Below are 144179 nucleotides of genomic sequence, written 5' to 3'. Positions count from 1 at the left end.
TGCTCATTATAACACATCTGTGAAAAAAAACCTAATTGAAACATCAGGAAATGGTCAGAACTCAAGTGAAAAACATTAGCAAACAAAAAAGAAGAAAGCATTTTAATTAACTTATAATAATGCATTAATGTGACTGGCAAATGAAATTGCTCTCCAAGTCCTGACAAACTTTTTTTATTTGAACCCGTAACAGGATTATTTATCAAATGAATTAATTTTCTGTTGATAGTAACATTAACTTTTAAGTAACATATGAAGATCTACAAATAGTTTAATACAAGGGTTTAGGTGATCAGCATTCTGTAATCAGGAACAGTTTCAATTAGTATAATTACACTATATTTGAGGTAAATATATATATATATATATAACCTTTTTGAGGTTTTTGTACTTATCTGATTTTTCTGCTAGCTCATGTAAATTTGTCAAGTCTTCCCAGTCTTTGTCTGGTCATGTGAAGAAATAATGGATGTTTTCCAGACAGTTACCGAAATAAAATATATTCATTTAAAATGTGACTAAAATGGTTTATCTGCAGTAAATTCTAATGCATTTTAACTAGTTCACTGTAAAATTGTGTTTAGACTTAGTTAGTCTACTTTTTTGCTTCACACATGAAAAAATTCTGATCTCAAAAAGACTCAGATTGGGAACATTCCATTTTGTTTCTCCTAGAAAGGACCTCAGGATGAGTCAGAGGTACACAAATGAAAGCAGCCAGTACAGGGTATCCAGTGAAAAGGGACATTTATGTTCCTGTCCAGCCATCCTGAGCCAAGAGCCAGTGACCCAGAACCATATCCAGATGATTTTTGAGTATCTCCGGGAATGGAGACTCCACAACCTCTATGGGAAGCCTATGCCGGTCACCCTTGGTCACTCTCACAGTAAAAAAGAGGTTCTAGCTGGAGCCTCCTCCTCTGTTTTAGTTTTTGTCCATTTCTTCTCCCCCTGTCACTGGGCATCATCTTCTTCAGATACTTTTAAAAGATACCCCCAACCCTTTTCTCCTCTCGACTAAGCAGTCCCAGCTCTGTCAATATTTCCTCATTGGAGAGATGCTCCTGTCCCTTCATCATCTTTGTGGTCTCTCATTAAAATGTCTCCAGTATCCATATCCCTCTTGTTCTGGGGAGCTCAGTACTGGACACATATGGTCTGGTATCATGTGGTGTTGAGTAGAGGGGATGGATCCCCTCCCTCATTCCACTGACAGTATTCCTAATGAAGCCCAGGATATGTCAGCATTCCTTACTGCAAGGTCAAATTTCTGTCTCCCGGTTCACCAGGACCTCTGGGGCTTTTTCTGCAAAGCTGCTTTCCAGTCAAGTGGCCCCCATCACGTATGGGTGCTTGGGAATGCTCTTTCCCAGGTGAAGTTGGCAACTTGTGAGGTTCCAGAGATGAGCCCATTTCTTCACTGAGGTCTCTCCGGATGGCAGTTTGGCCTTCCCAGGGCACCAGCCTTGCCCCCCCTGTTTTGTGTCCTCAGCACACTTCTGGATCATTTTGTATTTCCCCCTTTGTAGAAACTTAAACACTTCTGTTATTTTTAGGACTTTTCAAACCATAACCTAAAGCTTGAGGTCTGAAGTATAGTTCAGAAAGTCACTTCAGGCTATGGAAACCTGTATCTGATATGTGAGTAAAGGAAAGATATGAAGGAGGTGTTAGAGAGCTTGCATTTGCCGTAAATTTCGCCTGTACTTAACTATGTACTTAACTACTTAACTATGGGCGTTCAACAGTTTCAGCTTGGATAGTTATCCAAAATAGATTAATTATTCTCTTGGTTATGCAAAATGGGCTCAGGTTATACAAAACGGGTGCAAAGGTCTCAGAAAAAACATTTTCTTTAGTAAGCATTAGGATTTTGTACTTCAGTTCTGGCTCAGGAGAGAAAAAAAATTAAATGAAACACTTTAAAATAAATGTGAAGGATTTGTTTAGCAACATAAAATTTCTGTTTGGTTTTCAGTTTTGGAGAAACACTGGATTGACTAATTTTCATTTCTTAGGCATATACATAAATATACCAAACCTCAGATGTAAACACAGCATGTCTGCCAGCATCAAGATCTTAACAGACCTGCCAAGTCTTAAGCAATTTGCATAAAACCTGAGGAACCTTGCACGACTTTCGCCTCCTTCTGATACCTTCAACTCATACTGCTGGGAAGAAAGACACTGACTTTCTCCTGCTCTGAGACCCATCCTGGGCACAGCTCCTCATATCAGCTATGGAGAGCTGGTTCTGTGGCTGCAGTCACCTGCTGAACTCTAGTGACACTGGGAATTTCATGTGCTGGGTTAAAAGGTGCACAGAGATAGCGATCTATGTCACTGACACCACAGCTCCTGTCCCTGAGATGAGGCACCAATAGCCCCCAAGAACTCTTCAGAATCAAACTCCATAGAGAAGTAATGATTAGCTAGAAAAATTGAAAAAACATTCTGAAGTATATTGCAAAGCATAATACAACCCTCTGTCCCTCCATCAGTCTAACTTAATCATGTGCTATTCCAATTCAAATCTTGAACTAGAGTTCACGACATTTTGCAGAACACAGTCTATGGCTGATTAAATGGTGCCATGACTAACACAGAGAAAAGACCAACCTAAGTCTTCAGAAATCTGGCATAAATAAAAGAGAAAGTTTCCCCTTTTGACTGTTGCTGATGTGGTTTCCATGCCAACAGCTTCTTATATATTAGGAACATGCCCTTCTATGTTGTATGTTGAGTAACTGAGTGTGTTTGTTGTGGGACAGTTATGTGGAGTCCTTAATGTCAGTGGAACTCCCGTAGGTGCAGGGCTTGGCTCAGCCCAGGCTCAGGTCTTTACTTTGAGTCTGTCACAGTGTAAAGTGCAACTAAATAAGAATGATAAGTTTTACTTTCTCTTTTCCATTCATTTTGCATAAGCTTGAATCAGGCCCTTTGTGCAAAGTATAACTTACGTGATCTCCAGTAATGATATTTTCATGTAGGAACTTAGGTCAGCTGAAAACTTATTAATGCACTTCCTGTTGAGACATGGTAGAATTCCAGTTGCCAAGCTGAAAAACCATAATTTTATGATTTCTACATTGTTGCTGTACTGCAAGAGGTTTATGTATTAGTGAAAGTGCAGATACATCAGAGTATATAATAAACTGAAAATAAGCTACCCACCCCACTCTTTTCAAAAGAACTAATCAAGTGGCACAAGGAAAACAAATGTAAATAAAATATTGATTAAGAACTAAATGGATTCTAATTATCTTACCTTCAGAAATAATTTAATTTAACCTCAACAGACAACTGGGAGCAGATACTTTTCCTTAACATTTTTCAAATTGCTAATTAAAATTTCCAGGAGGATATTCAAGCTTAGTGCCTGGATTTTAAAGATAAATAATGTTTGCTTCATTTCATTATGAATTTATCAAAGTTTATGTAGTGCCAGAATGTAATATTGCACGTAAATTCTTTTAAAAATAATCAGATAACATGGATGCTCCATGTAGCACACTGTGGGTATAAAGAAGTTTTTAATTAAGAAAATTTGAACATTGGAATGTGATACTGGTTATGTCTATCATATAGATTGTTCTCATATAGATTTATATCTGCACTGTTTATGGAGTTGTTGAGAGATAGCTGGTGCTTTGGTAAGATGAAAGCTGTTATACTGGAAGGGGACCCTTTGTGCGCTCATTCCTATTGAGTGGCAACTTTACTATTTATGGGAAGAGAGATGAACCCAGTTCTTTATTCTCTGCCGTAAAGACTTGATCCAAAGCTCAGGGAAGTAAGTGGGAATTACTGATCACTCTATAATTTTGTATAAAACTTGGCTTTCAAAGTTGTTTTCTACTTTACACCACATTTTTATTAGACTTTTGATTACTTACATACACTGCCAAGTGGAATGGGACTACAATAATAAAGATGCACAATATTTCAAAGATTTTTCTGAAGAAATTTTCACAGCTAGAAATTCTTCTTTATAATACTGAACTAAACTTCTTTCACTCTCTGTGGATGCAGAGGGGGAGAAAATTGTCAAATTAAAGCAGAAAGGGTGTTACTGAACTTCTGGTCCAAACACTTAAGAGAAAATAGGAGAAAAATGAACAGAACTCCACAGATATCCCCTAGCACCAGATTTAAGAGCAGTAGCAGGGTGTCCTCTTTATGCTAAAGCTGGGGAGGGGAAAAGATGCAGAACTGCCCTGAAAAAATATCTATGGCACAGACGACTTGTGAGCCCTTGGCCAGTGCTTCCATTGGCCACTATGAGCAGGCAGTCACAGAGCCTCTGACACACCATTTATATGTATTTTGAAACTGTTTCCATAAAAATTGTGCAATCCATGTGTATGCAATCCATGTATCTCTGTAAATTCTGAAGGAGTTTGAAGCAACTTTTCAAACAACTTAACAAGTAGATTTGGGGGTACCTTAAAATACGAAGTTCAGAAAAATAGACAGAAACCCTGTTAGAGCCCCCAACAACTTGCAGCACAGTTTTGTGTATTGTTAGATACAAAACAAAGCAATGCTGTCACTCCTGCAGTCTGTGAAAAGCTTTGGTCTGGGCTCACTTCTCTTGACACCAGGAACAGACATCTGAGGAAACCAGACTTCACAGCAGTGCTGCTTTTGCAACCCATACAATCCTCCACACACAGCACTTCTGTGAGAGCAAGCCTCAAAAACGAAACTCCTTTGCTTTGTATGGGCACCAAAGATGCAAATCTGGTGGGTCAGAGTCTGAGGGCCATCTCCTCAGCTGCCCTTTCTACAACTTAATACTTTCTTCACGCTTTGAAGTGGCTGTACTTCAGATTGTCTGTGTACAGACAGAAAGCTCTCTCAGGATGAAAGGCAGTAAGAAACTAAAGACGGCAATGGTGATCCTAATGCTGGGACGAACAAGGGAATAAGAGTAGATGCAATAATATTCCCCATTAATCATTCCAGCTGGTTACACCTACAATTTGCACAAAGGCACGAGTGTCCAAGGACTGTGGAGGCACTCAGAGCTTATTGGATTTTGTGTATCCAGTGCACAGGAGGCTGTGACACCAGCAAAGGAGAAAGATAGTGAAACATGAAGTGTAAACAAAAGGGTTTGAACTGCTCTGTGTTCCATGATGTACAGAGAGGCAGAACTGACATTTACAAATGCAAGTTATATATCTGCTGTTTTCATTTCTTGACCCTGTCTGTAAAGCCATCTTTTCTCCATCTGGCACAGAGGAAGAGGAGAGAGGACACTGACAGATAAATGCACTGGCCTTTCTTTGGTGGGCTCCAGTCTACTCTATTAGCCTTTGCCTACCTCCTCCATCTAAGATTTAAATATATAAAACCAGGATTCATAATAATATATAAGCTGTTTCTCATGCTTCTTTGAGTTTCATTAAGGAAGTTTTATTCATGTAAGTCCTATCCATTAATACAAAATGAATATTACTGCAAATGGATCTTCGCCCAATGCAGTATCTTGCTTTCAGTTAAATCCAAAGCCAGTTGGACACTTAAATATTTCCTTTGATCTGGACAACAATGATATAATTTCCACTTTAACATTAAAAGTTACTTGGCCATTTACAACTTTTTACCCCAAAATATTTCTCTTTCTCCACTGTAAGAACAGGAAAATTACACTCTACTAGGTGTTGTGAGGATGAATAAATCTGAAATGTGAGATGTTTGGTCAGACAGATGGTGACTCCCATAAATGAAGACTGTACTACTTCAAGGAGTTCTCGGCAGCAAAGGATAAAATGCCATTCCCTTTTTGCCCTTTGAACCTGATCAACTACAGCATGAAGAACATTCACAGGGGCTTGAAACATATATTCCTTACTCAAACAAAAGAACTTCAAACATGACCATCATACCCCCAGGGACAACCTACAGCTAACAGTCATACAGGTGAATTTTGATCTGTCTGAATGGAAAGTAAAAGTGATCTAAATATTGGTATATTTTACTCTAAAGCAAGTGTGTTAGGAATCAAAAATGTGCCTCCAAGGGACAACAAAATAAATCCCCTCAGTTTTATCAGTCAGAGCGCAAAGTTCATGGAACATCATTCATAAAAATACCCCAATGTATTTATCAGTCTATTCCATTTGTTTTGTAATATTGAATAAAGCTCATTTCTTATTTAGTTCCTGAATCTGTACCTCCATTAAGAGAGGATGATGAATATGTATGTTTGTAATTTCCTTTGAAATCTACACAGAAAGCAGGAGTGAACCCTAAATTCAGATAAATCACTGCAAAGACTCAGTGGCTGACAGGTATGTCTTGCCTGAATGTGCCCAGTTGCTTGCACATGTGTCTACTCATTCCTGTGCTCGACAAGGAATCATCTTAACAGCACAGAGACAACAGCTTTTAAACTGTGACCCAGATGTGGGTTTTCCATAGAGGCATTTAATTTCAAGAGCTTCTTTTTAAGGTGAAGAGAGTATGGCTGCTAAAAGAAAAAAGAGGAAAAAATGTGTGGACGACATCAGTGGGGGAATATATATCCTATATTTCCTGACATTTGTCATAAGGTTTCAGTTCTTTACTGTGAGTTGAATGAATTCCACAAAGAAAGTTGGATGAATTCTACATGACAGACCTTTCTGTTAAAACAATTTCTCTCTACCATATCTGCTGTTTGGCTGTTTTCTCTCTAAAAGTAGCTTAATGACAGATTTAGTTGTGTCAAAGCAATAAAAGCAAATCAGACTCATGAGGGGAAGCACAATAAACACTCACGTGAGGGTTTTATCCAAACCTTGCCTTTTTCTGTGTGGTGTGTACTTTATCTTTTCTCTTTCTCACCTCAGGATACTGCTGAGGTGGCTTAAGCATAGGAAGAGACACTGCTATCCAGTAGCCACCTAGACACAAGCTACCCCAGTTTCATTCCCAATTCAGAGCGAAGGAGGCAAGATGTTTCCAGCCTTTAAATTCTTTTAACTGGGCCTGAGAGAAGTGCAATCGCCAAGTGTGTGCCTGGAAATATTAGCAGCAGTGTTTCCCAGTCCTTTTGTAGCTCAGAAAGTCTTGAGAAAATTCTCCTGTTTCCTACTGCACAGGTAAGGTGATAGGTAGGCACACACTAGCAAGGTATTTTCATACTGTTACACTGAACAGAAGATATTTTTTCCCTCAGAACAAAGAACCATGTAGGAATACAAATCTATATATTCATTAATTATGTCACCCAGTGAGTGAGCTGACTAGATTAAATATATAGAGAAAATATTAATCCCACTTTCCCTATTAGCATGAGGTAATGCTTGCCTTTTTTTCATGTAACCCTTCAGAGTGAGAGGTGGGAGGAGACGACTCTATGGTGTCATGGGATTGTCTGCGAGCTGGAGCGATTCTGGGCTGAGGGAGTGGTTGTGGGATAGTCACTGGGAACTTGTGAAGGTAAATATTTAGCTTAGCATGTTCCTGCAGTGTTTGCAAAATCCTGAGGATGGGATCTGTGTGGAGATGACTTTGAATTTAACTAAAATTACATTGGTTGAGACACAGTAAAGTGGGAAGGAAGAGTACAGATGTCACCAGGCCCTCTTGCCTGAAGCAATAATTGCTGAGGGCTTTGGAGATCAGAAAGATGCTGAAGATGTTGGGGCTGAAGAGCGCAGTGGATTCAATGGTGATACCAGGGTGTGGTAATAAAGGCATGATACTGGTGTTGATGGTGCTGGGATGATACTGGGGAGAAGAGTGGGGAAGAAAGGCAGGCAGTTCCTGGGCAGATGGGATTGCAGGCATGTGAAACCTGGTGTAACCCACATGGCTGCTGATGTTCTCTCTCTTACAGCATAGCAGTGATGATGAAATTATCTCGGTCAAACAAAATGGGTGAAAGAAGCACAACCCTTGAGCTTGTACTGATGCTGTCAGAGGGGAGACAGGAGGAAGACTGGACCAGGTCTGCTGCTCCTTCCAGTAAAGAAGGTTCAGAATTCAGGATGGACTGTGGATGACCAGTCTTCAGCCACAATTTAGCTGAAATACGATTTCACTTTGCCTTCAGTGTCCCAGTAGTCCCAGTAACATGCCCTGAGAAGCATATAGCCTGAGGTGTTTGTCCTCCAGTGCCTTGGGACTGTGATTAATATTTACTAGTAGATCTTGGCAGGCCTTTGTAGGTTAGTAGGTAGACTAGTAAATTATTTTGTAGATTAGCAGGTAGACATTACTTATTAGTAGGTAATGGTTAATAATAATGCATAATTGTGGTTACCTATTGAAAACCAGACTGATATTTTCTAATTGCTTAATGTAACAGAAACTATGTTAGGCATATTTCTTAAACTGATGGCGAACTCCCAATACCTGAAGTCACAAAAAAAATGCTCATGAATGAGCAGATTATCAGAACAATGTTTGAAAAAATATACAGAGACTACTCTCAAACAGAATATGGATCATAGAAAACTAGAATTTATTCTGACACTATTTCTGAACCCAAAACCCACTGAAATTCTGTGAATAAATTATTCATAAATTATCCACCTGGTCCTGGCAGGATGGATTTGGTCATTGCTTTGCCATCTCAACTGTTTGTGCTTTCCCTTCTGCTGGTGAATTTCAGCTGGCACTGCATCATTTTCTGAGATTTTCATCTCCATGCAGCACCTCATAGTCTGATTTCCACCAATGGAGTTACACAGGTGAGGGGGAGGGGGATTTCTCAAGCAAGAATTCTACCTGGGTGAGTAGAGTCAAACTCATGTCTGTCAGTGCCCTTCTGCTCTGCTCAACTGTGCTGTACTCCTGTAGCAACTATGAACCCTTCCAAATGTTTCTGTAGTTAGTTATTTCTCCGGTGTCTTCCTCAAGCTAGAAGATTCATAGCCAAGCAGAAAAACTCCTTGTATGTGAGCTAGAGAGGGTGAAATATGATCTTCAAATGTATGAAGGCCAACCTAGATCCTTTGTTACTGAGACCTGTTTTTCATCTATATGACATTTAAAGGAATGTCCTTACTCCTTTTTTCTTTAATTTTTTGGGCTTTTGACTGGACTGTTTATCACCCTACAGTGTGTACAGCTGTTGTTACATTTTGTCATTAAATATTCTCTGCACTCTTATCACTGTATTCTATACTCGACAACTGTCAGCAAAGTGAGTGAGATAAAAAGAAATTGTTTGGAAAAAAAACAACTCAAAAGAGAGATACAGTATTTATGAAATAAGGGAGTATATCAGCCAGATCTAGTAATACAAAAACTTGCATAAGAATCACTTTCTGAGTATTCACACCTTCTTGGATGAGGGTCATTGAAGCAATTTTAGCTGTCACATTTCACACTAGAGCATTATAATGGAACTGAATTCCCCACTTATGCCTGAATTATGAAACAATAGAGTAATGCTCTACTAGGATTATTTGTAAGCAGCATCTGTTACTAAAATTCTTATTTGCCAAGAGCTTTTTATGTTTTCTAATTAATCTTTGTCTTCTATGTTTGTAAGAGTTGTTACAATCCAAGCCATTCAAATCACTTTGCAAAACTTGAGACCAGTGAAGACCATCAGATTAATTTCATCTTTTATTCTTGCTCCTATGACATTACTATGATACCATAATCTAATGATGAGTCCCCCAAATATGAGTCTTGTTCTTTATCCAATGAAAGATCAACTCTAGTGCTACCTTATGTACATTGTATTTAGGGTATTAATAGCCCTGCTGCTCTTAATACATTAACAATTCTCAATGTTAAAATCTGAAACCCTGGCTAGAGAAGAAAAGTAAATCAAATGTCAGAAGAACCTGATTCAAAGTTTTTGGAAGATCATAGAAAACCTTTCAGGGATTTCAGATTGTTCAGTACTCAGTTTCAGAGTCCTGTCAGAGAAAAGTGATAGACACTAACTGGTGTTTGTATTTTCCACCAATGGAACAGATGAGGTACAGAGAAATAATTAAACTTCTTTTTTTTATACTTAAAATCACATTAATCCTCCACTGATTTTTGTTCTCTTTGTGTTATACCAAAGCAAATCATGCCGAGGAAGCTCATCCACATAATTAACATCTTCTACAACATATTAGTGGTTAATATTTTTAATTACTTGTAATCAGGTAATCTCCCTAATTTCTGTGTTTGGTTGTCATGGAACATGGAAGCAGGAACATCTCCTTTTTGTTGAAAAAGAGTATCCTGGCACAAAGAAGGCCAAGCTGGGCGATTTGCTTGGCAGAACAGACTGACATTAACAGTGAGTGTTAATTGCTGAAATGAAGGTTAAAGAAGCCTTTTAGAATATTTCAGAACTGCTTACTATCTGAATAATTAATTGAAAAAGTCAGCTGGTTGGAAAAATATATCTAACTTGCCTCTCTGACATAAAACCACACAAAAAAGACAAATTAAAATATTCAAAATATCATCATAGCTTAGTGTAATCTGCAGAAACAGGGATGTTATGTGGTCTTGTGGGGCCCTGACTGCAGTATAATTGAAATCTGACTATTCTGAAATAGGACACTGCAATCTATTTGATAGTATTAATTAAATGAAAACCTCTGGTGTAAAGGGGCAATTTTGAGTTCTTTCAACACCTCTGAGAAGCTCAATAATCACAACTTCAACACATTCTGGAGAGTTTAATTGTGCTGGTGGGACACAGATAGACTTTTGATATATTTCTCTCTTCAGAGGGTGCAGACATTCACTCTGAAGTCCAGACTAGCCTGCACACAGATCCAGAGTTTGTGACTTGTCCCTCCTGCCTAGAAAGGACAAACACAGAGCTCAGAAATCAAGCCCTCAATGCTGGCTTCTATGAATGGGCACTTTGTGAGAACAAATATAATATTTGTTAATATATAAGTTGCAATTTTGAATCTCTCCAACACAGTAAAGTGAACACGGGCTCGTGGCAAAAGTATAAAAAACCCCATTAATTGGAAATGATAAAAAAACCAAACACTCTAAATGCTTAACTTGGGTGGAAATGCCAATACACAAAGAGTGACTATGCCCCACTTCAGTGATGCAGCCATGAAAAAGACATCTGTGACAGTAATTAACAGAAAATATTGATGACCATGGCATAATGGCCTGGAGAACAGAAAGCTTATGAACCAGACTGACCTGAAAGGAGATAAATAGATAAGTCTGCCTTGATACTTCAGCTTGGAGTAGAAGTGTTCTTAAAGAGGAGCTTCCAGTTATGTCCACTTCCCAGTCTGTGGCAAACTGGATTCCTTTCAGATTAAGCCAGGATGTATGTTCAGGAATGCACCAGTGCATTCCAGTTACTAATGGGTATTCAGTCCACAGGCCCAGCCTATAATCACGAAAATTCAAACACAAGTGTGGTGCTGAGTCTTTAGCACCATCATCACTGGCATTGCCCCAGCAATGAAAGGCTTTTGAAACTGTTAGAGCCTTGTGGAGTTGGCTGGTAGCCTTAAGATATTCCCACTGGTTTGGACCATGAATGCTGGGCTCAGGCCTCTTTCTGAATTTTATATTCAATGATCACTTCAGCACCCACCTACAAAATGCCAAACGTATACTTGACTTTCAAAAGCTAAAGAATGAAAAGCCAGAGCAGAAAAAAGACATTCCCTAACTGACTTAAATAAGTAAGCTGGAACTAAGACCATTAGGGACGGTTTAGCTCCAGGCAGTGGAGACTAAACATTCTAACCACTCCAGGTTTGTGACTGTGGGTAGGGCTCTTTTATTTTGTTTGTTCTCATCTTTTAGAGTAGCATGTTTCCAGATCTTTTTTTACAGTGAGTTGATTTTTCAATAACTTTGTTGTTCTGATTTTCCAACTGGGCTTCACAACTACTTTTAATCAATCAGATTAATTAGAAAAATTAATGAACCTGAATTTAATAAATTTAACCAAGCTCTATGAGTACAGTGCTCCCCAGTCCTAAATGGCTGTCTCATGCAAAGATCACAGTCCACTGAATATCATTTAATTATCAACTACAGACAGCTAGAAGTTTGTTAGCTTTGTGAATCAAGCACACCAGCACATATCAAAATCTCTTTTTAATGAACAAAACAAAAGAGTCTTCTGACTGGAGTCAGTCTGTAAATATCACATAGGCTGAAGCATTAAGCTTCAAAATATAGAGATGGTTGCAATTTGAACATTCTATGCTATCACACAAGAAACATCCAATTACTGTCTCTTTCAAAATGTTAAATTAATATCTGCTCAAGTTTTAGAGATATTGGGGAATATGACTTACAGAAATTTGAATTCCAAGTAGAATATGTGGCATACACACAGTAGCTGAAATCCTTATATGTACAGGTATATTTATAGATGTGTGGAGGAAGAAAAAGGACTCCCCTCTCTGGCAGATGAAATGCACCTTGGTGAGAAAAAAACATATCTGCAGTCTTGTAGGTTTTTGATACATATAAATGCCTTTAGAGGAACCATTTGATTACAATCTTTTGAAGTCTATCTGGGATAGTTAGAAGTATTGTTAAATTATTTAGGGATCACAGAAAAGAATTCAGTGTGGGCATAACCAAACCCCAGGCCAGAGCTGCTCCTGGGCTCAGATTCCTGCACTCCTGTGCAATAGCTTCATTTGAAGGCCACAGTTTCCATAACAATGGCACTTGGAGAAGCCTAATTTACACATTGCCACTGTGACACATTGTGTTATTCCTTGGAACACCAGGGTGCATTGCTCATGTCACATTACATTTGTGACACAATTAAAGTCACTGGCTGAGTCTGACACAGTTTTATATGATTGTCACACAGTAGATTGTGTACTGAATGATCTAAAAAGGAATAAGAAAATAAAATAGTCCCAAAGCTGACCTGGGCCTAGGAGTGAAATAGGTGTTAAAGGTTACCCTTGTAACTATGATATGTACATGTATATTGTATATATGTCAACATACATTAAAAAATATATTCATGTCTGAGCATATGGCTTGTTACAAAGAGGTTTTATAAATCCGTTTGCCTCCTGTACCCTTCCAGTACCCATCCCTTGGAGCCCCTTAAAGACACAAATTAACAAACAGCCAAGTGTAATCTGACAGAATAAAGAAAGTGAACTACTATTAAATATCAGACAAAACTGCCAATCCCATGGTAAAATAACCTGTGGAAATGCATCCCCAACAAAATTATGTGAGCTTGCTGCTCACAGCATTTGAAGTCATACTGGCCACAATATGATATTTTCACACTGTCAGATTTAAAACCTCCATTGTACTGTAGTGTAGATTGGAGGAAAGCTCCCTATGCAGTTAACATTCCCCAAGGAATGAACCAGAGTATCTCTGCAGAAGCATATTCTAAATAATGATTACCCAGGGAAGCAAAAGTCCATATTTTAGTCACTTTGGTTATATGCCTTAAAAAACCTGGTATGAGTATCATCAACACCAGAAAACGATCTATTAAGAAAATCTCTTCTCATTTAGAATGATTTAAGTCACCTTCTTAGGTGCAAAACATTTTACCAAACATTAATGCAAAATTCTCTGAGGCAGTATGATTCCAAGGTCAAATACAATAGGGATTTTAGGAATAGTGCCTAATTAACAATTACTAATACCTAGTTAATAATTATGACAGTGGAAAGGATAGCTTTGATCCAGCCAGAGAGCTGAATAGTTCCTTTGACAAAACCCAGAAACTATCACAGTGCTTTGTGGAACATGTGATTTAGATGGAGAAGCTGCTATCTGGCATATAACAAACTTCTGAAATTTAATCCTTGCTCAGCTGAAACTGTTCAGAATTTGACATTGATGTCAGCACAATAGAAATTTTACTTCTAATGCATATGTGACAAAGGAATCTCTTTTTCCTTTACAAAATCTCTTTTCCTGTACAAAATAAACTAAAGCAGAGATTTTGCCAGTTTTTGCTTTAGATATATTTCACACCATTTCTATCATACTGTAGTCAACTGAAAGAATATACACATTTTCACAGGGGACAAACTTAAAAAGACACAAGTCACTGAGATTTTTTTGCCATCATTCAGGCTATTTAGAACATTCTTTTTGCTCCTTCTGTAATACAGGGATAAATACATGAAGATATTATGCTACTACTTGGTCTTAAAATAGCACCAATAGTTAATTTGTGATAGTGAGAAAGCCAAGGTTTAAAAGGGCTGGCTGATGAAAACACTTAATTGATAATGAGCAATTGATCCCTTTGGAGCCCAACATGAAACATTTAATTTATGCATTTCGAACCTATGAAGAGTAAAATTCTTCAAGGTAAATATAATCAAAGATTGTTGACAGAAAGTTGAGGATTTGAGCAGAAGTTTCATGATACTGATGCTGAACTAAACTTGAAATCGTACTTTAGCTCCCTTTTCTGTATGAAAACTGCATTTTATAGCCTTTTATTTCTGTTGAAATAGATACCACTGTGTGCTTTGTGAGAATTACATTTCATATATTTTATGGTGTTTGTATTGTTAGACTGATCAGAAAGAGATCCATCCTAGAAGTTGGTTTAAATTCATCAAGTTGATTGAAATAAGAGTAGTGATGTGTGTACATCCACGTATTGCTTGTGCTCTGTATACCTTGAAATTGTCCCAGGCACACCCCTGGCTGCTTGCAAAGGTTATTTTTTGTTCCCCTCCCCACGAGTCCGGCGTGGCCATCCCCAAGTTAGTGCTAAGCCAGGCCAGTTTCGTGTACACAGCACAGTCTCACACAGATGGGCCAGTTGGAGGCAATAAATCTTCTCTACTCAGGAAAAAGCATTGGAAGGAATTCAAATATTGGAGGCAATAGATCTTCTTGCACTCAAGCTGTACTTGAGCTAATAACTATGGACAGAGCTTAGTAGATTGGGGAGAGTGGTTGGAGAAAGGCAATCTGCTTCAGGAAAAAATATGGATGAGTGAAGCATGGGTGCAAGAGTGTGTGAGAGCCTCTGCATTACATTCCCCAGCGCTGCCTGCTCCGGATGACACTGCACAAAGACCACCTGGATCTGCACACTTGATATTCAGCTGCTAAAATCAATGCTTTAATTCAGCTCCACAGGGAAATCATGGGTGACGCAGGGATCTTATGAGAATTACTGAGTTTGGTGAAGTTTAGCAATGATAGCCAGTTTTGCAATGCTTCCATTTTTAGATATAATACTTGCCAAGTAATCCCAAGCCATAAAACTCAAGTTGTATAACAGAGATTAAGCAATATGGAAAATAAGGTAAGTACTTAGCTCATGTCTTGTCAGTATTGCAGTTGTTGGAGGTAGCAGGTTGCAGGATCAGCTATTTGGCCTCTCCCCTTTTTTTTAAGGTAGCAAAATATGCTGTCACATTAGAAATGAAGAATCAGCTGATTATAACTGATCAAAAAGTAAGCAAAATTAATAATATTTTTTATTAAAACAGTGTGTTTCCAACACAGGCCTTTGTTTTTATAAGGATCTCAATCAATGTTATTTTTTTGGATGAGTTTCAAAGAGCAAATGCTCTTACTACTCTTTTTTCAATGAATAAATACATTTTGTTTGCAGGACCAGAATGAAATATCTCTTTCCTAGAATGTAATAGAGCTTGTACAAGGAGAGACTTTTAACAAGTTGAGTTATTTTAATATGTATGCAAATCCCTAAATCCACTGTGCTTTCTAGCCTTATAAAAGGAGATAGACTTTACAGATATTTCAACCAATTAGTACAGATACAGGTCAAACATGTGAACCTGCAAGACAGATGTAGGAAAAATCGGGATTACATGTACTGTAAGGCTTATCCAAGTTAATGGCTTTGTCAGAGGGAGAGCAAGTTGAAGACTAGGTTAGACATAAAACAGATCAACTCTATTAATCTAATTTAAAGGTTTTCAGAGGAAATAGAAGAACACTGATGGATTTGTTAGTAGGATACCAAATCTAAATCCCTTCCAATCCACCCCTGTTATCTTAGGCTCAGTTTTTAAAAATTATTCAGCTGACTTTGGGTAGGTTTGATCATTTCATCTTATCTTCAAAGGATCAAAGTATTTTTATAAAATTCCTAAGGTCTGCTTCCATAAACAGATAAACTGATGATGCTCCCTACAGGGAATATACACTGATGTATTGTTAAAAGTGTTTTATTTTATGAAACTATATAAATTGGCATTTCTCCAGGAGTTGAGATTTCATAGGCTAAATAAAGAAAGGAGACAAAACAACTTTGTAAAGCTGTGTAGCACGAAAAAATAACGTGTTTTCCCTCTTGTTATTCCACAAAGTTACCTTATACAAGTATTTTAGTATCCTCACCTGCTAGCTAGGAATAAGGGCAGCACAGATACATTCTAGACGTGAGATCCTTGGTGGCTTGGGTTTACTGAAGGGTGAAGTACTGTTACTGCTACAGTGGTTGGTTCCGTTCCAAATGTGTGTTTTTATGTGGGGGTAGTGAAGGCAATCAGCCTGTGTTCCTTGCAGTTTTCAGTGGTGATTTAGTGGGCTTCCTTTGAGGTAGTCCTTTCTTTTCTTTACTTGTTTCAGGGACTCATAGGTGACTGTCTTCAGGCCAGTCTAAATAAAGCAACCAGCCTCCCTTTGATGAAGACTGAAGCAAAGTTGTGTATGAGAATTCAAACAGGACAGAGCAGGAGACTGGGAGCTCCTATCGGGTGTTTAAGCCCAGACTCAGAAGCCCAAAGCCAATAATGGCTGTGCTCTGCCCTTGCCATACCAAAGTCAGTATTTAGGTCTGTCCTGAAACGCCCTCTGCAGCCAAACCACTTAAGCCTGGAGGTAGCTGGGCTTAGCTTTGGCCAGCTTTTTCACATAGTAAGGTTTCATTAAACTGCAAATTATATAAGCAATGTTTCCTGGTTCCCTATTTTAAGGAATAGTTTTCGAAGCAAAATTAATACCTCCATTTGCAAGGGATGAGGTCAACTGATATGGTACAAAAGACTGTGCTTTCAAGAGCACTTTAGTTCCATTAAGTGAGACACAGTAATAGACTAGGAAAAGCTTATGAATGATTTTCCAGTTGCATTCCTCTCGCTGTCACATTTTCGCTGCCAAACCTGTGATTCTCAGAAGAGGTTTTTACTGACAAGAATCAAGTCCCACTGCAAATGACAACTGCATTTTCTCGATTTCATTAGTGTCTCCAGCCAGCCAGCAAAACTGGCCACTCTGTAGTTTGTCATAGTCTTGGAAACTAATTTAATACTGCCCCATGAAATGACCCCTTGCTAGAATGTACTGTATAACTGGCATGGCACATGGATTTTCCATCCCAGATATGGCAGAGATCATATAATCATAGAGGAAATAGTGAGAGTAATGTCATGTCAGTCATGAAGGAGGTTATTTTAACTCACACCAAAATGCTTTGTGTCTCTAATAGAGAGGAGCATTTTCTTTCTCCTTGTACATAAAAGAATCATTGGTTTAAAAAGGAATCAATTATACACACCCACTGTTCATCAGTTGTCACCTCATCGCAGGGTGAAAATTAGTTTTAGCAGTTCACTCGAACTGGGTGGAGGACAGGCTTCAAGGATTTGGAAAAGACAGGGAAAGTAAAACACATAAAGGCATTAAGAGACAATATATAGGGCCACAATAGCACTTCAGCTTGGGAAAGGTGCTGCTGTTTGAGGGAAGCAGGTTCACAGTGGTTGTAAATGTCAAAGTGGGATGGGAAACAGATGCTTGTTTCATCCCTACATTTCCAGAGAAATCCTGAAGCTGACTTGAAAGTTCTTAAAATTTCATTTTATTTTCCTGAATACAGTGTTAAAATGCAACATTCATCTAAAATGTTATCACTGTTAAATCAGTGTATCACAACTATATCACTGATACAAGAAGAAAGCAGGGGGACTTAACTGTAACTCTAGATTGAAAAAAAGATAATTAGGCAGTAGAGTGAATATTTTAAAAACCTCTTTAAGGTTTGGCATGTATGTGAAAATGAAGGGGGTTTTAGACTTGCTAGAGACTGATTATTTGAATATCTCATGATACTGACAGTGTCATCAATAAAATATATATTATGCAATATTATTATATAAAATAGAATAATATAAAATATACTATTGTTTAACTTTCTGGAGAAGTTTTCAATAGAATCCTGAAAACCTATGAATCAAGCATCTGTCTTTGTCTTACTTGCTTTCTTTTTAATTTGTTATTATGGAGGCAAAGAGGAAATATTCCATGCCTATTCCCTATTCTCCTGGTGGAAAGGAAAAGCCTCATGTCAGGGTCACTGCGCTGTGCACAATAGGTGACTGCACATATCTAAGGTCCTGTAATGTTAATTCTGTATTGTTCCCAAAGAAATCCTAGACTAAAATATCGATATATCTTTACAGATGTTGTGGACTCACCGTGGGTTAGTACTCTATAAAGGACAACTGATCAAGTTATTCCAGTCAAAGGGAGGACTGCTGCACTTCTCCAGTCGCTGCTACTTCGTGGCTCCTCCAACAGGTGTTACCTTGTTGTAAAAATGTACATTTTATTAAATGATCACTTCTCACAGGACACATTCTTTCTAAAAGCTCAAAGCAGTGACGACGAAGGTCTCAGTAAAATGCCAGTCATCATTTCTGTGAAAGCTTTGCTGATACACACGTGTGTGTGAGTGTACACTTACCACTGAAGGAGAGAAAGCTGGTAAGTGGAATCAAATCTCAAAATGTTCCAAATTTTAAGAAGCAGAAGTGTAAAGCCTGTCCTAATAATATAATTTGTACTAGAAAAGAGAACGAGGTAGGTAATAATAATAACTTTCTCTCCACTTGAAAAAATGAGATCTAATGACAGTGAAATAAATGCTAACTGATGAAGCCAGGATTGTAAGTATTTTGATAGATTAATAATGGAAACTTAAAACCACTTTAGAATGTTTACCATTAATGTAGATAGCAGCAAGGCAATAATAGGAACTACTTAGCAATTCTTTCCTATAAGCATGTAAAGGAGTATTGATCAGCTGTCCAGGTATTATCTGTGATTTTGCATTAGCTTGTCTGATCCTATGTTTCATTACAACAAATTTTAACCCCAGGGCACTGGGTTATTGGGAGCTACTGATACTTAACAGGGGAAGGGAGGGGGAAAAAGGAAAGCACAATATATTTTCTGTGAGCTTTGGGAAGCAGAAAATTCTGACTGTAGACTACAGAGCAATAATAAAATTGCAGCTGAAAAAAAAAAAAAAAGGCCTGAAATTGTTCAACGTGTTCTATTCCCTTCAAACACAGTTACAAGGCTGATGGCATCCAATAGAGTTTGATCCTCACTGAAAGCCAGTAGACCCACACTTCTAAATCACCCAAGAGCTTTTGAATGCCTCCGCTCCTGTGATTCCTGACTTCCCAGTGATCTGCGTGAGGCTTCACAAGAATTTCTTTAACTTTTTGAGCAGAGGGGGAGTCGGGCGGGAGGACTTACAAACAGGTGAACTCCCTTCAGACGAGATTAGAGTACTTTGCTGGCAAGAGCCGAAGTGAGAGATCCCACCCACACCCACCTTTTGTTATGTGCTGCTGTGTTTGCCCTGAGGTGCAGAGTCGGGAAGCAGCTGCTGAGGGAATCAGCAACAAGTACTGGCACAAACAGAACTGGCATTTCAGGCTCTTTTGTGTTGCTTACCACACTTACTTGGAATTTGGTAAAGCTGAGACTTTTACTGACTGAACGACGTAATGGAAACGATTCACACTCACGGCGTGCAGGAATCCAAACTGTGTGAAACCTGACAACTAAGCAAAAATTCAACTTGATGATTCCACAAAAAGGAAGGACTTCTATGTAGGAATAAAAGATTAAACTGGACACAACTCTTGAGACTGAGAAGTGTTAGAGAGAGAGATTTGAGAAGTGTTAGAAATATCTACCTGATGAATTTCTGGAGAGAGTTGCTTTACCACTGAATTAGGTTTCCTGATGTCTTCTTGCACTTCTAACTAGAAGCAGATGCTGGGGAAGACAGCACAGGGAAAGCATAAAGAGAGCTGGACTGAGCCTTGCCAAAGGTTCATAAAGGTTGAGATCATTTCTTTAAAAGCAACATTTTTTGACACACCCATGAAGTTCTCAAAATCTTTATATTTGTCCAGGTCTGATCATCTCTACTGTTGTTACAACAAAAGAGCTGAGATGATGCAGAACACACACCCCAGTGATTTATGTGAGCAAGAGGATCACTGAAAGCAAGACATTTAGGGGTTATTTTCTTTCATTTTGCTAAAACCACAAATGGGCTCAGTAAAATATTTCAGTTTATGGGTACATATCACAGATGCTTCATCTGGCTATAGTTTACAGAGAATCATACAAACAATATGGGGAAATGGGCATTTTCTTCTTTTTGCTATTTTTCTCAAGGAACTATCAACTCAGACATTGGTTAAGGCCTAGGCATCCTTACCTTCTTCCTGGGAAAGCCCCTTCAGCAACTGGTAGCTATTGCTTTCAGGTCTCAAGACTCAAACATTATTATGTGTGCTGTACTTTAAAAAACTTCTTAAAACCCAGCACACATATTTGAGCCTTTAAAAAAAGGTTATGCTAAAAGTATAAATATAATATTGATTGCTAGACTACACTAAATTTTTTCATGGCATTTGCTATACCTTGTGCAGTTTAGTTAACCTTTCCTTTATTCAGAGAAAAGCTTTTGTTTGGATTTAGCATCATTTAACTAGCCTTTACTAATAATTCTCTGTTACAAACCCTTCTTCTTTTTTCTAATCCACAGAGAATGCAAAAGTAAATGTTATCAGAGCCAGAATGTGTGGTGAATAGTCTGTGATACTGCAAAGCTCTGGAAATATGCCGTTTACTCCTTCCAGACTCTTTCTTCCTGTAACTCTGGGTTGGGGAGAATTTTATGCTTCCCCTAATCCACAGTAATTCTGCTGAGGACTGAACCTTCTTAGGCCACCCAGAAAGGCAGGGTGTCTTCAGCTGCTTTATGCTCCTGAAGACCACTGGCAATTCAGTAGGCTTTCCTTTTTTTTTTTTTCTTAAAGCTTTAAAAAATTATCACATCAGTTTTGGCAGGAGTAAGAATGTGGTGTACACCAGACGTTTTAGTGACATCTTGATCACAAGTCTCTTTCGCAGTTAGGTGCCCTTCAAGACTGCACAGGATCCCAGCATTGTGCTGGAACTGTGAGGAGTTTCCCTGTGAAGCAGAACTGATGCTTTAAGTACTTAATCACATTTAGGAAAATTTAGGGGGAAAGTGTGTACATCAGCTTTTGTTACCACACTTCCACGTGAGTAGCTGGCACTCTAATAGGAGTTTACTGTAATTTCAGTGTGTGATGGTCTGAGTTCTTCACACAGTGCTCAGATATACAGCAAAATAAATTCTGGAAGGGAAGAAACATTCATTCCAAGGATTCATTATAAATATTGAACAAATATGGAAAAGGATAAATAATTGATTTAAGAGGTGAAATGAACACTTTTTCTCACACAACAGCCTTAAAACTGTCAAAAGAATGGCACTGAGGCGTTGAATTCGTGTTCTTGGCTTCTCACAGCAGAGGGTAGACGATTGTTGGAGGTTGGACATAGGGTAGCAACTAGGTCAGAAGTGTCATAATTCAGAGGTCTGGATATGGGTCAGCTGTTTAATTGCTGCCAGACTGGGTCTTCATTTCCAGACAGCCTCTCCCCACTGTGGTGCAGCTGAGGAGATGCAGTCACACATCCTCACAGAAACTGCCTGAGCTGCCCTGTGCATTACCTGTTCTCAGCAAAATAAGGTCTGGACCAAGCTGGATTTAGAGTGAGGCTTCTCTCTCGCCTACACACTGCTGTCACCTAGAGTTCAGAAACACCTGCTTATCTCCTCAAGGCCTGACTCAGCAGGCCTAGTGTGTCTTAATACACTGAAATTCCAAATACAGAAAGCACAGAAGTCAGCAGAGTTTCATTCTAAAATGCTAGCTGAGGAACTGTGAGTACACTCCTACGGCATAACCAGCCAGCAAAGTGGTGGATATGTATATGAGCCTCTTGGAGGCCTCCCAGAGCTTAATCCATGGTTTCTATTGCTCAAGAGAGCATCCTAATCTGTAGTCTAAGGACAGCTCAGAGATCTAGGGATTTGTGGACTGCCTTTTGGTAGCAGAAAAGGTGTCTGTTTCTGTTAAACTTAAAGAACAATCTTTGCAAGGACCAGACTCATAGTCTTTCCACAGAGATGGAATTCAGACTGTGATAACATCTAACCTTTTCCTCACCCCACTAACATATGAAAATCACGGGCACAGGTTTATCCTGAGTGACCTGACTCTGATTGCTCTCTAAAACACAGCTTGTGGTACTGTAATTATACTATTGTCAAGGCCTAAGTTGGTCTCTCTGCAATGTTTTGATGTACCTGTTGAGGCTGGCACAGGCTGCTGCTTGAGCTCTAATTAGCTTCAATGAGAAGCTAATTTGACGATAATTATCAAAGAGTTGTCTTCTCAACCCTAAGAGCAGGACACATGGCTTCCACACGAACCTTCAGATCTGATCACTCCCTACCCACCTGGGGGCCTCACTTTAAAAATGTACCAGGAAATGGAGTAAAGTAGCTGACAGTGCATAAATTGTATATTCAACTATTTGATATGCTCAGGTCTGTCTTCAGGAGCATCCACAGGATTGCACTTCCAAAGTCATACCCTCTACTCCCTGCCAGTGCCTCAAGGTGAAGGTGGCATTTGAATTTTATTGTAACTAGGCCTTTTTCCCTGGTGCCTAATGTGTATACCAAAATCTGTGGGTGCAGAACCAGAATTGAAAACCAAACCCCAACAAGATGATTCTCGGATCCCAAACAATTTGTAGAGCCACAGATTGGATACAGCCCCAGGTAACTCACAGGTCTCATAGGTGACCCTGCTGTGAGTCCGAGCCTGACAGAGATCTCCTGAGAAGTCCTTTCCCACCTGAATTTTTCTTGTGAGTCTAAGTAGGTTTGCCATGGGATCCCTGAGAAATGGCAAATATTTACTTGTCAGAAACAGTTTCAGATTTACTTTTCAGAGTAGAGTTGCACTTCAAGGAGGTGCTGTCCTTTCCCTAAGTATAATTTCCCTATGTCAGCAGATCATTGGGCAACCGAAATAATCATCTTCTACTTTCAATTAAATTCTAATCTGTTCAGTGCTCTCCTCTGGAATACAACTCGGTCACAAACTGAAATGAAAAGAAAATATGGGGAAACACCATTCAGTGGTGGCACAGAAGAGGAATATACTGAGCCTCCTAATCCTTCCCCCTGCTTCTCCAGAGAGCTGTTAAAAGATCAAGGCATAGAACCACTACAAAATAAACAAGCACTACAGATTTTGCAGTAGGTGGGACCATCTGGACCCAGATAATGTCACCCTAAACAATCTGCCATCCAGTTGTAACTGGGAAGGAGATAGAAGTCTTTTGTGACTCAGAGCTAAAAGGCTGAGATGACAATGTGGCTTGGCTCCCTGATCCCAGTACAGAAAATAATTTTTATTTATTATTTTATTATTCCAGATAATGCCACTGGATGGGGCCAAGAACCATCCCCTCTGTTCATATTATCTGTATTGTGCCATGTACTTGAAAAGTTCCAGCTGAACTAATAGTTGTGTGCTGGCTTTCTCTGCTGTTTCTGCAAACCAAGCACACCACAGTCCAGCTCTTTCCTTGGCATTCATGTAGACCACTGGAATGGTCAGCATATGATGTTCTGTGCCTCGTGATTTGTTCTAGCAACAGGACATGGATGGACCTGCTTGTGCCCTGTGAAAATCCCTCTCTGTTTCTAGCAGAACCAAACACATAATCCTGAATAAGCCCAAGACTGAGTTGTACAGTGAAGCAAAGCAGAACAGTTCTCAGCACCCAGCCACAAACATGATCCAGTCCCATACAGCTGGTAGCACCTTCTGATTTTCTATACTTAAAATACTCTTTTAAAGTGTTGCAGTCAGAAGGGTTTCTTTTAAAGGGCAGATAAAGTCACTATTGAACATTTAAGCAGGAAGCCATAGGAGTATTACCAGAAGAGAGGCTTGCTCACACCCTGGAGTTTTAAGAGAATTTTGAAAATGTTCTGAGCAGCATTAGGAAATAACACTTAACTTTCTGTGCAAGAACTGTCTTGTTGGTGTCATTAAGTTTTACCACACATAAATTATTACCAATTAGGGACTAAAGCTGCCTCAACCCCCCCCAGAATCCTGACTGACTAGTGGGAAAGCAGGCAATACATTTGCAGCAACAATAGAAATACCATAGGATTTATGTGGTACCTTGCTGCACTAGTCTTTCAATTGTGTGATTCATAGTCAGAATTAAAAATCATTAAAGAACACAGAAAGACAGAGAACAAAGCCAGATATTCATCTGCTGTCAACTGATGTCAATGCAATGTGCTTCCCGCTATGAGGTAGTGCTACATGCAGATAGGAATGTTTGCAGCAGACCCACAAAATCAATGTACTATGTGAACCTGGACAATTTCAGCTTGCAGGTCATTTGTTTCTTAGATTCTGTGTGGGTGTTTTTGGGCACAAATTAGAGATTCCAAGGCTTACTGGTATAACATATTCAAAAAGGAATGGGGAAGAATGAATGTCTTTGCAAGATCTTCCTGGTTGCTGCTTAGATTATATTGCTTTGATAAAAAAAATACTTAGGCCATAATGGGGAAAACAATTCCAAAGGTATTATTATAAAAAGATGATACTTTTACCCTGAGAGAAATGGTGATATTAGGTGAAGACAGGAGGTAAAAACAGCAGGTGTCAAATCTATTGCAAACAAAAAGGATAAAACAGTAAGTGAAAGAATTGAAATAAGGGCTTCATTATATTCAGATTGCAAGGGTGAAAATTTCCTTTTCTTGTACAGTCTCAAGAAAAAGTCCAGTCTAATAAACTTCCCAGCTAATCACAAAAGCACATTTCACTGCTTCTACCTTCTCCTTTTACTTTTACAGTTTTCTAGCACAAGGATTGTTGAAAATGTGCACAATTACCTACTTGGTTATCTGCTCTAGCACTGATTGGATCCAGTCAGTAAGTTTTGACTGTTAGAAAGTTACAGATGCCTCTGTGCCTTGGTTGCTGCACTCCATGTGTGCGCTGGCACACAAAGGGTGCAAATAAGAAACAGCCAAGTGGTACTTTGAAATAAAACAGAGATCACAGCACAGTTCTGTGCATGTCCTGTCTCCTCTATACTGCCCACTTCCTCTTTGCATTCAGGGATCTATATTCCCCTGGATTCTTATTTTAAGATGATAAGCACATAATTGGGCAAGCTTTTGTTTTGATTGCAACTTGTTATTTCTACAGTGCCCCTGTAATAAATAAACTCATTATTATTTTTACTTTAAAGATATGTTAATTTATTTTTAACAAATAAAAGGTAAGGAGAAAAATATTGTTTCATCTTAGACTAGTTAGAAGTTGCACTATCTACACCTGCAAGGGTGTTCCCTCTGTTTCATTGCACATACCACAGACACTAGAAGATGCAGTGCCTCTATTTCCAGTTCTCCAGTTGTCGCTGGGGAAGAAACCATCTCCAGGTTCCTCTGGCAGGTGCACTAATTCCAGGGTTACAGAATCATACTAGAGGTCTTTTTCCCTGTGAATACTAAAGGCTTCAGAAGAAGGAGATGACACAGCCTGTTCAAGATCCTGCAGCAATTCAGTGGGATTGGTGTCTGGGGAAGCAGGAGAACAGGTTTATGTCCTTATCTGCAATCAAAGAGATACAATATTGTATAACTATTTCATAAATTAGTTATCAGGTTAGGACAGGGGCTATAACGCTTGCATCTTCTTGCTGTGTTATCTTCTTTATGAAGTTCCAAAGGGGACAGTCTGTAATCAAGGCTGCTTAGGGTTTAGTGGCTGAACATTTGAGCCCAAGGGCAAAAATATATGTTGTTTGTACATGTATCTCTATAGATATAAAATTTAAGTTTTCCTGGTGGGAACTTTGGTCAGAATTGATTTCAGTTGGCAGCTGACCATCAGCTGGACAGACTTAGGCCTAAAAGTTTTAGGAACTCTTAGGTACCTAAGTATCTTGAAAGATCTATGTTTTAAGAAAAGCTCATTATTAGCTTATTTGATTCTTTAAGCACCTAAGTATGTTAGAAAATATTTTTGAGCTTACTCTGAAGCTTTCTTCACTTGTTTTCTGCAGCTCTTGCTGGTGAGGACTAATCCAGACCATAATGGTGATTCCTTCTTCCCATCACAGTTATTCCCTCTTATTGATTCACCTTATATTAAAAGATAACTACCAAGTGAATTTGTAGTTTAATCATTTATAGTTTGCTTTCTGCTCCTGCCACATAAACACTTATTTTTTGCATTCTGATGCATTTCTCAGAAATACCAAATCATTTTCATTTGAAACTTGGAAGGCAGAGTTTTTTTCCCTTTGAACTTGGAGTACCAGGGAGATGAAGCATCTAAATACCTGTCAAGTTTAGCTGACAGGAGCACAGCAAACACCAATAAATAAGGAAGCTGCATTATCTTATTGCACCATCTCTGAGATACTGAAACAATCAAAACCACACTGTTTGTGCAAGATCAAGGTCTAAGACATGCAACATTGTCTGTGTAATACCTGAATACTTGTGAACAGCCACTTGAGCCTGCACATCCAGGCTTGCCTATTTATTGTTTTTCCATTGTTGTTCCTCAGACACAACTGACCCCTAAGCAAAAATATAGAATGTTGCATAATATTAAATATAAGTAATTGATGCAAGTAATTGACATAAATAATCCTTTCATTTTTCCAAAAACAAGATATAATTAAAAATGGAAATATATGGGCTGTTTTTCTATTGCTTTGGTGAGGTGTTTCCTCCTTTCTCAGGTACAAAAAAGATAATACAACTGTTTCCAGCCCTTTGGGGATTGGATTTAGTCCAAAATTATGAAAGATGCAGAGTGTCATCTTAGACAAAACACTTCCTAAATTTGTCTTTTTGCTAAAATTAGGCCACCTAGAAGATTAAAAGCTTTCTTCTTTTTTTCTGCCTTAAAAAACATAATTACACCCTAATTTAAAACTCTAATTGAGTGTACTTGTATTGGTAAGATGTTCTTTTTCCCTTTAGGGACAGTATTCCTATTAGTCACACAAGCTGTCTAATCATTTCATGGTCCGTCCATTTTCCCACCCTACACCTCCATTATAAATGAGAAAATTAAAGCTTCCTTTTTTTTTTTTTAAGAGTATCTCAATTATATCCTCATAAATTCAGCAACTGAACATTTCAGTTGAAATAGTAAGTCACATCTTTAGCCAGTGTAAGTTATCATTACTCTGCTGATTTAAATGAACAAAAGATAACTTGCATCACCTGAAACTCTGACCCATGAAAACAAACTCACTGAAAAAGTCTAAAAGCTTCAAGCTCAAGAATTTGTGTTCTGGCTATAAATGCATGCCAGCTGTACTATTACCTTGAATTTTATTAATGTTACAAGTTTTTTTACATTAAATAACGATTGATGAATTTGCACAAAATAATACTACACAAAATACCATGACTGCATCTTTCTGATTAAGGAGAACATAATTTTTCTTTAACTAGTAAGTCATAAAGACATTACCTTTTCTTTGGTTTTGTAAGTGACTCTATTTGAACTATGATTTTGCAATCAGATCAAGGCGAACACTTGATATTCTTTCTTTGCCCAAAAGCCCATCTTTGCTATCTTTTAACTTAGATTTATAGATCTGCCGTTTAACCAGATGGTGATAGAGGGATTCTATGAAAATATGTCTTTACAATCAGATCTTACATTTTACCAAGCACTTTGAAATGGTCATTTTCCCTTTAAGTCACAGGACCGTTTTAATGTTGGGTTATTAGACTACATTGTTTTTCTTCCACCAAATCACATGAAATCTGGTAAGGTTTGCAGAAAACAAGTATGTGAACTTTTAACTGATTTTCTAAAGCCTAAGAATTACTTCTGGCTTCTATAGCCATTGCATAGTCTTTGTAAAACAAAAGACATTTTAGCATTTAAGAATTAGCTTTTATTATTTTCCATGCTATGCCTTCAGGCCTTCATTCATAAACATTATCTTTGTTCTAGGTTTAAAACTTTTAAGGAGAAACAAACTTAATTACATATAGTGTATGGAAAATTTGGGGTTTAACCACTAATCTGTGGCTTGCAGTGAATTTGGATGGAAGGAATTCAAGGCTCTGAAGTGCCATGTTTCTCATACTTTTCTGCATTGACTTCAGGAGTTCTAGGACTTCTCAGTGAATATCATAATTTGCTTAAATAAAAGGCAAAGGAGTGAATCTTTAAAGTTTTTGAAATCTATGTCTTTCTTTTGCAAATATTTATCTATACACACTTCAAAGACAAAGTTACCAATGAAGGATTTATTGAAATTAATTTCTGATAAACATTCATTTCTCAGTATTTTCTGCACTGGATGAATTAAAAAAAAAGTGCAGATCATTATTACTTCTATTAATCCTGCTTGCATTGTTTTTAGTTATAGAAACAAAAGATAAACAGAAATACACTTCAGTGCAGAGGACCAGATTATGTTGGTAGACATGTTCATAACTCTGGTAACATCAGACTGCTTCCTCAGTTTCCACTAGCTGAGGATCTAGTTCAGGAAATGTTACTTTTCCAGTGACAGTAACTATTATACCTCTTTCTGCTCTGTCAGATTTGGAAATATTTGGTCTTATCTTAAACAAAAACATCTGGTGGTGAATCTGAAAAGATGGCTTATTTCAGACCCTGAGCTTCCCTTCCTCACATACACGGACCCTGAGGATGTTCAATACAATTAAAGAAAAACTCCAAGGTTGCAAGAAAGGCTCAAAATGAATATAATTTTAGAACTCTAGCCCAAGGCTGCAGTATTTAATTGAATTCATTGAATTTCAGCTAAGTAGGCAACTACTTTTCTGACCTGAGGGAGGCCTGTATGTATTAATAACAGCACTGTTATTAACAAAGCACTAACAAAGCGCTGGAGACACCACAGAAAGTTTTATATCTGTAGATGAAAAAACCACTTTTGATTGATGTGATTTCTGATTGGTCATTTTCAGCCCACAGTTGTGACCCCACTGACCCTCACAGTTCTGCTGCAATACATTAATTGTCACAGTGTCTAATTGCTCTGGGCCAATCATCACCACACCCACTGTACAGGGGCTGTTTGTCATCCGACTATGCTTAATTAACAATACAGTATCCTAACTCTACATCCAGCTCTGACTGCCTGAGTTCATGAGGAATTATTTGCTATTTACTCATTATGATGCTGTGCTAGTGACTGGCTGACTCTCACATTAGAAGGAACTGGCTAAAGCACGTTGGATGTTTGTGGTATGCCCCATGAACAAACTTAGGAGAATGGTTAGTAATTAAAAATGTTGAAATGCCACCAATTAAATGTCATTTGGGTATCCAATGGCTCCATAAAAGCCATTTAGAGGAACAATTTAATATTCATGTGTGAACACGTTCCTTTTGGAATTCCCTTGATATTCACAGGAAGTACTTTTTAGATTAAGTTTGATAGAGGATGAAATACCAGCTGAGCTTATGTCAGAAGCAGCACTGGGTAGGGAATTTATAGGGAAAAGATGGCATGTCCTAGTACTCTATAATACTGTATTTTTTTCTTGTAGTTATCCACAGAAAATAAAGCTCAGTTAACTGCTATAATCAGTAAGAGCACAAAAGATGAAGTCTGGGTCTCCTTTTAAATATAACTTGAAAACTTGCAGGTACTCTCTTCCTACCACTCCCCTGCCCGTTCCAAACAAGCTACAGTGTAATTCTGGGGCCTTGAAAAACTACTGTAAAAAAAACACCTAAAGAACTCCCCACCAAAATTCTGAATTGATGGTAAAAGAAAACAAGAAAGAATAGGGGGAAAGCGGACACTTGCCTGCTTTTATCTAAAGCACATGAAGCTGGCTCACCCAGTGTTGGATTCCCCGCCATGTAGAAGCAACATCTGTCTCTGAAGGTTTTTTTGAGAGCTCCAGATGAGTAATGCTTGCAGCTGAAAATGAAAGCCATTGCACCGATACCCACAGTGCAGCCGTCTCAGGGAGCAACACATGTCAGTGGTTCTCAACTGCAGTGTTTCTACTACTGGAAATTAGAATCCTTAATAATATCCTAATCCTTAATAATAGCTATACATGTCTTCCCACACTTATTATGAAGAAAGAGGTGATGCTTTCCAATATCTCCTTGGATACAACAATGAAATCTTGGCTTGGATTCCATGTGTAGAAATATGTAAGTGAGAGCAATTTGGAAACATAAGGAGCGACTTCAAGAGGGGTTTTTGTTCCTATGTTGCTCCTGTGACATTAGCAACCCTTTAAAATAACCACAAATAGACTTTCAGGCTTGAGTTCCTGGCAAAGACGTGGCAGTTCTGTCATTTTTTCAGACTGAACTGGAATTCTTAAGGCAAATAAAGTTCCTGTAAGCCTGGTAATGGCAGTGGCAGAGCATGGAGGGGCACCGCTCCTCCCTGTGCTGGCTTCAATAGACACATCACAAATCATGTGGCACTGGGGGTGTGTTTTCCTGGCATCATTTCTCTTCTCACTTAGGCAGCTCTCAAATGGATTCAATGCACCTGGTTAATGTCTATCTATCACTGTTGTGATGGTACAGAAACACACTATCCGTTTTGGCATTGGCATCCTTGCTCAGCACACGGAAAATTTGTTAAAGCCTTAAAATCTATCGAAGGTCTTAAGCTGTTATAGATCTGCTGCAGAATGGAGTTAAATGTATACTGTGTATTTCTTCTACAAAGCAGACAATGATTTCATAGAGCAGAATACTTTTCATTTATTTAAAATACACAAGATTTCATAGGCAGAGATCGTATAACTGAGATCTTAAAGGTTTTTGCTGTATGTGCCAAGCTGCATTCCTGCATATCTGAAACATGACAGAACTTTAAGTTATGTGATTTATAATATCAGAATACTGTAACAGTAATGAAAGATAGGAAAACTGTGGCACTGCCTTCTTCATGTAACTTCTGTGTGTAGAAATTGAACCAAAGAATAAGGGATTATTGTGTCAAGCTTGTCAAGCAGATACAAATTTCTGCCCCACAGGTGTGACATTCAGTGGAATTACTGGCAGTGTGACTGCTCAAACCAACTGTACTGTGAGGGCATTCAAACGATGGGCAAAAGGAATGGCTGTAGAAAAACTGGGAAAGAGGGTGGCTTCTGCCAAAATCCACTCCAAAATACTTTCTTTTATCCTGCAAAAGGCAGCCGCTGTTTTGTACAATATCACTAATGCAAAGTGGGAAAGACACATTGTAATTTTGGTGTGGTTTTGGTGGTGTTGTTATTACTATTATTAATGATCCAGTCAAACTTTTTAGATAATTATCAGTGAGGCCAGCATTTAATATTTTACAGCAACAAAGCCCAGCCTCTAATTTTATTACTTTGATTGTTTGTTCCTCATGATGTCCAGCTAAATCACACAATGGCTTTACTGTCACACTGCTGGCCTGGGACAGGAAATGGGTGCAAGTGACACACACTGTAACATACACTGTACTTTCCAGGTGGATTTGAGCCAGAATAATTCACAGCTTTGTTTAAGATGCTTTGGAGATTCAAAGCACTTTCATTAACATGCATTCAGTCACTCATCTCCTATCTAACAACAAATAAGTAAATATACAACTGCAAAGGCAGGATTTGGATATCAATCCTGATAGCACTTGTGAATTGTTCTTTGCCTCATTTAGCCAGTCCTCTCTATATAAAGTTTCTTTACAGATATTACTTCTCTAAAAATTAAAGACCATCTTAGCGGTTAGTCACAACTCTTCATGTTTTTATTAGCTTTAGAGCTTTGCCTGATGCTTACATATTTGTGTATAGCATTCTTCCCTGCACCTGCAAAGAAATATTTCCCCTGATTCATCAGTGTAGAGCAATCTGCCTCCTTAGATAATTGAAATTACTAACTCCGTGTTTCTGATTCAGTTGATATGCTGTTTTTGTTTTGTTTATTGAAATTTTCATACCTTTTGAAATAAAGACAGGCTAATAAAGTTATTATCTTTTTTGAGATAATTGGTAGCTTGCTGTGATTTTTTTTCTTAATTTGTTTGCAGGAGCAATATTTCCTGTAAAGATCCAATTCAGCAGTTGTCTGATTTCTTCCCTTGGTCTCAGGCTGGTCTACAACACTGCCAAAACAGCATGACTGGGATTACTAATTCAAAATTTTCCTTTTCTGGTATCAACCCAACCAGGCAATCTAGGTTCTGTAGGACAGCCATATTCCTGAGCTGCTTGATAGACTAATGTATTTTCATTTAGTTCATACTCATGCAAAACACTGAGCCCACATGCCAGGCCACCTAGTCAAAAACTCTATGAATTTAAATAAGGCTGGAGAATAATGTTTCTGAGAAGCAGGGTTTAATAACTGCTCTTTCTATGAGTAAGTATATTTTAAGCGAAGACCCTTTCTGTTGTAAAAACACTTGTACATTTTTTAGGAACTTTGAAATAAATTCTGAAGTTTGGACTAGTTGTTAATTACTCTTCAGTTTAGATCGATTTTGACAAAGGTGGCAGTGGTCAAATTTTGGTCCTGATTTCTTTCAGCATGAAAAACAACTTGCTTGATACAGAAAATCATTAATTTTTCTCTTTTACCTCTCCTTCTTATGATGACAAGAAATTACTATCTTTACTTTTTTCAATGAAAAAAAAAATCAGGAGTGCAAAATCATCATCAGCTTTCAATCTATTAGCAAGAAATAACAATTCCATTATTATTAATATTTCAAATAAAATTTTCCCTTTTGTGGGTTAAGAAATAACAAAATAACTAGAAGCTATAAACTCAGGTATAACAGTGCTCTTTTAAAAATTATTCCAAACAATATTCTAACATCCATTTATGTATCAACATCTCAGGTATAAAGTCCACAATTTACTGATTTTTTCTCCTGTAAGGGTAGACTTTGTTGTATTATGTTAAAGGAGTTCCATGAAAAAAGAGAGTAGTAAACCTATCATTAAGCATTGACAGTCCTGAGATATCTGAATATCTTTACAGATTATCAATATGTAATGCGACTGAAGGGTGAAGCATCACAGAACGGGAAAATTGCACCAAGTGGAAGAAAAGAGATTGTTTAGACATCAAACAAACCTTCAGATTCATCACATCTAGAATCCCTAGCGAAAAATAAGCCAATGTCTGCTGTAAATGCAACCAGGGTATAAAATTGCTTTGTTGGGTTTTACTCTTGTTTTTTTTTACTAAATTATCTTTGGTTTGTATCAAATTAAAACACAGAATGAGAAAATTTGTGTTGAAAAACCATATAAATACACAGTCCTGATTTATAAGACATATATATATATATATATATATATATATATATATATAGGCCATTTCTCATAACTTTCTTGAGACCTAAACTAGTACCAGTCAAAATTAATTAAACCAAACCTGAATATCATCTTACTAGGGTTGAATATGATAAATAATTATTATAAAGTAGCTTCTTGGACAATTATTAGTACATACTTCATATCAGAACTCTGCACATCTTGTTTCTTTTCATTGGAGTTTAGGAATTTGCAGCTAGAGTTCTGGAGCTACCGGGGTACGTAAAACTAATTGGGCACATAAATCTCACTAGATCACATTGAATCCAAACACTGCACATGGTTGTTGTTTTCTGTTTGCTGTGCAGAACTGGATGTGTTGACGCATTTCTAATGACTGCACTTCCTAACACTATGCAGGCTTCTTGTTTAAGAACACAAACTACCAACACTGAGGAGATTTCCTCTTTTCATGATAGTTCTGGAATCCTTCACTTGTATTTTTGTTTTATGAGCGAGAGATCATCACTGAGATTCAGTGATGCTTCTGTATTCCTGCAGTTTCCTCTGTTAACTCAAGCATCAGCTACAAGTGTGGGAAAAAAAAAATCTATAAAAAATAATCCCAGATGTATTAAATGGAATTCTTCTGTGACTGTCCCTATCTCCTTGTTCTGATGGCCTCACCAAAAACCTGTTCAAGTGTACATGGGTGCTTCCTTTTAGCCACACCCATCTTTCTCCCCAAGGAGAATGGGCTCTGGATCATCACCATAATTACATTTTGGATCACCATGTGATTATTTTCAACTGGCAGAGTCCCTCCCAGTCATTGCCATAAAGTTGCTACTCAGCAGAAATGTCTGCTTCAGCTTTTAACCAGGACACTGATGCAAACTGATGCAATTCTATTAAGGCTAATGTGCAATTTTAAATCTGCTTAGAATTTATTTTTGGGACCACTGTGAGGAAGAACACTATCATAATTGAGATCCAAGTTATGGTAATGAAAATATTGTAAGATATCTTTATAAATAACTCAAGTTTGAATACTGTTGCTTTATAACAAACACATTTACAAATGTGTGGGGTGGTGGTGTTGTGTTCTTTGGTTGTATTTTACTTTTTAATCATATCTAGTAATCAGAAACACAAATATTAGCTGCCTGAGAGATTTTTAAAATATAGCTGCATACAAATTTTACAGCAAACACAGTATTGGAATTGTTTGTCTTAGGCCTGGGTTATATTCAAGTCCCTTTGGCATTTACAAATCAAATCCTGACCTTAATCAGATGTGAGTATGCAATAGACTAATTCTATATTATTAGCTGTGATGTTTATAAATCAGAAATTAAACTCAGAGGTATGAAACAGGGGTGTGAGACCCAAATCCTTTTATGTATATTTCTTTTAGGGAGTAGTGTTTTACATCCCCTGGCTGTGACTACTGAAGACACAGGCTATCCTATCAGGACCGAAGGAGTACTCCCACACAACGGAGAGCACAAATCACCCCTGCTCTACTTGGACAGGATTTAACCTTTTGTACCATAAAATAAGCTCTGGAAACAGTAAAACCTCAATTCCATTACTATCCTATTTACTTATGGAAGAGTTCAAAGAGTGACTGTCCTTCTGAAGTTCTTGAGGTTTCAGCTGGATATTTTCTTTAAGGAGTAAGAGAAATTGTTTATGGAACAGATGCATTAGTATTCCATACAACTGTTTGTTTAAGTTCTATTTGTTTTTCTGTTATTACTGTAGAGATATCACTCATATACAAACTGCTGTCAAAATATTTTTCTCCATCTATAGCAATGATGAGGAGAGTGAGTGGTTTGAGAAGGCAGAGGAGAGTTGCCACATTGCTTGGCTACATCTGCATTTGTAAACTCCTGCATACTGTGAAACTCTTTAGGCAGCTGAAGGGATCAGTGAACTGAGATACATCTGGGTAGGAGAGAAGCAAAAAAACAAAGGGAAGCAAGAAATTCACATCTAAATGGAGATGCTTTGATAGTAGCATAATGAATGTAGCCATCTAATGGAGATTTTATAGCAAGGGAAAAGCTGTTTGTATGAGTGAGAAGATAACTCTGACAGGAAAAAAAATGGGGAGAAATTCTTCATCATGAAGTGCACATATCCTTTTTGGTCTTAGTTACCCTAATGGATTCTAAACCAGATATTAATCTCCTTCAGGATCACGTGTAATTCTCATATCAGTGTGTGTGTACACACAATGTGTGTTTGTGCATACATACACTTCTGAAAATAGATATGCTGGGTTAGAAAGTTACAATTTCTTTCTTTTATTGGCTCGTGCTGGCAGATACTTAATGTTTAAAGGTCAAGCTGCTGGAAGATATAATGCTAACAACAGCAGCAGAAACTGCTGAGATAGCAGAAGTTAGTAAAATATTTCTCTAAATGCTTCTGTTTGTTACCCTGTCTAATACACAAAAGGCTCAAGAACATCTTAGAAAGATGAGTGTCCTAGATTGTCAGATGAGGGCAGTTGGTGTGCTGGGATGGGTGTTTGTTGCTCTCCTCTGGATAGAGGGGTGCAAGGGCCACAGAGATCGGCAGCAGAACAAAGCTATCAAGCCTGATAGGGAGGACTGGTCTAGCCTTAGACATTTGTTCCTGACACAGTTTTTTCCCCCAACATTTCTTTGCGGCTATAGGATGCATTTTATTTCCCCCAGAACAATGTCTATTTCTGTCTGGTTCACAGCAGGTGCTCTAAACCCAGCTTAGGAGTGTTTAAATTCACAGAATCACAGAATGGTTTGGGTTGGAAGGGACCTTAAAGACCATCTAGTTCCAAACCCCTGCCATGGGCAGGGACACCTTCCATGAGGCCAGGCTGCTCAGAGTCCCCTCCAACCTAGCCTTGAACACTGCCAGGGATGGGGCAGCCACAACAATTTAAACAGGTCACCAAGTTTGACATATTACTGCAAGACAGTTCTCTTTTAGACAATTCTTTTCTGAATATAATATAAAAAAATCACAAAAAGTTTTCTTTTGTCAAGTGTCCTGACTTTCCTTAAGACTTTTTCTTCCCTCCTTCTTTCATCATATTACATTATTTTGATAATTAAACTGAAAAGAAGTCATTATTTGGAGCACAAGACTTACAGGCTGAGCCTTTGTGGAACTAGCACTAAAGCCCTATTTCATAGTCATTGTTCACAAAATAAATGTTTCAGAATTGTCTATAATTGATGTAGAAATATATAAATATCCACATAAACACAAAATTCTTGTTTTACTATAACTGATTGAAAAAATAATCCTGATTGTTATAGAAATACTAAATAGAAGACTAAAAATATATCCATGTCTGAATAATAAGAGATGGTCATCACTTTCAGATTTTTCATTTTTAAAATTATTTACTATCTCCAGGTTTAGACTTACTATAAATAAAACTGTGAAATTTTCTCTTTCTTCTTCTGCACTATGACAAATATTGGTAGCGCTGCACATTTATTGTCAGCAACGCCTCTGAGACCCATGATCTTTCTAATCCTATTTCTGACCTTTAAATGAATGAAGGATTCATGATACTTCCTAGAAAATCTGGCTTAGGTATCAGATAGGTTCTTAAATATTACAATGCAGTAACAGGCCAGATAGTGAATTACAGAAAAAAAAGCATTCCGAAACTATGTTAGACTTCCTGGAGCTCAACAGCTTTTCCTTTTGCAGAAGCCACTGAACTTTTCTTTTTAACTCATCCAATTTCCACACCCTTCCTTTTCTCATAGCCCCCTTTGAAAAAACTTTCCAGCCTTTTAAAAATACTGTGAAAAAAATGGTTTTACTGGATATCTTTTAAAGGGAACATAGAAGACATCTTGAGAAAAAGAAGAAAATAATTTAGCCAGTAGTAATTTTACATATATCTGAAGGGATCAAATAAGAAACCTGATACAGACCTGAATTATTTCAGCAAAGTTTCCTGAAACAGTGGAAAAAACCCTGTGTTAAATGGTAATCTGGAATTTCAAACTGTGTGTTCCAATAGCCACAATTTTCCCAGTTCTAAAGCAGAATGGGATTTTATTCAACCTGTAAACCAGTCAGTTTTCCAAGTACTTTTTGTTCTGCTTTGGTAAGGATGGGCCTATCTATAGAACTGCCAAAGATTTACAGGATCCAACTGGAACTAAAGGAGCCACAGCTTTAGGGTAAGGGCTCTACCAAAATTGCAGAATGCAAACAAAATATTTTTCTGATGTTGAAATACAGTCTATGATTCTGCACGCGCGAGTATGTAAAACCAGTCTTAAGAATACTGCTGTTCTGGGTAACTGACTTATTTGAAGGAGAAAACATTTATTTATAAAGAATGTTTAAATGGACAAATTTCATTACCAAATTTACAGCTGGTATAGCAAAACTTTGTTGACTACAGGTTTTTAATGTAATATTGTCAGTTTCTCTTGGACAGTGTTACAGATTCATGTTATAAAATCCATTTAACTGATCAATATGTAAATCAAGAAAACTTGTTATCCTCTGAATTCCAAAAACAAAGGTGCTCCCCTATGTTGTACAGTGCTGTCAAACTGAAATAGAAAGTTCTTGCTCTTTGATTGCAATTCTTTCACAGACAAAAACTGGTCTATTAAATAATGAAAGGTATTGGTACAAACAAAGTGGAAATTAATGTTTTAAAGTGATATATATTTACTTAGATGAAACAGATTTTATTTAACGTATATTAAAAATTTATTCCATAAACAAAACAGGATAAGATTGCATGTTTAATTATTGTGAGAAGCATGAATATAATCCTAAATCTGAATGCTGAAATTTGTTTTGAATTATTTACACTGTCCTTGAAACATCAGTATGCTGCCTTTCAAAGAGAAACACAAAAAATTTCTGTCCTCAAACTAATTTTACAGTTTTGCAAAAATTTGCAAAAATACTGCTGAAATCAAATTAGCTATTCCCCAGTCATTTGTCATAAAAATATGCATGCACACATTGAAACACAGTCCCTACATATGTCATAAAAAATATGAATGTCACCCTGCAAAGTCTGGTTTAACACAAGTGGACTGCATTTTCTGTTGTACTGTGAAACAATGGGTTCAGCAGGACAGGAATTAGGCAGCTCAGAAAGACCAGATGTCAGCTGCCTTTACCTGAATAACTTTTCTAAAAATTACTAGTAAAATCAGACACAACAGCTGTCTCTCACTCTAACTGGATGATTTAGGAGACATCTTGTCCATACGTCTTTGCAGCCACCACACTGCTGGAGCATGTGCTGCAAAATAAGGAGACTTTTATTATTATTATTGGTTTTTTTCCAGCACTTGTTCCAAGCCTTGCTACATGTATATGCACAGTAGAGTCTTCATTTTTTTACCAAGTGTGTTAATAGTTGTTAATAAGGTAGTAAAAAAGAGAAAGGACAATGCTGAAGGTATTCCCATATACTGCATATGGGTTATACACCTCTGAGCACAGGATGGGCTCTGTGACATCCTTGCTAGTATCAATTATCACAGAGTCACAGAATCACACAATGAACTAGGTTGGAAAAGACCTTTGAGATCATCAAGTCCAACCTATGCCCTAACCTAACACCTCCTCATCAACTAAACCATGGCACTGAGTGCCATGTCCAGTCTTTTTTTAAACATATCCAGGGACAGTGAGTTCAAGGGCTTGTTCTGCAGTCAAAGGGCCTGTGTGTGTATGGGCAGCCACTTCAGCCTGATCCATGACCTGATTTCCCAACCAGAACTACTGGGAAGCTGGCAGTTCCACTGTCCTTTGCAGCCTGCTTTGATTCATGGCTACTCCCTCAGTGTGATGGAAACCAGGATTGCTTCCCAGTTGCAGCTCAAGGCTGTACAGGATCCTGTGCTGGGCACGGCCAGGGGTAGTGCCCTGAGCACTCACATCCCCACGGGGCAGGCTCAGCTGGGTGACAGATCTCTTTGAGCTTTTCTTTTGAGATCTAAGTGCAGATACAGCCTGCAATCCTCTGATTTCCACCAGCAAAATCCCCCGTCTCGCAAGCATTCCTGAGTAATTTCCTAGTCAGTACGAAGCTGCAGGGGTCATGAATCAAAGTGCTTTGCACTTTGGTACCTTTGCCTCCAGAGCTCAAACCCTCCACAGAGATAAGGAGTGAAATATCAATGCAATGCCTGGCACGGTGACGTGATTGCAAACAGCAGCGTTGGGAGCTCTGCACAGCCCCCGATACTTTACTGTGCTAGAAAATCCTTGCCAAGTGTATGAAGTGAGCCAGTAAAAGTTAGGAAACTTAATTCTGCCTTCCTGTACAGACACAGTATTAAATATTCTTGGGTTTTCTGACCACCTCTTGTCTTTTCTTGCACTGCTTAATTCACAGGATAGACTCAATATCCTACAGATAATAAGAGCACTAATTTATTCTCCCTCCTCATCCTCCCTATTTAATTGTCTGATACTTCATTTATAAGAGAAATCCACCACGGGTCATCTTCCAGTTCTCTTGCATCAATTTTTAGTGTTGTAATATCTACTGAATGATAAAGCACATATCTGTATAACTGCAAGCATCAGAGCATGGAATTGCGTGCATTTTTAAGTGGAATGTGCTCTCTGACAAGCAAATATTGTGTTCACTTTTCACTACCAACTAAAGCGCTGTTTTAAGTGTTTCCTATCAGAAACAAAATAGTTTTTAATGGAAGGATATTGTAAATTATTGATAAGGTCTATGGAGGAGCTCCTTGGACAGTGTAAATATGAAAATTGACAGAGTTTAGAGGCGTCTTTTTAAAGTATTCTGATTATTAATTAGATAATGAAGTAACATATAATTATATTATATGTAATTATTAATAATGCTTCCCTCCACCTCCTTTTTTTTTTCCACTTCCAGAAGAAATCCTGAGAGGGTGAACTCTTCAGAGAAATAAGGAAGGCACAGAGCACTGTCAAGTTGTATCTAGGAAATGTCTGGATTTGCTCTCCTATACAGTGCCCCACAAACTCCCCTGAGAAGGATATATATCCTTCTTAATGTGAATAATCCTAATCTACAAACAAGAATGAAAGTGTGGGTGTATTCTGTCAGAAAGTCACTTTTATTTCTCTCTCCAGATTATATCTCCTTCCCATTTCTTACAAGGAGGGGGGGAAACAGAAAACAAAGAACTCCAAAAATAAAAAATGGTGTAATTTTCCATAAATGCTTTCTTGGTTTTTTCCAGTCTTACTTTTTTTTTTTACTATTTTACCATTTTGTGCTATCTCTACCTCGTGAAGAGATTCCTGGCCTAGGTAATTATTGAAATACCAAAATATGATTAGTTGGACCTGAGAACCCCATACTCTCCAACGTTAAGTGAACTAAAGAAACTGAGTTCAAAGCTTTTCTACTGGCAAGACTCACAGGAGTAAACTGCAGGTACATTCACAATGCTTAAGAATACACTGATTTTACTTGCAAATATTTCCTGCTGTGTAGCCTTTAACACCTTTCAAGTCTGATTCAAATCTTACTGAAATTAATGAGAATTTCTGCACTAATATCATGCTTTGCATTAAGCCATTCATAGAGCTCCTTAATTTACTGCATCTGCCCTAAAGTTTTAATATTTCTACTCCTCTCCTTTTCAAGAGCAGATATAAACTGGGGAAACTTATGCCCTAAACCTGTAATTAAGATGTCCATTTCAGTTTCATATCATTTTTTATACAGTGGTCTACTTTTAAGAGCATTTTATGGTATTTACAAATGCTAATTTAAGAAATACATTCTTTTCTTGTACTTTAAATTTAATTCCTGCTGAATCAATGGAGGCCAATTAATAGAAAGCATCATTTTAATTCTTCTTTAGTAGAATTGATTCAAAAGTGGGACATATTTAGTAAACTAGATTTAAGATATTTATGTTGCTATAAATTTATTCACTTAAGCAGAAATGCAGTAACTTAAGCCAGTTAAGGTCTCTCTCAGTCTTGCCATTGACTTCCACACGTCTGTCAATAAAAAATAGAAGAACAGCATCCCAAAATATGGGCCTGTCTCAGACTTTTTAACTTCTCAGAGCAGGCTTATTCAGATAACTCACCCAGAATATCTTCTAATCTTTACCAAACGGAAGGATGAAGATAGAGTAGTGCCAGTACTCCTTAGCCTTTGCATCTAAAAATGGCAATTTACATGTAAATACAGACTTCTGACCTATGCTTGGAACAGGAAGCAGAAGAGTCCTTGTGCCTTCTTAGAGCATTTTGCTCACTGATTCACAGCTAGTAAGGGTCTCACTCTCAACACTTCTCTCCCTCATGTTCACATTCTTTCATTAAATTGCAAAAAGTCTTATCTTTCAGTTTTCATACATGTATTCTAAATTCAGGAATTGCTAAGCTTAATACACAGCAACGGAAATGGAATCTTAGTTCCCTGAGCGTTAACATTTATGGAAACATTGTTCATAATATGAAATTAAAATGGGTAAAATCAACTGCTTGGAGAATGATCATGCCTTTTGAACAAATATAAAGGAAATAGACTTATTTATCATCTAATGAGAAAAATCAGAGTGCAGTTCACTTATTTCAATCAGGAGTGTGAGAATGGAACATGGTCTTGTGCTGACACTGAGATGACTGAGGCTAAGAGCTACTAAAAAGTGAAATCAGAAGAGCTAGATATAAGGGAATAATACAATTAATTTGCATGGGAAACTAAGACAAAGAATAAGACTAAGGAAGAAGAATGAGATGAAATGAAATTTAATAGACAGACTATAGACTGGGGTCAAGAGACCCAGTAGATAAGTGCTCCCCCGTAAGGCCAAAAAAAGGGGAGTTGAAGCATGGAGTTGATGGATGAAGCCTTGCAATGGAGTGGCAAGTGAAAGATGAAGGAAAGGGAGATGGAACTCACATGGAACTCAGAAAGCTGAGTACAAAAAAAAAAGGAGATAAAGAGATAAAGATCAAAGAAAGGGACAAGGAGAAAGCATATCTTGGGAGACCAGGATCAAAGAATGAGGCATTAGAAGGATGACATTAAAAGGAAATGGATTAGCCACAACCCACCTGGAAAATTTAGTGACATCTACATGTACAGATGTTTCAAGAGGAAATGACAATACATTTATCTGAGTAACTTCTGTACCAGTATGAAATTATGGGAAAGGAGAGTAGACTGAGGAAAGTCAGCGAATTAAAGACACTTCAGATGGATTGTCTAAGTGGGAAACTTAATTTGAGAACTGAAAAAATTAAACTTTAAAAAACACTGGATAAACCCTAGTAATAAAATATATGCTGTTGAAAATACTAGAGAAATAAGAGTTTAGTACATAAAGAATGGGTTTGTAAAACATGAAGGAATGAAAACCAGGGAGGACTGAATATGGTTGAGCAGTTGTAGAAAAAATTATATGGCATAAAAATATGTACAGACTAAAACCTCTATGAAACTTGTAAAAATCTGAAAGTAGCAATAACTATACTTGGGTCTACAGTCACTTTTGGACTGACAGAAAAAAAAAAAAAAGAAAAGAAACCCCTGGAGGAATGGGATACACAGGAAAAAAGTTCCTACCTTGTCCAGACTTCATATTTCATTAATACTGTGGTAAGCACATTCACCAAGATCCCCGAACAGTGTCACTCCTTTACACTTTTATAGCTTCAGGAGAGATTAAAAACAAAGAAAAGAAAGAAAAGGATTTAAAAACCTGAAAAGTTCACATCAAACATGCTTATATCATTCAGTGATTTCCCTAGTGGTCTTTAAGTTCACTCTGGGCGGCATATTTTAAGTTTAGGGCAAGCCTTCTGCTGGAGGTCAGGCTATTGTGGCTCAATTCAATGTTCAGTTTGGCTGCTTTGCTATGTAATCTTCTGCTAAGAGCACTGTATGTTGTTAGTGTTAAAAAATATGTTGCTCATGGATATATAAGGCATAAAATTCCTCTATAAATGTCTCTTTTGCTAGAGGTGTTGAAAATGCGGCCCAGTTTGTCAAAAACACAGCTGCTTTCCTTGGGGTTTCAGAATGCTCATAACAAATAGACTTTTTTATGAATTTGTGAGAACACCCTGAGGAAAACAGCTGCATTATTACAGAACCCATGAAATTGCAGACGAGTCTGAACTATTGTATTTTAAAGCACTGCTACTTAAAAGCCTTTTTAGTTTCAAGTAATAACATTATTTTATTTGATTTCTAGAAAGATATTTTAAGGAATACGTGATGGTGATTCTTTCTAGGTGACTGGGACAAAACTGTTAACACTGAAAGACCTCAACTGCTCAGATGGAGACAAAGCAGCGTGCTTCACACAAAAAAATAGTGGTGATTTGTGCTGTTAGGGGATATTTTCTGGCAGACACTCAGCAACTGGGTCAGGATTGAACCAATCTAAGAGGCCTTAGAGACAGGTAGAATCACCTCTCAACTCTTGCACCAATTTCTGTCTACATAAGTGACAGATCCAAGGCTCACTCCATAGCTGAAGGTCCTTATAGTAAGATCTCTGTGAGGAAAACTTATTACCTTCTTCTGTGGCCCCTGCAGGATACTTACTTAAATAACTGGGGCAATCAGCACGTTTATTCAAAGGGCAATGGATCTGAGATCTAGGACATTTACCCCTCAGTTGTGCTTGGTTTATTATGTGATCTTTTCAGATACTCTCGTACTTCCTTAATGCCCAGGTATTTGTGCCTAGAGGTACAAGAGAATGTTTCTAACCCTCTCCACAAGTAACACTAAACACACCCAATCCTTGAAGGTGCTGAACCTCTGCTACAAGAGCTTTGATAGGAGTTGGCACTGGATCCTACACAAGCACATTGATTTGCATGGCTGCTGGTTTTTGCAGAGCCCCTTAAAACCACACTTGCTGAAGGAGGAAGTGTGGGTCATAACCTGGAATTGTTCAGTACTTTGGATTTGCAAAGCTGTAATTTATAAAGCACTTGCAGATTCTGCAGGTAAAGAATGCTCTGGAAGTGTGAAGTAGTCTTTTCAGTAAGGAATTCTGCTAAGTTTTGAAAGGAATGGCATTTGGCTTCAGCAGGTAGACTATCACTTGACAAAGTTTATGCTTTGTCTATATATTCAGAAATGCTCTCTGGGCACAAGAAAAAGAATGAAGAAAGAGGGTAAAATCACTTCTTCCTAAATGTGTCCTAAGATATATCACACAGTGGTAATTCTCAGAATCATAGAATCACTTAGGTTGGAAGAAACCCCAAAGATCATCGAGCCCTTTGAGTGATCACCACCTTGTCAACCAGACCACGGCACTGAGTGCCTCATCCAGTCGTTTCTTGAACGCCTCCAGGGATGGTGATTCCACCAGCTCCCCAGGCAGTCTATTTCAGTGTTTAACAACCATTTCTATGAATAAACTCCTCCTGATGTCCAACCTGAATCTCCCCTGGCACAACCTATAGGCTATGGACAAGATAAAAAATATCTAGGAAATAAATTAATGTTATTTTATTTATATACAAGCTATTTAATTGATTTACAGCCATCAGGAGAATTAAATGGCTGTATGTCTCTCTGCCATGCCAGACATAAAAATTATTCAAGAACAGTGATCTTGAGTCTGATCATTAAAATTGAATCAACTATAAATAATATTGAGCTGTTACAAAGTCTGACATCCCATAGCCTTGTTGTGCTGAGGTGTTAATTTAATCTTTGATACCAAAGCTTGGCTCCAAACAATACGGATTTGGCAGGCAGATTTTATAACTAGCACAGGTGAAAATTCCATGACGTAAATTGCCACTGTAATTCACTGTGGATTTTTTTTATGCTTGGTTCTTTTTACCTAATACAGATTATTTTGTAAATATATCTCTGCAGATAATTTTTCAGTTCCTAGAATGGTTTCAGAATGCAAAATTCTATAAAGATTCTAAACAGAAGAAATCCTTGAAGGAAATATGATGATCAAATGCCTAGAAATCATTTGAATTTTCCTAGAAAATTTCTAGGTCAAGGTTTCTTGAATTTTTCAAAATTTCTAGGTTTGCTTCTTAGAGAACACAAATACACACAAATCTTAGAAAGTACTAAGTAACTCAGAATGGTTCTGAACAGAAAAAGTCCTAAGAAACATCTTTTAAATCCTCAAACACAATGAGAAATTCTTCCAAAGTGCCCTGAAATTTCTAAATTGTTCGTTGAATGCCCTGTAAAATTTCTAGCTTGGTGAAATTTTTGAAAGGACAGTGAACTTCCTAAAAATAATTCAATGACTTTTAGAAGTGCTCTAGAATTTGGAACTGCTAGAAGGCAGTGGGAAATTTCCAGACATATTATGGACAGAAAAAAACCCTCTAAAGCACATGGAAATTCAAAGAGAAAGCAAGGCACATTTCCAAGAAATATTCTGGAATGACAAATTCCTGAAAAGGACTGGAAAATACCTAGAAAAATACTAGCTAGAATTTCTAGAAAACAGAGAGAAATTCTTGGAAATCACAAATACCTAGAAAAGTTCTAAGCAGAGGAACTCATAGAAAATGTTCAGAAATTCCTAAAAAATCTCTGCATAGATAAAAATTTCTTTTAAGTCTCCTGAGTCCTGGCCCAGTATGGCATTTTTAGCTTCACTGCTTCTTGATCAGTGGGTACATATAGACTGGGAAAGGTCTAAGACTCAATTACTTGGAATTACCCTCAGAGATTTTATCAAGTGAAGGATTTTTAAAATGGCTTATTTTTTGGACACAGCCTTTGTACAGCCACATTCTCTTATGTACTTGAATTTAACCAAAGTTTTACCAAGTAAACAATAACTATTTTGTTTTAATTATTTCTTTCCATGCCTCATTTAGTTAAAGATTCATTTCCTTATAAGGTGAACACTACCAAATTGTAAAAACAGGGCAAACAGTAGTACATAGGAAAATAAAACTATTAAGGAACGGGGTGAGAGAAGACTCCCTAACCTCTGTTTGCACCATGGAAGTGATAATTCAGTGGCTCTGTGTCAGATGGTGAAGGGAACAGTGAGCTGAGAGGAAGGGATAACTTTAGTACAGAATGTCCAATAATTCCCAGAATCTCTTGAGCATCGGAATCAAGTACTCAGGAATACAGACAGCTTTGAGCAGTTATGAGTTTAAGAACAGATTTGCTTAACCTAATTCAAACCAATCTTTTTCTGTCCTTTTTAAGCAAGATCATCCAGCAAATGTAATTTCTAAAAATAATCAAATGCACCATTACTATCATACTTCTTCTGTGGGGAGCCTACGAACCTCAGTCAAGATCCCTGATCTTTGGCACAAAGACGCATTCAGAAATCAAGTATTTTATTAGTTTTAATGAATTGAAGTGCAGAGAGGTCAGGTGATTTAAAGTGACATAGTGCCTTGCCTGCACAGTGAACAGCAGCCTACAACCTGGGGAAAACCTTGCTTTGAGAGCTGTGAATTTAAGACAAGAATGCACTTTCACTTTTGCAATAGATGCTGCCAAATTTCCAGTTCATGCATCTTCTAAGGGTTTAGCATAGCCCGTGAAATCAGACAGGTCTGACATTCGAAGGTTCCCTAGACATTGTTTAAGGCTCTGGCTGTATAATTCTCTCCCCTTCTTACGGACTCTTGCTTTTTAAACTCCTCCATTTATGACTAAAATCCAAATGGAAGATACTTGTGCACCAGCAAGCATTCAAACTTGTAGGTCTGCAATAAATCTACAACTGCACACCACTGAGAGCCATGTCATAAATCTTCAGTGCTTTAATATCTTCCCACTCTGGTAAGGAGGTGGAATTCAGCTTTAAGTCCTTGCAACAAGTTATACTTTATTTTATTTTATTTTAATACCCTTTTATGTCTGAGTAATTTGTGTGGAACTGCCTATTTCTTTAAATCCCAACAACTGCATGCATAACTACACTACAAATTTTCACTATATTGAGAAACCCTGTTTGTATGACAAATATATAATTAGATTACATTTATTAATAGGATATGTACAGAAGGCAAAACAGATATTAAAACACACGCAAATAAATCTAAATGTAGCCATTTTACAAAGCATTTTTGTAGAGAAGTTGTGCATTGATAGCCCTGTATCCACATGTGCTGATCTATTACCAGGCTTTTTAGAATGGAAATGTCATTTTTTTAGACACAATCAGTTTAACTGTGTCATTTTAGCATGGTTAATTTTTTTCCTCTGCACTTTACTGATTGAACGTTAATTCTTTAATTATGTGATCTTGCTTTTTCACTTTTAGGAATCTGGTAGAAAATTATATTTTCATCCTCAATATTTTTGTTTTATTCATTATCTGCTGACTGTTTCTGAAATTCATATTTTGATCAATAAATTGTATTTTTTTTATTTGTATTGTATAATTTGTATAATTGTATTGTGTTATGTATTGCATTCTTATTGGTCATAGTTAGTGTAACAACTGGCATTCAATTTGGTTTTGTACTTGTCATAAAACTGTCAATTAGACGACCTACCTGGTAACTGGAATTTCTATTTTTGTGTAAATTTATCTATTAAACACAGGTTTTACATATATATATAAAACTTCATAAGCATAACATTAAACATGTAAAATTAAAAATTTACCTTAATGTCTCTATATACATAGACAGTGTATATTTACATACAGTATGTAACAAGAAGCTTCCTGCCTCTTCTACAGGGACTTCATAAATGCAAAACTTTATATACTTACATAGAGTTTTGCAGCAAAACTGTCCTCATTCTTTAGTGTATTCCAACTGACCAATAAAAATATCAATTATCAGGCTGGAATAAGGCACAGGCACAAGGCTGGAAATTGAAGCATTCAGGAAGAAGAACCTTTGGAGTCTTCCACTCCACGATCAAAGCACTCAGTGCATGGCAAGCTGGCCTGGGCAGTTTGCCCACTGTAAATGTCTGGAAGGTAACCAAGTGGCCTCTCTGCCTGCTTTCCATCATAAATGCTAATTGATTCAACACATTCCAGTAGAAAATTTGCCCTTTGACTTTTCTATACATAGGAATCAAATGGGAGGGTTTGGTAGATGCTCAGTCTGACAGTTTCACCACAGCACTGAAAATCCTGAGCCTTGTTTCTCTTTTTTTTTTGGTGCGTATGTGTTCTTAGATTCTTTTCACACCCTTAATTCAGACAAATACCGGGGCTGGTAAAGTTGGTGTAGAAATTGAAGAGAGGTTATTAGAAAAAATGAACAGGAGGGCAAAAGAAACATTTTTTCCTCTGGGTTTCATGCCAGCTTTAGTAATATAATTTCCCCCAAGAGTACTCCTGAGACCAAAAATCCCTCATGATTAATATTATTGTAAATTTATGCTTATATGGAGTTTCTTTGCCTCCATGACATGTCAAATCAAAACCTAAACATCCCTTTAGAGAACCTCACAAATAATTAATAAATTAATTATGTTTCCTGGGTTATCATTCAAACAGCCATAACTCTCCAAAATAAAAAGTTAATTAATATGAACAAGACCCACACTGCTGCTGTGGGAATAAAAATAGCATAAACCTATAAAACAAGTACACTTACACCTCTCAGTGCCATTCTACCACTCTGCCTAACGCAGCTACAGACAAAACAAGACTGTAGAATTAATTCTCACTATGAAATTTATCTTTGGAACTCAGGGCACATTTAATTCATGGTGAAGCTAGAGGACTCTTTGTAGCTTCAGTGGGATTCCCAGACACCTGCAACTGATTTAGGGACACAGGTCCCTTTGGCTTTCAAATGCAAGTCATGCTGTAAGTCACCCAGACATTTTTTTTGTACTGGCTTTCAATCAGACTTAGATCAAGCCCAAAAAATGGTGAAAATCATAAAAAACCTACACCAAACAAAACCACACAAGTAACTGAAACCAGCTGGAACCTTCTACCTGCCCTTCTGCTTAGTTACACATTCTCATTTCCACTTGCAAACATGAAGAGTAAATTGACAGAGCTGCAGGCTCAGGATTGCTGGCATACACAAGAGCCAGTTCCTGGGAAACCACTGGCTTCCAGGAGATCTCAAACTCCCTAAAGGCTCCTAGGCATTGGTCTTGAATGGGATGAGAAGAAGGACCTTGTGGAATATCTTATGCTTATGTTACATAAACTCTAATTTTTTGAACTACATTTATTCATTTTGAGTATAATATCCTCTCATAACTCATTACTGGTTCTTTTAAAGTATATCAGCAATTCAGCAGTAAACCAAAAGCACACAAAATCTATGAAAACTTTGCTTGTAGGGCAGAAAGCAATTTATTTCTCAAAAAACAATAATAATTATTTTACAAATAATTATTAAAAATAATATTTAAATATTATTAAAAGAGAACCTGGTACCAGTTTCACTTCAGTAAGCCTCTAATTTAAGATATTTTATGAAGGAAATGAAAAAGAAGAATGAAAAAGTAAAAACTGAAAAGAATCCTTCTTGAATATTTTATGTGGGAAAGTATATATAGGGATCATAATGAATTTGCATTCAAATGTTTAAGATGTATGATAAATTTGCATTAAAAATAACATTAGCGATAGAAAAGACTACTGAAACGTCACTCCTTAGCAAAAGAGCTGGTTTCTTCAATCCATTTTCATTCACTTGCCTGAGTGTTGCTCACAAAAACATCAGGATTTTTTCCCTCAATTTAAAAAAAAGGCAGGAGGAATCTCTGACAGTTTTTGCCTCCCAATATGTCTCAGTGGGTAAAAAGGTGGGACAATATTTTCCAGTCTTTGCTCATGTAGGTCTGTAAGCCCATTTTTGAATGAAAAGCAGGAAGTTTTCTGAAATAAAGTTAGCAAAATTTAACCTTCCTTTAAAAAGACTGACCAGTGGTAGTAAAATCAGGAAATGACAGTAAATTATTTCAACCCAAGAAGCTCTACCAGCACAGTCCATGCAGTGGTGGGGACTGTAAATTAGTGTGAAACCAAGAGATTCTCTCTTCTAACCTTTATATCCCTTCCCTGAGTTTATTCTCTAGGAAAAAATTACCGAATTTAGTTTTTCTCTCTATTGTTTTCCTCTTGGTCAGTATTGGTGTAATGATCCAGTAGTTTGCAGACATTATGAGGAGTGAGACATAGTTTAGTTTTACATTAACACATCACTATAAACAAAGCTTCTGTGGTAGCAGAGCCAGAGAGAACCTGCCATTGCTCTGCACCAGAGGTGTCACCTCATCTTTTGGAGAAAACCTTTTAAGAGGCTGCAGTCAAAGAAACCTCAAGTCCACCAACAAGCAAAGTATCAAATCACCATGTTGCTTTATAAAAGACATGGATAAAGTGATTAACTAATCAGTAAATTACAGTTTGCTTGATCCAGTTATAGAGAGGAAAGGAAACTTCAGGAATTCTTAAAAAGAGTGAGACAATGAATGACATAGAAGGCCAGATTTCAAATGTTTCAAATTTAATATCTGAAGAATGAGGGGCTCCAAAGGCAGCCCACAGTGCTTCCAGAAGTCTCTGTTAAGACTGGAGGGGAAGACTGCCACTCCCCAAAAACATATTTCATTGTAATTCTTTTCAGTCTGTCATAATTATGTGACAGACTGTAAGGCAAGTTCAGGGTCAGTGATCAGAAACACTCATGAGTTATGGTCCCTCTTGTGCCCTTGCTGGCCTTAATTTAACATGGCCTCACAGTCACATTCCCCAAACACTTAACTTTTAACCATCCACCTCAAAAGATAGAGCAATTAGTGATTAAAAAAAGAAAAGAAGAAGAGAGAATGGATGCATTCCAGAAACATCTGGAGGAGAGGCTTCTATTCAGGAAGATTTGCAGACATTGGGATGTCTCAAATTAAAAAGAAAGAAAAAATATGGCTTTGATTTGTATGAAAATAAACTTTTTAACAAAACCAATTCTGTTATTTAAGCAAAGTCTTTCATATCAATGAATCATAACACTCTGTTTAGAAAGTTCTACATTTGAAGGATTTAGGAGGATTTATGACTTTGACATGTATTTTCAGCAAATTGTGAAAAAGAATTACTGAATAAAGTCATATCTAATAAAAGAAAAAACCTAGTTAGTTTATTAAATATTCTCTGCATATGCAGATTTTCTTTTACACTGAAATACACTTGTCTAAACTAAATTTAGAATTTAGGACTTCCATTCCTTTTTGCGGAGGAAATACTATTCTATACTCTACCTTCTACAGATAAGTTTTGTGATTTATTTTTATAGCATATTTATCATTTTACATTAGTAATTTCCATCAGGTTTTCTCCTCATGTATTACTCTTATTCCCCCCTTCATGGTGTTTTCTCTGAATTCCATCCAAATTTTTATTATCTTGGCAGAAATGTTTCACAACTATGTGAATCAGTCCAGATATGGTGGCATTCAAACAAAACTACATGATGCTGTCTCATGTTATGACTGTTGCTGACCATAGATTATTCCTGAGAAATTCATTGGGCACCTGAAACTTCCTGTTCCATTTGAAATGCCACTGTTGATAAATCTGGCATGAGCCTGTGGCAACGAGCAAGGTTTTGGCATAGCATGTTTCAGTATTGCCCAGGGGTGTATTTTCAGCTGCTCCATCAAGTGATATATCAATAGATATTAAAAAGAAATGCTAACCAATTCTACAAAATTTCTTTTCTGGACAATAAACAGACTCGTATAAATAAGATGCCAGTCCCCTGAGTATATGCACAGTGCAAAAATCTCCACAATTTAGTCCCAATTCTTTGCTCATAAAAAACCTGTTGTTTGTATTGCTATGGAAATTCGAAAAGAAAGGTTTAATTACTTTTTAAAAATTTTTCTATTTGGGTCAAGAATCATATAGAAGGAGAGAAATTCTAGAGGCATTGTTTCTACCTTCTTTTTTCCCTGGTTTAATCCTAATAGATTTTTCAACTAACAAATATCTGAACTGGACAAGAGTAAACCAATTTCATTTAGAACCTTCATTTTCAACTGCTTCAAGTAACTGAATTTTCCAACAAATTTTATTTAAACTATTGGAATAGTCTCTACATTTTGTTCACATAAAGCTTGGCTCTAGAGATGTTAGAAAAAATATATGCACCTTTTATTTTTGTGTATGCTGAATCTCAGTAACAATTTTTTCAGAACACTAGAAATGTAGGATTTTATTGTAGCTGTCTTTTGGGATTGCAAATTGTTAACATCTGCCTTTTAGTATCATTTTTACAATAGTCTGCTCTCTCGATATCCTGTTAATGACTGTAATTTTCTAGTCAGCTGCTATCTGTCAAGGTAGTTTAAAGGTCACTTTTTGCTATACATTAAAGAACCTCATGTAGAAAGTGGGCCTGGGTTCTTTACAGCAAGCAGAGCTTAGGCTCGGATTTGCTTTGTGTTTGAAACCAGGAACTCAGCAGTACCAGGTCACACTGATCTTTCAGTTTCTCTCTTCTTTGTTGCTTGATCTTTGGTCATACAATTTTCTGTACCTATTTTTTCTAGTTTGCTACCTCTTTTGTTAACCTTGCTATGTTGGCAAGACATTCCTTAGCCATGTCTGACTGGCAGCACTGTGTTAAACCAGAAACAGACATTTCCCACACATCACCCCCTGCACAAGCTTCTTTTCTGGAGTTTTTAATTCCATTAAAAATGTCATTGGACACATGAAATCTTTTCAGTGTTATTTACCAATGTCATGTCATAAAGTAAATTAAGAAGTTTGTGTATTTCTAGCTTTTTTTATATATCTTGAATTCAACTTTTCAGTGATGACTAAATAGAATGACTGCCCATTTGACTTGGAAATGGCATTCCCCCATCCCAGATATTCACTAGTATGGCTCAAACTGAAAGAGTGCATTTCCTCCATGGCTGAAATTACATAATGAGAACATATTTCACCATTTGGAGTGCAAAGGCTTCTTTACATGAGGGATCTGATTCACATTTGAGGCATACTTTGCTGAAGGAATCAGGTTGCTATCCTGTCTTTTGGAAGCTGAAAACCTTTAATTGAATCCTGGAATAGTTGAGGATGGAAGGGACCTCTGGAGGTCATCTGATTCAAATGCCCTGTTCAAGCGAGGTCACCTAGACCAGGTTCCTCAGGACCTTGTCCTCTTGGGTTTAGAGTATCTCCAAGGATATAAACTCCATAATCTCTCAAGTGCTCAATCTCCTTTCCAGTAAAAAATTTTATCATATGTTTAAACCAAATTTCCTGTGTTTCAATGTTGACTAAAGAGTCACAATCATTTAGAGTTATGCAATAATGTAATCTGTAGTCATTAATAAACTAGGTTATAAAACACAGAAACTGAATGAACTCTATTCTGCACAATTCAGTTCCTTAAGCCTTAGCAGCAGGGAACTAATCCAGGTGTCTTTGCTCTTCAGTAAATAGAATTCACCTGATCCCTTTGTGCAGGGACTAAGCTGTGAGATGATTGAATCCCACAGATGAAGGACATGACAAATAAGTGAAGGCAGCGTTGAGTTTTGTTTCTTAAAAAAAAACCCCAACAACTTTAAACTACATCAGATTTCTAAAACTCTGAGTATGTAGTTTAAAGATGAAAAATCAATTGCCTTAACCTCTCTAGAGCAAGCTCAATAGGTATATCTTTGGCTGCAGGGCTGACACAGCAGGTTGAATCCTGTACACTGAATGGAAAAGGAAGTAGAGAGAGACCTTGCTCATATTCACAGCCTCACTGGGCATTCTCAGAAAATCTGACTGAAATTGGGCCTGGTCCAAAAGAATATGGTTTTGGAACCATCATACTACCTTTTGGTTAAAATCCTTAAATTGGGCCTATTTCTGCTAACAGGAAGATAGGGAAAAAGATTTAATCCAAGCTCCTTTTGTTTTGTTGAATACCTTAGGACTTCTGCATTTAAAAACTATTTCAGAAAGTCTTGGTAGATGTGGACATAGAAATATGTCACAACTCATAAAAAGAAAGATACATCTGCTATACAAACACATCTATTAGAATGCACAGGCACCTTCTAAAGGAAAATCAGTCATTGTGGAAGACAATCATGACAATCTAAAACAAATTATCACCAGAAAGCAGAATCACCCCAGAAGTGTGCTTCTGTGGGCTCGTATCTCTCTGGAAACTGACTCACATTAAGCCACTGACTAAATCTTTCAGCATAACCAAAAGCAGCAGTATGCAGAATTCTTTTCCCAGCAGTTACTAGAAATGATGAACAATAATACATTTTGCATATTGAAACTAATATATGCAGGAGTTGGTGCTCTGGGACTCAAATGAATTGCATAAAATCGTTCACTTGTTAGCTGAATGGCATTAATGCCTGACCTCCTTAATCCATATTCAGGAACTCACAGATCAGAAAGGTCATCTCTAACCCCACCACCTATTCACATGTATATTCTACATCACCCTTACAAATGGGGCTGTTGTCTTCAAATTACAGAAAACCAACAATGACATCATTAATTCTGTGAATACAGCTGTCTTGAGAATTATAGAAATTTTTGCATAATAATAAGCATTTGAATATTCCTTGCAATAGCATCTACAGCCTGCAAAGCCCACTTAGTGAAAAGCAGCACACTAAGTTTTGTATCACAGAATGCTCCCAATAAAAATACTGGCTTTCAAAAGCAGAATTTTACTAGAGATTTAGAGGAAGAGACACCCATTAAAGCATATCATTTGGATATGCAATATGAACCAACTCTTAGTAAAACTGATCTTTTGGCTTTAATGTAGCCTTCAGTTTTGTGAGTCATAGAATTTAAAGAATAGCAAACAGACCTATCCTGAAGTTCACTATATTACTTGATACCACTGATTATTTTACAGATAAACTAAAACAAGTTGCAAAAATGAGGAAATAAAAATAGAGATTTAAGTTATTTCATTAAGTGTTCTATATCTGTGCTCCAAATTAAAATCTTTCTCAGTAGCAAAGAGAAAAGCTGCACAATATTAACAAATTTGATAAAATCTGAACAGCTCTAATAGATACAGTAAGTAAAAAAATTATGGTATCTTTTAAACAATCATAGTGCAAAGGCAGATTAAAAGCAGATGTTTATGGGTGAAACAACCCTTCATAAGAAGTAGCTATTAGGTTACCAAATAAAATTGAATTTACCATGGCTGTAAACTTGGCAGAAGGGTTTTTTTTTTAGCATAGAAATGGGCTGTTATTTATTGATATTTAACCTGAGAATGATATACACTTTGTAAAGCATTAGCCCAAATTCTACAGTCTATGTACTAGAACAGTGACTAATGAAACAAATATAGTTCAGACTGGAGAGAATATTTCAGACTTAAAAAATATATTATACAATTGAAAGAAGAAGTGGCCTTCAGCCTCCAGCATTTTGTCACATGAAACAGCCTCCTAAATGAATCTTCTGAGTGCCAGCCTTTCTCACAACGCTATTTGTCACAAGCATGAAGTATCAGAGAACCGGGATACATAGGTTGGAGGACAGGATTTGCTCTCCAAATAATGATTTTAAGCTTTAACTGTTATGCAACTATTTTGTTGTGCGAATTCAATGATACCACGTTAAAACTGACTTATTAAACACAGAGTAAAACAAGAATACATTTAAACTCAAGTTTGAGAATGGAGTCTCTTCATTATTAGGAGACTTCAGTGTAGCATGCCTGGTTAATATGTGTAGTAAGATAATATGTTGAAGAGCACACTATAAATATAGAATTCCTTACACTCTGCCATTGAATGCTTGGATAATATTCATCACCACCTATAATGATATCTAGCTATGTACATAGTACTCTGCTGATGAAGAATTATCTAAATCATCATTTCCAGATATAATTCTTACTTAGCTGGGCCTCCAAAATAATTATGTTACATAGTTATATGATGAGACGCATACTTATCATGGACCAGACCTTCTGGTTGATAAGTAATGAGCAAAGACAGGATGAAAAGCCAGTCCCCATTTGACTTTTGCATCAAAGACAACACTAAGTGGGTTCTAGAATTGCTCCTACCCAATCCCTTCTTCCAGTGTCTATACCCAGGTGTCTTCCAATAGTGGAAGCTCTCTGTGTAAAGCTTTTTATCCTATTGTGGTCTATTATCTTTCTTCAGTAGACTTTCTAATACAAGGAAAATAAATTTATTTCTCTTTTACAACTAGAAAAGAAACTCAAACTGTGAGCATAAGTTGGCCAACACTACCTAAAGGATTTCTGAAAGACAGGGGAAAGATACTTGCTACAGCTTCAGGTTATTTATAGTGTTAAACTAGCATACAACAAGATTATGGAATGTGAGGATATTTTATTTATCTACCTGGTTGAATCTTATTGAAATTAACATAAGCAAATATTAAAAAATATTATGGACATGATAAAAGAAGGGGGGGGGAAGGGGGAGACCATAAAAGAATGGTGTTTGTAGGAACCTGAGCATCTCCAGAAGACTGCAACTATTCCATCCCCGCCCTTTTGCCTGCATTCAGTAACAGCTGGCACTGGGCACGGTCTGTCCCTGTAAAAGATTTCCCTTTTGGTTCAGAAAGAGAATAACAATCTGTAGTGTCATAATATGTTTGGCAGAGTCTCATTGTTCCAGGCTCTGTTACTTCCTACGAGAGAAATGAAGCAAGTGCAAAGGAGCATGACTATATTTTGCAGTGCTAAACAAATGATTCAGATATTAAATCACTGTCAAATACTTCTATTTTTTTTTCAGCTCTCTGACCAGCCCTACACAGCCTTCAGAAAATAAGAGATTTTCAAAAATATCAAACTCCAAATTTTATTTTAGAATTTAGTTTACTCTTTTGGGTCCCCTGATATTTTATAACTGAAAATCAAGATGAAACAAAGGTATGCGTTGGTTTTCTTCACTGCTTTTGTAAAAAACAAAGTCTTAAAGAATTAATACTTAATTAACATTACCACCATTTATTGGAAATCAGAGACTTTGTCTAAGAAGTTTGGTGCATGAGTAGGAATTTTAAAGAAACACAGATGTCTTTAAATAAATCTTATTGGAAGTTTGAGATTACTTATTTTAAAAATTTTGACATTTTAAACAAACATCTGATCAAGCTATGTTAACTATAATTTGTTTTAAATGTTCAGGCAACCAGCATTGCCCAACCCATTGGAGTAAAGTAGTAAACAAGAAAACAGGATTCCTGGTTTCTACTAGAATATCTATCACTCAGGCAGGTAATTGCAGTTCTCTGCACTTCTGATGTACATTACTTATGTTGCTTATTTAAACTGAGATCATCTGGACAAGAGCTGCCTTTCATCAGATGTGTCTGTGGTATCCAGCACAACAAGGTAACAGAGTGAGCAGAGTTAGGACACTTGATATAAATACACTTTCAATGAATACGTGAAAAATAAAACACAGAAAATTTTTTCCAAACTGTTCACTTACCTAAGACCAATGCGCAAATAAAGATAAAACCTAATATCTTACCATTTAACTACAGAAATATGCATATAACACTACAGTTTGAGAGTTTAAAGTATACTCCAAGGATGAAGTTCATGGAGACAAATAAAAAATCCAGTCTTACAGCTGACTGAGTTACTTGCTGTAACTACTTCTTTTTCAAACAATTTTTCTTCCATTTATTATTTCATGACTATGTCACTATATAGTTTAATATTTTCCACTGAAAAATGTATTCAGCCATTTCACTCATTACCCAATCAATTGTTAAATAAATTATTCATGAAGAGAATTAGTATCTTTGACCTTTGGAAGATGGAAGATACATAATGACCCCAAATAATTAGGAACTACAATTAGGAATGTGGCTGAAATAGGGAACAGTGTGACTGTACTTCGTAGGCAATAAACTGTTCAGAAAAACAAAGTTTACATTTGATTTCCTTTCTGCCACAGGCCTGGTTAATATTTACCGAACAGTAATATTTCACTCTTTGGTGACAATTTGCAATTTCAGTACACCTTTAATTCAGAAAAACAAATCAATAATCAGCTATAATTTTTTACTTTACCAGTCAAAGTTTAAACATAGCTCTACTTCCCTGCTAGAGTCAATTCCCAAAAGAAATGGGACTAAGGTGAAGAAGGGAAGTGCACCGAAAATCAAAAAAAGTATTTGTGCTCGAAAGCTTTGTACACATTTCTCTTTTCTCATTCTGAAAGAGCAAGGATGCTAAAATGGTGATTTCTCCGATTCAACACTTATTATGTGGCAAATTTTACAAAATGCATATAATGGAGAAGGTAATGGGCTTTCTCAGAGATCACCTCTAACAGTCACATTTACCAAAGACAAACCCATGTTGCTGGTTCCTTCTCTCTTTTGCTAACTGTCCCAAATGCAAAATGTACTCGGCTTCTTTTGTAAAGATTTCTGAAGCATTACAATATTAAAATAATCAACTCCTCATGGCTTGTGGGGCTGGATGGAAAATAGAAGTTAAGAGCGTGTCAGTCCAAAAGTGCTGAAACATGAAGGCCAGTGAAAGTCTCCTGAAGGAAATGTCATCAGCATTGGAAGTTCATTTATGGGTTCCTTTTCTTGAAGTGTAGATTCTTAGTCTCAACTCACTGACAGGCTGGTGGTTTTACATGGATTTGGGTATCAAAGTTCTCGTCTGAGAGTCAGGAGAGCATCTTCCTTGATTGCCTGGTCATTATTCCACTTGAGCTGAGATACTTGCTGCTGATTGTTGTACCTCCTGACTAGATTTTGCTGCTTCCTGCTTCACAGTTAAACGGTGCACCTTTCTAATGTAAAACCAGAAGCAAAAAGGTATGGACACTCTTTTATTCACAGATTTGAAACCATTTTTTTGACTGCTGTGTCTATGAAAAGGTTTGCCTTATAAAAAAGTAAAACAGACTGAATTCGTCCATGGAGTAATTCAGAAAGAAAAGAACAATGAAATTCACTCAGGTCAGAGTTTTCAGGTGTTCTTTTTTTGTTGTTGCAATGTAATGGAAGATAGAAAGATGACCTCAAAGCCCGCAGCTGGGTTTCGGAGGGTCAGGAGCTAATCTGGCCCTCCTTTGGACTAATTCTGCTAGAGCTCCATTGAGGGACTAAAATGACAACAACTGAGCTTCTGGGTTCCAGTTCTGACAGGGCCTTAATTTTCCAGTGTCACTTTGGACACTTTTAAAATTGACTCCTACCTCCAATTGCTATTCTTTAAAACAGAGGTATGATTCATCATCAGCTCAAGGTATGGAATGGCACTTACTTCACTAAGGACTCCCTGCTCCAAAACTCAATCTATTATAAGATTAAGGCAAGGTCTATCCCCAAGACGGCCCATCAGCAGAAATGTTGGCATATCCCTTTGTCAATCTGATAAGAAGCGCCTTTTGCAGAATCAGAATTTAATGAACAAACTCATACCACTATCACAGAGACCAGCACTTTCCTGCTTCTCACTGTGTAAACTGGGAGAAGTGTTAATGGGATTGCTTGAAGATGGGGGCTGAATCAGGAAATTAGACTGGGAGGTATCTGAGTAAGCAACCTTTTTTTGTAGTAAATTATATGAGATACAAGATTAACAGGAGAGTTTTGTACTGTTCTTAAAACAAACAGGAAACTTGTGGTTATGTCATCACTCTGCTGACACCAACGACTCTCACTGTGTGAGGAACCTGCAGGAGACTAACAAAAATGCCAAGAATAGAATAACAAGTGGAAAAGAGAAATATTACAAACAAGTCTTTGGTGGGGTTAGGGTGATATTCAGAAGCACTAAGAAAAGCAGATAATTACTTTTTCAGGAGAGCTAACCAATTCCAAAATGTTCTTTGTTCAAAGCCTGCCACATGGCCAGCCACAGATTCCAAAAAGGTTTTTGCTACAAGTCAGCAGTGTTTCCAAATGAATCAATAGATGCTGTGACTCCATTGGACTAGATTATTTGTCTGCTTTAATAAGCATGCTTGATTTTCAGGGCCTGCCATTCCAGAGGCCAAATCAAAGATATGATATTAACTCCTTTCAGTGATGCAGCATCCAAGGCAATAGAAGAATGCAAATAAATCAATTCTGCATGCTTAAGCCCATCTTCCTTTCATGTGTGCCTTATGATGGAAAATGATTTTTTTCCCACTCTGCCTTATCATTCTGAGGTATGAAAAAAAAGAGATTTTGTCGCAGTAATGAAACACAGGAAAAGAGAGCTTGTTATAAACTAGTTACAGTTTAGATTGAAGGTCAGGTTTTCAGTAGCTTTTTTACATTGAGCATCATCTTTAGATTGGAGGAATTAGCACAAAAAACTCCATAAGAGAAGGTGGGTCCAATGTACAATTCATGAAAGTAAAAAACAGAGATCTAATGATCAAAAATGAAAAATAGAAACTCTTCCCTGATGCAAAGTTCAACCTACGCCAATAACAAATGTTAAGCTGCTCTGTGAAGACACTCAGCAAGGAAGTCAATGTCTTAGTTGAGAAATAAAGAATTTCTTTTGGCTGTTTCTTGTGGCAGTTAGTTATTCAGTCTTAGTTTCTCCTAAATATTAGGCCCATACGTCTATTTTTCCATCCACAATTATTCAAGCATTAGTAGCAGGGATACAAGCTACACTGGTGACTATGTGGTTTACTCAGTCAGAAGTACAGTGCATACAGATAAACTCGGCCTTAGTGAAACTTCATGTATTTATTTGCTTCCACCGAGAAAACTAAACAAACTGTTACAGATCCTATTCCTTTCCTCATGGAAAGACCAAACAAAAGATCTTTATTTTAAACACTTGGAAGAAAACTTCAAAAAATTTGCTTACTCAGAATCATTAGAGAATTTTCTAAAGGGCAAAGTGTTCATAAAAGGAGAAGCAGTTTTCTATAAAATAGATTAAAGGCGGTAATGATGGTATCATTAATTCTCTTACAATTCAATCTCATCTTTACAAAAAGCACCGACCCTCTCCACTCTATTATGTTTTAGGGCCTGATTTATGAAATAATCCCCGGATATTAATGATGCCCCAGGTAACAGTTGTAATATTTCAGGTGGTTTACAGCATTGCTCTAACAATGGAGTACATTTAGTTTGAACTCCATTGCACTTTATTGTGCAATACTTGCTTTGGGAAGCACTGAGAATACATACATATTTTCAGTCCCAATACTTCATAAATCCCTTTCTTCCACATTTTATCCTCTTGCTCTGCTCTGCAGTGGTTGCCCTGTAGTCTTCCCTCAGTCTCCTTTCTACACACACACGTTTGCCTTGCTGCATATCTGCAACAGAGTCCATATGTACATACACTAGAAGCCTTTCTCTACATTCATTACCATATCTCCCAAATTTCTCTCCTCTTTAACAATCCTCCACAGCTTCTTGTCAAGTCTGGTCCTGTGTGTGCATATTTTCTACTCCACATAAACAAATTTCCAAATGGCATTTTGTCCTGACTCATTATGAAATCTCTAATGCTAAAGTGCAGCGGATAAGTTCAGAACAGCTAAGGGGATGCTCTAGGTTATGTCTTGTGCTTAAATGCCCTTCGTACAGCCTAAATATTCTTTCCCATGTTCTTCCCACCTGTCTCTCACAGGATGGTAGGACAATTTGTTTGTTCACTTCAGAGGCTGTTGAACAAAATGGTACCCATTTTCTCAGTACGTGCACGTAGCTGAAGGACCTCTCTGCTGGATAATACACTTTGGTTAGGCTGCAGTCTGAATCCTTCATAACAGAAGTTATAGAAGTTAAGATGTACAGTCATTAAGAAGTCAGACAACTTTAAAACTTCATAACAATTTTTTTCTTATATTTTTTTAAGTATACTTGTCATAACAGTTTTTTCTGCTTTTGCCTCAAGACCTCTTCCAACTATATATATTCTTGTATGATACAAACACCTAGACAGGTAACAATATTCAAAAATCAACTTTTTTTTACCGGAAGAACATGAATTTTCACTAACACCACTATTGTTCAAGACAATATATTTTGCCTGGTGAGGTAAGAACTTTATATACTTAATTAAATATCAATCACTCCTATAATTTTGAGAAACAGCATTACATTCATGATTTGTAGTTTGGACCACCTAAAGTGAATTTAGCAAAAGAATTTCTCAAGTGTGATTTGGCTACTCACTGGCCAATACAGAGGAATTTCTTTTGCTCCCATTGGGGACTAAGTAGGACAGAACAGCATCCACTGCAAAGTACAGTTATGCATTTGCTTATTCCTATCTTTTTCCACTTGATTAACATCACACTGCTTGTAAGGCAAGAATACGAACTAATGTTGGGAAGGATTATCAGTAACAGATTAAGACCCTGTTTCTCACTAATATTAAAATTTGCATAAAAGTCTTTTCAAAAGATATGCTAAGATAGTCAGTGCAAATGATCACTCACATGGTCCCCCAATTTTCCTTGAAAAAATTGAGAATAAAAATGTTACCTATTCTTCTACTGCAAGTTTCTATGACACAACCACTGTACTGATTGCCACAGACACCCTGTTTCTTCCTGCTGCTGAAGAATCAAGTTTTCAAAGGTTGCTGAAAGAATTTAACCCCAATAGATCCTGCCATCAAACTTCACTTTTCCATCATTTGTTATTTCTACTGTGCTTGACACTGTGAAAGCAGAGGTCAGGGCCCTATTAAGACAGGTTATCAAAAGCTGGAGAAAAGTGAATTCATACCGCCATCACCTTTATATGCAGTGTCTGAACTCACCTCTCACTGCTTATTAAGTCAAACCTTGAACCAACAGCACAAAAAAGTAAGAAATTTTACTGTTTTCTTTATTCCCTCTGATGAAAAAGACAGCCATGCCCTCTATTTACAATGTCATAAACCTCATATCCATTACAAAGAATATTTTGCAAAACACAGACCCCAGTATTTAGGCCAGGATTTATCATATTGGGCAAAAGTACTCACAACCATGACAACATACCTCAGAAACAGACTGTGTCCACCTGCATCTTAAAAAGAAAAGGCTAAGCACTAGAATATCTTTATCAGGGTATCTAGGCCTGTAAAACTTGCCATAGGGTGTGAAATTGGGGCACAGTTGCATACAAGATTTTTACTTTTCTTCATTATAATAAATATTCTATTAACCAATCATATGATTGTCTACTGCTCCCTACCCACAGCAGTGACATCTACACCAAAGAAGGCAGATAATTTGGGCCTCCTCTTTTCTTAAGCAAAAGAAAGGCCAGAAAGAGGCAGAGAACAGGCAAACCAAGACACCTCAGCAAACAGGCAGGCTAAGGATCAGCTGCTGGGCCAGTATTGGGGCAGAAGAGGAATATCCATCCTTGCAAGGATAAGGAGCAGGGTAAGGAATTGTAATGAAGAGAATAATTCAGATATAACCAGATCTTTGGTAACCTCCACAACCAGCTTCAGGGCATGGAAAACATACAAAGAATTTACTGTGAATTCTGAGGAAAAGAAAACAAAACAGATAACACAGTGGAAGTAGGCTGCAAGCTTAATTGGGGGAATGAGAGGAATTATTAGTCATCTGGAAAGATGGAAGGCTCAAAGTGTTCCTTCTGCTTCCTTCGCATAAGATCTCATTGAGATCCTTGTACAATGCTCCCTCTGTAAATTTCGGAAACCCAAGCTGTACATCGAGTGTAAGGAATAGGGATCCATCAGAAAAAGAGAAAAGGGAGGAAAACTGGATTGGTGAAGACAAGACTGAGGAAAGGAAGTGTCAAAGGAGATGGTATGTTCTTCTTGTTCTCCTGTGTTACTTGAAATAAATCAGTCTTCTTGTTTTTTTCAGCTGTGTGATCTATGACACAGAGATGCAAAGTTTGGATGCAAATCTGACAAAACTGCAGACTGATATCTGCTATTTACAGAACTACCATTCCAGTTAGACAACCGTCATTGCTATCAGTTTGGAATCAGTTCTCTAAGATTAAACAGAGTCCCAATTAAGCATGTCTTGATCAAGTGTAGTGCACCATGCAAGTGTTTTAATATTATACACCAATAAGTGTTTTGAATTGCTCAAATAAAAAACTCCTAAATTAAAAAAAAAAAAACTAAGAAAGAAAGCTCCTCCATGAGGATCAAAAATATTGTAACAACTTGATGTCATTTCATTTGAGAAAAAGGGCATGGAAAAAGCCTGGCTGATCAAGATGTGCATCTGTGAAAGATTTACCATATACAAAATGATGTCCTGACAGTGGCAGTATTGGCAGATAGTACAAACAAATTAGTGCTTAACATGTTGATTTATTAGATATTACTTATAGCTCTCAATGTTTTTCAAGCATGAAAGATTTGAAAAGACTCTGGACAACAAAACCTTCATCATTTTATAAAGATATGATTTTATTATTATGTCAATGCAAGATATTGTCTCTCTCATTTCCATATGCTACATCATAATATTTTCCTCTTGTTTTCTCTGCTGACACTGATTATTTTAATTTATTTTCACAGCCAGATCACTAGGAAGAGCAATAGTATTTTTTGTTCTTTATTATGGTACAGCGATAAAGAGATTTGAACCCATCCCCTCTGCCAATCACTGAGTAAGGAAAATAGATATTTCACCTGATGCACTGATTATAGCCTGGGTTTCATAAAGCAGCAAGAAATGTAATGACCTTTCAGCTATCTTTCACTGCAGGAGAAACCAGCAAGGTCTTAAGTCTCCAGCAGACCTTTTACAAACAGTAATGCTCATTTCAGATAACTCAAAAGGCAATACAGAGAATAATCCTTAATAGATTGAGTAAATGGAAGCATATAAATCATGCCGTGTATATTTTAATTTATAAATAATTATTTAAGGCAATTTACATAAGAATTTGGGCTACATTTTAATTCTCTATTGCAATACAAAACAAATTTCCATAACACTACACGTATCGCTATTTTAAAACCAACATTCATATTGAACTGGGGCAATCACCCTCTGGTCATTCCCAACCTGGTTAAAGATTCTTTAGTGCTCTAGTAAGCCCCACAGCTGAGATGCTCTAGCTTGGCATGGACTCTGCCATTGCTGCACCATCATTATGCTGCATTTCACCACTGCACCAAGTAAACAATTTAACGTCCAGTCAGCAATTCCACTGAGAGAGACTTGCTCCTGTTTCTAACCACACCACGTTTTTAGGAATGGCTACTTCCATTCTTAAACTAAAAGAACTCCCTAAATGATCTGTTGAACTGGACTCTACAGAAGCAAAATCACCCATGCCATGCCCTTGATCTCATGTGCCACATTTTCTTACCCTTACACCAGCCTTTTCCTAGCATATTTGCAGAGTTTCTTTGAGTCTTAATGATGTAAATATCAAAAAGTAGGGAAAGCTCAAAGATATCTAGAATAGAATTTTAAGAATATTTACCTCTTCCATGAGAATAATACCCTCCCTACTAACTGCAGTTCTGAATCCCAGTTCTTGAAACAAGAGAATGTTTTCAATTCCTCCGATAGCAAAAGAAGAGAATGCTGACTAAACCCATTATCTTCTCTGTGTGCTTATTTTCACTTTGATGTACAATAAATAAAAAATGAGCTGACGATTCTAAAATATGAAGACACCATATCATTGTCACTGTTCTTACAAATCTGATCCATTCATGCTGTTTAAGCTGCTGAAACCTTTGAAGTTGGAAAATGCTGCCATGAACTTCTAGCATTGGTAATTAAGACATAGTGTGGCAAATCAAAGGAGACGTGCTACCTTGCATCTACAGCTCCTTACTAAAAAAAATGCAAGCTGAGAGTCACGATAATAAATCAATTGGTTCTGCTTTTCAGTAGGAAAAGACCTGTAACTTGTTATATTATAACTCAATCCCATCTTGTATCCAAGATCAATTCCTCTTTCTCTTCATGCTTTATGATCATTGAATTTCTTTTTCTTAAGGCTAATTTTTCTTATAGAAAGCGAGGGAAACGCTGTGAGGTTTGAGGAAAAAAAGAAAAAGAATCAGAAAAAAGTCTCTCATCATTTGTCTTCTCAGTGGGGAGAACAGGAACATTTCCTATCCCCTCTACTACCACATTTTTCTCCTTCAAGCTGTTGTTGTTTTCCCATAAATTTCAGCAGGTTGTGCTTCTGAGGCTGTGCTGAGATTTGGACTGGAAAAACATAAGCCTATAAAGGTTTATTAGCACAACTGGGTTAAGCAATGTGTGAGTGTGAGGGAACCTTGTGTTCTGGGCATCAGACTCCTTTCACATTTCATAATGTATTAAAAATGCAAACTATGAAACATTTCAATAAAAATAAATTCATGTGCTCTCCAGTTGGAAATCTCACTGCCATATTAATTTGCTTACTACATAAATCAAATTCCTACATATGATGTATGGAATTGGCTCAGTTTAGGTCATGGGTTTCATGAAAATATTTATTTTTTCCTACCTTTATTCTATTTTATTGTTTAGTTTTTGCTTCAAAGTGGATGGCAAGATAAGGACTTATTAAAAATACATATATGCCTACAGGGCACAGAGCAACTTGTTTGAGTCTAAGAAGTAAAATAAGAAAACCTTCTGCACAATGACAACATTATTCAACATTTTCAAATGTGGACTTTTACATGGCCTTTCCTAAGTTTTCATCACTGATCTAAAGTTTTTCATTCCTTCCCAGAACTGTGAGCTTCTCTAGCTACTCTAAATCTGTGCTATCCAGCCCAACCCACCAATCCAGACAAATTTTCCAAACTTAATTGCATATGTAGGGTGAGCTCATGTTGGTCACTTCCCTTCTCTCCACCTGCTTGTGCTACAGTGGCAAAGCCTCAAGGGCAGATCTAAAATGAATCAGACAAACTTTGACCATCTACAGCCATACATGCAAAAGGCAGATCTCATATACATGCGTTCTACCCATTGCCTTGGACCCCTTCTCACATTGATTAGCAAATTCCTATGTAACTTGTTAGATTTTTCCTACAAAACCACACAAGTTCAAGCTACAAATTCCTGCTGTCACTCACAGGTACTCACTGAACAGTCCTGAATTTAGCTGTCCTGGCTGTGACACTTCCTGCATGATCCTGAGTGAATCATTTGTCCTCCACACCCAGGAAATCACATTTAGAGAAACCATAAGACACTCAGGGCAGACCAGCTTTCTCATTACACATTCATACAGTGTCTTTTGCAATAGGACATGACTTAAGGGTGTTATAAAAATAAGTATGGGACCTCTGTCTCCTAATGTTTTGAATTTTTTCAGTTTTCCACCACATAATTTGTCTTCGAGTACCATCAACTTTCTTATTTTTATTTTTCCACACTACCTGAATGGAAATTCTTCCAAAATGGTAAAAGATCCCCATTTTTCTTGACATCAGAACATAAGTACACAAGGTTTCATAACTTCCAGTGTCCAAATATCTCTTTATATCTCGCATGGGAAATACATAGAACAGCTACAACAGGAGTCTGCCACTAAAAATCCTAAGGGGTGATAGCTGTCATCCTAATTTTGAAACATAAATATGATTTTGAACACTAGTGGTATTTAAAAAAAAATAACACTACTGGCATATATTTATATATAGAGAGAGATTTAAGTATAAACTAAACAAAGAGAAAGAAAAAAAAACCCCAAACCTTCTTTTTTTCCCTTAAACCTATTCCATTTCTAACAAGACTTTGCTAAGGAGACAGTGAGATGCTGCAGTGAAATGAGCCACACAATCAAACCCCGTCCAGCACACAGAAATAGCCACAGTGTCCATCCAAGGGAGTGTGCCTATGATAACACAGACCCACTCTGCTGGTCCAGGCTCTCTTTCGGCCCAGGAGATTATTCCTGCTGCTACCAGAGAGGGAAGTGCATGGGACTTACTCTTCAGATGCTCCTGGATGAGACACTTGATCACAGCTACTCTTGGTTCGATAAATTTAGAATGATATTTCTCAACGTAAACAAGACACTTTCCCACTGATTTAACTATATTTGAGGAAAAAAAATCATCACATTAACTTGAAGAGACATTTTGAATTGATATTTGGAACAGATATTTGGAACTTCATCCCTTGTGCTTTTCGGGCAGCTTCCCAGCCCAGAATGAAAGACTTTTGTTTAGCAGTGAGCCTTATTCAAATAAAAACAAAACAAGGAATCATAACTAATCATGGAAACTCACAAAACAAATGAAAGAACCTATTTAAAATGCAACAAAGAGACTGTCGTGATGTAAATGCTCCCAGTTTCTGATTAAATAGTGGTAACAGCAGGCTGGTCAGTGAAGCTTCCTAAATTGCACCTTATTTTCATCTAAGTCTTAAAAAACGTGTTAGGAAAATGACAGAAGACCTTTTCTGTAAAAATACAAATAACTTTCAGCTAAAAATCAGAAATAAATCCAATAAGGCTTTGTGATGCCCGTTCAACTGAAACAGTACTTTCTAAACAAAGACTTCCTAGACTTATGTATTTTTCTTTGAGCATTACTTATTCCAGTTAATTTTATCCTGTGAAAGAACCCAAACTAAGGGGATTATGTTGTGTCTGAAGGTGAATGAATATATGTATGCACACACATACATGTGTGATTGACTACATATCATTGCCATTCATTCACCAAGTCCTGTGACTTTATGAGTCAGAGATTAAAACCTATAGATAGAAGTAATAAAGTACTTTTAGTTTATTTTCCCACAGTAATGCCATAAACTAAGATTATATTTGTGCGATATATTTGAATTCAGTTGGGTTAATAGGATCAAAAAATCCGTAACATTTTGAAGGACATATTTTTCTCCAATACTCCTCAAAAAAAAGACATATAGGTAGATTTCAATACCTTGAAAATTTTAGGGTTTTTGTTAAGAGAAAATCTTTCTAATGCAAAGTATTATTAGGGGTAATTTGTGTTAAAATGAAAACTTTGGTCAGATTTGCTGCTTTCTGGTTTTCAGTCGTGGTGGAGTAAGCCCAATCCTAAAATCACCATGACATAAAACTAGGCTATGTTTGATTGAATTGCTCCAGCCACCAGCCTGATTCACTCATCACTTGGGAACAGCTGAGAGTTGGCCGCTCTTGATACCCATTTTTAAGGCTTTATAAAAAGAAATTCATTTTTCCTGATTTTCATAAGTAGTTTTGGTGCAAGCTGCATGAATACAAAAAAATGTTAAAGTGTTGAAAACAGATGCCCTTTTTTTTTTTCAGGTAATCTATTTCCCTCCCACTTCTAGAAAAGTATTTTTCTTTGTTTTTAAAGATATTGCTATAAAATACACATATAAGCATGGTTATGATATGTCACAGATAATAGACCCTCATCATAGTGAAACTGTATTCAGCACAGTAAGAGAAAAATCCTTAGAGAAATGACTTGCTAAGAAAAAGCCCAGTGAAAGCTGTACAGGTCTCTGGAAGATGATATTCAGTCACAGCATGCCTTGAGAGCTGACAGCACTTGTGAATTAAAAAAAAAAAATCAAGGCTACAAACAAGAGGAAAGAGAAGAAAGAATAAGTCAGATTTAAATACATTTTTAAAATCCCCTAAACCAGATAAGTGTTCTCATGAAATTATGTTCAATATACTATATGGAAAAAAATATCTAATTTTTTCAGAAAGATTTTCTGTGACCCCAAACCAAAAAGGGAAAAAAACCAAAAGCACTCCAAACCAAACAAAGTTCAGCTGTTTAATTACCACCATCAGTTTATCTCTGGACTTGTGGAAAAAATCCATTCAGAAATTGCACAAAAGCTCTTGCAGAAACATGTGTTTATGCTTCCTTCCTCTCTGATTGTGAGTAGAGTTATGTACATGCTGAGGCACTTGCAAAATCGGATTCTAAAATTACAAACCTTTGCTGCACCAAACTGAATTCCTGTTCTGTGCCTAGTCAGCTCTTACCCTCCTGAGCAGCTACCATTTTACCTTTCACATGCCATAGGGCTTATTTTTTACATAAAGGGACTGTCTAAAACGAAAAAGAAAGAGAAAAGAACATCCTCAAGATTTTCTGAACTCCTGAAGGGTTTATCTCTTCCTAATTTTTAAGCAAAGAAACTGATTTAACAAATATCCACATTTTCCACTTAACCTACCATGATCCTCTCAAAATTACAAGTTGGGATGTACATCTCTTTCAAGTAAGTGACATGACAGGCATTAAATCTGACAACACTTTTTTGTCCCCCCCAAAATATTCATAAGTATTTCCTGCCCCAGTGATCTCTACAATCATTGGTATGTATGCAAACTCTGGAGAGCCAGAGCTATAGGAAGTCCCTAAGTTTTGTCCGGGAGTTCAACACTGCTAAGCTCAGCATCATAAAAATATTCCTGTTCTATTAACATCACGTAAATTTTCTAAAATACCAGTAGCTTTGTGGAAACAGACTTTGTCTAAACTCAGGAGGATGGTCATGTATTGAAAAGAATAAGGTACAAGAGTCTAAGCTGCTTCCCTAAATAAAGTTAAATAAGAAAGTGCTCTACGTGCTTCCCAAATCTAGAGCCTAATCAGAAGCATGATGTAGGAGGAAATCCTGCTTAACAAAACCAACCAAACAGAGCAGCTTTTTTTAAATCTTTGTTTCCTGCACTGGACATTGATATGGCCTCATTCAGGATGTACAAACAGGAACAAGATCCTTTAAGTGGCTTCCTAGATACACAAGAGAAACTAGAGAAATGAAGGTAAGATAGGTAAAATCAGAAAAGAGATTAGGAACAGCAAGGATTTCTTTAAGTCTGAGGAGATATGAGAGAAACAGAGGAAAAAAAGTAATAAAAAAGTCTGGGTAAATTAGCAAGGTGTTTCTCTGTAATGACAGTTCAAAGAGATTGGGATTTTTTATCATTATTATTTTTATTTTGGAAAAGAAGCTTGTTTGTAAGATGTGGCCATGAAGGTCCCACAGTTCTAGCAATTAGTGTTCTGCTAATTAAGTTCCAACATCAAAGAGATAGACATTTTAGGGTAGCAGGATTAAAACACACCTATAGCAGTGGGCTATTTTTTAGAGGGTACCAAGGTTTGAGCATCTATTGATTAAATGCTGCAAACACCCCTGGTAAATACTTCTCTCTACTTCCTCTCAGTGGCACAAAGGCAGCAAGCAGAAGCTCAGGTCTGAAAAAATATAAATGGTTTGGTAAGAATCTAAAATTGCAAAGTTGCATTATGGTGCTGAATATTATTTTGTAAATACAGCCTCTGATCTTCCAAGTCTTCAGTTGTTACCAGCTTGGATGAGCCCTGAAGTCCACTCTTCTTCCAGTATTAAGGACTATTAAGTATATTAAATACACAGAAAAAAGTTTTTGCAACTACAGTGACATTTTCTTAATTTCAGAGATTGAGCATTGATACATAATCCTATACAGTTATTATTATGGGCTCTGATACTTCTAGACCCAACTGCAAATTTATAATTTGCATCTCATTTTCATATGATACAACAAATTTCACAGCGGAAAATTCAGGCAAGGTAAGATAAGAGAAGGAAGAGAGAAAACGGAGAGAGAGAGAAGGGAGGTGAAAATAAGCAGGAAGGAAAGAGAGAGCAAGAGCATGTGAGAGGGAAAAAGCAGGTGTGTGAGAGCATGTGTGAGTGCACAAGCAAGAGAACACGAGTGGGGAGAGAAGAGGGCAAAGAGAAACAGAGAGGGCCGAGAGAGACGGGGGAGAGAGAATGAGAAAACAATTCTCTTTTTCCAAATCTTGAAATGTGGCCAAGCGAAGAAGCTGGTGAAATGGACTTAATGAAACCAACACCTGCTTCCAATATATGAAGCAGGATGATTTTTGTATAGTTGAATTATTGTGTCAGAATTTCGGTAGGAAATTGTAATTAAGAGCAGGCTAAAAGTGAGGGGTGGTGATTTCCTCCATTCTTCCTCCAAAGGACTATGTATTTTAAATAGATTTTAGTCATCCTAAGATAAACATATCAGAAATGCTTAGTTCTGGAGAGGTTTCAGAGCTTCTTCATGTGGTCTGTGGTGTGAGAAGCTCCACTGAGTGTGGCTGCAGCTGAAAAGCTCTGTGCACCCAAACCCTCACTTTTCCACCCTAGATTCAATCTCCAGTGCCAGAACTGTCAGCTGATGTGCACGTCCACGTGTCAGACTTTTCAGTTATCTGTTCAGATAATTGGCTCTAAATTAATTTCACTTTGAAAAAGTCATTCACAACTCTATAAATTATATTCCCCCCCCCCCCCCCCCCCATCTCTTTACATAGAGCCAAAATTCAATCTCTTTTTGCTAAAACCTAGTTTGACACTTTTAGAAGAATACACACTATGATTTTGTTAAGTCTTTACCTAGGAAAAGCAGGTAGTCTGACATATTTCTACCTCCGGCAGGGAAGGTTTTAGCCCTCAGAACAACCCTCAGGGGTTTCCATTTACATAATGAAACTAATATCCTAAAACACACTCCAGCAATTCTTCTGGATCAGATACTTTGCATTTATTATGGTATTTTGGTGTACTCTTAGCAGGGCAATTTAATTAGAATTATCCATGGATAGTTTAAAAACTGAATCTGCAGATCATTTATTACTGGCCTGTATTTACTGATGCAGCAACAAACCCATCTGGTTAGGGCTTATTCTTTAATTAGTTCATTTAACATTTTTGTCCAAAGTGAATCGACTACAACTTTATACACAGCACAGGGCATAAATCAGTCTCTCTATATCCAGTAACTGAGTGACTTAATGGGGACTATTTCTCGTTGAGGGCAATTTTTATACATTTCATTCATTGTGCCAGAATTGTCAGTGTGAAATTGTGACAACAGCTGGCTAAAAGTGAGGGATTATGACCTTCTCACAGTGATTACATGCTAAAAATTAATTGTGTTCCCCCCAGCATTGTGGCATTGTGATTACTTGAAGCCGAGAGCGTGGGTGGGTGTGGATGAGATGCATGCAAGAACAAATAGATTACAAGGCACACAAATCAATGCTTGTTATTGCTAAGTCATAAAAAATGGTTTCTAACTAACCAATTCTGAAATAAAGAAAGAAACAACAAGTTTAATTTAATTACCAGTGTATCTGTTTTTTACTCTGGAGCAACTGAACTAAGATAAATTGTGAGACTAACATTCATCTGTATGTTATATTAAGATGCTGGTACAGCCATATCTTTCAAAGCCCTGAGTTTACTCCACCAATCATTTTTAAAAAATATCTCAGTCCTTTTCCATGCCATAAGTAATATAGTAAATCTTGTTTCTTTTAATGTTACAGCATCTTTCTTCTTGATGCTCCTTTTTTTTTGGCAGCATTTGCTGCAGGAAATATTGATCTCTGCCTCTTCAAAATGAGTTTTCCTTGTACCCTTTCTTATTCAGTGGACCCTACAGCTTGTGTGCTTGATATTGCACATTCTCTCTCTGGGGAAAACTGTTCTGCCACTTTGCAGTTTCTTTAAGCAGAATTCTTTTCACACTTTAAATAGCATTGCGCTGTGTCAATTGTGAAAGACAAAACAAAACCAAACCAAATCCAACCAAAGCATGTTTAGTTTATAGTATATATTTAGTTACACTCAAAACCATTAGCTGGGAGCCTGAAGGCCAAATCCAGCATTAAACCATCTCTGACTTAGTCATATTCTTTCCCAGAGCAGCATGGTAGGCTAATACAGGAGCTTCAAAGAAGCTTCACATATTTTTATGATGATCAAAAGCCTATGAAACATCTTAATTTGCAAGCTTGCTCTCAGTCACAAGGTAGTAGAATTAATATGGGGGAAAAAAAAAAGACTTTTGGGCCAAAATTCAACACAGTATAAAAGTGTATTCCTAGCAAAAGTATGTACCTACATCTTTGTATTTTTACATGTATGTTTCTTTATTTCTTTAGGCACATCCTTCAATATTCCTCCGTTGTTGGGTTCTGATCCCTAAGAGCTATGAGTAATCTCCATCTATGTATCCACAGCTCAGCAATGCTGTCACTTCCTGTAGATTGAAATTGTCCTTTTGTTCAGTACAGGAGCAGCAAAGAAAAAGAACTGTAAATGATACACACACATTTTTTTCATCTGACCACTGATGCTGGTAGTTGGAAACACGGCTGTGAACACTGAGTTTGGCTGAGGAGAGAGACATTTTCTCCAGTTGCCACATCCTATTAAAAAATTGTCTTTATTTTCCAATGCCTGCGTGTTTATTTTCATTGCTCTCAGTATTACATGAGCTGCTTTCCAACATGTGACTTATTTTTAAAAAATGCCCAGTCAACACATTTTCCATGACATCAGTGAGAACTGCTGCTCTCTGAACTTTTCCATATTTGTTTACTTTTCTTTAATCAAATTAATTAAACCTTTAGGTCCCCAGTTTAGGAATGTTAGTAATAGTACTATCGGTTGGATCTTTTTCCAGCAGGATGAAACAATAACAACTTTCAGAGCTCCCCTTTGAAGAGGTGTGGTGTCAGTGCCTCATCCAGCTGTATTTCCACTGGCTGTGAGCAGACGTCAGTCTATCCAAGCAGATCAGAGACAGATTCTTTCTTTCTTTCCAACTCTGAGAACTCTCTATTTTGCCTTTTTATGATAATTTAAGTTAAAACTAGTTAGAATGTTTTTATAAAAGGAATTACATGTTTTTTCTACCAGACCACTGGGACAGGGAGTAGGGAAACTGAGTTTATGATAAAAAAATAAAAAAAACATTTTTTAAAATTGTAATTGAAAATAAACTAGAAAAGCCCTATGAAATATTGAAAAAACTGAAATATTTACTTCAAGTACTCACAATGTACTTGAATTTTCTATTTGAAGAAATAGTCATTTGAATAGAAAATTTTTATCAGATCAATACTCTGACATAATGCAATACAAGCAGCTTTATTAGCAAGATCTGCGATGGAATAAAATTACCCACAAGCCTTATTTTTTCTGCTTTAAGAAAAGATAGTGTACTTTAAGCAACTATTCCCATCACCCAAATTTCAAACTATATTCTCAGCAAAACTTATTTCCAATTGTCAGCTGGCAAACTAATTCTACTCGTGAGAAAATAAGACCCTATAATCATTATAAAAGGTGGCATATTTGTACTTTATCTCATTATTTATCTTGTTGGTTATCTGGTTTTTCTTTACAATTGTTTGAATGAACATTATAAATTTGAAATATTGACATGTTTTAATGTGGAGGTTTCTTTACTTCTTAAAATAAAATTAAATAGTTTTAGATACTACCCCTATACCTGCATTTAAGGTCTGCTTTTATAGTTCTAAAGTAATTCTATTTTTATATCAGTCATTACATTCTGAGATTATTCCATGTTTAATCTTTGCTGGATTTTGCTAAGCTAAGTAGATAAAGGTATATGCACGTTCCACTGTACCTCTGTGAGTCTACTCAGGCTACATGGGAAGAAATGAAAATACAAGATCCACAGCACAGATACAACAGTCATGTGCTCTAAGTAATATGCTCCCTGATCTGTTATTAGTAAGGTGGTGTCTATCTAAAATCTAACTTTTTTCCCCACTCTAAGAAAGTAATGAGTTTAAGTATTAACCCTTGGAGGGAAAAAGAGAAAAAGAAAAAGAAAAAAAGAAAAAAGAAAAAAAGAAAAAAAGAAAAAATGAAAAAGAAAAAAAGAAAAAATGAAAAAGATTTCCTGAAAAAAAAACTTTTTACGGTTTATATAAAATTGCAAAAAATGCAATTACAAAGTTGTCTTAGCACACACCCACATGACTACACATATTTGTATACAGCAAAATAGGCACATGCCATTGATTTTTGTAAGAGCCTCCAGACATCTGTGAGCATGAATGGTCCTCCTAGAGTCAGTACCAGACAGATCCCTCAGGGGCAGGATCTGCATGCAGCCAGCTATCAAGGCCATGGTTTTGGACAGTGGGACTGTCCCCAGGCCTGGCTGTGGCCGGTCCAGCTGCCCCAGACTGTGCCCACTGCACAGGGCTGGGCTGCCCCAAGCCTTGGCAGAGCCAGCAGGCTCTGCCTGCCTGGAGTGCAGGCTGGTGTCTGCCTTATGTCCCATCTCCCTGAGTATAAATGGATGTGTGCTGGGCTCTAAGACCACACAAATCACCCTGGGCGGAATAATAATTGTACTTGTAGCTGCGGCCAAGCTATTTCACGGACATGTGGGGTTGGCAGAAAAGTGAATCAATTTATAAAAGAGTGTGCAGCATTAGATAAAGCCCAAGACCTGACAGCTTTATCTGATAGGTTCAGTTTGTTTTTTTAGAAGTGAGTAGCCCTGAGGTCTTTTGCTGAGTTTTATCGAATAGTCACTTTATTTTAAGCAACAACAGAGGTTTAATAGGAAGGGGGAACATGCTGAAAGGTCACCTGCAGCCTGGTATTATCATCTGAGCAAATGCAAACTGTACATCATGGAAACCTCTCTACAAACTGACAATAAGCATTAATCTCCTATGAGTTGTTTCATCCCTATGCTCACACTTAAAACACTGCTGAATTTTCTTGGTTACTTAAATATGATTTTGATATAACGGACATGGACACAGTAAGAAGATATATTGTAATCAAAAAGAGAGAATAAAAGAGGGTGGAATTCAGTTCATTCAGTAAAGTTCTTTTATAGAGCAATACATTTTAAGATAATTTCCAGAGCAGCAAATTAAACAGACACAGAAACAAACTTCTACACATCTCAAAGTTATTATGATCACTCAAAGTAATTACCACTGGATGCTAATTTCATATACTGCCAGAAAAACCTTTATTAAACATTGGAGATGATGAAAAAAAAAGAAATTAGAAATGAAAGGAAACATCAGAAGTTTTAGGGACTATTTTTCTCAGTTTTCCTTATCCATGCAAATGGCAAGAGGTTCAGAGTTTAAGAAAATGTATTTTGCATTTAATTAATCTAACTACAGAAGCAGAGATCCTTAGTCCATTGAGCCAATGCGCAGATTACATGAGGAAAGCTTGCAAGACAAACCTCTGCAAGAGCATTCAAAGACCCTTTCATTGCTGTTAATTTACCCATTTCATTACTACAGCAAATGCAAAAAACTCTATGCAGAAATGGTGGTATGGGGAAGATGCATTTAAAGAACAAGACCACAATTTTTCCTGAATGCCATCACTGCTCACTCCATTCCTTGCAGAAATAAGTCAATCAATAATTACAAGACAGTCAAAGATAGTATGTTTACAAGGCTTAAGATAGTAAACCCATCTCTGAAGCTAGAGAAAATCCCTAGTACATGGCAAAAATATCCTGTAAATTATACCTGAAGGCCAATGTTTTAAAACTTTAAATGCTGGGGCTTGCATCTCAAATCCATATTCATGAATCAACACGAAAAAGAACTTAAAAGAACTTAAAAAGAACTTAAAGAGGTCACAAAAATTCAAGCAACTAAATGGGAATTTCCAAGATTGATGAAAAATAGTGATCAGTATTTAGGAAACTACAGTTTTAAGGGTGGGTCCCAATAATTGTTAAATTTGTTTCATTCTTTAGAAAATTTGAGTAAACATTTAACACTAATAAGTAGATTCTTTTTTTACTTTTGTTCAAGTCCCTAGGATCCCCAGAGACCAGTCAGTGGCAAAGCCCTCTGCTATGTCTCCTTACATATCCTTCTTTAAAAACTGTGATTTTGCTGGGAGAGTCCAGATTTGCCCAGGTAGAATCCAGATCTTGTTCATCCAAGGACCATATCTCCACTTCAGTGAGTTAATAAAACTCTTATTATTAAGTGTTGGTTCAGACTCTACAAGAACATGGGGACCCTGTCGCTCAAGTTGTCAATAAACACTTCAGCTGTTACAATTTAAATTAGAAATCTAAAAAAATGTCAAACATGTAAGAGAGCTGTGCTTTCTACTCCTCCCAAACAGTATAACTGCATTTTACACATACAGAAACTAAGAAACAGAGGAGATGGAGAGGATGTCAGCAGTGCTGGCAGAGCAAAGTCCTGCTCTCCTCATTCTAAAGATGGAATCTTTGCACCCCAAATTTCAGGAAACTTGAAATCTGAGCTTTGCAGTCTTCCAAGTATTCCCTGTACTGAGGAATTTTGAGCTGCGCTGTTGGCAAAGACACACAGGATCTGTACCACAGACATGTTCAAGGAGCAGCAGACAGCGTTCTGAGTCTCTTTTGTCATTCACAACACAAAAATGAGCTTGGAATATTTTGTTTACTTGGTATCATTGTGCACTGGTTTACATTTTTTACAAATGACAGATGTGTTTTATTTCATTCATAGAAAACCATACATTTATTTTCAGGTATCTTAATAGAAATTCAAAGTATTACATTCAGTTGATTACTATTCTCGAGAACCTAAAGAGGGTAGGGAGGGTTGGATTTTAAAATCTGATTTAATACATCATTTATTCAGAAGAATTTATTTAAATATTCATAGAAACTCTTTATCTTTAAAAAGATCAAATCTCTAGTTGGGTGTGGGAGCTGGGCATAGAGCAGTGGGAAACAACATCTCAAAAAGTCAAAACCCAATTTGTCAATATTTTTATATTTTCAGAACAAATATGTCAAGTCCCATTAATTATTTAGGTTATGCTTTTTGGCCCCCACCTCACACTGTCTCTCGGTTGCATATGTTGGTTATTCATTAGCTATGAAGTACTGCAGCATCTCTCCCTCTCCAGGACCTGCCAGCTACCTCCATCTGGCACCAAGTCCCCCAGAGAAAGGGGCTCTGTTGCTGCCCTGCCCGAGCCCTGCATTCCAACAATCCCCAGCATGAGGTCTTTCTGCAGTCTTTAGGTATTTCTGTGTGCCATGACAGGATTCTGTGCCTCAACACAACCAGTGCACAAAGCCAGTGTCACTGTGTGTCTTGTCTGCAGCTGGAAAAGGCAGGAAGTGCTGGTACCCGAGGGGTCCATGAGTGTGTGTGTGTGTACTTTCACCAGTGCTCTTCTGTCCCAGCTGAAAAGGGGGAAGGAGCCCTGACTCCCTGAGTTTGTGTTTTGTGCGAGTCCTACACACAGGAGCTGTGGAAAATCAAACCTCATCCATGGCACACTCTGTACCTGCCCTGTCAGCATCCCCAGTGTGCTGTGCCCCTGTTTCTGCGGCACTCTGCTCAGCTCAGCTCTGCTGCTGGTTGAACAGGCACACAGCAAAGCGGCAGCAGCATCCCTTAGCCAGGGTAGAGACTCCAGCTCCCCAAGCTGACTCCAGGCAGGAAGGAGTCCTGGGCTGGAGCAGGCAGCCATGCTCCTAACATCACTTCACATGAGCCACGCTCATGGTCCAGCGACAGTCTGAGAAATTCTCTGCTCATTTACAGCCCCAGTGGATTAAGTATCAATGCTGGTGCTGTAAAGGAAATACCCAGTATGAACGAGGTCGTCAAATTTGTCTCAAAACATGTTTGATCCATTAATTGCCCAGATCCAACTCACTAAGTTGTCTGCATTATAGATTTATTTAGATGAATAAGTGGCCCTGTCGGTTTGGAGTAGAGCACTGGATTTTGTGATATGCTAGTGCACTAGAGTGGAAAATAAATAGCATCCTCAACTGCTGAATAATTAATTCTTTTACTGAATTAAATATGAAAATAGTACAGGTCATTTAGAATTTCTTATGCTTTTTAATAATAGTCTCTTCAGAACCTATCACATTACTCAACTTCATATCAACATCTGTTTTATTTACTCTCCCTTTTTAACATGCAGCACTCTGCAGCATTTTGTACTAACAGCCATATAAAAACATCAGATTCTGTCAAGTGGGAAGTGAAGGTTTTGATACTACTGGGGTCTTGGCTCAGAGGCAGCTTGGGACTGTGGGTTAGGCTTCATTGCTCAATTTCCAAAAGCGAAGGTAGCAAAATAATTAATAAGAATATTTATGCAGTAAAAGGGAGTTTCCTGGGTAAAATTTTGTTTAAATATATGTGTCTGTCCATACTTCTCAGCACTAACAATAAATAGGGTCCTGCTGCCTGTATAATGAAGAGGGGAAATAACCTCACAACACCCCTCATCACAACCAGAGCCAGACAAATGCTGAATTTTTTTTTTAAAGGATAAAGTAAGCTTATTTAAGTCTGAGGTTCCTATGAATAACCTCATTAGTCTCTCAGCACAAAAATCACTTTTCCTGTGTGATGAACTCTATCTGCCCTTTCTCCCTAAGCTTTGCTCTGGGAAGAGCTACCTAATCCATGAACGTAGCAGCTTTACCAACGATGGGAAGCCCTGCTTCTCTAAGCGCAACATGCTCTGAAGAGAACTACCAGGACCCACAGAAAGTGATTTGCTACAATGCATCCTAGAAATCTGGGCCTGGGCCTGTTCCTGCCCCTCCCCCAGCTTACATTTTTTGCCAATATTTGGATTTTTACAGGATAAACTGAGCACCACATCACCTCACAACTGCACTGATCCAGGACCACAGGGAGTCTGCTGGAGAAGATTTAATTAACAGAACTCTTTGTCAGAAAATCCAAGATGAGATAAAATTCATCTCTCATTCCTGGAAATATTTAGGAGGGTAATGCCAAAAAATAACAAAAATGTTGAAATTTGATAACACAACAGGGCCAGCTATAACCATGCAAGCGCCAAATTTAAGATTTGAACAATAGCTCATTTTCATTTGTGAGAAAAAATTATTCAATATTTGCATTGGGGCAAAGATATAAAACATCTATACAGAATCTGTTACAGGCAGGAGGGGGAAAGTGCCTGCCTAGAATTTAAGAACCCTTTATGAAAACTTGAACATTGTAACTTGCTATAAAATGTCTTCAAGCACTTTCTATTTTCTTCCAGTTCATCTACCCATATTTCTATTGTGAGTTTTGAGCTTCTTGACGATGGAAAATTAAACAACTATTATAATATAGTTGTTTATGCAAATAACAAACACCAGAACAACATGTATTTGATGGAATTCATATTATTTTCCCTTACAATCAAAATCACCTTGTCCTTAAAAACAAGCAAAATATCTGGAAAACAAAACAGATGATGTTCAAGTGATCTTTAAAGGGTGAAGGTCATACTTTAACAAAAAATCCCAACAATCCAACCAACCCTTCTACAGCTTTTACAATTAAACTGAAAGCAACAAAAATGTTAGCAATGCAATCCAATCAATTCAGACTCTCTCTGCTTGAAGCTGAGAATCTGCCAACTCATATAAAAAATTTGCATTTCAAAACGAAACATAAAATCCTCCTTTACCTGTTTAAAATGAAAAGAAATCCCAGTGGAATTTGCAAAATATATGCCCATTGTTTAATGACCTTCTAATACCAGTGAAAGAGCATCCAAGAACATTGCAGATAATTCTGGTCTAATCAGGTTAATGATGGAAGCCAAGGCCGGGACTACAGCAAGCTGTTCGATAGCATTTGATATTTCTGGCAAATAAACTCACTGCTGTTCATCCATTAAGTTCACATCCAACAAATGGTAACAACTGCTCCTGACATTCAGTACAGAATATTCTGCTCCCACATCGCATCCTGCTGCTCTAAAGAAGCCACCACTGACATGAAAGAGGAGGCCAAGCTTCTTCCAATAGCTTCTGTTACACCAGCACAACAATAATGTTCCAGCTGAACAGGGCAAAAACTGATCATAATTTTTTTACTTTTTCTCAGTGTGTGAGGAGGTATCTGGGGAAATTTTGTTCTTCATTGCAATGCAGGACAGGGAAAATAAAACAGTACCACATATTATCATGTTCTCAGCCTTCATACTGAGATCATGGTTCACTGGTCACATACTACACATGATATTTTTCATAAGTACTGTTCAACCTACCATGTTCAAGATTCCAGATTTCTGCTGGCCTTTAAATCCCAGCTTTATGTGTCTCTTGCAATCAGTATTCACTGGTGAGCTACATGGACATAATCAAGCTTGCTCCAGCTGATTACTGACCAGGTTTAAAAGGCCCGGAAGAGCTGTTTTCTCCAGCTGGAATGTTGATTAAAGCTATCTCAGCAAACATGGAATATATGAGCACTCAATTTCCAGTCATTCACCTAGAGACTATCAGAAATGCAAGATTTGCTGAGGTCAGGCTGATATGCGTATAAAACTGATAACTTGTTTAGCCAAAGGGCATATTTCCCCGTTCACTAAAGGGGTTCCTGCTCTGCAGGCCAGCAGACCTTGTTACAGTTTGGAGCTGTGAAATGCCTCAGATTCCTTCAGAGTCCCAGATCCTTCTGCAGCCAACAGAGTCCTGAATGACATCTCTCACCAGCCACCCTGAGGAGTTGCTCAGGTAAGTCCTAAATCCCCAGGCTGGGGTGGACTCTTCCTCTTTCATGGGGAGATCAATGAGGAAATGGAATTACTCTTGTAAATCCATCTGAGAACACCACTATGCCAGTGCCTGAAGAAGCTCTGACCTGCCTTTCCCCCTCTGGAATTACTCCCCACTGTAACAATCATCCTACTGACCTGTCCTAATTTATTTTTCTGCTATCCTGAAATATATACGGGAGGTAACCACATACGCATATTCAGAAATTCAGACAAAGGAACGTTTCTAAGGTCAATCTTAAATATTACTCAAGAGTCTTGATTTTTCGGAAGAACCTGGATTCTTATTTCCAGCCCAAGTGGAGGCTGGACATGGAATTCAGCTAGGCATGTCAAGCTATAGCTGTTCAGCAGAAATTAATAAGATTCACAGAAAGGATCAAGACTTTTAGGCCAGCTAAACCATAAGAAAAAGCTATAAAAACTTATGAAAGATGAAGACAACCATCAGCCAACAGTCGATATCACAAAGCAACAGTTCCTGTGGTAAGAAAAGAATCCATTTCCTCACAGCTGTTTTCTCCCCAAAGATCTCTGTCTGAAGCCTCAATTTTCCTAGCAATGATCACTTACTAGAAGGCGGGGTACAATGTTCTCATTCTGCTAAATCTCATCTATTTCCAAATCACTGAAATGTTCTGCCTGTCTCTTGCCATTGCCTTGCAAATTGGCTGGCAAATATTAACTCAAGCTGGTCTACCAAAGCAGGTGATCAACTTTTTGCGCTTCCATTTCAGTGATCCAAATAAAGTCTGGATACAACACAGGCTATGTCTGCACTGTGCAGGGAAGCACTTTGTGAGGAGATCCACTAGATTCCCCTGGAGGGCTAGGCTGAAATGTCTTTGGATCCAAGCTGTCACCTCTCTGGCACTAAATGTGACCTATTTTTTTCAATTACATGATATAATTTTTAACTATGACTAGTTAAAAAGGCACATTCACTTTTTTCACTGACGGTTGTCCATCTGTACAGTCTTGCAATTTCCTTTGAGGACTATTTAATAGTCTTTGCTACACAGTTTGAGTGGTTACAAATATGAACTCTCTAAAACTGCAGTGGTTGTGCAGCCAACACACCAGAGGCACATAATACAGGCAGGTGAGAGACTGGAAATCTAGCAGAAGATAAAACACCACAGCAGCTCTGACTTTCTCCATGACAGCTGTAAAAAGATTAGGAATTATTTCATATCTACTTATACCATGCTTAGAGATACATGCTTAGATAGACTGCAAAGGTCATCTGATATTTACAGCTCCAGCTCTCACTGAGAGCAACCTGGCAGCTCTGAATTCAACAGTCTGGCTTCGATACTCAGGGAAATATGGTCTAGCCATCTCCTGCTTCCACTCCAAACTGATTGATGTACTTCAGCGGTTGCTGAAGGAGAGATATGAAAAAAATTACCAATCTATTTAGAAGAGCCCATCAAGGGGTCTTTTATGTGTAAACATTTCATGATTTGATGACAACTTATAGGATAAATGATTTGTCTCACTATGTTTTTAATTACTCAGTCTAGACAAGATTAATTGCAATTTATTTCAGTTGAGGTGAGCATGAGTATCAACATTTCCTATTGAGCACACATGTCCTATGGAGACAAGTCTATATCCTCTTTATCTTCTCTCCAGACTCAATGGAGATAAATTGTCTCCTGCTCGAGGTGCTCCTTGCTTATCATCCCCACAGCTTCTTCTAACCAAGCTCCAGCAGGGTTCTAAAAGTCCTGAGGCCTAAAGAGCTCAGTCCCTGTGGGGCTCTGTTTCCACTGTTTCCAGGTTAGCCACCATGTCTGGACTTTGATGAAGGAAGCACCTCAAAAACTGGAGAAGGGGAACAGCCTGTAGCTCTGAAAGACTGCTCCAGTTACCCATGTCAAGGTGCTGGCAGTGCAGGCAGAAAAGGGAGCAGCACGGAGGCAGAAAGCAGAAACAATGGAGCTGGCACAGAAATCAGGTGAGAGTAACAAGACACAAGATCACACGCCATTGCCATTTTAGAACGAGAAGTAGGAATTGTGACTGGATTGTAAAATTAACTGATAGCAGTAAATAAAATAAGATGGGGAAACCAGATGGAAGTAGCAACATACTTGGGTACATTAGAAGACATTCATTACAAGACCGCCTGCAGCAGAGGCTGAAACCTCATTAGTCATATGTACTTCTCTGCACCAAATGTGTGATATTTACAGTTATGATTAGTTTATAGACTAGCTGAAGTTTGGACCAATGCCTGGTTCTGTTCTTTCAGAAGCACTTGAACTATCTTCAGGGTAAACAGATATGACTGAGAAAAAATATATAATTTAGAGTGGCTAAGCAGTAGCTCACAGAGCAAAGCCAAAAATAATGAGACATAAAGATAGAAAAACAGTATGAAAATAAGAGATGAATGTGGACTGATGGCAAACACTGCAGGTGTGTGGTACTCATTTATATCCAGTCAGGCAGTTAATGAAATAACCTATAGAAACTGGACTGTCTTTTAAAAACCAAAATTACTGCCTGATATCAGCTGAGTGATTCATCCTCCAATTTGCTGGAGATTTAAGCAGAACTGCAGCATACACAAACAATAAGTCTCTTTCTGTTACTGTTGATTTTATGGATTATCATGAAGAAACTGGGAAACAGTGAGTCACATTGAACCTTAATCAGATTTTAGTATTAGGAGAAAAAAACCCTTAATTTTTAAAAAATAATATTTTTTTTAATGTAGCTCAAAGCATTTGTTCAGTGAAAAATAGTTCTAAATTAGAGTTCCTAGTAGAGTTTTAGAATGCTGCTCTCACCAAACAATATATGCATGAACTGGCAGAGAGCTTCTCAGTTGCAAATGGAAAAAAGAATCAAGATTGTTACTGTGGCAAGGAGAGAGAGCAAAGAAAGGGGCGATGGAAATGTGGAATAGAAGGGGTCAAAAGGGATCATCTGGCTCCTCAGGGGAGGAATGAGACAAACTTACAAAAAGCTGGAGTGATGGGTTTTGAGCAAAGTGACTATTGGTCTCTCTCTGCCCCCCTCTCCTGCCTATCCCAACTTGTCTCCCTTGACTACCTAGGGTACAAACCTGCATTTGAAAACTGCTGCATCAGCCCTCCTGCTTTACTTCTCTCCTTCAGCTTCTCTACTCATCTGTACCTCACTGTGGAAGAAGAGAAAGAGTGGGCAGCCAGTCCCTGCCCCAGCAGTGCAAAAGGCAAACACACCAAAACTGGAGGCAGGGATTAGCAGCTGAAGAAGGTCTCAGACAAGGGCTTTCTATTCTTCCTTCAAAGGAAGCTGAAGCAGACTGTTGCTGCTGGAAGAACATGACCCTTGGAGTACAATTAATCATCTTTTCACTGCTGATGTGGTGGATTGAAGAATCTCACTGTGAGGCCACATGAGTGCCAGAGTGGCACTGTAGGAGGGACCATGGTAAGATCAAGAATGAGCCTAACTACCCCTCTCAGCAGCGGTGAGTTGCTGGATCAGCTCATCTTGGATCAAATGCTGTCTACCTGCACCTTAAATTTGCCCACTGCTCCCTTTCCAAAGCTGGTAAAAATGCAGATTTTGTCACAGAAGACTACAACTGCTTAGTTGAGTCTTGTCTGTGCTGAAAATCAGCTCTCTTTTGACTTTGATTCACTGCATTCGGCCCTTTGGATTAATACTGCTAGGAGCAAGTTTCCCAATGCTTATCAACTGAAACTTCTAAGTCTCAGTGAGGAGTTAATTAGTTTCTGTCTAGAAAAACAAGTGTCACATTGCTAGAATCTTGCCAACCCAACACAGAGCTCTGTGTATCCTGTGAGAACAAACATCAGTTCAGCCGGTTTTGAAAAAGACTCTCTGAATTACTCTGGGTTATCTCAGTTGAATTTTATTTTTCCAGATTTATGACTGACCATTATTCCCATGCTTTCCTCTATATAAGCATGTGGCAAAAATTGATAGGTTTTTGCTTTCTCTCTCTTATATTTTCCTTGGAATGCTTCATGCAACAAGTCTAGTGAGATGTTTAGAAAGTCAGCTGATATACGAAGACATTAACAGTCTGAGGAATATCAAATTGCTTGGAGACTGGAGAGCAAAACAAAAAGAGGAAAACTTCTTGGAAAAGATAAGCACAGAAGAAAATATATAATTTGCAGAGCTCTACAACAAATGACTTTAGCACACATGTGCACATTTATGTTATGTCCAACAGAAAATGTCAAAGGAATTTTCCACAGCTCAGCTAAATGAACACAGACTTTTCTGCAGGTGAATACTTCTTAAGAGTTCGGGAGTCTTAAATAATTATGTGCTCTGTTAAAACAGATGACATGCTCCATGCAACCCTGGCAGGCCTTAAGAGAACCACTACAAAGTTTATGTTATCTTTTTTTAGGTTGCATTTCCTTTGTTTGTATCAGATATATTCTGGATTTATTCTTTTTAACAGTGAAGACACAAGGGGTCTACATGATACAGAAATAAAGCAAATAAATCCAAAATGTTTGAGCAAAAATAAATTGGTGTTTTCTGTGTGTATAACAACAAATGGACACCTGAAAGAATTGATGGGGATGCTGAAAACAAAATGGAATGTCAAAGTCTACTACAAGAAGCTACTGAAGACAACACTTGAGATTCAAAACTATTACAAACATATATGTGCATAGCAGACTATTATCTATGGTTGCTATAACTGAGAACAATCTATATATTTTGGAAGAAAGATTGAAACTTGATTAAGCCCTGAAGCAAAATCACTGGTAAGATCAGGATTTAGACATGTGTGAAGATGTGCCTGCCTGTTATAGGCCCTTCGAAAGAATATGGGTTGGGTCACTTCTAGGGATAGGATACTGGACTGCCTGCTTTTATCCAGCACAAAATGTCTGTGTTCCTATGAATTTCTAAACTAAACCATAACTTTTGCTTAAGGACAATATTTTTGAAATTATTTACTGCACCCTCTTTATGTTACTGTTTAAACACTACTTAAACAATTTATACATGCTTATTTTTACCAGGGAGCCATTTGTAAACTCAGCTAAATGTAATTCATGCCAAATATTTCTTCTTTTATTAATTGAATTCAGTGGGTTTCAACTACACAAGTGCCTCAAGCAGGATTATAACCTGCAACTCTTCCAACTCTTCAGGAGTTTCTGATGTTCATTAATGCAATTAAAAAAAAAAGCTATAGTTTCCCTGTTTTATATTTTCTGAAGTCTTGCATATTTTTTTCCTGAAATTCATGTGTAAATCAGCTACATCTGATTCTGTCTTCTTTTCAGACAGATAAGCAAACAATGATGTGATCTTAGAGATGTATCTGGGTATGGGAAAAAAAGCCCTCAACCAACCAACCCCAAACAACAAAAAACAACAACCAAAAAACCCTCCAAACAAACAAAAAGCTAAGAAAAAATAGCCAATCCAAAGCTTAATCATGCTGGGTTTAGGACAGTCTAATTTTTAAAAATCTTGATCTTGAGCAACACAGGCTACAATACTGTGAAAGCCAACCTGATCTTTCCACTTATAATGAATAATTTCCCCAAATCTCATTTTCAGTCATTCTCAGAAGATATTTACCAAAAAAAATAAAGATGACAATATCTTCTGACATCAATTCTATGACAACCTATGATACCAGTGCTCTGCTTTACATGGTACCTTCCAGTGTAATTATTCCATCTCAGTTCACTAATGAACAATGCCTCTTACTGTGGAGCACAGAATTTCAAATCAGTTTTAGAAGTTCTCACATCAAACTTTTCTTTGTCTATTTTTTATTTAAATTAAAATCATTACACTGGCACAATTAGCAGGAAGAGCAGTTTGATTGACATTATGATCGAGTTGTCTTTTTTTGAGCCAGAGTAAAACAAGGAGACCAGAGCAGTACAGCACAGATATCATAACATCCCTCTGTCATACAAAACATGACAAAGTGCAGGCTTTGAAGGAAAAAAAAAACCCACAAAAACATGACTCTATGGAATGCCCAATATTTCACTGATCTTTTCTCACATCATATTATAATAGCTTTATTATCATAATGAAGAGCACTATTTAATATATTCTGTATTATTCTAGTGCCCAGACATATTTCAAAGTGATCTACAAGCTCAGAAAAAAAATAATCCTTACTTCCAAAAATTCTACAAGGCTGGTTTAATGTTGGTGGCTTAGTGAATACACAATCATCCACTATCTAGCATTAGGCTCTAGGACTAAAGACAAAATCATCTGGATTAACATCAGCCAATGCTTTCACTTGACTGGAAATTTAGTGTTTGGCAAATTCTTCTGAGGGGAGATGGATGATTAAAGAGTGGTTTGCAGAACTTTTCAGGCAGCAACTCCCAAGTCTCAAAGACACAAAGCCAAAACACACTTATGAAGTTTTCAGTCATGTTGAAAAAGAAGGGATGATCAGATTCAAGAATAAAATAGTTTGGGCTGAACAAATGAGGATAAGTTGGGCAGGGCAACAATCTTGAAAGTGAGGACAAGTGACTTCTCTTTGATGCTATAGAAAAATCAGTGGAGAGATACAAAGCCTGAATGATTAGCTAGAAAAATGAATTTATGCAGATATTCAGAAAGTAAGACTGCGTTTCTCCAGGCAAGAGAACAAGGGTTTATGGTAACCAAGATGTGACCTGGTGAACCTAGACAGCAATTTTAGCTGTGTGAACTGACTGGAAAGGTACTGACTTGGAGCTGTAGGGAAGAAAGACAGCATGACCAAGGCACGGGAGGATGTGAGGATCTGCAGAAATACCTAGAGATGATGACTGTGTTTTTTTGAACTACAAAAACGGAGAGTCCTGCTTTAAACGGAATTAATCTTAAACAGAGCAAAATATGTTAAGGAGGAAACTGAAGGGTACTAGGCCATAAAAAATAGATGTCAAATGGGATTCTGTGGTTCTCTCTTGGCACAGACAATGCCGACTTGACTTTCAATCAGTACTAATGGAAATATCTCTCCTCCTCTAAAAAAGGATGCAAGAAGATTTGATATAAACTGTTTTTTAAAACAACAAATCATATTTAGCATGTGCTGATGACTTGCTGCCTCTTATATACATGTGTTTTTGCTATGACTAACCCATGTTTTTCAATTAATTTGACAGTGTGATTCAATGTAACCCAATCGAGGTATATAAAGGGAGCTGTGTATAATCAGAAAAGCACTAAAACAGAACTCTTCTGAAAAGGCATTTGGTGTGATGGTGAAACTTCAGGAAACTGAATCAGAAATCTGAAGCAGGAAACAGAAATCTAAAACAGTGCTACAAATCCCAGTGGGACCACCATTTGTAGATGTGAAGTATTCCCACCACAAATCTTGATATTCGTGCATTATATAAAAGTAAGTGTTCTTCTGGGAACAAATAGAGGAGAAAAAAGAATCTTAAATTGCCCTAAAACATTAGAGCATTATTGTTCATTCCCATGCAGTTTAAAATCTCTGAGCATTCCTGCTTTGAACCTTTATTTGTAGGGATCCTACCACCAGGTTTTACTATTCACTTTTAGTTGCAATTTGGAATGCAAGGTATAAGCCCAGAAGTGAAATTATTTTAGTTAATTGAAGGGGAGAATGTAATCAGTCAGATTCTTTTTCTAATTAAAAACTGCAAAAAAATAATTAATTCCAAATGCTTTCTTGCACAAAATAGCTCCAAATCAGATAGGGATTTAGGATGCATAATTCAAGCTTGAATACAGGGTTGAAATCCTCTCCACAAAATTCCAGGATATTTGCATCCAGATTTTGGACTGGGAACAGTTTCTTTTCAGACATTTTAAAAGATGTAAAACAAGATGGTTATATAAACTACACATACTCTACATATGTTCTGAACCCTTTAGGGAATTTGAACTTACAGTCTGAGTAAGAGACCCAGGGGTTTAGTTTGGGTTTGAAAGACCCATGAAATTACGAACATATCAATGTATAACTACTTCATCCACATAAGAGAAATACAGACTGTAGGTACAAGCAGCACTTTGAGAGGTAAAACAATTTAGTCAAGTGCTCCATAATGTTTTTCACTAGGAACTTTTCTTTTGTCTCACTTAAATCTTTCTTACTGTATTTTAAGATGATGTTTATTTCACCCATCCTAGACAGGAAGAATAAGTTCCTTACGTCTCTGCATACTACACTGGAAAACATTTTCACACCACCCCCTTTATGCTAAACATTCCTATATCCTTTCTTCCTTTTTTCTGTGAAAATTATGCTAAGTTCCTTTTCAGTTTGTTCAAACAATTTCTATTTCCCTGCAGTGGAGTGCCCAGACCTGGACACAGCAGACAGTCTTTCCAATGATATGTACAATGGAGAACAATTTCTTGTCTTTTCTGGTCTGCAAAATATACCATGGCTCTGGGGACTGCATGCATGATATATATTATTGTGATATATTGTGGGAATACTTGTTCCCTTGTGACAATATGATATTTGTCACTTGCGATTTATGTGCAATTTCTTGTAATTGTCAGGTCCTGTTCTGAAGGATTTCCAATTTTACCTCTTTTGGTGAATGAACAGCTTATTCTTATCAAAGTATAGTACACTAGCTTTCAGTGAGCACAAATACAATATATTTTTAATCAATACTTTGCCATTTTGAGCTCAAAAACAGACCAATGTTTTCAGTGCTTTTACAGATATTGAAGTTAAGCCAACTCCTTTATAATTTTCCTCTCCTCTTCCATTTTTTTTTAACTTACAAATCTTTCTTAAACTTCCCCTGAATAACTTATGTTCTACACATTCTCAAAGATTAGGTGTTCATCCATAAAGTTCAATTTGTCCAAGTGATTAAAAAAACCCCAAACCAAACAAACAGAAAAAAATCCAAACAAAATCAAATAAAACCAGTGAATGATCTGCGAAGATATTTTGTTAAGAGATATTATAGGATTAGTTTGTTCTTCTCAATCTGCTCATAATAATGGGTTGTAATCTCTTAAACTAATTTTCCTCCACCTTATTATTGGTCCAGAAGTGACTTTACAGGCAAAAAGTCACAGGTACTGCAATAATTAAATCAGGAGCGGTTTCTATCACCATGTGGTTTTGTTGTATTTAACAGTATGGTGGATGAGACATCAGTATCAGGACACCCTTCCAGAATTTTCCTGGTTGTGTATCCATGAAGGAAGCAGGGCATAGTTTACAATTACTTGTTTTATGACAGATTTTAAATATCTCTAATACCAACAGAAGCGTGTTATGCTGCACTGCCATGCATTTGAGGCACGACACAGCAGACATTCTTTGTAGGTTTTTTTTTAAATTGTTTTAAAAGACGATAGTTAATATGAGTATGCTTCCACAAAATTATAGTCTGACACATTATTTACATATCTTTTAACTGACATTTGCTTTCACCATTACTTTCAACTCTAGTAGTCTGTGGAGGTGACTACAATGCTTTTACAAGTAGGTACACCAAGATTTTTATTTTCATTACTCCAGTACCTTTAAGGATTCCCATTTCAGAGTTAGCACTGTCACCGGAAAATCTGTCCAAGTGATAATGTTTCTGTATAACTAAAGCACTGCTCAGAGCTCTGTTTTTGAGGCAGGCAAAGCTCTTGGTCATGAAATAGTATTGCTAAGCAAGTAAATGCATTGACAACCTTAGGTCAGTGCACCGAGCCATCTGCTCATGTACCTACAGCACTCTCCAATTGCTTTGCTCATTCAGATTAGATTTGGTGGTATCATATTCACAATCATTCCCTAGATAATCCCAAATTTGCACAAAGAATACTTACTGAATATGACCCAGCAATGCTTGAAAGCAGTTCTAAAAAAAAGCCCTGGGTGTCATTCTCCATATTACCTCAGAGAGGGAAGCACTGGGTAGGGGCCATCCTGGGGAGCCAATTAATTGGCTAATGAACTAGGTACAGATTTCCAGCAAGATGAAAACCTGAAAATCCCAGACTACAAGAAACATTGAAAGAAAAGCATCCAATCCTGAACGTCCAAACACTGAATATTTGAATTCTGAACGAAGTCCAGCAAAGGCATCTGCAAATGATGAGTTACTGTTTCAAACACAACCTTTGGAAGCCTCTGCTGAAATTAAGGAATTTCCTTGCTTTGAACACTCAGCTGAATAAGGAATACACACTTTAGCATTAGAGGATCCCTTTGATACAGCCCTCAACCACAGTGTTCAAGGGGAATGTGCACTACTCTGGAAAATTAACTCCATGCCTAAATCTAGTGCTAGGGAAGCGCAGTAGTGAGACATCAGTTTCTGAATTAGTGTGATATGCTTGAGTGTGGAGTTTCTTCCTTCTTTTCAAAGTAAAATTTTATCTGATACTTTGCTTTTAAAGCTATTTGAAGTTTGAAGTCTTAAGCAGTTTGTGACTAAGGAAGTGTATCATCTTGATTGAATAAATTGTTTTCTTGCTGTTGAAAATTAATTGTAGGGTTATCACAGAACAGGGAGAAGGAGAAGAATATGGTTTGAGTTGACTTTCAATTAAATCCTACATTGATATATTAAGTAAATTCTGTACTGTGCTAACTTAAAAACACCTGCAGGGCTTTCCCAAAGATCTGATTTACTTCTGGCTGAGGCAGAGCATTTAATTTTATTTTCAATTCTAGAAGACTCAGGCACAATTTACATTTGCTCACGATTTTAGAGGTAAATAATATAACAACCTTGACAGGTTATAATTAATGGTTGTTTAAGGTACATACACACTATCAGATGATAACACTGTAGTGACAGAAGTGCAAGGCAGGATATCTTTTAAACAGAGAGATTATGAATGAATATTAGCATAGGATATTTTTTTCCAGTACAGGCAATAGTCCTGTAGAATATGAAATCAGATTTTATAAATGGTAGCTCTTTGTGCCTTCTCAGAAGGTCCTTTTCAGGTTTGCATGTCAGCTCAACTGTTAGAATAAAAAAAATTAAAAATTATCCGTTCTACAATTTGCATGAAAATCTTATGTCCTCTCACAGTTCCCATGTAGTAAAGATTAAAATATTATTCGGTATGCAGGAATCTAATTCTTTAGGAATATCAGAGAGAAAATTATAGGAACCACCATAGTGACTGTGAGGTCAGGAGCTGGTTCAGTCCCACATAAAGAGGCATCTGGAGGCAGTTTGAATAAAATTGCCAAGCTTATGTAGTTGGTAGCTTTCTCTGTTCAGAAAATAGAGGTGTGATCTGAAGAGCTGGGGGAGGTTCTTCCCTTGTGCTGCACTTAGCCACCATCCCACAAAGCCTGGTTTGGGAGATGAAATGCACCCTTGAGCTGTTTGAGGAGGGACCTCAGCAGCTCCTGTAAACATGATAAGCACAGCCCAGGCCCTCCTTTTGTCTGACCTTCTGTTCTTACATTTGTTGGTAGGAGAAGTTAGAACAGAATCATTCACCACATGGGATAAGGCAAAGCAAGGGTTTTTCTTTTTCTTCACTCCATCCCTCCTTTTCTATTTTTTTTCTCCCTCCAAAGGGAGACATTATTTAACTTTGTAACTAAAAATCATATTGGTAATAAGCATGTTAAATATATTGCCTAATTATATTGTAGTTATTTTGTGAAGAATTCTGTGCTTTTTTTCAATTTTATCTTTTTTCGTCTCTTGCCTATGAAGAATATTTATGAATTATGCATATAAACATAATTAAGAATAACAATTGGTGAATTTTACCCTAGTGACATTGTTCTGTCTTTCAGTCTCCCACACAACTGTAAGTGTACTGAGTTTATGAAGTGGCAAAGATTCTCTGCTAAAATCGTTAAGTACTCTGTCTAGAGTTTCTTTGTGTTCCAACAGCACTAAATGTGGGAGAGGAGTTTTGCTATCTGATTCCTGCTCATTTCTAAGTGATTAAAGACCTATCCTCTGAACTGGAGAAATATTGACCAGGTATATAAATTAGTTAAATTCTAGCAGGGGTGCTGGTGATGGGTGTTAGAAAAAAAAAAAAAAAAGCTGCTTAGGTTACAAATATTTTATCAATATATCACAGACTGTTAGCCTGAATTCTGAACTTTTCAAACATGAAGTGAATTATTCACGGTCCTTCTATTTGATATATGGAAGGTAGCTGCATTTTGAGATTCTGAATACAGAGTGTTTGTCTTTTGTCCTCTTTTGAATGGAATTTCTGTATTCACACACAACCCAAGAAAAGACTTACCCACATCTGACCTGAGATCAGCCCCCTGAAATTTATCAGAAATTATTCTGAAAATGACAGATCTGAATTTATCTTCCAAGAAGTCTTACAGTTCAACTGTATCAGAACTATAGTTTTATTCAAGTCCTTTTATTATTGGAAGGTTGACATCTTTCAAAGAAATCTCTCCAAACAAAGGCTATGAATACTTTCTGTTAATAAGCATGTATAATTCAAGAATAAAAGTCTTGCCACCTATGCAAGATAGGCCACTAGGAGAACTAGATTGTTTTCTCACTCTGTGTATGAAAAGAGTTCTAATATCTTGCCCTTTTTTCCTATTATTTTAATAGGAACTTTTTTTACACTATATAAAATATAAAAGGTTATTTTAGGCACTATAGAAAATAAATTTATTTGCTTGCAATGAATGGGATGGACAAAACCTGAAAGCAAGCTCTAAGTGCACAAAAAGGTTGCTAATACCATGCATAAAATGCAGATTTTATTTCTAAAAATGGGCCTGCATAAGTGCCCTCCTCAGGTCTATGGGAATAACAGCTCAGGGCAGGACTGGAACCTTATTTAGGACATAAAAAGAAACACTGACCCAAACAAGGATGGGTTGAGAAATCTTTAGAAAAATACAGTCTTGAAAATAATCCAAGAAATCCTAATACACAGTCATCCATGATGTGATGATACAGGGGGCACTGGAGTGATCAGATCTGTATAAATCACAAGTCACCTTAAATCAATTCACAAATTGCAAATTGACAGAATTCCATGGCTAAAACAGCATTTTTTTTTCATCATTCCATTAATCCGGCACCTCATTACTTGTGCTTTTTTTGCCTTACTCATTCAAGCTCAGCTTTTTTATTACAGGTTTGAGTCAGGCGTTCAATAGAAATACAGAATGTCTAGCACACCCCACAAAATACACATATATTCTTTATATTGCCATTGCACTGATCAATCAGTGGTTCAACAGTGACACTGAAGATACAATGCCATTGATTAGGAGTCTAGCTTATGCTTCCTCCCCTATTTCCTTTATGGCCTCATAATTTCATGATGTCTCACAGGTCTGTCTTCTTGAGCAAGTTCCTCTCTCTATTAGGAATTTACTTTAAAAGATGGTTTAAGAATTCACAGAAGCATAGGAGAAAAGTAAATAGCCAGAATTCTGGGTGTAAATCCATGGCTAGAATGTATTAGACAGAGCTATGCTGTAAGTAGCCTATTGCTTCCAGCTGCAGAGCAGTCTATTGAAATTGACCTAACATTTATGAAAACATCTCCTGATTCATTAACCTTTTGAAAGAGTTTCTAACCGAAAGCTCTGCATAAAGTTCAAGAAAGAGATCACTTCAGAAGCCCTGGATGGAAATAGGTTCTAATGAAGTAATTTTCAATGTAGTTTATTCTGTTGTGTTTATTTGACTAGACAACTCACATTTTATTAGATGTATGCCTCTTTTTCCCTTGTTTCCTTTATTTCCTTTTCACATTCATTTTTTTTCCCTCTGACACCCACTAGAAGTACTTAATGGTGAGAATAAGACAAGCAACTTTGAATCCGAAAACCTTTCAATCCTTTCACCACTTCTTAACTTGTACAGGTTAATTGATTTTTCCTCCCAACACAGTGCTGATGCCAGATCTACATTTCCTCACTTTCAATCTCCTGCTACACCTAACAGTGTTCTCCTATTATTCTTTTTCACCTGTAAGAATTTCCTATATAAAATGTTTGAGGAAGGAAGAGAACCTGTCTTTCTAACTCTCCCTTCAATTTCAGGACAGGTTAGTTAAGAGTACTTCAGTGCTTCTTTACATAAAATGTACTGAACCAAGAAAGAAAATTATATTTTGTGACTCCAGGGTTACTGGAAGACTATATTAAAAGGGAAGAAAATTGCTTCTAAATGATCTTCACATACACATATACATACAACTGCAAACATACATAAAATAATCTAGAATTAACCATTTATAACATCTTCACTTTAGGGGAGAATACTATACTGTATACTATTATTGTTTCTATGTTACTCTACTGTAATACTATTATTATGTCAGAGGCAATAACTACTGTCTTTCAGACCAAGAAGGAAGGTAAGAAAAGAAAGCAGAAGATAGATCATGACATATCTGGAATTGAATTTTTTTGTATTGTTTGCTTTGTACAGGGAATGCTAGAGCACCAAGATTTCTAGAGCTGGAATTAAAATGGTTTGCAACCTTACTCTTATGGCTTGAAAAACAATATTTTTAAGAGAATTTAGACTGGATAGCTCCATCAGCTTGCCATCTGCCTTCCCCCTGTTCAGCCCTCCTTCTTTATTAAAATTAGGGGGGGTTTTTTGTCTGTTTTTTTTTTTTTTAAGTGACACACAGAACTTTCATTTGATGGATGACTTCCTGCTGTCATTAAAGAGTGGCAGTGTATTATCTGAAAGAATTCTTGAAAATGTAGTGCTATTCTGTCATAAACCACCAGCAGGAATCTATCACTCACAGAGTTGTAAGGTTTACTCTGAAGAGTTTGAATCTGTTAATTGACACACAGAATTAATATTAGAAAGTGGAAATCAGGCACTACTTAAAATCTTCATGTCACTGAATGATTGCATTGAGTTGGAAATCATGAAGTTTTGGGAAAGGGAAGGCAATGTGACCTGTCTCCTTCAAAACCAGGGACCTTAGCATCGAATTATAAGTGTTAAAAAAGCATAATAACTAGTTACACTTAAATAGACACCTTCCCAATAGAGCTCTCCATATGTTGTGTACATATACACAATACATATTTTATACCCAGAGGTAATATATAGAATTTGTTTCAAGCATAAAGAAGTTGAAAGGCCTTATACAGGATAAATCTCACTTTATGCTTACTGGCAAAACAGCATGACATCAAGATTTGGCATCGAAAAAGAATTTCAATGAACATCTGAGGTTTATTAGATATTGATCAACAAGGATAGCACTCGTACTGAGGCAAGAAGTGTGAGCCTCCTGACTTTTCTGATTTACATTAGCAGTGGATACAGTTCACAGAGTGCTTCTTTCAGAGTATCACCTTGCTAAACAAAAGCTATTTAAAAACCCCGACAGGTAGCTCAGATATTTTCGCTTGAGAAGGATCTCCCTGACACTCTAAAAGCACACACATCCAAAGGTAAAATTTATACGTGGCTGGAATGAAGCAAAGAGCTTACAAGTAGAAAATAAAACCACAAATCTTTCTATACTTTCATATAATCCTTCACCAGCATCAACCCACAAATAGTACATTAAACCTAAAGCCAATCCTTCAGCTTTACAGGGACACTGTGCAGGATGCATATAAGGATTACTTGGTTTAAGTGTTTGGGTACAAGAAAAAACTCAAGAAGCAAGAATGCTGAAGGGTCTCTTTAGGAGCCAGAGAGGAAAAAAATTAGTGCATGAAAGTCGCCTTGCTGTGTTTCCTGATGATGTTTTCAACAGTGCCCTCCATTAACAGAAGCATGAATGCAAAGCCCTGAAGAGTTATTGTGAACCCAGCCTCAACCCAGAGCAGTAGAACAAATCCAGGTCCCTAACATCACATACCTAATATGTGATACCCACCCATTTTTAAGGTTACGCTCAAACCAGGACTTTTCTATCAATATTATACACGTCCACAGAGTTTATTGTTCTGTTTCTAAGAGGAACATGAGATTATCCATAGTATGGCATGTGATGTGCTCCATAAAATGTCTTTGTGTTTCTCTGATCTCTGCAGTCCCATTCTCTAACAGAATACCAGATCTGTGAGTTATAGGTCATTGAATGTTATCATATATTCAATTCAATTTCCATTGAATGTTTTTATTTCTACTAAATAGGGTATGAATTCATGATACTAACAATAATTATTTACCAGAGTGCCAGCGTAACTCACCAGTTCAGGAATTATGATAACAAAAACCTTGAAGCAGAAGTGATAGATCTCTAGTGGGCAACACTAGAGCAGGAATTAACCAGACCTTCAAACTTCCAGTTTTCAGAGAGCTCTGGACACTTTCAGTATAGCATATACCTATTTTCTATTTCATATTTATATCTCTATTTAAAAACAGAGTATCAACTGCATGAAACAAATTTTTTTTCTCAAAGATGGACACAGAAGCCTCAAGTGCTCTGTAGCTCAAAAGCAGTAAATTCTATGGAGATCTTGCACAGCCTAGAAAAACTTTCTGAGATCCATCCAACACAGAGAAACCCACTATCCCATTCATTTTATAAAAATGGAATATTATAAAGCATAACTATTGTAATTATAAAAATTACCTGTAAGAAAGATAAGCTAAGATCAAGGTAAAAAAGATCTCTAATAATTATTTTCTCCCCATAAATGTTATTTGAGTAAAGTTCTTGATTACATAAGGAATCATGAACAATGACTGAGAAAACAATAAAAATAGAATAATCCATCAGGGAAGAAAAAAAGTCCATTAAAATCTGTGAAAACTCTTTAAAACCTCACTTTGACAACTCCAGAATGAATGAAATGGTTTTGGCACAAGATGTTGACAAGTTATCTGACTCGAATTACAGTTTTGCATACTATGATTCTTTTATCCAAAACTTTGAAACAGAACTTGCAATAGACTATTCCAAATAAGTTTAAAAATGTGTTATAAAGAATAAAATTTATTATAATTCAGAAACTGCAGTTTTGCTGATTTCTAAAATTCAAATCTTTTGGTACAACCTACAAATGAAAAAACATACTGTAAAACTAATTTGACAATTTTTTCCAAGTTATTTTCCCTTTTTCTCCTCAGCTTTCTCTAAACACAAAACTTCAGAGAATTCTTGACTCTCCCCTTTGCTAGACACACTTATGCATTTAATTGCATAATTAAGTAAGCAATTGTCTTGCTCCAAGAAAATTCATATTTTTTGAGCCAACTGCCTCAACAGGTTGAGGCAACTATTGAGTGTCTTCTAATATACAGGAAAGTCAGCAAACCTCAGTTATTTCAGACGAGAAGAATGAAATATCTTCTCAGCACCATCTGACATGACTGAATGCTCTACCAGCTAAGTGTGAGTAGAAGAAGACAGGGAGTAGAAGTTTCTCAAACAGAGAAGATACAAAAGTCATTCTGGGTATGTATAAGTCATTATGGACCTATAACACCAAGTTCAGGTAAATTGGATTCCTTATTACATTTTCTTGGTCTTACAAGCTTACATCTAAGAATCGTACACCCCATTCAACATGGAACCTGATCATCCAACAGCTTTCAGTGTGGCCATCCCTCCAAAACCTTACTTGTACTGCCAGTTTTTTGATGAAGGCTGAAGCACAAATGTAGCAAATAACATGCTCAGCCAAACCTCGAACACAGGTTTCTCAAGCCATAACTTCATCTAGTACTAAACAGATCTGAGAAAAAGGCAGACCTCCCACCTCAAAATCTTAAGGTGTTAGGCATGCCATTATTCCTGAGTCAGCATAAGCTTTCTTTTCTTAATTAAAAAAGAATAATAAAAAATGTCCAAGGCATATTCACTCCTCTACTGCAGAGAAGAGTCCAGTTCCTGACATCATCACTGAGGAAGCCAACACAAACGTATCTGCCATGGCTGTCTGTGCAAGCCTGATTTGACAACAGGAATGGGTAGATAAATTGCACAAAAAAGGGGAAGAAGAAAGCCAGAACACGAGATTAAAAACGAAGCAAAACAAAATAGACCCCCCAGCACCCAAATCCTAAATAGTTATTTCAATTTACTTGTTTAGGTGTTGTAGGGTTTTTCCTTCCTTGTTTGTTGTTGTGGGTTTTTTATTTCTTGTTTGTGGGAGGAGCTTTGTATTGTTTTGGTATGGGTGGTTTTGGTTTTTGTTTGTTTGTTTTTTTCATTGGGTTGGTTTTTGTTTGTTTTTTTTTGAGGGGATGTGTGTTTGGATTTTTTTCTCCAGATCTTTTGGTTAGGCTTTCTGTACTGATAAATAAAAAATATTTGCCCAGTCAGTTTAACAGATCAGGGCCTGAATCAGTTCTGCAGAGCAGGTGAATTATCTGTTATTTCCATGAGTAGGGATCTGAACTTTTTCCATCTTACACTTTAAGAATTCAAGTCCAGTAAAATCACGTGTATGAATTTTTAACTTCCTATCTCAAGCCAAAGCTCCTTATAGCCCATGTTCTCTGAACTCTGACCAGAATTAAGGTAGAGCCTGTTAAAAAGTACAAAACACAAGTCAGCATTAACCCAACCCTGACAAATCCTGTAGTTACAGCACAGCTCTCAGACAAATGAATATTCTAGAAGTAAATACATTACATAATAAAAATGCACATACCAAATGGTGAAAGATTAATTTAGACCCCTTAATAAATTCATTCTTCCCCAATTTATGTCAATGATTTGCATATAATAAAATTGTCCTTGAGCAAATATCTGATAAAGTAATAAACCTGTCAACTGCATAAATTGACTGCTTGCTAAGGCTATCTGGCAGTTGGTTCATACAGAGGCAGATGCTCTACTATGACACAGTAGCTGCAGGAAACATTTGTCTGTTATGTGATAAGAGGGGAAAATAGAGTAAAGATTAGCTTGGATTTTACTCAAGCTCAGTATTCATCACAGAAAAAAGGAATATGCTCTTTAACCAAATCTACATATGTTAAGTCCCTTCAATTAGACTTTTTCAACTTGTCTAAAAAGGATAAAGGTTTTTTCTAAGTATGAGAGGAGGTTAATAAATTAATATTTGCAACTGAGCATTTATTTTTTTCAGAATGCTTCATGTTGATCATATTACTTAATGAATAACCAGAAAGTAACAAAGAACAGAAAAGGAATCTGCACAGACAATATGTTAGACTATAAAAATCTGAATCTAAAATATTAGACCGGATAGGTCATTAAATACACATGTTTTCAGAATACCTGTTTTAAGGATGATTAACCTGACACATTTACCCCAAAATTCATGTTAAAACTGTTGTTGCAAGGTGTTTGGCAGTCCTTTTTGTCAGCCAATAGCACACGTATATGAAGGATTTCTTGCTCAGAGGCAAGCGTTGAAAACAGCAGTCACTTCTAGTATTACATGAGACCTACTTCTTAAGGAAAAAATGAAAAAATACTGAGGAAACACAGTTGTCAATTGCAAACTACTCTTCTGCCCCTTTCCTTTCCATCCTCTGTGACCACACAGAAACTTGGAAGACTGTTCATACAAAGATTACAAAGTATGAGCACTTACTGGGTTAAATTATTCATGAAAAAATTGTATTAATTTTGATATATAGTTTCTGGTGATGATCTCCCTGAAATAAACTCCCTCTAAATCATGTGGAGTAAAACTAATTTAAAGGAATGAAAACAAAAATGCAGTGTTTCTTACATTTGATCAAATAAGAAGAGAGAGAAAATTGTGGGTGTTCCTGCCTTCTCTTCTGCTCTTTTCTTTAAAAAACAAAACAAAACAAACCACAACCACACACACAAAATCCCAATCTAACTTTGTCTTTAAGATACTGCTGAAATTCAGAAAAAATTCTGTAAAACAGATGGATTTCTTGCAGTTAAGTAGAGAGCACATTAAGAGAATGGCAGACCTTCGCTTTTCAAACTCCTGGGAAGTGAGACTTTTCAAGGAGTTTGAAGTGATAATTGCCGTGCACGATGCCAACTATTTATATGGCTGTGTCCAGTTGGAAAAGCCAATTTTCAGCATGTCTGCTCCTGATATACTTTGAGAAAATATGCCTCACAAGCAGAAAAATCAAAGCTGTACAAGAATCTGCTCCTGGTAGAAGTGAGAAGCGGGTGCTTACACATAAGGAGCTGTCAGAGTCAACTGAAAAAAGTCACCTCATCAGCAACAAAATGACAGAGTCAAAACTGATCCTGCCCCAGGTCTATTACAAGCCTCAGATTCTCCCACTCAAAGCTTAAGGCAGAATTTATAAATAAATATAAAACTATATATTTTTTAAAAAAAGCCAAACACAAAACCTAAATCACCAAACTGCACTTTTCAAGAAATAATTATTGCAGAAGAAAGCTGCTAGTTATATATATTAACCTCATGGTTATAACGAGATGTACAATATTTCCTATTGCCTGTACTGCATAATATTTGTATTATTGAAAGTTAAACCCAAATCAGTCATATGTTATTGTGATTTACCCCTTCCAGCAATAATGAAAAAATTGCTCTCCGTTCACCAGAGCTTCCCAACTTTGTTGCACATCATTGGAGAGTTTAAAAAGCCATGTTTCTCATTCTCAATAACAAGATTGTTGATATTGTCCCTTTTCTTCTAGTCATTTTGCCCTGAACAGGCAATGTATTCATAACAGCTTTGCTAAAGTTCTTACCCAAGTAACAGAAATCAAGTAACCTGGGGGAAGAACCAAGTACCAAGCTCCAGCACCCCAGGGCACACATCAGTATTCTCTTGTCAGAGAGCACCAGCTCAGACATTGCCAGGGAACAGGAAACACAAAGCCTCAAGCACAGCTCTGCAGAGGACACTGCCAGCATGTTTAGGCTTTATTCAGAAAACATCTTTCTTTGCATCAGGCTCTATGATCACTCTTCATCAGCACTGGAATAGTGAACTTCCAGTCAATGTTGTACAAGCTGAATATCATTTTTTTAAAGACTTAAAAGCATACAGTATGGACCTCAAGCTAAGGGTATTTCAGCATGTCTTTCCCATCATGGTTATGCATCTTTGAGGATCTGGCCTTCATATTATGCTTATGCCAGTTATAGAGACTGGATACCCCATAGGAGATTGGTTACTGCTCCTTAATTCCTTGCCAGACCCAAGAGGCAAATTACAAGTCTGTCTCAATCTGCAACAGCTGTCTGCAGTGCCTCTGGAGTCAGGCAGAAAATAGAGACTGCAGAGTCTATTTCAGTTTCCCTGCTTAACCCTTCTCTTTCCCACTATCCCCCAAGGGATCCTTGTGTCTCAAAAGTCAGCAAAGCAACTGGGGTTCTTTGTTCATTAGGTTTTTATTATTATTATTAATTTTCTTCCCACTGAAGAATCCATATGTACTCAGCACATTCTTTCCCTGTGATTCCCACTCTCCTCAGGCACAGTTTCAGATTTCGATTTTATTCTCTGTGCTGTCAGGGGAAGTGGGGTGACACCTGAAATTCCTAAAGTATGTTTGAACAAATTGGCACTGCAGTGAGCATAACTTACATAGCAGCAACAAGGATTTAGTCAAATAAAAGGGAACTAGGGCATTTCAAAAATCTTGCTAATGAAGGTGCACCTAGATACAATTTATCTAATAAAAGCAATATGCAATCTAGCTGAAGACTCCAGGGCATTTTCTATGCAGAATGACAGACAGTAGTTTCTTATCCCCATCTAGTACAAGAATGCAAAAATTTCATCCAATTTATGGAATTACATAGGTATGTGAAAAATTAGACCGCAGTCTAATTCCTGAGGTGTCTAAAACCCAACATTGAAAATGCTCCTACTATGATTAAGCAGCTCCTTTGTGAGCAAGACTGCATTTGTGAGTGATTCCCTGGGTGTTGCACTAGCTGCAAGTGAGGGGCTTATACCAAGATTGGCTATGGAGTACATATGGGAGAAGAGACTCCAAAGAGATATGAGGAAAATCAGAGGGATAGGTGGGAATGGGGGATGCTTAAGAGTTATACCTTTGTGCCTAGGCTATATTCGTCTTCATAATAAAGTACCTGGAAAAAAAAAAGGAAACAATGACTTAGAGTTCTTGTTTAATAGAAATGTCATATTTTCAGAGATCTATCATGATGCTTAGGCTGACAAAACTCCCTCTACCCTCTGGAACTGAGAAATATCTCTTCCTCAAAACTGAGGAGGCATACATATGTTTGCAATAATGTAATAGACAGCCTCAAGTGATTAACTGTAAGTGATAAAAAATCCTATGCATCTGTCTGAAAAAAACAACAAAGCAAACACGACCGTTGAGTCTCCTTTCGCAAATCACCTTAAGTGGTGTCATTCCACCTCTGACAATAAGTCAAAACTCAGCATCAGAATATGAAGTTGGAGCTTCTTCATAAAATGCAAAGAATTCTGAATTTGTTTTCTTTCAGAGTCTTTGCCTTTCCTCACTTATTTTTCTCTCATCTGACATACAATGGTCAGCCACTCTCATCAACAGAGAAATCCTTCTTTCACATCTCCTGGGTTCCTAGAACACACTGGAGCAGGGTGAAGGGCCTGGGGAAGCACTTTCAGGTGTCTTCCACCTCCCTGATATTTGGCAGGGGATTTTCTTTCTGCTGGGTTTTAATATTCTCAAGTTCTCTGTCATGGACAGTATAAGTTCATAGGTAAGTAATTACAGGACTTAGAACTAAAATTCCTTTTCTATCAGGAGAGATTTCAGGTTAAGCAACCATTTACTTCACCTTCAATGAACTTGAAGGAAAGAGCTGTTCTTCTATGGGTTTGGGGTTCCAACGGGTCAAGTCCTGATCTTTAAATCCCTGGTCTAGTAGGTCACATTGTCTCCTGACTACATTGAAACTACTTATACAAATCAGGTTAAGTGAAGAGTTCATGGCAAGTGACAATCCTGACAACATTCTGAAAAGTCTGGAGAATCACTGTTATAGGAATGTTTTATACACACAATAACATTATGTGACCTTTTATTAGAAACCATTCAAATTTTTGGCAGTGAAAGCATACTAAAGTGAGGATGTTCATAGGGCCTGTAGAATTAGAAGCACGAAGTACAAGTAAAACTTTTAGCAATGATGGATTCTTTTGCTAAAAGTAGGAATTACAATTCCAGCTTCATGGTCAGTGAAAATTTTGCACTGGCTACAGAGGCCCAGTTCATACACTCTTAAAAGGAAATGAAAGGCAGAATGAATCCTTCCTTCCCATCCACAGACCCTGAACTACAGCCACTATATTTCAGGAATACAAGCAAGAAAGATGTATGGTTTACAAACTGCATAAATTCCAGCTCCTTAAAAGGCAAATCTTACTGGACTGGGCCAGTCAAAAGGCTTCAGTATCTGAAGGTTTGTAACCCTGAAGTGAGACCAAGAATACACTTTGCTAAACACTCATTGATCTCCTACTGTCTCTTTCATGTGCTTAGGAACAATGTACCCCAACCTCTGGCATTTCAGCAATGCTTCTCCACAGGACCTTTGGAGAAACAAGCAGAAGTCACACGCACTACCACTGAGATAATAGCACTTGGTTTACTTCCACATTTCAATTGTTCTCTGAATCATGAATATCACTTATTGTACCAAGCAGATCTCAGAAACAAGAACAGCTTAATCAGACGGTCTAAATGGTGCTTCAGCTTCATGTTATGCTGTCCTTTGTAAGAGCTGGCCCTGCACAAGCCCTCACTTGGTCCCATACACAGCCCCTGGGTTAGAACTTTCCTTTAAAAGGCCTTGACCTAAATAGGAGGCTCGAGCTGAGTATTCCATTCCAGCAGCTGCTGGTTGTTTAACGCTTTCTGAAAGATTTATCACATGAGAGCTGAGGTAAAAAAGAAGCCTCACTCAGAAAAATTACAACAAAAGAAACCTAAACCCATCCACGATCAGAAAATTCTCAACCTTCAAAGTTTTTGTAGCCTGGTAGACTGCTGAAAAAGACCACTCTGTCCCTGTTGCTGCCCTCCCTCAAGCCCCCTCCACTGGCCACTGTGACTGGCAGGGCACAGGGTTAGGATGGTCTGTCTGACCCAACTCGGCTGTTGCTGTGCTGTGATGCAAGACTTTAGAGCTGAACAGTAACAAACAAAACACATGGAAGAGAGCCTCAGCTGGATGGAAAACGACGCTGCAGTGCTTTACACCACTCGAGTCCCACTCTCACGCGTTAGTGGCCTTTAATCAGTTCAGTGAAATGGCTTAATGTAAAAGTACGGTTTGTCAGTAGAAAAGAGCAGCTTTGGAAACAATGAGCACTTTTTCCTAATCAATATTCTAGATCTTCTATCAGCTCTCACAGTGAATCAGTATTACATTTCTTTGGTTTTATAACCTCTCAAGTAACCTGAGATACAATTCTTAAAAATGTTGGAATGAAATAAGGATGGAATTGTGCTCACCCACTGCCGTCCAGCATCCCACATATCTACAGTATGTATTTCTTACTATGGATAGACTTATTTTTAATAACGTGGGCAACCACTGTTTTAATGTTCATTCTGCTATCTCTATATATACATAATGGTGTCAGTGGTAAATAATGGTAAAATTAATATTGTGTCAATGCATTTCCTCATCCACTATTTTTAAGGATGGATGGATGAATTAATAGTTGGGGATGGTTCTGTAAAGGAAATAAGATATCTGGGGAATATATTCTCCCATAACCTCTTTGACTTGGAATTTAATACACAGATGTAAACACACCTGGTTTCTGCTGGGAATAAAACCATGACCATCTCACAAGGAAGGCACAGGGCCAGGGCCAATAAAGGTCTGCACTGCCTACAATTCAGGCATTGCAAAGCCTGTACTTAAGGAAGTTGGCTCCAAAGTGAAATCCAAAACCATAAGAGCTTTTTAGGCTTTCTACACATTTGGCAAAGCACCTAAATCTCCCGATGCTGGTGCTGGTTAGAGCTCTCCAGAATGAAATGCTGAGCACAGACATACCTCTGGATTCTAGACTGTGATATCAGGGCTATTTCCCATTTTCCTTCAAGAATTGTCTAATGTAAAATACAGAAATCAGTCCTGCTGTCAGGGCTTGCCAGCAAGGACTTGATGCTTTCACTTGGGTACTTTAAACTCAAAGATGTCCCTGCTGGTTGTTCCCCTTTTAAATATTGCATTGCTTGTTGCACAGTGACCTAGATTCAACAAGATAGAAGCAGAATTGTTTTGGATGCCAAAAGTGCTTTAAAAGAATGTCCTACTTGGACCCAAATAGCTGTTAAGTCTACATCAGGGCTCTCCCCTGAGAGATAACAGTGTGAATTTAAATGTCTCCAGCCTGAGGGCAACAGTGTACTGTACTGTTCAGCTTCTTGGGCAACCCATTTCAGCTACCAGAGGATGCTTAAAAGAAGGCTAATGCTTTTTCTTCAATTTAAAGCAAGACACTAGAACTGCAGGGTGAGGTGTATGTTTCTGTCAGTGGCTCTGCTGAGCTCAGAACCTCCTGTTAAATCAGACCTTCCACTAGAAAGAGGGTGGAGTTCAAGCAGGAGGCAGATATTTGGTTTGAGACAGATTTGGTCATATGAACATGGACATCTGTTAATTTTCGTATGAAATGATGCACACAGGACAGAAGGCACAGGGGAGAGCTGTCTTCTGGAGTGATACTTGGGCTTCCAATTTTGGTCTTAGACACCTGAGGCCTGAATAAAAGCCATGGTTTAAAGACAATGGAAGTGAGTGGAGTGGAGCATGGTTTGGCTGTCATTTTCCCTCCTCCTTTTCAATATGCAGTTCTTGTCATATTAATAATCATTAATACTGAAACCAAATTTCCTCCTCTGCAGCCTTTTGCAGGCAGAGCCCACTGTCAGTATCTTAGTCAGGAGCTCATCTCTTAGAATTCTGCTTCTTCATCCCTCTGAATGCTTTGATTAGGGATTTTATTGTTTGAGAAAAAAATTCAGCTGTCAATCTTCCAAATCAGCTGCTCTATTTTATGTTCATCATCCATTCTTATTTAACAGCATATGTGATCTTAATATGCACAAATGTGAGGCCCTTCACATTTTAAAGATTAGGTGTAGACCTATGCAAGCAAAGAAAAAACCCACAATATATCTATCTACTTCTCAGTCCATCAATCTGTAAGAAAGAATATTGCCTAGCTAAGGACACAGAACAGATGCAGGACCAACGTTATTGATCTGATGTATTTGATTATAGGACTGTGACCCAAAATTTGCTCATTCTTCTGATAACCTGATAGGATGGCTTTGTTTGTCTAACTGTTTCACTGAAATACATGGTTTTACAAAGTAAATTGGAATGAGAACATTAATGATGGTTCCCTAAGAATTTTTATTTCTAGAATCAGAAAGAGCTATAATATGAAACCATGAATTGAAAGATATTAATGTCAAATATATATTCTAAAATTATTTAGGATTTTGGTCTCTGTATTTCAAGAAGGTAAATACTGGGCACCTTGATAACCACAGCTTTCCCAGGTAGCAAGATTCAAAAAATCTAAATTAAAATACTTCCCTTCAAGAATGTATGTTTTGATCCATTTTTACATGAAAATGACTGTAATTCTGCTCTTACAGATCTATTCAGATCTTAATACTGGACTGGAATATTTGGTAAAAAAAAATATCCTCAAGCAGATATAAAATGTATTGTTCTTAATGCTTTATGAGAAGTAGTGCATGACTTTGGTATCTTTCAAATTAATACCACCAACAATGTAAATACAAGTTTTTGCAAAACACACAGAAACACCAAGAGCTTATGGCTTATAATTAAAAATATTCAGGAGACTCAAAGACCAGTACCAGGCATAACAGAACTGCCCTGATCAGGTGTAGATAGGATCTGCCAGTTTAACACCAAATACTTATGACTACAAAATATAGAGAAAATTTCAGTGAATTGCACACCTCAGATTCAGTACTGTAAATGTTTTCATTCCAATTGTTATATCTTGTGATGGCCTTTGACTAAAGGCACCTTTGTATTAGGAACCTAAGACAGAGCTGAAAATGCCTGTTCTAATGGTCAGCTTTGCCACCCTTTAAATTCCTGCATTCAGGGAAATACTCTTGAGACACTGAATGCTCATGGATATCAGAGGGTGAAACCCTCTCACAGTCTCTCCAGCCCACACCATTCTGCATTTCCTCACCTTTATAATGGTAACAACATCTAACATAATGCAGTTTGGGGGCAGAGCTCACACAGAATGCCTGGCTCTTAAAAATTTTACTTACCAGCTGACCAACTTCAATATGGACATCAGTGAGACACAGTGCCTAAGGAACCCCTACAGTGCAAGATTCATCCAAGTAATTTTTTAGGGGTATCCATGAAGGTACTTTGTGCATAGACATATCTAGATTATTACCTCCATGGTGTCTGATAAAAGGACATAGCAAATAATCTGCAATGGAATACATCCTATGTTTTTAAACTCAGCAGCCTATGGTTGCCATAGTTACTAAACGTACTGTAAACATTGTTTGTTATTTGCAGTATATTGCCCTTTAAGAGAAACAGAGCAGTATATGTAGCATAGCTACACAGACGACCCACAGAATGTTTGCAGTTGGAATTGATAACTTGTGTTGGCAACTTGCCCTGCCAACTTGTCTTTCCAGATGAAGGGATGGTGTTTCCTGCTGTGGAAGCAGTGCTCAAACACTTCAAGGGAAAGAGGCAAGCAGGCCCCCAGGGTCAAATGGGATCATGATATCAACTAAGTAGGGAGTGTTTAAAAAAAAGTATCATGGCAGGACTAAATTGGTAAAGCAGCATTACATAAGTAAACTCATCAAACTGGTAGAACATTTGAGCGCTTTATTTCTCATTGAAGGACTGTGCATCTCTCTGTGTTAGAGAGGTGGTACTCAACCACCAAATTGTCTTGGCATCCTGATTAAACAGGTGAGCAATTCTGCTCTCTACCCTTATAAATTTCAACTGAAGGCAGCTCTAGCAATGTGGTAAATGTGGAAGACACATTCACAGCTGAAGATTGCAGCAGCATTTTAAGCTTGCAACTATCATATTATGAAAGTTTCGTTTTATGGTAGCTAGGAACAGATTTGTCAGGGTTCCTTCTTTCAAAATCCTGATTCACATCTCTCCACCAGTCAGAGCCTACGTGATTCTTGACTAGTTCCACCACATTGCATTTTTCCTTGTTAATCATCATGCCAGCTGATGTGGTCAGCCTTTGAAATATTTTTGTCTGATGATACAAGCCACAGTTGGACCATCTCAGTCAAGCTGTTGGAAACCAGAGGAATTCACAGGCAGATAGAAGGCAGACAAAATGTCAGCTAATTTGCAAGCCACAGTTAGAAATCAGTGCCTCAATAGATAAGAAACCTAAATATCACAAATCCAATTTTAGTCAAACTTCCTGTGCAATACTGTTCATTTCCATTCACCTCTTTACTGATTCAATGGTTTCAGCATGAGCTTACTCCTTACCGGGTATAGGATGATCCCCACAGAACGGATGCTATGGATAGCCCAGCTATGATAAATGATTCAGAGCCTGATCCTGAACAGAAACCAAAGAACATCTAAAAAGGCAAAAAGGATAGAGAGTTTCAAGTGGTTTCATCCCTCTTAAACTTGCTTTTTGACAAAGTCATCCTTCAGAATAGAACCATCCTTTACAGTCCTTTCAATACTTAAAGGACGCTTATAAGAAAGATGGGGACTGACTTATTTTCATCAGAAAAGCTGTGATTACAAGGGGTTATGATTTTAAAATGAAAGGTGGTAGATTCAGACTAGATATAACAAAGAAGTTTTTTTCACTGGGGACAATGAAACTCTGGCACAAGTGGTCCAGAGAGGTGGTGGATGCCCCATCCTGGACACAAGGTCAGGATGGACAGGGTTCTGAGCAACCTGATCGAGAGGAGAATGTCCCTGCTCCATAGAGGGGGGTTACAGCAAATGGCCCCTCCCAACCCAAACCATTCTATGATTCAAGACATTTTATGGAAGTATATTTTATTTGAAATGGAATTTATAACTACTCAGATATACTGTTCACTTTTGGCCTTGTGGAAGCCTGTGAAAAAAGCACCTTGGGCAAAGCTGACATATTTCAGAGTCCCAGCAAAGACAGCCTGTTCCAGGGCCCTAAGCCAAGAAAATACATAGAAGCCAGGCTTACACTGCCAAGATGTGTCCAGGGCAATATTTCTTGTCAAAGGCCTTGGTGCATCAGGGCCAACCCTTACTATGTGGCATCAGACCAAACCATTAAGACTAACAATTAGAGGAGAATTTCTCTCTGGGGGAGAATACTTCTGAAACTATCTTAAATGGGGAAAAAAACAGAGTAAAACCTCTGTTTTTCTTCCCAAAATTCTTTTTAGGTAGAGGTTTCTAAATGTCTGAATGGGGACTGTACAGGGCTGTTATCTGTCCTAAAAGGAAAAGAACACAACTTAGTGAATGATTTTCAAATGTACACCCTGTGTTCCATTTTCACTCGCATATTTCTCTGTCCTTTATGTTTCTAGATTGGTGCTAGAATGAGTTCTCTGGGCCCAGGAGAGTCCCTGGTAACCTAAGGGTTGTGTAGGTGCAACAGGGTCCAGGACTTCTCATGGAGCTCACTTGATCCTACTGCTACATAAGAACACCAAAATGAGCACAACATAGTTTTAAACATCATTACTGTCACTCTAATGCTGGCTGGGGCATTTCTCATTTTAGAGAGGGCATTTTGGCTCTATGAACAATGAAATACAGAAATACAGAGAAGACTCAGAAAAAGTTTGACACATTTCAACAGAAAAAAAACACAAAACCCCTTTTTTGCTAGATAGCAGTAAACTTGTCTATTTTTACCCAATTCTTATATCATGATTTTAACGAGTGTTTGACCAGCCCGACTCATAAATAAATACTTGTCTTTTGAAGAGGGAAAAATTAAGAACACAGATATGTCATTATATCTGTAATTTTTGACTACACAATCTACATAAACCAAGCACAAACCAGAGCAGCTCAGTCCTGGCACAGATGAAATTAAACTATTATTGTGTAAAAGACTAGAGATTCAAAGCTGAAATCCAGAGTCGTCAAAGCATAATTGCAGTCCCCTGGCATTTGAAACTATACTATTACTTTGAATATCCCAATTTGTGGAATTGTTTCAATGAAAAACAAATGTAACTTCTCAAAGAGCTGAGGCTAAAGAACCACTATATTAATCCAGAATAAAGATATTAACTCTGGTGTCTAGGCTGCACTGCAATATGGATGCTACCCCCTCCCCCTGTAAAAATATCCCAGAATTGTCAGGTGGAAAATCTTACTTTCTGGGTTATATTGCTAAGGATAGAATTGCTAAGAATAAAATATAAATTTTCTGATATGCAAATTAAAGGAGTGCCTACCAGGGGATTCAGTCAGATTTTGAATAGCCCACTCTAGTTGAGATTATCTACCCTAAACTTTAGAAGTCGAAAAGAACATTTTGATTAGGTAGGAGAAATTAAACAGCCAAAGAAGCCTCTGAAGCATAACATATTTCTTTTGGGTTTTTTTTCTCTATCCAAATGAAAAAGAAGAGAAACAAGTGTGAATAAACAAATAAACTAATAATGCAAACGGTCTCCTGAAGCTAAACTGGTCTCTGAAGTTTGTGTTACCTGAGACTTCCAAACATAAACTATATGGGATTTATTTTGCAATAATCCAGCCACAAGGCAAGGGAACAGGGAAGAAATAGTGTTTTAAATCTTCAAACAATAAGATTAAGTATTCAAGTTAAGAACATATTCTTGCATTGGATTTGAAGTGTAAACAACCAGAATCAGTAGCAACTTCTAACATAATTTTGTGAAAAGTTCTAATCAAGAGTTTGGTCAAGTGCAATGTTTTCACATTTACCACACACATTTTTGAAATTATCAGCTCTTCATAATTTTTTTGTTATTATTTGACTAGTCAGCCTAAAATATGTCACAATCTGTCTTTGCTTCTGACAGTGCTGAGATAATTTAAATCTAGACAGACTTTTCACTAATTTAACCCAGTGCCTGACAAGGTTCTGTGCGAGGAACATGAAAGGAAGGGGTTGAAGTGGGAATAGAGTCAATTTCGGTCACTGGCTCCTGAGGACAGGGAATAATAGAAGCTGAAAGATCAATTAAATTATTTCTTGAATGACTGTTTAAAAATATTTCACCTCTAGAGAAGAGCAGCTTCAAAAATTGGTGTGGGATATGGAGCTTTTTGTAGCTTGATTTTTTTTATTGCAGGTCAATAGTGAATTGCAGTCACCTGCACTCAGCTCTGTAAAAATGTAAAATGAGCAGGTGATCTGGGCAGCTCCTACAAGACACATCAATTTCAAAAAACACACGAGATGTAATGAATGTACTGTCATCCTTCTGGTAACAGGACTGAGGAACTGTGGAAACTGAACAGAAACGGCTCCTTCAGAGCACATTAAATCACAATATGGGAATAATGCCATTTCGATGTAGAAGTTTTATTCTCTAATTCTGCCAGTATGGCACCTTTCAAAAACTATTTAGGGTGCAAATCTCCAAAGAAATTATAAAGGCACCAAAATCTCTGAAAGGTCCAATTAATGATGCTTTTATTTTGTATGTTTGATGTAACACAGTCAATCTCTTCCTTCCCTAGCACATTTTCAGTTATTTGTCTCATAAACAAGGATGCTTTGAAGGCAAGAACTCCTGTACAGAGAATCTCTTTATCTGCCAGAAGTTTTACGTGTCAGTACATTACAATGAAAAAACAAGTTTCTTTTCCATGTAATAGTCTAATGTCAGTAATTTGAAATAGAGTTATGTCCCTTGGCATTTATTAACTACACTGAAAATTCCCTTCACTATTTGAGCACACCAAAATTGCTGTTTCTTATGACATCCAGATAATTGAGGCTGCACTGTATTTTATATTGGAAAAATTGGATTTTTTTTTTCTTAACTACCTAAAAACTGCTTCTCTCTTGCAAAATAGTTACCTTAGGCCATATTATACTGTTTCAGGACAGAATTAATCTAAGATTTTGATAAATCGTCTATCAGGCAAAGAACAATGAAACTAGAGGAAGCTAGAGAAAACCCTTAGGAAAAATGTCTTCTCTAGGATGCCAGTGCAGTGCTGAGAAAAGTTATTTGGGGTAGCTGAGGAATTTCCTACCTTGGAAGCCTTCCAGACTCAGGTAGGCAAAGATACAACTGACCTCATCTAGTGCTGGAGACTGTTTTGCCTTGAGGGGGAGGCTGGACCACGTGAGCACTCCAAAGGTCTCTTCTGTCATCTTTCCTTCTCTGAGCTACTGCTGTGATTGTTTGGATTGAATTAATGCACAGAGGATGCAATTCAAAGAACCACCTAAGAGCAGGCAAGGGGACATGGCCATTAACAGAATGGATTAAAACATTTGTTTAAGTAATTTCATGAGACAGGGCCCCTGTACACAGAGAGGAATGACTTTGCTATCACCTGTGGATAAAAAAAAACTCTAAAAAAGCAAAAAAAAAAAAAAAAGCACAAAAGTGAGATATTAATATAATAAAAATATTAAAATAGAAGGTTACAACCTAAAATAGAGTGAAAAGAGGATTAAAGGTTATACTGACCTGAAAAAAATCCCACTTAGTAAGGGGCCGAGGAATGAAGACAGACAGACAATGGACATGGGACAGGATACCAGCTCTGTATACCACAAGTAAACTACAAATATTAGGAGGAGAGGGAGACATAAATGCATGAGAGGATATAGAAGTAAACTCCATCAACAACGTTTATCCTCACTAGAGGCAAAAATAAATTCTAGAAAAGTTGATAAAAGATGTTTGAACTACAGTTGTAGGCAGCATCAACAAGTTCATGGAGGAGAATTTTTTGCACTGCTATGGCTACATTGGTAGCAGTGTCTTACCTAACTTTAAGATTAATTCAAATGTTTGCACATGTCTGCTGTATAAACAAAAAAAAACCAACGAAAACCACCTCAAACTAACAGACAAAAAACCCAAGCCAAACAAAGCCTCAGAGAGCTGTAAACAACAAGTGAACTGAAGCTGTCATTTACTTCTTGACTGCACATTAAATAAAGCACAAAAGACAAAAAGGGGAATGCTGTTTCATTTTTGATTAAAATAACCCATCTTTCCTTTATATCAGAAAGGCTTTATGGGGGCAAATGCGGTGTGCCACTTTTCTACTCATGGGTGGCTGCCTCCTGTTTGGGAGACAGCTTCAGGTGTAAACATTTTAGCTCTCTTCTCACTCTCTGTCACTCTCAGCTGTAGAGGTAATACCCAATTTTTGCCTACCAGGAGCTTAGCTACTAGACTGCTCAGAAGGTTTCTGCTTACTTGTCCTGAGTGAGGCCTTGTTCTGTACTCCGCTGCTGCATTTCTGCCTCCATACACTCTTGCCCCTTCCATTGCAGGGAAAGAAACTTAACCCTGATTTCTGTGAGCCAAGTCCAGATTACAGCTACACATTTGCAGCTAGGAAGCAAAGCCTTGGTTCTCTTTCAAGGCTTCTGTGCAGTTCATACTGGAAGCTGTACAGAGCATTGTTTCCAAGTTCTCGTCTTTCCGTGCCAGCCACAGAGCAATCCTGTTCAATCTTTTGAGGGTGATATGCAGAGAATAAAATATAAAGAACAGAGAATTCTCTCAGGATAAAGAGTCAAAAAGATTGCTGTTCTCATTCTTGCAAAGTAGACTTCAACCAGGTGGCTTCAAATTTTTATGTTTAAGTCAGTAGAAAACGGTTCACTGTGTATGTTTAAGTATTACCAAGTTACCAGGTGTGGCTCAGAGAACACAGAAATGTTCTTGTGTTGGACTCTTTTTGCCATCATTGTCCCAGGTTCCCTGGATGCATGCCCACTGTTTTTTGTTCCTCTGTTCTAGCCGCATAATGATGCGGATTTGAAAAAAAAACAAATACAGAAAAGCTGCTAAAATAATTACTGATCACTGAAACTACCCAAGGATCATTTTTGGATGGAAAAATATAGACATTCCAAGTCCCAAGCCTGCTCTGACCCTTGCTTGATTGAAAGCAACATCTGTTTTCCAGGTTTCCAGCTGTGCTTGGCTAGCCAGAAGCAGCCAATTGCGGACATGTGTGACATTTCCTCAGCACATTATGTTGACATCACTGACATGATCACATGCACCTTATTAGAAAAATGAACAGCAAAACTTCTCAACACCTTTTAAGTCTCAAGTAGCTCCATCCCAGGAAATTCAAACTTCTTCTTTTCTTTTCTTTCTTTCTTTCTTTTTGTCCCACTCCCTTTGGGGATGTTCTGAACTCCTAAAAAACAATCCTTCACTACCCTCTCCTTGAGAGCTGTAGATGCAGAGGTTGATATTCAACAAAGCTGGCATAAGTTAACTCGTACACACTAAAAGAACAAAGGAAACTCCACATGAATGGGCTTAGTGGGAACAATGAAAAATCAAATCACTGCAACCAGATATTTTAATTTTCCTTTTGTAAACTGAGACAGTATAACAGGAAGACAGGAGTACACAAGAGAGAATGTTCATTCTGTAGCTGCAGAGAAACTACACCAAAAAAAAAAGGGGGAGAGGGGTAGTATTTCAAACTTGCACTCCTGTCAAATTTGAAATTAGATCAGGACAATAAAGATTGAAATATCAATACAATACAGACAGTCCTGAGGCCCTTAATAACACGTAATTTTAAGATCAATACATTACTTTGTTTAACAGGCTGCTGAAACAGAGGTGTCTTAATAGAACAAATGTGTAAACAGCAACCTTTTCAGGAGAAGCCATTTGAGAGCCCCACCTGGGACATGAGATACTATCAGGCAAGCCACAGAATGTGTGGTGGCAGTAACTTAATTCAGCAGTGAAAGAAAAATTAATGTATGAATACTTTAACATTAATGTCAGATGAGACCAAATCCACCTTACTTTGTGTCTCCATAGCTGCAGCCCTTGAGAAGGCAGCAGGAGGTAGCAGCCCAGATCCTGGGATACTTGGTGCTGGTAGGCTGGATACTCCTCCTCCTCTTCCATACTCAGATTCATCTCCAAGAAAACAGTTCTGATTTACCTTACCCTGGAGTCAGTAGTGTCACTTCAGCTCATTCTGCCTGAAGTTCACTGTCAGACACAAAGCACAGTTTAATTCTGCACCAGGAATTGCTCTGTTCTTTCTCCTGGAATACCAATTTCTGCCACTATTTATCCTGTATTTTTGGTGGTAAATCTGCTAGCTGTTTTCCTTGCTTTACCTGAACAATTTGGGTCCCCTGGCTAACATTATCATGAACACCCAACTCCTTACCGTGTATGCAAACTGAAAGGCAACACAATTAATTGCATCAGCAACTTTCACATATGGCCAGACCAAGAAAGAATGTGCTTTGTGCCTAAATTGCACACCTATGGTAAACACACAGGCAGAATTTGAAGAGTTTCTCTTTTAATGACAGTGCAGCTAAGGAGGAAAATTGCCAATATAAGCAGCCAATTCCTGTTTATTTAGACATTTAATTGTGGTGAATGACTGATATGGATACTTCTTTCAAACCTTCATTGCTACTCAAGCACAAGATAATACGTAAAAGACAACTGGATACAAATCATTCTTGTCTCTATGCTCTATTTAGATCTAGTTGGATCAGTTAAAGACAACCCTACAGTTAAAAATCAGAAAAAGGAAGCCTGAGTCCGAGTAGACTTTCTTCTAAAAGTTTGGGCCTGGAATGAAATCAGTATTCTAAGCATTTTTGACACACACAGCCTCATTAGATTCCATTTTTATTACTGTAGTAATAAGGAAAAAAAAAATTTTTTTGTAATTTTCAAAAGTAAACACATTCAGGTATGTAGCATTTCCAAGTTTTGGATATCAATAAAGCTCAAGCTACAAGAAATATGCCAGGTTTCAAAAAAAATTTCAAAAAACCAAAAAAACTACAACCAAAAAATCACTGCTGTCGAAATCTGTCTTTGCTTGTATTACAGACATCACCTTTGATTACTGAACTTAAAAGAATGTTTTAAATTGACCTTCCATTTGAAAAATAGTTCTGCTTGCTTACTCTTCCCATTTGCATCAGAAGTGAAAATAAACTAGCCATTTATGCATTTGTTTAGACTTTTGAATTAGTTTCATTTTCTGCTTGTATTACAGTGTTTGACTTACGTGCACCACATGGGAATGCTTGTTTAAAAATTCAATTCAACTGGAAATTTTACATTCTGGAAGTTGTACAGCAAAATCTGTCTTGGTCTTCAACTAAACAAAACTGCAAGTCTAGCATGATACTGTCCATTTAAACTCCACTTTATGAACTTTTTCTTATTGCTTATAAAGCATGATGCAGCTAATGAGCAGGAGAACCAGCTCAATTTGTCTTCATTACTGAGCCCATCATCAGTGGGCCCAATGGACATCACCCAGTGCATTGGGGGTTGGAACACTCATCTGACATTTGTGTGCTCATCAGCATCCAGAAAACCCTGCACTATTCACAGGTGGAGCTGGCTCATGTGGTAAAACTTACCCTTTTTGCAAAGATGTTTAAAAATAAACAAACCAGCCTGGGGGATCAAGGCACAGGATATGAGTAAGGATATTTGTGACCCAGTCAGGGACTCCTTAATTGACCCTTAGGGCTAATCATAAAGGTCCTTTAATTTTTTATTTGCATATGCGAGAAACAATGCTGTGCAGTGTTCAAATATGTTATTGAGGTATGCTCTAGTTAGAGATTTATATTTTATTCTGAAAGAGAAATTTGTTTAATAACATTTTCTTTCTGACAATAGAGTAGTGCACAGGGACTTTAGCCTTGAAACAGTGCCACAAAGATAAACATCATGTTACTTCAAAATAAAAATTAGAAAAAAGGTAATGCCCTGTGCTAAGGAGAAGTAAATGAATGCTGCTGACAGAAAATAAATAATAAAAAAAGGAACAATCCAAGGGAAAGATAGTAATTGCAACAGGCAGTGATCTTAACATGTTAGCCCTCCAACCACTGCCAAGTTATTTATGAGCATCAATTTATTTACAGGCAGCTCTGGGAGAGGCAGCCTAGGATAAAGCTGTTAAGTTTTGAGAATGGTACATGGGTGACAAAGCCTAGCAGAAGGTAGGCAGAGGAAAGCTACATTATCAGAATCTGAAATATGACCAAACCTTACTCATGTTTACTATAAAATCGTGAGGTTATGGATTTGGGCAGGATATTCAACTGCACCAAGATTTAAAGTTGAGCAAATACTGTGGGATCTTTTTCACAAGCATTCCCACAATGTTTTTCCAGTAATACATTCTCTGGAGGTCAGTTATTTCTACTGCAGTTATTAAATAAAAAGAAGAAGAAAACAAAGCAAAGGACTGAAGCGAGTATCACAAACATAGGTGCAAACAGAACCCACATGTAAAAGTTGCTATCTGGACTCTCTATAGATACTCTCTTGTCACACAGACACATCTGTACTTACAGCAGAATAGTCACTACACAGCTCACAAACAGCAAACCGAATCTCCAGGGTTAAAAGCACGAGTGAGAGTTATTGTTTGCCCCCCCTGACTGTAACAGGCCTTTATATCCTGGTGAACATGCACAGAAAAGGCTTTCCAAAACATGTGATCAGATGCAGTCACCGTTTGAGTAGGAACCAGAAACAGCACCACACTGTTCTGCTCCAAACCATTCAAATTATGACTATAAAGTATTCAGATAAACTGTGCTCAGTCAGTGTAAGGAACTTAAGAGACTATTGAAATACTTGCAATCTGAACATGGTCCAGGTTAAAGGACCAAAGATAAAAATCACTGAGCTATCTGCTGAATAATGGCACGGCTGAAGGCTTGCATCTATTTTGTGAGGTGAGAAACAAACACCATTTGCCAGTAGAATCTTGGCAGAATTTGTTGGATTAACCACTTTCCCTCAAAATGGTTCATATATTCTGCCTCACATCAAACATTTTGCTGTTGTTCTGACGCCTTTGCACATTGGGTCATGGAACAGGTATTTTTGCAGACTGCACATCAATTTCCATTCTTAATGCATTACCTGAACAAATTGCTTGCACCTAAGAGCTGAAAGTGCTCAAAACAAGTGTCAAAGTTGTAGTGGAAATGCTATAACACATTTGAAGAAATCAAAGGGCTGTGTGATCTAATTGTGCTAATCCAAACACTGAAAATTTATTAAAACAATTTAACAAGTGACTATAATTTTTAGACAGATAAACAGGAGTGCTGTCTAAAAATAAATCCACAGGGTAGAATTAATTAGAAAAATGCTTACCAAAGTCAGGTATTTCCATATAGTCCTTTTAAAAATCACAGCCTAAGCACAGAATTTTCATCACTTGTATGTATTGTATTTCATTTGGACAAGTGTAAAGTCAATGAAATTAAAACTGTGAGAACAGAAATGATCCCACAATAGCCCATTGACACTGGAAAATTTAAACCAGGAAACATTTCCCCAAAACAATAAATTGGCACTGCACATTTAAGACTTTGAAAACTGCCCAAGAGATGAACCCTTCAGTTCCAAATTTCCCAATTTCAAATATGCTTAAAGGGAATTCTATCTTCCACTAATCTATTCAGTACAAATTGTGTGGCAATTTGCAGAGTCTATAGCCATCTGGAGACAAGTGGGTTCTCTTGAGCCACCAATTCTCTCCAATTATTGAGCCATCACTCTTAAGAATGACACCTTCAGTCCATAATCACTTCTTTCCTGATACATGCCTGTGCAAATCCCAATATTCTGAAATGTCCAAGTCAAAGAGGTAAAAAGGAATTGTATGTGTAGGTACCCATACCTTTTGGTACTCTACAAAAGAAGGCAAAACTTATTCCCCATAACCACATAAATACAGGGGGTTTGTTATCTTGTTATTTGACAAGAAGTACTTGTCAATTCACAAATCTTTAACACCTTTATGTCGTACAAAAATATTATTCAAGAAATACAGTAATGATTTCTTTTTGTATGATAAGCAAAAAATAACAACTTCCCGTGGCAAGGCAAAGCCATAGCCCATATTCACACATTTTTTTAACCAGAATTAGTTCCCTAAAGACATAGGTTTCAAAGTGGAAGGTTGTTTTCTGAAATCAGCCCATCCAGAAGATGGAAAAGTTAAGAGAAATCCTTCTTAATCTTTGAGTACATATTCTTCTCAAATAAAAATATCAGTTGGAGTCACTGCTACCTCCCAATTAATTATTATTTACAAAGGACGTGCACCAAACACATCTAAACTCAAACTCAGTAGATAAGGGAAGAGAATAAGGTGGGTTTGATGCAACCTTGAAAACACCCTGCACTGGACTAAAGTCCCATGAACTGCTTTGGTTAAAAGGTAGCTCCTTGACGTTTTCCAAAAGGATCTTATCTTGGAACAAACACTAAATTTATGTTCCTCAATAAGACACATTTTTCTGCTGTTTTCCGTATCAGGATTTACACATACATATCTGGTTCTACTGTCAATCACTAAAGTAAAGCCCCAGCCTCAGCCATTACTGTTGGTGGGGGCTTGGCCATTCATGGGATTATTCCTAACATGCCTTGCTATTACAGTTGCATAGACTGGACAAAATTTCAGAGTTCTGCTCACTGGGATGATATAAATGTTTTTCAAGCAATAGAGTGAAATCATAAACTAAGCACCATACTCTGTGGCATTACCAGTTCCTTGGAGCTCAGAACACTGTCCAAGAGCAATTCCATTTATAGAAAAAATGCATTGGGACTGTAAGAAATACTGAGCAGTCATACAGACATTGAACATTATTTGGTGGGAGCATGTTAAGTAGGAGGCTAATTGTAAAAGTTGCTGAGATGGAAATGAAAATTTGTCCCTTCTATCAAAGGAAAGGAAAAATAAATCTTTTTGGACCATACAAATTAAAGGAAGATGTTTGCATAACAACATTGCTTCATTCTCACTGCCAAGGGAGAAGCTGGAACCACTTTAATTCTGTGATTTTGTTCAAGTGCCAAATTATTTGGATATAGCTAGCCTAGAAATGAACAAATAAGCTCTAGGATCAACTTTCCAAATTATTCCATAACCTCTGATAGAAAAAAAGGAAGGAAAACAAGTTTCTATTTTCTTAGAATAGGATTTCTTAAATATTTTATTTCAGAGAAAAATCCCTGTTATCCAATTTTAACTACTTAAAGTAGTGAGCTGATGTGCAATGTCAGTAAAAGCCTTTTTCCATGTGGAACCCAGCTTACCGTGAAAGGAATGCTGTCCGCAGAACTGGACAGGAACTGAACACCTAAAAAACTCTTCAGGAGGCAGGAGACCTAAGCCTTGTGAATCCCTACAAGCCAAACAGTTGAACTTACTAACTCTCTATCCTCTTCAGTACTGGGCTGAAGCTTGAAACATTAGTTTGACTATCAGGTAACTATAAGAAAAGAAAACAAAAAATAAAAATACTGACATTTTGATCAAACTGCTGGATAAACACCACAGAAAATATTTGCATTTACTATGAGAATTTAACTGTTCCTACAGCTAAGAGAGACAGTATTTATTTTAAGACTGGCCTATTCACATTTTACATCGAACCTTTTTATCAGCTCAGGTTTTCCTCAGGTACATATATACATGTAAATAACAACTGCCTCTTTTACAAAGGCTGTCATCTGATTGAACAACATTGTTACTGGCACTGTTCCCATTCCAGAGGATCCATTTAATCCCCCCGTGCACAGCATACATTAATGTAACTTTTTTTCCCCTACCCCTTTATACCTTTATGGAATTCCCACAGGAGACATTCCAGCCCTATTGTGCTGCTGCACTCCAGCTGCAAAAGGGTTGGGACTGGGGCCAGCCTACGTGAATACTTGAAGGGTCACAGGGTTGGAAGGAATTGGCTGCTTCTGCTCTTTCACTCTCCTCTGAGAAACTGCTCCGCACCTCATCACTTAGAAATACACCTCCCACGACTGCTCTTGCCTAATGCAACCAAAACACACCAGGACAGAGCGTGAGGTTCTGGAAGGCTGAGGTCACATTCCAATCAAACAGATGTTGAAAAGGAAAGAAAGTACCTTTAGCAAGACCTTGGAAGAGTAAAAGCATTTCTCTTCCTATTGCTCATATAGATGTGCTCCATTAGGCACAGAAGAAAAGCCACAGCAGAAAAGCTCTCTGACTGTGCTCAAGCATTAAGTATTTCCTGTGTGTAAATGTTTTCCTGTTTGTTTACTTTTAATTGTTTGGAAATAATGACCCCAGAAACTGCATTCCTTGACTTGATCATACCTGATGCACAACAAGAGTGAAAGCAATGGGTGTTTACTCAAATTCTCCTGTCTCTTCCTCCATTCCAATCCTCTGCCTTCATTATGTATTTCCTTAGAGGTAACCCACTGGTATTTAAGATGGTGGTTTCTCCCTTGGGGAGTAGAACAGGATCCCCCTGTTTATTCCTGTCATTTCATGAAAACAGTACCAATTGAGCTCAGCAGTAATCTGAGAAGATTTATATCCAGCAATCAAGTGCATGTGGGTCTATTTATTCTTTTCTTCAGTGAAGGATAAATGAATCTGTACTAGATTAAGGAATATGGCACCTTTCATCTTGAAACTCTTGGAAAAATATTTATATTATTTCCACTGGCTCATTCTGTTGGCTTTTGCCTACAGCATTTAAATGGAAGCATTTTAATCATACTGCCATATCCAAAAGACACTTTTCCCTATGTATTGGATCATGTATGATCCTCTCCAGTGAGTTCACTGGTTTTCAATTCTAGAAAGTTTTCTATATATTAACTTATTGGAAACTTTCTTCCAGCTTGTTTAGATGCTTCACCAGTACTTAACAGTCACTGTCTGTGTTCGCTCTCGCAATCACTGCAGAAACATCTTCCTTGACTTCAGCCTGTACCATCTCTCAGACAGCTGTCCTCAGTTTCCAGCTAGAAGTTACCAATTGCCAGATATGCCAGTGTCAATTCTTATGGATTTCATCACAAATCACTCACTTTTGGCTTTAGCTGGAGCTGAAGCCGAAGCTGATTTATTCCACTGCCAGTTTTGCAGTGTGATAGAGAGAGGAGTTCTTGTGACATGAGCTACACTAGTTCAGACACTGGCCCAGTAACTTCCAGTTGTGAAGCAGTGACAAAGTCCATTGTAAAGTAGCACCTTCAAACTGTCATAGCTACTTTCACCCACGTGTGATCGCACTCTTGGTGGCAGGATAACATCCCTAGTGAGACCACTAGGCTGTTTCTAGTATGCTCATGTCAAATTTTAATGCCTGAAAGATCAAGAAAGGAATTTGATGTAGTTTCTACTGGTTTGAAGGTATTGTTTTGAAAATGTATTACAGAAATAGCATACACATCCAGATCCAGGTCCATCACCTGAAAATAAAGTCCATTTAAATAAATTATGAAAAACAAGGCCTTCTTTCTACACTACCATGGTCAAAGTATATCAGCAACTGCATGTTGACAGTAGATGATTTAAGTTTACTCAAATCAGGTCTCTATACAGGACTTTCAGAATGTCATAATTACATTTTCCTACCAGGTTTTAAAGATATCTTCTGAAGATACATATTTTCTCCTGCAGAAAGCTCAGTTTAAATATTCCCTATCATTTTGAAATTATTCAGTGGAAAATAGAGTGGAAAATGTATAATTTTGAGCAGTTTAATTTTTTGTCACTTAAAAGGGGGGTTATGTAAGTTGATATATTAAAAAATATAATTAGAAAAGCAGACACTTCCTATCCTTCTCCCTGTATTTCAGGCAAGCTGGCAACTGCTCAAGAGTGATCAGAGGCTGGCCTATTTCTCAAGGACCTCAAGAGATTATAAGACTTTAAATCATAATCTTAGGAAAATGCCTGGAGCAATTTTTTAAATTATCTTCTGCTGCAGGGGGGCTGGGGGGTGGGAAGAAAGAAAAAAGAAAGCTTTCTGCTCTCCAAACTGGCAGAGTGATTATAAACAATGGTTTGAGGAAAGCTTGAGACACCCTACACTGACATGGACTCAGGCAAGTCTGAACATCTGCCAGAATAAACAGACTTTATCTGGAAGAGAAGAGAAAATTTAAAACAATGGTTTTCATGAGAAAAAGTAAAGCAGTTCAATTGGTCAATAGTCCCAACCAGTCCTGGTCATTATGAACAGGCTGGAAATGAGGTGTGGAGCTTTCAAAATTCCACATAACTGTAGGAACACTGGAGAAAGCCAAGCCAAGCCTGGAGAGAGCAGCTCAGAGTGCTGTCCATACTACAGTGGAAATGTCCTTTTCACAGGGGCAGAGGCAGGGCAGGATGGGAACATTGACTCCAGGAGACTCCAGAAGGATTAGGGACTGGCCCTACATTTAAACATCACCTTTAAGGATCTGCCCCCTTTAATTCAGCCCCTGCACTCAATAAGATGTATAAGGCCCAAACTTTCTCAAGAACTCTGCAGCAAAAAGGATTTTCTATCTATCATGCTGTTTCATGCCAAAAAGGCATCCATTAACATTTTTTTGCAGAACCTTCACCACTGGAGTGTTTGGGAACCAAGCAGTTTATGAAATCTGGGTCTTAATTCCTCTGTGTTAATGCTTTCTCTAACTAAAACAAAACAAAACAAACTTGAAACCATTTATCCTCACAATAGCTTTGTGAGGTTTAATACTTTAAAGATCCTTCTAAGTCCTCGTACAAAGATCTCACATGAAGTCTTAAAATATTGTTCTTTTGAGACATTTTACCTTTAATTTCTTTTTGGGCTTGTTGTTACTAATTCTTTTAGCACAGAAGTTCTCAGCATGAGACACCCACATAATCTGTGGAATGTTAAAACAATTTATTTTAACAGCTAGAAATATCTAGTTTGGCCTTTCATGTAAATGTCTAACACTAAGTAGTTTTAATTAGATCAGGATTGATAAACATGAATATTCATCTTTAGTTTTGTTAAAGTCATAACATGTATACTTTTTCCTCTGGAATATAAATGTAGACATTCTCTCCTTATCTAGCTTTCATTATGTGTGGCAGTCAAGCATTTTAGATTAAACTAACACAATTTTGGTATCCGAATTTCAGTGCAGATTTGCAAGATAGAAAGAAACGAGCAAACAGAAGGGCAGGAGTAAACACCTCTGTAGTGTTACATTTCAATGAGATTTAGTGATGATTATAGACTTCAGACTGTCCATTGGGTTAAAAGTACAAAAAACCCTGAGACACAGGTACTTTTACATTATTTCAAAATTGTTTAGTCTGTACAAATCACTGCCTCCACTCAGGAAACATCAGATTCCTGTTGGGTGGGAAGTGTGATATTGAAGAGAGAATGTAACTATTTTATAGTAAACAGTTAAATGTTGGTATGCAAGCAGGGAGAGAAGGATGCATTTTCCTCTCATTAACCCAACTCACAACCATCTGATCATTTTACAACTTCAGCCCAAATTAGAGTCATCAAAGGACTCAAGATAACCTACTAAATAATTAGTTATATTCCTATATAGTTGCCCAATTATATGCTATTTTAATTTCTGAATATTTTTAAGAGAGTCTGATGCTGCATCAATCAGTTGAAGACTATTATTTTTCAGGGCAGACATATGATTTGATGAGATGACAGAAATAAAATATTCAACTTATTTCCTTTCTTTTTTAATTTTTGATGTTTAAAGCTCTTCAGAAAAAGTAATAATGAAAGAAACTTGCAGAGGAGTTTATTTTAGGCCTTACATTGTTGAAACAGAGAAAGTTTATTATCTTTGTTTCTGACTGTTATTGTCCAAGCTGATAAACCAAGTGAGTGATGTTTTTCCTTGGTAAGTCCTTATTTATTTTATGTTGCATTTCATGGATTAGTATCAATCTAGGTTAGGCAGTAACAATCAGAATCTAAGATAATAAATATTTTGCCAAGCAGTTTAAGGTGAAGGTCTGAGGAGGTTAAAAATGCAGCAAAAAAACACAAACAAAACTCTTTGCAAAGATTCTGCCTTCCCCACCCTCACTTCACAGAGCATCACTAGGTCTGACTGAGGTTAATGGTTTCAATACTATTTTCCATAACACCCGCATCTGCTTTTTGCTATTCATGTGACGTTAAACACGACATCTTCCTATACATCTGTGCACACAGTCCAGTCAAACCAGGCTGTTCAGTCCTTCTGCAAAGGGAAACGATGTGTCTCTCACAGAATATTGTGCAGCCTCATTCAAATACCTGAGCAAACTGCTCATGACCAACAGCAGCCCTGAAGATCTTAATAAGCATTTAGAGAACTATCTCAAGTTTATTTTATGTCCCCATTTCTGATAGTTCTGACCATGAGCAAAATAACAGGTCATAGAGACAGATACATGAAGCATATTTTCCTTGGTCAGACTCACACATATAAATCCTCAGCGCAGTCACAGACAAATATCTGCTTTCATTCTGCCATCAAGGAAATTTTGAACATATTCTTTAGCCAAAATATTAATATATGCCTGAATATTTTACATAACCTCAAATCTATTCTTATGGAAACAATGCTTTTTGTTCTGGGGCACTAAAGCATGGCAATACTAGAAAAGTAATCAGAGAGGTGCTTGTTATAACCAACTCCAGTTTCCTTGTCAGACAGAATTCTTTACAAATATGTCTCAGAGGAAAGAATAGTACATGAAGAGAGAATTCTATGTGAATTAAAATTACTGAGATAAAGTATCAATAAGTGGCCAGCTCAGGACTTGGCTAAACCTAATATGCCGCAGTAAATCGTATAATCCCCTGTTCTTTAATCTCTGCTTCCAGACAATTAGACAAAGTACCCCTGGAGACTGTTGCCCAACACAAGATGTTGACATGAACTTACTATTTATAACTCAGGTAGGCAATATATACTTTGAGATTCTTTTTTGCTGACACATGAAGCATGACTAGAGTGGGTTTAAGCAAATAACTCATGCCCTCAGCATTTAATTCATCTAGATTCTGTATGCAGCCCAGATTATAGAGGAACACAGAGAAAGCAAACATGTTTTTAAAAGTATGATTTAGCCTCCTTTCAAATATAAGAAAAAAGATAAGTGGGGGGAGGGAAGCAGCAGCCATGGTACAATGATTTTTCAACCAAAACAACATTAAAAATGATACACATAAGAGAATATGTAATATTTTCATTACTTCACTTGCTATCAGTTAGGAGATCAGAGAGTCAAACACCAGTAATTGTGATTTGAAATTTATGATCCTGCAGTCATATGAAAGTACTGGTCAAATGAATAGTTATGCACAGAGTAAATGGTAACTCCAAGGGTGGAATTGGCACACTTAGGAGAGACACTGACAAACGCTTGCACTTGTGCAACTTGTTGCCCCTTGTGCAAATCTGGTTTAATCAATAATCAAATTGCCTGCTTTCATGTGAAAATACAGCTCATGTCACCTTCTGTCTGATGAGCTCTTGTAACTGAACCCCGAAGTCACTCACTGAAACAGCTGCTAAGGAAATAGAGTACCTTGGGAGAAATTCAATTGTGCTCTTCCTCAGAAAAGATGCACAGGCCACTGGTGCTGGCAGTACACACAGCTTAAAGGGAAGCATTTTTTCCTGTCTGATTTCTAGATGGTAGCAGAATCACCTCAAAATAAAAACCTTCTGATTAACACAATTAGAATAGAATTTCTATTATAGCCTCCAAAATTTAAACCTTGGAAGTTAATAAACACCATTAAAAATAGACCACCTTTCCCCTCAGTGAGACCTGTATTCAGTAGTACCATGCTGAGAACAGGATTTGAGAGTTCAGTTTGAGGTTCACAGTCCTTTAAAAAATACAAACTTAGTAAATGATTTTTCATTGCCTCCAATGTAGAGACTGTGACAGTGGCAATTATTGCCCTGCACACCTGTTGTATCTCCAGTGTTTGTCTGAAGGCATAAATTCACAGAAGTTGTTGTCCTTGAAAATATGCTTATTAAATTTAGAGAGTAAGAAAAAAATGGAAAGCAACTGATAGTGAAATATTTTTTAAGATTTTTATAATTTTGCCATGTTGCAAGAAACACAGGTGAACGGTTTTACTTAGAGAATGTACGTGCTAATTTGTCAATGAAAATGAAGGGATATCCTTTACAGATTGAACAGCATTTTCCTTGGAATGACACAAATATATACTGTTTTGTCATGCATAATCAATATCATTAGTGAAAAAGATTCATAGCACACCAGACAGAAACACACCAATCTTAAAGTCAAATCATATGAGGAATAAAGTGCTTACATAATAAACTGGAGGTACCCTAGATCTTATTCATGAGCCATGACAACTACATTTTAATTAAGTAGAAAAATAATCAGTATTGATTTTAATATTTTTTTTCTGGCTTTCCATCTTTTTATAACAGAAGTGAACTCCAGAAAGAGGAAGACTTGAAGGACAGGATCATGATGTCATTTCTGCACTATTCTTACAAATATTTTATCCTTTTCATTTTGAAGTACAATCTATAAAATTGCTTAGAATGAAGAGGAGAAAAAAAAGAGACTGCTCTTCATCAGGCTAAGAATGGTTCTTTTTAGTGCTCTAAAAGCTTTAATTGCACCTCTTTTCTGATCTTAGCATTAAAAACTACAATAGAGAATAACAAAGAGGATCAGCTCGCGCACTCAAAGGAACATATTGAAAAGAGCAGTAGCAATGCACGTGTCCTTGAAGCCCTGAGAATTTCTATTATACCCTCCAAAAGGCTGAGCAAACACTGACGTGTGCAAGGTGAGGTGCCAGTGAGGTAATCACACAGTAAACCAAAGTCAAGACTTATTATGTAGATGCTATAAATATCATCATTTTAATTTCAGGTGCACTTATGATTATGTTTTTTTAATTTACAGTTACTGAAGTTCCAGGACTGGTGTTACACAAATATTTCTCATTCATGGGTCTCAAAAGAGGGCAAAAGCAAGACTATATTTATTTTGAAAAGGGGAATTCAGATAATTTACCCCTAGGCCCTGAATCATCACTTGTTTTAAAGTTCTCATTTGGGCTCCACCTGTTGATTTTAACACAACAGGTTCCTTTTGCCAGAAAAAACACTTTTTTCCTCACTTTTGAATACTACTTAGAGGAAAACCACATGTTTACCATTCAGTCCCTACTTTTTAAATAATAGTGTACACTTCATTTCTCCACTGGAATCTGTAAGTTGAAATGTATTCTTCCTCCTGTTCTATCAAGATTCTATTCTTATTGTGTGCTGCCAGACCAGCCCCTCTCCCAGATATTTGGGAAGTGGAATAAATGTCTGCCTGTGGGAGATGTTGGTATTAGCAGATATTCTTATTTTGCCATTCCATTTGCTAATTTTTTGCTGGAATTAAATTATGCCAACCACCCTCTCAGTAATTCTTATCAGCATCGCTTGTAGCACATTCTCTAAGCAGTAAATTTACAATACATTTATTCTTGTTATTGCCTAGGTGGTCTTTCCCCACTACCTTTTAAGCTGATGGACTGCTCAAAACACCACACACCTCTGGAATAGCTATATATGGGGGTGGCAGAATGAACCCAGATGCCCTCCTTCAGAGGAGATCTGTGTTGCCAGGTTTCTCTCTTTAGTATCAGAGAACAGGTAGTCAAGTATTGATACCTGGTACAAAGTAGGAGAAAGGAATTTCTGAGTTTTCCTTCTTTCACAGCAGGAGCTCCGTACTAGGGAAAGCATGCCCAGCTCAAATCATCACTGCTAGAGGCTAGAGTGAATTTATTATAAAGGTTGTTCCTACAGCCTACTGATACTGATATTTTATTCCATTTTGTCTGACCATTCTTAGCAGATTGACAAAATTTAAGGGTATGAGAAAAAACTCAGAAGTCAGATGAGCTTGAAGCAGAAAAGTAATTCCAGAACTCACACCAAAATTTTATTAGCAACTGTATATTTTGTTGGAGTGGATTGCAGGGGTAATTAATAATGCCAGATAGCTAATAATTAACCTCTCTCAGATTTGGCATTGCATTATTCAAACAAAGAGATTACTTTAGGGACCAAAAATGTAGGTCACAGGAGTATTCTAAGGACATACTTTAAAGAACTCTTGTGGGCTTTCCAGTCTCTGAAGTAAATGGTTCTATCACCTACACCAGCTGTAATAGCCTTGTGCTTATGATTCCCCCTGCCATCCCCTTTTACATCTAGTGGGTATCTTCAAAGAGATAGGAAATCATTTTCTCCTTGTGTTTTTGGCCTTGAATCTTTTTCCACTGAAGCCATAGGCAAAATTCCCACTGAAGAGAGTAACAATGAGTGAGTTTTACATCTCCATTACTAGACTGTCACATTTAATATTGCCTTTCCTGTCTCTCCTCTGCCACTGATTATCTGGGCCAACCAGTGCTCTTTTTCATGAAGAAAGGTGATGCTTGCATGGGTCCAACTTTGGTGACACAGATAATGAAGTAAACTACATGAAAGACTCACATATCTTGTGTAAATAGATCTCTACCACATAAAAGCTGAACTGGGAACTTTTGTTACATTTCATCACTGTTTCACTATCCTTCAGTAGTATTAATGTTCAAGTTAAGAATCAGGTAATAATCATGAAGAAATCATCCCATTATAAGTTAATGGCTGGATTTTCAGTTAATGGACCACATTGAAGAAAAGGGCAGTTAACAGTATAACAAACTATAGTAATATAACCAATTTCAAGGGGATTATTGCTACCATAAACTGTATTAAATGGTTTATAAAAGGAATGGCTTTGGCTTTTTTTTTTTTTTTTTTTTTGAGTTATGTGAAGAAGAGCAAATGAGAGACTTCTTTGTTATCTAAGTTGTTTCTAACCAATTTTCAAAGCATTTTGGACAATGGGAATGCTGCTAATAATGTCACTTAATGAATATTCTAAATGCACCAGAGGTTGTTCTTTCCTCTAATATGTGGGGGAAGCCATGAACTCATTTTTGTGATGAGAATTCAATGAAGCTGGTCTAAAACTCAGTGTAGAAAAGAAGCACCAGATTCAGTCTATACTCAGTTCCACTACCAGAGCCCATTGCTTCACCATTTGAAAATCTCATAATCTGTCAGTCAATTATCTTACAAGGCCAAGAGAGGATGAAAATAAATATATTGAGAGCCCTGTTTCACCTTGAGTTCTACAAGTAGACTAGATTAGTAACTGGCAGGGAAGAGTCAAGTTATATGTGTATACGTATTTTTGCCCTTTGGCCATACAGTGGAAATAGATTTTAGTGGGTTTTTTTCAGATACGATGCATTTTTTCTTCAAGTATAAATTTATGCTCTGAAGAATTAACATAAGATATAAGCCATTTATTGAGATAACAGTGCTAGGCATTTCACTAATTCTGCTTCTAACTTCAATGACCAGATGGATTCTCAACTCCCATTCCATCTAAACGTATGAACAGCAAATCTTACATGCAAGAGGATGGGGGGAAAAGGGAAGAGATCTCTAAGGGATGGTTGAACAAAACAAAACAAAGGATTAAAGCGGAGGAGGGGGGAATAGCATAGCCCACTGGCTGTACTTCCCCTGATGCCTGAGTCCTTGCTAGAATGTGGCAGTAGTACACACATGAAGAACACTTCAAACTTCCACCCTTACATCAGGATAGGTGTGATGGGATTTTTCACTGGAGTAACAAAATGCTACCATTTTTTTCTTTGACCGCTGCCCCTCCTCAGCACCAGAAGCAATCAGGGTTAATGTTGCACAGTCTGTACCAGTTCCCAACAGTTTCCTAAGGTGCACTTTCTGCCTGCCATGGCTGGAGTTTGCCATGGGTCTGCCTCTCTTCATTGGTCTAGTCCACTACAGACCATCTTCATTTAGATTACTGTAATTCAAATATTATGAATTGCACATAATGATTTAGGTTAATATAGATTTAAATTTCTTTCCAATAAATAAGTCAGAGGCAGCATCCAACATAAAAGAATACTTGCTCATTAAGAGGGTGAAATGATAATGTCTCGAGTCATTTAGATAACAACTTGCACATAAAAAAACTTGAAAAACTGAAGGTCCTGTGTCCATAGACACTTTAAATGGAGTGCAGTTAATCATGTTCTTTTATATTATCAGCAACCCAAATATTTTCTTGGAGTGTCTATTTGAGTAGCTGCATCAGGGAATAGAAGCAAATGTCATGCGGTTGCAAAAGGGCAGTCGCTGCAGTGGGGTGTATAAACATGAGCACAGCCTGCCAGATGCACGTCTTTTGGCTCTTCTCAGAGCTGATAAGGCCTCCACCAGAATATTGGCTGCCAAGGGAGATGTGGCCCAACAGCAAAGAGTCCAGAGCACAGAAATGGGAGTTTTCACTCACTCAGAAGATGCAATCAGTGAAGAAAAACAATCAGACTTATTTAACCTTTAACTTTTGTTAGGCTAAATATTTCGAATTCTATTCAAAATTTCTATCACTGTATTCCACTTAGTACCAAAACTATTTAATGGAATTTCAGCTTAATAACAGGTTGGATTACTAAGCGAATTATACCAGACTCTCTAAGGCATAGGTGGAATTTATCAGTATCACTGCAAAGGAGAATAAGTAGCCTAAATATTTTTGGGGCTCATCAAAAATTGTGGAACAAAATACCTTTTGTATGAAGGAAAAGCTTTTTGGCAGGTAGTGATTAGAATGCAAATTCTGGAAGCTTCAGGACCCTCTGTAACTTTCACTGTGATTTTTCACATGACCGTAGACAATTTTGAGGCTGTGTTTAATCAATCAGCCTCAAAAAAACCCCCAAACTGATCTATAAGATATACAAGTTAAGATACAACTTACATAAACCAATGCTGTCTATTCGAAATAAATTCTTGTTTCAACCAGCAGCTAATAGAGCTAATAACTGATCACTCAGGTATTGCTTCATCAGCCAGCTTTCTCCACACCTGCTTTACTTGACATAAGCCTATTATCAAAGAGCCACTGATTTATGAATTTCCCACTGACACAGGAGGAGAGAAACATTTCTTCCTTCTTTTCAGAGCCTAAATAAAGATATATGAATGGAAGAATATGTGCCTTGCGTTCTACCTTTTCATGTTCAGTAATAGATCAGGATAAATAAGGAGGAAAAACAAAACAAATGGTCAAGTATTGCATCTCATAAGTACTTGATTTCTTTATCAGATGGTAGCTTCCCATATTTGTAATGAAGATAAACATTATTAAAGGATCGGTTTCAAAATTAGGATGAAAATTCTCTACATACACTGTAAAAGTTAAAAATCATCAGTACTACAGATTTTTAGTCCTTTTATTGTCTTCCTCACACACTTGCGTATATTGAAATAGGCTTTGTGCTAGTGTTATTTCATTTTAAAAGTCTTCAGAATAGGTTTCTTCCATCCTGTTCCTCAAGCAGCTGGTCATGTCCTTAGTAGATTTCGCATATTAATCTTCTAGTATCCATCTCAGATTTCATCTTCAATTCTGTCCCTTTGGCATTGTTTAAACTTTATACCTTTCAAATAGTTGTATAAAATTCATATTCTCTAATATCTAAAGTATAAGTAACAGTTTTGAAAAGATTAGTTTAATCTGTTCTAGTTTCTTTATCATCTTAATTGAGAGTTACTATCTTCAGTTTATGAAAACCTAGGTCCCATAGTGTCTCACTTTATGTTGGGCTAAGCAGGACTTGAGGCAATCATTCCTCTTTCCCAGGATATGAGAAGGATGAAGAGTGGTATTCACCACCAGCATTCCTCCTCTCAAAAATAAGGGGAGCCACAAGGATATTGTGCTCTTCCATATTCAGTGCACTCAGCTGCAGGCTCTGGCACACTGCAAGATGAAATAGAAGGAATTGCTGCTCACATTGTTGATGATATTTCCTCCTGAAAAAAGGTCTAGCACATATCACATACATTCACTAGCAGCCCTCGTTTCGGCCTTTGTTAGTAGTCAGCTTCCTTCTTCCCATAGAATATCCGTGCAAAAGATAATTTCCTCTAAAGCACAGGTCATCCTCCTCTTTCTCACAAATCCCATTTTGTTCTTTTGTGCTCACGTTCATAATTTCACTGTATGAGTTTGCTCTGTCCAAAGGGCTATTTGCAATTTCTTCAATTGGAAGTGTCATTACTATGCTGGTTACTTCTTTTTAATCACAAAAATGGATTTAACCCCATTACCAGCAGCACACCTTTGAAATACCTCATCCCCAATGGAGGTGCCTTTCAGTTATGGACTGTGAACAGGCACATCAAATTCCCTCTTTTTGTACCAGGATAGATCACTCACAGTCAGAAAGCTCCTTTGACTTTCCAAGTACTGATTAGGGGAGATTTGGACTGGTTTGGTGCTGCATTACATCCTGTATACCTAACAGGCTCACAGGGATGCATCCATATTTCACTGCAATCTGATTACAACAGACAACTGGCTTTTGAGTCTCCCCACTATGGTTTCAAGGCAACAAGAAGTGAGAACCATATGGCAGCATTGCTACGGGACTAAGAGATTTAAGTCTTCTAAAGAACCAGCCGACCTCTGACTTGCAAATGGTAATTTTCTGATTTTTAAAATCTCAGCAGCCTATACTGCATAAAAACTGTCAGCTTAACAACCTGTACACATACAGCATAATGTCTTCCAATAACACTGCCTGCCAGGAGTCACCATCTGCACTTCCTCTGCTGGGAACAGCCAAACTGTTACACACAGTTGGGCTAACAGAGGGATATCATGCAAGGTTCCTCAGCACAAATGTTGGGGAGCATAGGAAGGCTTCACCTTCACGGGAACGAAAGGCTGGACAGCAGCACTGCAGAAAGGGACCTGGAGGTCCTGTTCCATGGCAAGTTGAATGTGACTCAGCAGTGCCCTCGCAGCCAGGAGGGACATCCCTGTCCTGGGGGGCATCAGGTACAGCATCAGCAGCCGGGCCAGGGAGGGGATTGTCCTGCTCTGCTCTGGGCTGGAGTGCTTTCACCTCGAGTGCTGGGGTAGTTTGGGTCACCACAATATAAGAAAGATATAAAGCTGTTAGAAGAGCTGTGAAAGGCTGAAAGGCCTTGGGGAGGAAGCCATATGAGGAGTGGTTGAGATCACTGTGTTTGTTCAGCCTGGAGAAGAGGACACTGAGAGGAAACCATTGCAGTCTGCAGCTTCCTCACGAAGGGAAGTGGAGGGGCAGACTCTGATCTCTGCCCCTGGTGACCAGTGACACGACCTGCAGGAACAGTATGAGCCTGAGTCAGGGTTAGGTTGCATATCAGGAAAAGGTGTCTCACCCAGAGGGTGGTTGGACACCGAACAGGCTCCCCAGGGAAGCAGTCACAGCACCAAGCCTGCCAGAGCTCAAGAGACATGTGGACATTGCTCTCAGGCACATGATGTGACTCTTGGGGCTGTCCTGTGCTGGGCCAGGAGCTGAACTTCAATAGTCCTTGTGAGTTCCTTCCAACTCGGGATATTCTATGATTTTGTAGGTGAATAAAAAGACTCCCATTTTTATGCTGTTTCCATCAGCTTCCTACAGAGCCAGAGCAAGGAAACTAAGTTATGGAACAGAGCAAGGTCTTTAGTAGTAAAAAGCTCTTCACAACTGTGACAGCAGGTACTATCTTCATATGGCATGTTCTGGGGGAGTAAAAAGCAAGACTACCCTGTCCATCAGCTGTGAAAAACTCAGGCCTGATAGAGTCATTTAGACAGTGGAGTAAGCATATGGAAATTTAAGTCTTGCTTTGACTAATTCAGGAGCAGCTTCTTAGCTGGTATAAACTGATTGGGTAGTGACAAAATACACAGCTGAGGATCTGCCCACATTCTGTTTTCTTTGCTTCTGTAAATGAAAATGTCAATGCTCCCTATGCATATGTTCCTCTACAGCAGCTATGCAACACTAGCTAATAACAAACATTCCTTACCCAAATCTGCCATTGGTCCTGCTCTGCCATGACTGTATCTCCCAATGCTTGCCATGCTGCCTGTCCTGCAGGCAGTTCCCTGAGCTGTACAGCTCTGGCAGATGAGGAGGCCTCAGCTACATCCCACTGAACATTAAGCACTCATAATGCTTAATGAGTGCTTCAGTGACTTGGACAGCTTTAATTCCACCCCACAATCTTTGGTGCAAAGAGATATCTCTTCTAACTTCTGCTGTCTCCAGGGAAGGATCCTATTGCACAGTTTTTAGCTGAAGCTTTCTTCCCTGGATAAGCTATTGTTTTATGTTGCTTCCCCATTGCCCACTGAGTGAGTTACATGATTCCCACATACAGCACACAGCTCTGTCTGGGTCTCAGGCTCTCAGCATTGTGAGAAGTTTCTAAAAACACCAGCCAACAAAGCTGGGTTCAGATTGAGCCCTAGAAGGAACGGAGCTGAGAAAAGAATAATCTTTTGCTTTCTGAGCCTCATTATGGCTATCATAAAGAACCATGGCAATCAAAAGGAGACAAGAAGAAGGCAAGAATGATGGCTGAACTCACATGTACATGTGCTGTTCTTAGTAAAAACATCAGCTATTTTTTACTGGTGTGCATGTCTGTTTAGATAAAGGAACATGTAGGAACTTGCATCCTGTATTTCCACTTTCTCTGGAGGTACTTTTCTGCAGAAGATAGTTGCTTCTACATGTGTGAAAACATTATCTCTGTGTCTATGGTAACATGTGCACAAAGTTTCTCTGACGCTGTTAGTGAAGAAGGTCTTGGGAAAGAGAAAAAGCATAAAGGGCTGGCTCCAAAGGTGTTAGATTCATTTGAGAAATAATACTGGGATACAGGTGTGTTATATAGAAATATTGCAAAAAATATTTTAATGCCTTTCCTTTACCTGCAGTGCCATATTTGCTCAGTGGATCACTGCACTAGAACACTGATCACTTACAGTGGTTACCTGCGCAGCATGTCACAGTATTCAGCTAAATTAAGCTTCACTACAGCATTTAGGGGGTTTTTCAGCCCTGGGTTTCACCCAATTTTACAGTTGGGTAGAATGAAGCACAAGTAGGTCAAGCAACTTTTCTAAAGTCACAGACTAAATACATAATTTACTTGTAAAATCAGAAATCCAGGACACTACTACTTTCAGTTCTCTTGTTTGAAAAGCTAAAATGTACTCAAAATATTTAAAAAAAATGAGATTATGTAAAAAAAAAAATTACAAAACATTTTCTCTGTGATTTATGAAAAAGTGTTTCTATATAATAAATAGCTATGCTAGAAAACACTATTGTTACCACATTTACTTGTTGCCTTTCCTGTTTCAGATGTTCATGAGTAACATACACGCAAGAAATATGTGCTACAGAAGCTAGCAGCAGTTCAAAACTTAGATTTTTAAGTTTTCAGTTTGGTCAGTTATGGAGTTATTCAACATTTCTCAAGAAAAGGTACCCTGATCCATCTGTGGGTCTCCTGGTCCAGAGAATACTAAAAACAGAGACTTCATCTTGAACCTAGTCATTCTAGAAAATTAGAAGTAATTAGGACTTCTTCAGTCCTGCAAGTTACAGCAAAAGATACCGACACATGGAGAAACAGAAAAAAAAAAAAATCTACATTTGCTACTGGTTAGAAAATTTTTGACAAAAAATGCTTTGAATTTCAGCATTTTGTGCAAAAGTTTAACTTTTAAAACAAGTATTGGCAAAGTAAAGGAGGGAACACAAAGCCAGCAGTTACTAAATAGAGAGCCAAGCATTCCAAAAGCTAACAGGCCCAGAAAATCTTCCCATGAGCAAACCACAACCAAGTCTAAGAACAACAGGCAGCAAACTCAAGTGACAAGTCCACAGTTCTTCTAAAAATTACACCTAAAAGAGCAATCTTATTCTTAAAACAGAAATTGCTGTCTAGCTACCATCAATTCTTTGCTTCTTAAGTGCAGTTAACTTCAAAGCTCTTAATCTGCATCTGATCCTTCAGGAATCCTGTAGAGATTTTAAGGATTTCTAGAGGACCTAATCTCCCTCAGGATGCACAGTACAACATATTCTACTAATATTATAATTAGTTTGAATCACCCAGTTTAGCTTCTGAAACTCCAGGCACTCTCAGGTATCTCAGCAACCACCACTTCTGCGCTGCTACAAGTGCAACATGTTCAGCAGGACTTTTCCAGATCCTGTAAATGCCACATTGTAAGTCTGCAAGAACAAGGTTCCTCTGAAACCAGACCACACTGCTTCTGTTCTTTCCAACCATGCTTCTCCAAGGAAAATTTACCTCACCTGCTCCTCATCTTTTATCTTCTACAGCTGGGCCAATTTTTTTACCACGTTAATTGTAACTTGCATTAACTCCTTCATTACTGGAAAGAGTTCATGGACACCGATAATACTTAGGAAAGTAAAAGCAGAAATCAGATCAATGTCCCCAAAAAGTATTGCAGGTTACAGATCAGTTTGTGGTTGCTTCTTTATGGATCAAGCTCTGTATAAACCAGAAGACAGTGGTCCTGTAGCCATGTTTTTGACTTTTATGCCTTAATTATACACCTCACATAATTTCAAGGACTGAAGAAGAGACTGTAAGGTGTAAGTATTGCATTTATCAAGATAGTTTTGCCAGCAGGCAACAAACTGAGGACTGATATTTAAGAAGTCAGATCCAGCAGTAACTTAATGCAGACAGATTTTCACACTCTCTGATCATTTGCATAATGATCCCTAGAGCTGCATTCTGCTCCTCAGCAGTGCAAGGAGCCACTCATTCCCCCAGCAATATTTAGCGGGAATCTTTCAGAACCCTAAACTTCTAACTTCACAGAGCATGTGTGAAGTACTTTAAGTTACAATATCCAAATTCAGATTTCTCTATCATATTAAGGAGACAGTTTATTTATTGGCCTTATGTGAATCTGCTTCTACAAACCAATGCACACCCCTTATCACCCAGCCAACAGGTAGCAACATATGCTAACATACTGTTTGAACATGGAAGAGTGAAAATCCTAATTACATATGGATAAATATATTATTTACATGCATCTGTTTGGGATTAAATCTTTGTGAAAGAGGAATCAGAAAGATTATGATGTTCTAAGATAAATTTAAAATTTGGTTATAAATTTAAAATAGGTGGTTAACGTAAGCATTCAAGCTGTAAGAGACTTTCCCAAGCATTCAGGCTTGGAGAATCAGAGTGGAATTTATTTATATGAAATAAGTTATTCTAGAAAAAAGCAGGAATAGGAAAAGCAAAGCGCACTGGAGAACATCAGAGGGAGCTCACAGAGGGTTCAAGGGGATAGTGAAGCAGAACAAGGAGAGCAGTTCCTATATTGTTTTATTCCACAATCTAGTTTAATCCTACTGAATGATATTTACTCAAAGCAAACTGTGATCAAATCAGGTCTCTATCACCCAGTTATTAGGCTATAAATGCTAAGATGAACCACTCTTACAATAATTTCAATAATTTCCGACCCTCAAAAATAGTTACTGCTGGCTGACAGCATGAGCCACCATTTGCCTTGTTCCCCAGCTTATTCACACAAGCTCTTCCATCTGTACTTCATGGGCTGATTCCAACTTTTGAAGCGACTCTTTGTGGAAGTACTTTAAAGGACAAAGTTCTGAAGGGTACCACAAATATGGAGATGAGATGGGAAGAATTGCTATGCATCAGAAAAGGTTCATTTCCTGACTTTTTCAAGGAATGGGATTCCTAAAGGCAGGGACAGTATGAAGTCTGTATAAATGCTTAGATCCTTACTTTATTCAAAAATAAAGAAGGAAATAAAATGTTACATGCAAACATGACCTGTCCAAAAGGATGCTACACATGAAGAAGGACAATTCACAGAATACTTATAAACCTCTCATCTTCTGTGGGATCTCTGTTAACTTTTACACTATTTAAAGTGAATTTTTAATTCCACACATTAAATATAAGAGTGTTAGAGAGCATAGGAGAGTTGAGCTGATGTTCCTACCCTATGAAAGTTTTATTTTATTGTTTAAGGTCTTGCCCAGGACTACCCTACATGGAACTGCAAAGCCTTCCTGGTCACAGGGTGCCTTTTCCTTTTCGTGGTTTGCTGGGTTCCCTCGGGTCACTGCACTGAGCCTGCCGACCGCAGGTCACGTTTGCTGATTCCATATTTGCCAATTCCAGTGTTACTCTGTAACTTCCTAACTGGCACATGCTGCCTCAGTCACTGTCCAAAAGCTCTAATTAGCAGTCACAATATCCACAGGAAAGAGAGAGGAAGTATCTTCTGCTGCTTGTTTAGATACCCTGTTTCATATACAGGATTTATCTTCAGAAAAGCTTGTGATGCCTGACCTTGATATGTATGGAAAATTCTGCCCGGGAATTCTGCCAGACATTTTGTTTGATATCTATATTTTCTTCCTCTTGGCCATCTTCTTGTTGTATTTTTTTCCCCTTCTGGCTTCTTAGTTTTTTCATAATTTCTTCAGAGCTCATTATCTTTACCCAAAGACATTGGCATTACAAGTCTTTCCAGTCATGGAAATTTAAATGCTGGTCCTAAGAATATTCTGTGAAAAGCAGAGAGAAAATTTCAGAACCATCTAACTGAGGAACTTAAATTTCACTGACTTTCAATCAGGCACCTGTGGCATAGCTGTAGACTCACAGAGACTGTGACAATAATATTTTTTACACTTACAGTTATAAAAGTACATATGCACACATTAAAACATTTAGTACAATACCAAGTTAGACTCTCAAGGTGTATTTTTCCAATATTTTAACAAAAAATCCTACAGAGTGTAAAAAGAAAGAAATGCTCTCCCTGGTCCTGTACTATTTTCCCTTGAGAATTATGTTTAACCTTAAGAACCTTGCATGGTTTTAAAATATGTTCCTTCTATTTACCAACTTACAGAATAATTGCTGCTTTTATCCCCATTTAAACATTGTGATTATATCTATCTTAGATTTGTTGGTCGTGGCTTAACCTTAATTTTATGAGTTCTACTAATAACCTGTGGTACTGGTAGTTTTCTGTATTGGGGACCAAAGAGACACATGAAGTACAAGGAAAAAAAAATCACAAATTAACAACCCGGGGCCTTGAAATGTGAGGAACTGGGAAATATCTGTCACCATCTTGCTAACATTTTTGTGTTGATGTGCTGAAGGTACTGTTTTATGCATCTCTAAGTCTGCCAAAAGGCAGACAGCATCCAAAGGAAGGCTGAAGGGAAAAAAGAGAGGGGGGCAGACAGACAGAACCTTAACCAGATTTGAAAGTTTGGCAGGAAAAAGTTTTTGTCATTTCTGTTCTGCAATTTAGTTTGTCTAGGCAATTATATTTACAGAAATGCAAAGCACCTACTGAAGATCTTGTGGATAAGCCAAAAAATGTTGAATTACTTTCCAAAGAAAAAGGTGTTGACAAAATACTTTGCATCAAGTTCTAGCCCAAAGAACTTCCCAATCCCCTCTACAGAGAAATAAATGCTATCCAAGGTGACCTTGAAGTCTGTCTGAGGACAGGAGATGCGCACACCCAAATTAGGTGCTCAGAGGTCATTAGGAGAAAGTGTAACTTTCCAAGCTTTACACATGGTCGTTGAATTTCAAGCAAGGTGGAGTGAAGATTTACTCTTGAAAAAGGAAGAAGTTTGCCTGAAGCTAAAGCAAATTAATGCTGTTGGCCTTGGCCCTGATTCTGCTCCCGTCTAAGTCAACAGAAATACTCCTGTTAATCCACTGAGATCTGGATCAAGCCTCCTGTTGAAATAAAACTGAAAGCTTTAGTTTAGAGAACTTTCCGGCAATGCAGCTGGTTGTACTGAGGTACAACATGGTGTTCTAATACTGAAGATTTATTGTCTCACATAGGTTGGGTGTTTCTTTACTGATAAGAAAACTTGCATATGCATCCCAAAAAGACACTGAAACCTAGGGTTAGCTATGAAACTTCATCCAGTGTCTCTGAGAAACCTCTTTTTTGTTCTATTGAAGTCTAGAGGTGTTGACTCTATTGCTATATTTCTGATGAGTTTATTGAACCGCAATCAAGTTTATTGAACTTGAGCCACTGTACATAGAAAAACAGTCAGAACTATGGTCCTCTGGTGTCACTATTTAAAGTGAATGGAATTTTTCAAACTAGCATTTGCAGCATTCACCTTACATATTTTCATATTAATAAAAAATAACACAATCCCTGTGTGTTTAAAAACCTTCCTTATGGACTTCAAATTATTGTATGTACTATTTATTGTTTACTCATTTTGCCTGCTGAAACCTGGGTGGTTTTTACCTCATTCAAGACTCTAATCCTGTAAAGGACCTTCTGCTTAGTGTGCTTTTGTATGAGGGACAAGCAGCACTCTCAACCCTTTTTTAATCTCAAGAATGATAGGTGTAAAGTTGTCTTCTGTCTGTGATCTGAGTGGGGGAAATGACCTATTGTGTGCAAAAATAAATCATCTCCCTTAGGAAAGGCAGAATGAGTGCCAAACACTGAAAGTTCCTGAGGGAATGGATTCCTCAACTTGTGTATCTTGATTATCCAGTAACTCAAGGCACAAAGTATAGCTGTGGTCAAGGAGTTTACACAGAAAAAAAATATCTCTTATTCAGTTTTCATCAGATTTGACTTCCTGTCTTCAGAGTATGTGGCTTATAATTTTA

The 144179-nt window shown here is 37.5% G+C and overlaps 1 long non-coding RNA gene across 1 annotated transcript; it reads right to left on the bottom strand.

Annotated features, from left to right (window-relative positions):
• Positions 1–25441: 25441 nt before the first annotated feature.
• On the bottom strand, positions 25442–139757 carry LOC138114738 (uncharacterized). The gene is made up of 4 exons (XR_011152778.1): positions 139586–139757; positions 42993–43079; positions 26614–26704; positions 25442–25727 (listed from the first exon to the last, which is right to left on the bottom strand). It is a non-coding gene; the product is annotated as an uncharacterized lncRNA (long non-coding RNA).
• Between the last annotated feature and the right edge of the window lie 4422 nt (positions 139758–144179).

Source organism: Aphelocoma coerulescens, chromosome 9 (genome assembly GCF_041296385.1).
Source record: "Aphelocoma coerulescens isolate FSJ_1873_10779 chromosome 9, UR_Acoe_1.0, whole genome shotgun sequence".
NCBI classification, from domain to species: domain Eukaryota; kingdom Metazoa; phylum Chordata; class Aves; order Passeriformes; family Corvidae; genus Aphelocoma; species Aphelocoma coerulescens.
Note: the sequence above shows the minus strand (reverse complement) of the source record. Positions and strands in the feature narration are given on the sequence as shown.